This window comes from Paramisgurnus dabryanus, chromosome 15 (genome assembly GCF_030506205.2).
Source record: "Paramisgurnus dabryanus chromosome 15, PD_genome_1.1, whole genome shotgun sequence".
In the NCBI taxonomy this organism is placed as follows: Eukaryota; Metazoa; Chordata; class Actinopteri; order Cypriniformes; family Cobitidae; genus Paramisgurnus; species Paramisgurnus dabryanus.
In genome coordinates, this window is record NC_133351.1 from 2,638,064 (window position 1) to 2,782,242 (window position 144,179).

The 144,179-nt window shown below is 37.5% G+C and overlaps 1 protein-coding gene and 3 long non-coding RNA genes across 6 annotated transcripts; 2 read left to right on the top strand and 2 right to left on the bottom strand.

Annotated features, from left to right (window-relative positions):
* Positions 1 to 11,275: 11,275 nt before the first annotated feature.
* Positions 11,276 to 71,013, bottom strand: fign (fidgetin). 3 transcript variants are annotated; one of them, XM_065252341.2, is made up of 3 exons: positions 70,875 to 70,999; positions 70,047 to 70,151; positions 11,276 to 16,612 (listed from the first exon to the last, which is right to left on the bottom strand). In XM_065252341.2, the coding sequence occupies exons 2-3, from the start codon at positions 70,069 to 70,071 to the stop codon at positions 14,418 to 14,420; spliced, it is 2,220 nt and encodes a 739-aa protein (XP_065108413.1). In that variant the 5' UTR covers positions 70,072 to 70,151; positions 70,875 to 70,999; the 3' UTR covers positions 11,276 to 14,417. The 3 variants fall into 3 exon arrangements, with proteins under 3 accessions (XP_065108413.1, XP_065108414.1, XP_065108412.1); XM_065252342.2 differs by lacking the exon at positions 70,047 to 70,151 and having other exon boundaries at positions 70,875 to 71,013; XM_065252340.2 differs by lacking the exon at positions 70,875 to 70,999 and having other exon boundaries at positions 70,047 to 70,268.
* A 39,183-nt stretch (positions 71,014 to 110,196) lies between these two features.
* Positions 110,197 to 114,180, top strand: LOC135733587 (uncharacterized). Its single transcript, XR_012335161.1, has 3 exons — positions 110,197 to 111,563; positions 111,609 to 113,684; positions 113,730 to 114,180. It is a non-coding gene; the product is annotated as an uncharacterized lncRNA (long non-coding RNA).
* A 9,906-nt stretch (positions 114,181 to 124,086) lies between these two features.
* Positions 124,087 to 125,893, top strand: LOC135733586 (uncharacterized). The gene is made up of 5 exons (XR_010526980.2): positions 124,087 to 124,592; positions 125,134 to 125,227; positions 125,326 to 125,458; positions 125,541 to 125,642; positions 125,753 to 125,893. It is a non-coding gene; the product is annotated as an uncharacterized lncRNA (long non-coding RNA).
* LOC141280838 (uncharacterized) lies at positions 125,808 to 127,331 on the bottom strand. The gene is made up of 3 exons (XR_012335121.1): positions 126,832 to 127,331; positions 126,269 to 126,405; positions 125,808 to 125,947 (listed from the first exon to the last, which is right to left on the bottom strand). It is a non-coding gene; the product is annotated as an uncharacterized lncRNA (long non-coding RNA).
* Positions 127,332 to 144,179: the final 16,848 nt, after the last annotated feature.

A 144,179-nucleotide genomic window follows, 5' to 3' on the forward strand; every position in this document is an offset into this window, starting at 1 on the left:
TGAATAATTAAAAACGTGGAAAAACAATAACCAGAGAATCTTTTGCTCCGTTACACCAATTTCTATATTTGAGATGCCCTACAATCAATAGAAGAGCTACAGTCAATTAGGGACTTCCAAATAGTAATTAAGATATTAATATGAATCTACACTTTCAGAGTTAAAGCCAAAATGGTGTAAGAACTTCATTTGTTGTTGTAATTAAAATGTTGCTTGAATATTCGACTCCCTACAAAAAAAGCAAGACGGATAATTGCCACTGAATTAGAAGAGAAAACCGTGTCAGTCTTCAGATCAAGTAAAGGAGGCATTATTAAGACATAACTTTTCTATAATGGGCCACTCTTTGGTTCCTTGACATTAATGAGGATATTTATTACGCAGTGGGAGAGGAAGAGGTATCAGCTGTGATCAGCACATCATTAAGTTCTTCCTCAACTGCCGTTCTCAACACGCTAACAGAGGTACATGACACTTTGGGCACTTTGTGAAAATGTGCAGCCAATGAGGGATGATGATATGATGATCTGGAATGTTCCATGTTATGCGGTGGGGGTCGGGGAGTCCGGGCATCATCATTTCCCTCCATTCAAAACTGGGTGAAAATATTGGAAATGACAGGTAGAGGATGATGACCTCATGACATCAGTGATCGGATGGATGCTTTGGTATCGGTGTGGGAGACCGGAATTATGCATTTTTGGGGTGCAAGTGAGAAGAATAATTTGGTGTTGCTAAATTACAAAGTAAAAAGCTTCATTGACGCTATTTAAAGGTGTCGTGTGTCATTTTTTTCAATGTTATAATGTTTTCTGTAATTTCAGTTGAATATACAGAGACAACTAAGATGACAGTCCAATGTAATCTCATGAGAATACACTATGTGTGTACCGCACGTACATTTACTTACGTTTTCATACACACTGAAGCGTATAATATCAACTAGGGCTGGGCAAATTTTTCGATTAATTGTTTTTTAAAACGTGGTCGATTAAAAATCGATTCTCAAAGAGCAGAATCGATTTTTTTCATATTTATTTCTGCAAACATTGAACGGAGGAATGGAAGCATTTTAGATTTCGCAAGCAAGATGTGTTGTGGCTTTTAATTTCTTTTTATTAATTACCCACTTGTAAACTGCTGTTCACTGTTCTTTTTTATTAATATAGTATGTGTATTAAATCTATATTCATTGACTTGAATCAAGAATCGAGTATAAAAACCTAAATTTAATCGAGAATCGAAAATTGAACCGAGAATCGGAATCGAATCGATTTGATAGCTTGTGAATCGAAATCGAATCGATCTGGAACATCTCAATCGATACCCAGCCCTAATATCAACGTGTTGACATGACTAATAAGTTAATTATTAACGTATTAACAGTTTTACAGACGCATAAATGTGTACGTATTCCTATTCATAATTATTAAAACCGCAGGCATTGGCATTCTACTCATACTATTGACATGTTTTCAGTCATATTATCTGACTTATTTAAGACTTAGTTTAAGTTTACTAATGAAATGTTCTTGACTGTCAGACACAATATTTAACCAGATTACACTTTAAAATATTAACATTTCTGTAATCATTTAACCATTTTGTAATATTTAATGTGTTTGCCATGACACACAAAAGGCGTTTTCTTCTATGCAACAATAATGACACCAAAACACAACATAAATTCACAAAAGATGTTATTCATTTGCTGTAATCCACATCTTAAAAATGCATAAGATTGTGAGGAACAGATCTAAATTCAGCCCTTTATGCAGCGATCTTGATCCCAACGACAGCAAACGGCAAATATCGCATTCGTTATGGATTTTTAATTCAAATATCGCTCCTCAAGAAGCTTTATGACACATTGCTTTATGGCAGTGATATCAAACGCTCATTGGCTCTACAGATTTGCGACATTGATTGCCATCTTGCTTGTGAAATTTGAAATGCGTGCCTTGAAAGAGAGATGGATTAACGTTATCATGAATTAATAACTTTAATACTTCTCTGTACTTCATAAACTCCAGAGAGGACCACGGCTGCAGCACATCCTCATTTTAACTTCTTTTGGTACTGCTTTTGAAATTTAGCAATACATTTAAACATAAAAAAAATATGTTTTGTGTTTTTGAAAGTTACGGACAGTAGTAATACTAACCGTAAGACCAGGCTGGACATTTATTTGTTGATTCAATAGTATCTCATGGCAATTTGTACGCATTTTATGAGGTGGCTAATATATATGATTCGTACATTTTTTTATTTTTTTCCCTTGATGTTGGGGTTAGGGGTGGGGTTTATTGTTTTTATGGTAATAATACGTTTTTGTACGATTTACTTCATACGAATTCTTGTAAAAAACACAATGGCTTGAATTCTCCTGAGATCAGGCTGGTTGTTTTTAGTGAAAACAATGTAAAAAAAATCTAGCATTTTTAAAATATTAAACTGGTTGTCTGACAAATAGCAGATGGAGGTGCTTTTGATTTTTCTTTGCTTTTTTTTTTGGTTTTGCTATTTTGGCATTTTGCAGAAATGTTGCCTCAAAGTCTGTATAAAATGTTCAGATATGGGCCTTTTTTCGGTAAATTCATATAACTAAAAATGGCATATTATTATGTGCATATACATACATTTCAGTTCCACAATAATTTGATTGAATAATACAATTTCCACATGTAGAAACACAATGCAGGCCCATGTATAAGCTATTAGACTCCTTTATTAGTTTATAAGGAATCTTTGTATTAAATGCAAGTTATTATGGTTTAGTATTTATTGCTTATTGCATATGACTGTTTACACTCTAGGCTGCATCTGCTTTAATTCATTTTTATATTTGCATACAACAGTAACTATACAAGCTATACATTTCACCAGCACGTGCGAGATCAACATTCTGTTAAGCAAAATGTGGCTTGATGTCATTCTTTATAACTTCTTCGACAGCACCGTCCGCACACACCAAACTGCAAGAGTCTAACGCACCCGTATGCATCTCAGGCGCTGTGATCTCAGCCATCTTGACCTCAGCTGACCTCATGACCCTTACCTAGACACCTCTTTCCTCCATCATGTAGGAGTGAAGCTTGTGCGTTTTTAACTTTATGCAGCAGAGCCAAGTGCTAATTGGAGGTGGGCAGTTTGACTGGATAAGACCACCTGCTCGCTCTACACACACACACACACACACACACACACACACACGTAACTGTAATGTTTCTGCATGCACTTAAACCTCAGCATACACAGTCAGTCCTGCCTGCAGCTAGACAGCAGCCTCAGCGGTCTAACATCCATCTTTAGATCAGGAATATTTTGGAGCAGCTATTCTTTATCGATTGCTTGGAAGCTCTTTAAATGCATTTATAATGCACAAGTGTGAAAGCTCAGCCTGTTTCTTTCTCTCTCTTTCTCATAATTACAGCAAACATACCATTCAACCTCATCTTGGTTAATAAAGAGTAAATGTATTTAAACGGTTATAAAAAAAATAGTAAGGGCATAATTTTAGGCTTTTACATTATTTTAATGACATCTTAGAAAATTACCCTCCAGATTCTCATTTGTGAATCAGTAGGCCTATCATGAGGCTTTCTGTAATTCCTGTTATTCTAAGTGCTAATGCTCATTGCACAAAAACAATTTGTGTAAATAAGAATAAGAATGCAAAACAATATTGCTGAAACCTGGCAAATAACTGCTTTGAGCACATGTGCATTACGTATTCGGAATGAGCAACATAAAATATAGCAATGATTAAACCTGAGAGATTCCAGTCTGTTTGATTTTTATCAAGTAAAAGCTTGTAAGGCAGGTAAATGACACACAGTACAGATAAAACACGGACACCTTTTTTTCTATTTCTTTTACATCATGCACTTTAAACACATACACGCACACACACGTAAGGAATTGTGTGTGTTGCTTGTTAGAAATGAGGAGATAAAACTTCCAATTAGTGCGGCAGTGACCACGCGCTGGAGACAGAGCGCGCCGACGCGTGTGGGTGCGTGAGCGCGCTGGGTGAGGGTGCGATAGTGGAAGAAAAGAGAGGGTCGTGAGGGAGAGAGAGAGAGATGAAAACAGCTTAAGCATTCACTCAGAGGAGAGAGACAGGTCCTATTAACATTTAACAGCATTTGTGCAACTTGGTGCGGAGGTTATGATGCAAATGAAGGAGAATTAAAAACGGCCAGGGCGTTTGGCATTGATGGATTGCAGTCTGGCAGCTCTCACACTTCCTAGTGTCCATCAGAAGCGATTACTATGTAATTAAAGCTTATTTCTGGACTCTCGGGCGCATAATTACTTTGTGAATGTAACCATCATCTAAAAGCTGCAGAAAACGCGTTAGCGTTTAGTCATTTCCGCCGGCGCGTGTCAGATATAGCCATCGGACGGCGCAAAAGAACTGTCACTTTTAATAAGAGGCAAAAATTAAATGAAACAGTATGCTTATTACAGAAAAATTAGGCTTTCGAGAGTCCTTTTTGCGATTTGCATAATTTATTCTTTCTCTCTTCCCCCCCTCCTCGCCCCGAGCTTTAGGCAATTTCCCCTCACATTTAAATCGATTGCACATTTAAGGCTACTTAAAGAAAATTATCACTTTGCATATTTTAATTGTTATGAAGGAAGTGATTTGAGAGAGGTCCTCGCGCGGGAGAAAAAGAGAGAGAGACGCGCGGCGCGGGCGTCGCAGATAACCCGTGAGTTCAGACTCTCCACTCCACTTTCATCAGAATGCTAATGAGCGCGCACACACGCGCCACCACAAGTGGATATCTTTGATATTTACAAAATAGGCCCTAATAACTGAAGTGTAATTTGTTTTACTCAACTTTAGTTTTTCCTTGTTTTCTTATCACTGCTGACTTTTTATTCAGATTTATTTTTTCATGGTTTGCTTTGCAGTAAAACACAGTTCACACAGACTCTCATTTTAGTTAACGAGGAATTTAATGCGCCTGGATGTTTCACATTTACCACCAACTTACAATTATATTTATTTTCTTTTGGGTGTATTTGGTCAATTGCTTTTTTAATGAAATGATGTTGAACAGAAACCTAATGAGAATGGTAACCAACTTATCTTTGATAAAAAAAAAACTAAATAGGCCCTAATAACTGAAGTGCATGGTTTACACAACTTTATTTTTACTGTTTCTTATCACTGCTAATTTAATTTTATATTTATTTATTGTTTTTGGTGAAATAACAGATTTTACAGACTGCCAGTTAATGAGGAAGCTAGAGTGAATATTTTATATTTACCAATTGCATTTTTTAAGTTGTTATGGAGTATTTGCTCAGCTGCTTTTTTAAAAGTTCATCAGAACCAGACCAAGAAACTTAACCGTGGTTTAAGTTGAACTAAGCAACAAAATAGGGCTTATTTTAGTATAATACTTCACTTTAGAGAGCCACATTTTTAAGAATGTCCTCATATAGCTAATAAATCATATCTGTCTTGAGATTTCAGGTGGTGTTCACTGGCACAAAATCTCTTGTAGCTTATAAATCAAATTGCTGTCATTTAAATCTAGTCATGTCCACTGATGTAAATATTATGTTATAATATATCATTAGCCTGGTACCAAAGCAATGTTGCGTTGAACATAGACGTCTAGGCTAAAACAAGTACAAATTTGGGATGTCAGTGAAAATTTAAATCATTTAACCATAAATGAAATAAAATCAATAACCTTGTAATCACTGTTGACTTTGCTTGCATAATGAAATATCCTAACATCTTACAAGTTATTTTGGCAAAAATGAAATGTAACCAAATTTAAGTTTATTTTGGCTAAAAGTGGGTTATTCATAGCCAGGGGCGATTCTAGGATTTTCATTTTAGCTAAGCCCTACAATAAGGCTATAGTAATAAAAAAATAAATGAATAAAATAAAAAATGTTTAAAACAGTGTAAGGATAGGCCTATATACGAACAGTGGCAGAGCTAGAATTAAATGGGGTGGACCAGACTAAAGAGAGGAAAGAGCCGAAATTTAAAGGAGACTGACGCAATCATGAATCTGTGTACAGTTTATGGAGCTAACATAGCACATTTTTTAGGGGGGCTAAACCTACCCCCAAAAATGGCCTAACGACTATATCAGGTCTACCTATAGACGATGAATGAAATGACGGCTATTGCTTTATGGGTAAGATGTCCTCACTTATCTATGTGTGATTGGTCAGCTAGTTTTGTCCAGTAATGTTCACAGACTTTACGCTTCACTTTCATCAGAATGCTAATGAGCACACTGACACCAGGACAAGTGGATCTTTGATATTTATAATAACCGAACTATAGAGTTTATGCATTTTTCTTATCATAGCTGTTTTTATTTTGTGTATTTGGTCAATTGGTTTTGTTTTGAAATGAAGTTCACAGACTTCAGCTTCACTTTCATCATGTTAATGAGGACGCTGACGCTAGCGGATCTTTGATGTTTACAAAATAACCCCTAATAACTTCAGTATCTTTTTGACAAATTCATTTTTCATAATCTATTCGCACCAGTGATTTTGTGTTTTGTTTGCTTGGTTTTGACAAACCACAACAGACAGATATTTCTGCTTCACTTTCTTCAGTATGCTGAAAATGTGTGTTAATGCCAGGACAAGCGTGTCTGTAATGTTTACAAAACAGGCATTAATTAATGGGTTGTAATTTGTGTCATACAGCTTATTCCTGTTTATGACAGTTTTTTCTGTCTATATTTTGGAGAAATAAAACAGTAAGTGCACACATACAGTATAATTGATCCGTTGAATTATTTTAAAATATTGCACACCCAAGATGGTAATGCGGCATGACACAAACCTGGTTTGCATTATTTTCAAATAATTCAAAGGGCCGGAGTCAATTATTCTGCTTGTACCAAGGTTACCACAAACATATGACAGGTCAGGTGTGCATTTATCAAAAAACAATGCATACTCATTTAACATTTCTCAACCAATCAGGATAAAGCATTCAACAGCCTTGTGGTATAAGCTATGTCAGGGTTCTCACGGGTCCTTGAAATCCTTGAAAGTTAGTTAATCTGGGGGAAAACATTCAAAGCCCTGGGAAGTTTTTGAAAATATACATGCATAGATGCAGGTCATTGAAAGTGCTTGAATCTATTTTATGCAAGAAGTTTTCTGGAAAAAAATCCATATTATTCCCTAGCACGTGCTAAACTGTTCGCTTTAAATGCTTATATCTTCTGTATGCGAATGTTGATTCATACCAAAATGCTTTTTTGCATAGTTGTGTTTGGCACATGAAAACGTCTCGGGTTACGTATGTAACTGTTGTTCTTTGAGAAGGGAACGAGACGCTGCGTCTCCCTTGCCATACTTCCTGTGTCCCTGTAACGCAGTCTTTGGCAATACTTCAGATAGCGATATACTTCCTGGCTCTCGTGTCACCCTGTCTTTGTCGTTAAGCCTCACCATTGGTTGAATTTGATAAACACATTCAGACGCACTTACCCCTGGAGGCGTCCCCAAAGTGTAACTGCAGTGACGCAGCGCGAGTTCCCTCGAAAGGGAACTGTAACAATGTATCTTAAAAGGTAACACGATGTAACCTTGCTCTCACTTGAAATGTGTCCCCACATTGAGTCCTTGAATTCGAGGTTTTTGCACCTGGAAAGTCCTTGAAAGGTCCTTGAATTTGAAGTTAACTAAGGTGTGGGAACCCTGTAATGTATAGAACACCATTCAAGTAAATAAAAATGCTAAATCGAATGAATATAAAGTATAAAGGAGTTAATTTAAGTGTGCTCTTATATGTGCCACCTCAGCTGTGACATTAAGGACGAGCCTGAGGAAATAAAAACTGACCAGAGACTTTTGATGGTGCTAAAGCCTCCTGATTAGAAGCCAACATCAGTCAATGCATGACTCAGCAACGCTCACCGCTATTGGCTGCCACGCTGTGACCTATATTGAAGTGAAGGAGACCTGCAGACATTACGCCTTTTATCAGCAGAGTTGCAGAACTAATTGCATTTTAATGAACACGGAGGCAACCTTCCAGCTATTAGAAAAAGACTTGTAGAGTCCAATGAGAATTTACAACATGTCATTATTGTCTGATTATAAGTCATAAGCATACACTATTCACATTTTTTGATGTAGGCTTATCCTTTCTGTATTTAAGTGCCATAGACATAAATTACAAATTTAAACACACTGAGCTATATCGCTAAAAAACGGTTCACGCCAGCCCCCCATTGTGATTTGGCCCGAGTGCGTTGCTTTGGAGGACCCTGTTTGAATTGCATCCATTAAGAGAGCGTATTTTAACATATACAGCTACTGAAATGACACGCAGCTCTTTACAAATGAAACAGCCATGGGCACCAAATGCACCAACTTCCCAATGTTAATTGTACTGCAGCTTCCCACGCACAGACCATCAACTACATAATTATGCCATCAAAAAAAAGCAAAGAATAAATCTAGGGCATTAATGGAATGTCTTATACGAGAGAAAGAATAATGAAATATCACAAACAATAGAAACTGTATTTAAGAAACGCAGCAAATGGTTCTGGAAACGGATGCTAATGGTCATCTTTCACAAGCGTAATTGCTGGGTAGCACCAGGACTCACTTGCCAGTACTATCGTGCTAAACGCCAGGTAATGTCATTTGGAAGCATTATATTTGTTTAATACTCAGCTTTTAAATGTGATGCATTTTTAAAAACTGGCACTTTTGAAAGATGTTATGCTGTTTTCAATAAAGGTCATCAGGGTGTACAGCATGATATTATTTAAAATATGAATTTTTTTAAAGCTATATCACCCAACTATAGATGTTTTGAAGGTTTGTCTTGATATAGAAATCAAAATCATTGATTATGTTTCCCTGTCAGTAGTAGTTTTAAAGATATTAATATAGATTATATTGGTTGGCTCTGGAAAAATCCACTATAGTTATTGATTTGGACATTCATCCAATATTATGTCTGTGTACGTGTCTTTGTTTTGTTTCGTCTTTCTCTCTTTACTATCCCTCCAGATCCATCCCATTGGTCTGTTCAGATCAAACTCAAAAAATTGTAAAGAATAAAAGCAAAAAAGCAAACTATATTTTGAAGTGGCCTGACTGGGTGTTTATGCTGGTGCCCAAATATGATTATTTTTGTCTAAGTTTACATAAAAAAACCTCACTTAGATATATTGTGCAATAGGTCTTTTTCTCATCATGATATCCAAGCTTCAACTGCAAAAGACAAACATTCAAACTTGATTTGTTGTGAAATTGAAAAGCAACACAAAAAAGCCACAATGTTTCAAAAGCATTTGAATGATCTTTTATTGTCCTTTGTCTCTATGCATACATGAAAATACATTTACGTTGAATGTAATTATGGCAATAATGTACATACACACACATAATAACATGTATGTGGTGCGTTTCAAAACATTATACTAATAACAAATGTACATTAAGTACACAAATGTGCAAGTGTATCTAATGTACAAATACGGTATATGAAACGTATCTACATTTCATAGCGATTTTTCATATATAAAAATGCACACTTACACACTTCATAATAAGTGCACACACATCCACATGCACACTACAGTTCACAAAGAAGGAAAGCGATTGACTGAAAAAGAAACAAAAGGAAATTTGCATGTAGAGACCTCGGAGAAGACCTATACAGTCCACAATATCCCGAATATAAACGAATCCTCAGAGGCTGAGCGGTCAGTGTGCATCGTCTCAACTTAACTTGTCTTTTTAATATATGTGCAGGTAAGTCTCAGTGTACGTATACAGACAGTCTGTTTGAGGTAGACTGCTCAAGCCTTTCATTTACCTTTTTCTTCATTTTCAGATGTTTTTATACATTTTTCTTTATTTTCTTTTATACAAATGTGTGACATTCAAAAAAGACAGAACATAAGTACTACATGTCAATATGTAGCAATGAGGTAGAAATGGTCATAAAGGATAATGGTTAAACCAAACACAGATGAACTCGTTTTATATATAGATGAAAGAAACATCTATAACAGCACGGAAAGAAGCAAGTCAACAGACATAAACAGAAAAAAAATCTAATCATGGGATATTTGATTCATATCTACACAGGAGATGTGCTTTAAAACTTTTGGACTTTTTGGGATGTTTCAACAACTTTTCCTCTTTCCCTTCTCGCTTTATTTTAATCAATTTAAGGAATGTTCAGGGTTAATAAGTTCAGCTTTATCGAAGCAGAATAATGAAAATAACTTTTGCTTGTGTTATTAATGTAACTCCTATGATAGTTATGTTAGTAAGATAACTCTTAGTGGCATCTTTGCATAAGTCATAACATAAAAATGGAATGACTTGATTTTCCCACACTCCAAAAAAAAAGAACTTTTGCCAGTTTACTTAGTCCTTTCATGTTGAGATTATTTGGGAACGAAATTTAATTGAGTTAATTCAACAAAAAGTGTATTTTGTCAGTTTTACTTAAAAGTAAATAAGTGGCCAAGTATGAGTCAATAAACTTGTTCTGATAAATTTTTACGGTTACATTAATTGATAAATTAATTAATGAGCGGTTTGAAATTTAGCATTTAATTTCAAATATTTTTATGATGTATTTGATAAGTTGTAATTTAAAGGTCTAATGCTGCGTTCACTCCAGCCGCGGTAGAGGTGTCAAGCGCAAGTGATTTCAATGTTAAGTCAATGTGAAGACGCGCGTCTGGAGGTCTCGTGGCGCGAATGAGGCATTTTGTGCGGCGTGGTAGATGCGATTCTGCCTCGCGAATGGCGCAAAATTGAGATTTGCTGCCGGAAACGCGTGAGTTGAAAAAAATTGAACTTTGGCGGAAAAACGCGTCGCATTAACCAATTAGGAGCTTGCTCTAGTGATTACATGAAGCGAGCGGAGTCGCAGAAGCCCCTCCCATGATGCAAATTTCCGTGTGAATGTCTCGATGACTAGAATTTCACGCACGAATGAAGCGTGTAAACTCAAAATGTTTAAGTGACCAACTAGATGCGGTGGACGCGAATTTGACGCCCCAAACGCGGTTGGTGTGAACCCACAGTAATGGTTGGTTTCCTGGACAGGGCTTACTCTAGTCCCAGACTAAAATGCGTATTTGATCTGCCTTAATTTAAAAAACCCTTGAACTGACATATTTTGGCATATATTAGTGACATTGTTTTGTCTCAGTGTTGTTTTTTGTAAGGTATGTTTGTAAAAATAATTTTATATTCTTGGATTAATCTAAACTGTGTCCGGGATTAGTTGAATTGAATTATGATTATGATTGATTCAGTGTTATGGAGTTATTAAATAGGTGATCCTAATTTAGGGGGGTAGAGTTTATATAAATGGCATTATTCAAATATTTGCCATTATTAATTAAAAACTCTCTGGTACAATTTACTCAATTGTTGTTTGTTGAGATTACTAAGGTTTGTGAAGTTCACTTTAACTTCTTTTGTAAAATGAACTAAATTATTGTTTGTTGAGATTACTTAAACAAATTGCGTGGAATCTGTTTTTTTTTTATGGAAATCCAACATTTTATTTTTTGAGTGTAGTTTCATGTTTACGTATATAAAGTCTTATATATGCATTTAATTAAATACTGGATATTAGCCATGACTTTTGCTTATTTCTTTTAGAAACTGAGAAATGACTTGATATTCTTTTCTATGGAAATCAACATTATTATGCTATCGACAGAGCTTAACTGAACCAGGAACATACCTTTGAATTGTTAAAAACTGTGTTTTAGTCAACACTGGTTTTGTCCAATAATCAATAGATACATTAGCATAACACCAACCCAAACAATAACAGCAGAAAACAGTAAGACTAAGATTAAGATCATTTTACTGTTTTGGTCATCGAGTTTGTTCGTGAGTGCTATTTGGCTTTGAAATACACAAAGTGTGATTTATAACAACAAAACAAACAAATATATTTTGCGGCTATCACATGGTTTAATCCTGATGTCCTATACAAGTTTCCCTAAAGGTTTAAATGCGTGGATGGACCCTGATCATCTGAGTAATGGATCAATTATATTTGAAAGTAAAATAGTTTTGATAGCTTTGGTTTTGAGGGAGGACAAATAAGTGTGATAGGCATTAACACAAAACGATAAAAGTGCATTTGACAAATTACACAATAGTAACTTTTCGTTAAAACAACACCAAGCAAAAAATAAAACAACACAAAGGAGAATAAAGAAAACGGTTTCCGCTTCAAACAACAAACCAAGGCTAGAAATCATGGTCCTTTGGGCGCACATATCACTTTACAAAGATTGTGAAGCAAGTGTCTCACGGCTACTGAAAAGTCTGGATGTTTGTCGAAAAAGCAAACAGATATTTCTTCAAGGATATGTTATATATACATGTACTGTATTGGAGCTCCGGTGTCTCCACAGCTAAATAAGCACCTTAAAGTGGAGACGAAATACACAGCAATGGACAAAAAGGTTTAAGTTAAAAACAGAGTGTGTGTCCTGTCCAACGCTTGAGACGTATGATATAAAGGCAGAAAAAAAGAGAGAGAATGGAAAAAACAAGGGAACAAATCACTTCACCATCTCTCTAGTGCTAGATAAACAAATCGCTTTGAGAAAGTAAACGTATCGAGAAAGAAACAAAAAATACATTCAAAAACAAAGTTTCCCCTTACTGTTACCAATTTGATATCCCATGCTACCTTAGGCTGAAACATGTGTTTTATGCTTGGCCAACGCATTGCTGTGACGTAACTAACCTCAGTACTCAAGCGGGCAAGTTACCAAACATCTATTCCAGAAAACCAAGTGTGCATACTTGGGTAACTAGTCATAAACATGCTGACTTGAGTAACTCGATAAGCATGTTGCATACATAAACGCTTTTGTAGTTCATGTTTCAGCCTTAAGGCAGTACAGCCCCAATAATCGGCTCCGGAGAGACCCCATCATCAACGTGTGTGTGTACATGTGCGGGAGGGGCGTTTGGTGTCATCTGGGCGCTCTTAGCATAAGAATTGCACAGGTAGTGTGAGATAAACGCTTTGTGTTTACTAGGGAGAAAGGCAGCTTGTTCTCTATGGAGGCTTTGGGGCAGAACAAACCTAATGAGGTTAAGACACCAAGCTATCTTCTTCCTGTTCTGGTCGTAGTGCTAAACTGAGGTAGAACAGAATGCAGGGTACACATGCGCCTTAGATATCTCGCACAGCAGCAGGACAGAAAAAACGAACAAAACCAACCTTACTATGTCGCAAAGAATACGAAAATGGTCTTTAATCGAATTGCCTTCGTAAAAATTTTGGTTTACCCCTCGATGACTCGTTTATTTTCCAGAGAGAAAACAACACGACCCGCTGTACTTCACACAAATGTTGAAGTCTACTGCAAACACTGGTGCAGACATTTCAGGTTTCAGATTTACCTTATCTACACTACAGACAGTGCCCATCTCTGACTGCAGGGATCTTTGTGTAGTCTGTACTATAACTGTGCGATGCAGAAAGGGACAGAGTCGATAGTGGCACAAATTCTGCTTTCTACACATTCACAATGGAATTAAAATGTAATTTGGGAAGAAAAAAAACACATAAATGGAAGAAAAATGCCTCAATTTTTCTTTCCAAACAACCCAGAACATTTCTGGTTACATTCATAGTCATATCTTTATCATTGTTTTAATTGGTTGAGGTAAACCTAGAATTATAGACCAAGCAAATTAGAAAGCAAATGCAACGTTGACAGCAGTATGTAGTGGTATCACATAATCTTTTTGAGGTACTGTACAAATCACGATCACTTTCCTGAGATTTTGGAAAAACACAAGTGAATTAATAAATTAGGATCCAGATTTAAAGTACAACATGGACCTTCAACTGCCTGGTCAGACTTGATTGAGGAATACTGTTGTTCTTTTGATTGAAGTGTCGAAAACAGAAAAGAAAAGAAAACACACATGTTCAGCTTTCCATGTTAAAGCTCTCTATATTAGCACATGCCACCAACGTAGATGGTGAGGCAAACGAATCCAAATCCAAATTTAGTAAAGCACCACATCAGGCACTTCATAGCAACAGAATCTCAAAAACAGCAGAATGATATTTACATACAAAGACGTTTGTCCTCACTTACAGTTTCGTGGTAAGTGGAACTCTGTGTCTGCAGTACTGAGCCCAAAATCAGTATTTCTCTGTCTGGATTATGTGCAAAGAGCCAGACCTTGTCTTAAGTACAACCATGCATCATTCAACTCTATCTGACCGTCCCTAAGGTTCTTCTTCAGGGGTCATCTACATTTGTAAAAAGTAAACCACACTTTAGAACTGCATGTGTCACCCAAAGAATTCTGAATTGTATCCCCTCATTAAAGAAGGGGAGGTCACCCCACGGGTTTATCTGTGCCCTCACTCTTTACTGACTACAGCCAAACATCTTATTCCATTCAGTGTATGTATCAAGTTCTTTCTGTGATATGCTGGGCTGGATTTTGCAAAACACGCTCTCAAAGTCTTGGTAGGACACCGGTCTCATCGGACCCGGCATCATTACCGAAATGTCAGTTGCGGACATGCCATGGATTGGACCGACCATGGCCTCCTGGCAAAGCCGGACCACATCTAGCCCGGAGAAACCGTCAGTCCGCTGAACGAGCAGTGTAACCTCTTTGTCGCTGAGGCAGTAGTTGTGCTGTGAGAGCAGCTGGCTGATTATCTGGTGCCGTGCATTAGCGTCCGGTAAGGGAACTAGCAAGCGCTTTACAAAGTACCTTCGCAGAGACTCGTCAATCTCTTCGGGTTTGCTGGTGGAACACACCACTAGAACGTGTTCCTCAGGTGAGCTTAGAACGCCATCGAGCTGAAGGAGGAGCTCGCTCTTGATTCGGTGAACTGGACTTTCTTCGCTCAGCTGGGCAGATAACAGCAGATCCACATCGCTGATGAAAACTACTGAGGGCTGCCGACAGCGTGCAACAAGAAATGAGGCCTGAACAATCTTTTCACCCTCTCCGAGCCATTTCGTGACCAAGGCCGAGCCACTGAGCAGGAGAAAAGTAGCGCCGAGCTGACTGGCCATACAGCGGCCGAGCAGAGTCCGACCAGTGCCCTGAGGTCCGAAAAGAAGGATGCTGCGAGGTAACGTAGCCATTCCGCTGAACATGTCTGGCCTTAGAATAGGCCATAGGACCTCATCTTTGATGGTGGCTTTTGCCATCTCTAGCCCAGCGATGTCACTCCAGTCCACAGGAGGTGTCTGTTGCAGAATCTCAGTGGTGACCATCTCTACCAAACTGGCATCGCTGTTTTTTAACTGCTCCTCGGCGGGGATGCTGGAAGATGTTGCTGTGCCAATAGAATGAGTGAGATGCTGTCTGTTATCATCACCGTGGTCACTTAAAACAGGAGAGCCAAACTTTCCAAATGACTCCCCTGATCTTAGGGAGCCCAAGGAACCTTTGGAGGATCCGTAAGATGGAGGGGTCATTGCCCTGCCAGATTGGCTGCTAAACTTCCGCTGTTGATCCGGAGGCATCGACTGCTTTGTGGGCTTAAAGGCCAAAGATGATGTGTCAACGTTTCTGTCAAATCCATTCCCTCTGGTTGAGTCAACAAGACTGTTGTCTGGCATTCTGTACATGGGACTTTGAGCAGAACGCTGCTGGCTATAGCTGAAATTTCCATACCCGGAGTCCACATCTCCCTGGCCCGTCATGTAAAATGCCTTCCTTTTCAGTGTGTTGGCTGAGCTGCCATTCAAAGGTGTCGGTGCAATTGGTGCGTGGTTGTGGGACTGGTAGGAGTAACCAGGAAGGGTGGAAGGGGGTAGGGGAGTGGGGGCAGCAATGCCTGAGGGCAGGTAAGCTGAAGGGGGGTGTGCTCCTCCTGGGCTGTAGCCTGGGGCAACAGCAGTCTGTGGAGGATAACCTGCTGGAGGGTAGTTATAACCGGAGAGATTCGGGGAAGTTGCGTTGTAGCTGGGCACCAGGGTTGGAGGTGGAGGAGCCTGAAGGAGCCCAGCGCTGTGCAAAGGTGAGGGGTGTGGGGATGGCAGAGCTGGTGTGCTTTGCCCGCCGCTGTAAGTGGAATGCAAGTATGAACCATTGTAACTGCTAGCAAATTCCTGAGATGGGATGCCCGAGTGGTTTCCGCAGTTACTGCTGGAGTAGCTGGGCTCGCTCAGGCTGCTCGCCACCCCTGTGGAGCTGCCGACACTTGCGGTCACATCCGGAGGCAGGGCGGGCGTCATTCCGGTTTTACTTGCGGATACCACATCTGCAGCACAACTCATTGGGTAGATCCCCTCCTGCCATGCGTCGCTTTCTGATTTGCGTCCGTTCAAGAGTCCTGGAGCACTTTCGGTGTATGAGCACAGGAGCGCCCGCTCTCCGGGACCCTCTAGGATACCAGAATATTTCTCTGCGTACTTCTTTAGAAGGTTGGAGGCCGTCAGAGCCGATATGTCGTCGTTGGCCCAAGCATACTGGTAGGTCCGCTGCAAGTGTCCGCGGTATGCTTCTGCTTTATGTGCGGGGGAACGTGTGGTGGACGAGATGTCAAAATGTTGCTCGGCCCACTGCGCATGTTCTGGGGTCCACTGCATCTTTAAGCCTGAACAGAAAAACACAAAGAGCAAAGCATGTTAAGAGTCAGCAAAATGAATGTTCATTCAGAGATGATCAACATCAAGTAACACAGGTAAAACGTTAAGTGTTTTACTTTCCAGATAAAACCTCTGAATCCCTCAAACATGATCAATTTACTTGAGAAGCAGTGCACTCTTATGTATTCAGAACTGCTTTTAGAGAATGCGTCTTGAACAGAAAACATATTTTGTCTCAACACACGTATACGCCTTGCTTATAAACAAGCAAGACGTTGTTCTGCCGACAAGCCTGAATACATTATGCAGAACTGCTTCTCAAGCCATTTAATTTTGTAAAGATTTAACTGGAAAAGAAGATTTTAAAAAATGTATAAAAGATTTATTAAGCAGTGCAGAACGTCTGACTATTTCTGACTGTTTTTTCGCCTGCCAGTTTTAAGTAAATATTGTGTAAAGTGGGATTGTTTTTCCATCCTCTTTGTCATCATAAAAAAACAATTATCAGTGTTGATCGTTTTAAAAACTCTATGATCTAAAAAGCAATTGGCATTGATGTTATTGACAATAACAACATAAGCAGCCAAATATTTCTTTCCATTTGCCCTCATCCAGCTCTCCAAGTGTCCTGGCTTCATATCGCTGGTTCTGCTGACAGTTGCTATCACAGGAACGCTGCAGATTTGGGCCTCCAACACCTGGTTAGCACAGTATAATGCACCCTGCACACAGCCGAGTGACACAGACATCGCAGGTCACTCTATAATCCAACTCTCATCTAAAGCAGTCCCAGACAGTTTCAAATCTGCTTGGAGGAGTGCAGCAAAGCAATCTCCCAGGCAGCGCTCCGCTGCTTTCATCACACAAACCCGCAGCACGGCATGAATTACAACAGCTTTCTGTCTGCCGCCTGCCTCCCGGAGCACAGAAAAACCTTCCTGCCTCCCTCTAATGCTCTTCTTTCTCTCTCCTCTCTTTTACTTGGACGCTCTGGGTTCGGTCTCGCTGTCTTTTATTGCCTCCGGGGTTTAAAAGCCGCCATCAAGTTTAATCCCAAACTCCATCTGCAAACACAAGCAGGCGCGCACGCTGTCATCTTAGACACAGCATGGGATTATCAAAGAGACATTTACTCCGGAGCCGTCGGGATGACGGGGGTGGTCTCGCACACTCTTTCGCGCCGTCTCAAGATGGACTTCTGATGACAACGCTGTTCTGCCGCAGAGTCTGGCGGGCGAGTTATTGTACTCATACGGGCACACCTACCGCTTATCTGAGCTTACGGGCCCGAGCGCTCACGGGCTCCATTCACCGCACAAAGGAGCGGTCACGGAAAACTGAGCTGTTTATGAGCTTTCAACTACGATACCCCTTTTCTTGATCTCTCAATCCCACAATATTAGCCAGAGACTGCAATGCTCCTGAAAGGCAACGAATGTTTAAAAATGTAATCACACCTGTCAATGCTCTAAACGGGTGTAATTACTTCATGTGGTGTGTGCGTCATAAATAAAATAAAATCTTTTAATTGTTAAATGCTTTAAATTAAACATACTTGATAATTTTATCATTTAAACCTAACAACTTTTAAAATGTAAAAGCATTGTGTTAGCAATGCAAAGGTTGAGGGTTCAAACCCCATACTAAGATCTGCAAAACCTCATACTAATTAAAAGCATCTGCAAAATGCATAAATGTAAATGTATTCATATAAATGGTGTATATTTAGAAATGTCAATGTCTAGTCACTATCCCCCCACCCCCAACATTAATCTCTCTGGATTCATGCATCAGTATTGTGTTCATCAGAGCAAAATCTCCACTATAGAAGATAGGCGTGAGGTTTTCCCATGCATGAATCCCCCAGTAGCCTGACCAGACACCACACACGCAAACACGCAACGCGCACACACACAGATCTAATTAGCAGGATGATGCTGAGCTAATTGTGTTAATTTACAAGGTTTTAGTCAAAGGGACGGCTGCTTTGGCTGGCGAGGCTGTCAGACTGGCGAGTTAATGACTAAGAAAGGCTGAAGACAAAAGAAGCCAGAGAGAACATGGCACATATGCCAGTAAAGCCTATTAATAACCTCAGGGATAAAACCAGCATCGCAAAGCCAGGCACTTTTAGCACTATAATCAACTGATCACAACGTGTTTAAGACTTACAACAAACACTCAATTATAATACTCAACTATAGTCGGATAATCTGCCCGAATTCCCACAACATTCCCTTTGTTTTAATTAGCAGGATTTTACACTGAGAGCATTTTACCCGCGTGCAAAATAACTGGGAAATGTGAAAAATACAGTGGGCACATCGGAGCGACACCCAATCAACACTCATTAACCAAAACACCATCAGACTAAAAACTCGCTAGCACATTCAAATCACGTTTCATGAAGCGTTTGACTGCAACAGAGTGAAGTTTAAATTGAAAGCTTGCAAAAGTTTGCTGCTATAATAGCGCTGCTCTTGTTGCATTTTGTATGCACTATTTTTAATTATCATATGGCTCTCTAAAAAGCTTAATTTTGATTGGTCAGTCGCAACATTCCATTCGTTCTTTTCAGATAACTACCGCTCAAAACTAATAACACCCGGTAACCTGGATGCTGAAATCATTTTGACAGGTACAGTTTAATTTTACATTAATATTAGTTTTAATATTTTTGCATAACAAAACAACTAGTGTGTTTCTGACACTTATCTTAAAACCGCAAGAAAACGTTTTCGAAAATGTTTTCGTTACAGAAGGTCTGTATTCATTAAAAGTGAGCAAATAAAATATTTCAAGCAATATTTAATGTTCCTTACCTTACTTATGAGGTAAATAGCCATTTAATAAGCTGAATAATGTACAGGTTGTTACCACAAAATAAGCCACTTCACGTCGTGTCCTGATCATCACAATGTCTGGGCTTATTTCTGTGATAACAACCTGCTGCCTATACATTAAATAAGTGATGCACATTGGCCCATATGTAAGAGATAATATAAAGGCAGCAGGTTGTTATCACAAAAATAAGCCCAGCCAGTGTGATGATCAGGACATGACGCAAAGTGGCTTATTTTGCGGTAACAACCTGTACATTATTCCGCTTTTTACATGGCTATTTACCTCATAAACAGTTTAAATATTTATTTTGCACATATGATTGAAATTGTTGTGTCACGTGACTGGTCAGCCTGTGTTCCCAAGTACGAATGTTCGGCAACCAAAATTATTCGGCCGAAAATAGCAAAAAAATCAGTGAAAATGAAAGTGAAAATGCTGAATACATTTTACTGAACAAGGAGGTCTTTGATGACGCGATCAGATAGTTACCAGTGCAGAGTGAGAGACGCGCAAATGCAGCAAACATGTGGGTGACATTTTTTTTAAAGTGTTCGAGAAAGACGCGAAAACATACAGCACTACAAGTTTCATTTATCATTTAAAATCAAGACATCCTGAACATCATGCAGGGTTTAAGAAAGACACGGCGGCGATCCTGGGTGTCGTACAAGAGACTTTAGCTCTTCATCTCATGTCAAAGACCGTCAGCAGTATGTAATAAAAACTTCCTACCAGTAGAGTCCTACAATGACAAACATGCTTATATTAACGAGAAATAAAAAGTTTATTAACAAAAGCTTTTTGTTAGACCCAAGCACTTTTTCCTCTGTCATCTCCTTTCTGCCATCTATCCTTTTGCTCGTGTTGGACCGTGCACGCAGACACGTGTCCGCTGCTCAACATAAAGTAATATATAAGCGTAGTTGCAAGTTTCTTAAGGCAGAGTAATGAATAGGTTATATGATAATAGAGTAATAGATTAATATCCATTTACCCAAGACACATTTTTTGGTTGAATGTAACTGGAAAGTATATCTATAGCTATCTGAACAGAAAAGTGACCAGGTGTAAAAAGGCCCTATATAATGACTGCTGGAATGTTAATTTTTTTTTTTTATGATATGAAATAAAAATGCGTAAAAGGACATTTGAAAATGTAACTTGTGCAATGGTGAGAAAATTGGCAAATAAATATTGTTTGGTGGTCCAGTATTCAGCCTTTGGCTGAGTTTTTATTTAAAAATCGGCTTCGGCCTAGAATTTTCCTTTCGGTGCATCCCTACAAATTACAGCTCCTTGTATGGATCTTATTTCTGACATTTAGTCAAAATGCTACTGCCAAAGGTTTATAATGTTTCTTGCACATATATTGCAAATAAAACGTTTACTAAATAGTTTAAAACAATCACTTACACATGCAAAAACAAGCAGTGAAACAACAAACACTGTGTTTAGTCCTATTTTGTTTTTTCCAAATCAACAAATAGAAATATACAATTTTGTGATCTCATCACATTTAGTTTTCCCTGAACTCCCTGCTCATGGTGGCTATATGTTGATTTATTTAACCAGCTAAACAGAGGTCGTATATTTGCCATCATCAAAGCAGAACCTTTTCATTTCTTTATTTTTCTGGGCATAAACTGTGTGCCTGTGGAAAATCACCTTGGGAATTCAGAGGTTTAGTCGTCTCTATCTGCCTCTGTGCATCCACTTGTTAATACATTTATTACTCTTCTTTCATGTTTCACTTTCAAATATATATTTATATACGGCTCCTCTCAAAGGCAGGTCTTTGTGAGGAATGTGGGTGTTAACTTGCTCTACAACAAAGTAAGACATTTCAAGAGGTTGAAATCCTTCGAAGCGCCACAGAGAGATTTCAAACAATGCTCTCGTCTTGCAGTCTGATGGCTTTTCCGAAACGCACGGCGCTTGAACAAAAGAACAAATTCACTTTCAGTCACTATTACCGAACCATTACAGAATAAAACCTTACTTACACGGATCAAAGCGTTATGATACATCAAAGATTTATTTCACGGGGGCTGTAAATTACAGTATTCACTTCATGTATGTGCCAATATTTTTAAATCGTTTTTTTATTCAATATGCTTTCGATAGATCTGTCACCCAACAGCTTATTTAAGCATAAAACTGGTATTTCAAAGACTTGCCATTTCAGAAAAAGATTTGAGGAAAATAATTGAGTCTAAGAGCGAGAGAACCACGGAGGTGGAAAAAGAGAATCAGAAGATGAATCATGTCTGAGTTTCATCTTCACTAAATCAACACCATTTCAGCGTCATGCTGTTTTCAAGCTACAGTATATACACACATAAATAACACGAAAGGACATCCTTAACATTGTTACGAGTATAAAAATTTCATTGAGGACTCTCTAATCTGTCTTCAGTAGGTTCGGCAACTTCTTAAGGAACATGCCAGTCAGAAATTTGATCAGCACACTGGGATTCTTGTATATTTATATTTATCGAATGTCACACGTTTGAATTACTACAACGAGTGAGATGATTACATTGACATCATACGTTTTATAGCAGACGAGAAGAGCATCTAAAGCCCGGAGTACAGTTTGTTTTATACACGTACGAGAATGTAACCGCACGGTTGAACGCACAGCTTTGCAAAGCATAGTTTATTTGACAATAATCGACAAAATGCACTGCATCTCCTGGGCTACATTATCCTGTGCGACCTATGCGTATAAAGTACTGTATGCGGACCCTAGCATATGCGTAAAAACGATATTTCTAGCTTAAGGCTGTGTATACACGACAAGGATGAAGTGAAAAGTTTCTCCTTTGCCTTAATGAAAAATTTCACGTACCAACGACAGCGTTTTCAAAAAGATCCACATTTTCACAAATCTGCGAAAACAGCTAAATCCATTGTATTAGATATGCCAGGCCAGTAGATGGCGATCTAGTGTGCAGGTGTACATTCTTATACAGAGAGATGAATACAAATGATCAAGACAGCAAAAGCTTAGAGCCGTTATGTTTAGACGGACGATGAAGTATGAGAATTACTAAAAGACCCTGGACTATAAAGCACCAAAATTTTTTGGAGAAGCATTAATAAAACACAGGATGTTTCTCAATATGCGTTCTTCAGTGCTCTTGCGTCCTTGTGTTTTCGCTCTACGTCATCATTAAAGTTCAATTCCAATTCTCAAGAACACAAGTACAGAGGACGCATGAAAATACCCGGATGTGTTCTTGATATCGAGGATGCATCGAGTGCAGACTTGCACACTGAAATCGCGTTATGCCCCAGAAGTCATTGCGGCAAAACAATGGCAGAGGTCAGGTGACCAATAGGAAGATTGCACACATCTCAATTCTCACAAGTGCGTTCTGCGTTCTCACGACCTTCTGAGTTCATTCTTCCGAGGTCACCTGCCAAGACCGATCTCCACGAGAACGCAAGTCCGTTCTTGGCGTTCTTGGAATTGAGAAACGCCATTGTTGTTTTGGTTATACTCACGCATGCATACTGACTAAATGAACACATGCGCATGACGTCACCGTTATCACAGATCCGCTTTGACATAGTTTACATGGAAATGATAAAAGACAAAGTTATCAAAAAAATCGCATAAAAACGTTCCTGTTTACAGATAAAATTATTGTCGCATAAATGGCCCCTAAAATGCATTCATTCTTGTGTTTCTGTAAGCGTTGCTTTTTCCAAAATAAGAATGGTCAGGCACCTAGAACCGGCAAACAAATCTGTGTAAAGATATTAAACACAATTAAAGAGGTTTGCATATCCACATATCTTTTCACTTGAAATCTGACAATTATCAGATTTGTCTATTGGTGTACTTTGACAATAAGACAGTAGCTGCGTTTCCATTCCAGATTTGCGCAAAACGTTTGCTTTTATTTTTTAAAATGTTGACAAAAGACTATTGCGAAATGACAGCATTTCCATCAATTTATGATATGAAACGATACTGAAACATAGTTTTTCCTCTCGCGATAAGTCATTCCAAACATCACGTCGACTGATGTTGATAGTAGTGTTGGGCGATATGCCCCATTTCAAGATCGTCCTATCGTCAGCCTGTGAGATCGCCAATACACGATAGTATTGGGGGGCGGGGCAGTAGTTTACTCATTTATTTATTTGTTCATTTTACTTATTTATGACAAGTCACTTGATTGGTGGACAAAAAAAGCAAGGGCAACACTATCATGACCGCAACATTCTTAAAACTGATGCCATTAATCCATCCGCATCATTAAGTCGAGGCGCTTTAAAATTTCCTGCGTGCCAGGGAGTGGGAACAACAAACTCACTGGTTTTAACCACCTGCGCGCCTAACAACCTCTCTAGTGCAAGGTAATGTCAGAGCTGCGTGCATTCAGGTCAGAGAAAAAGAGAAAAATTATGATTATGTGACTTGAAATGCCAATAAATTGTTTCCACTGCGGTTTTGCAAAATACACCTTTTCCGAATTGCCTAAAAAAACACCTCATGCGAGCGTAAAATCTTTTTTGCGATAATATGGAAGTTTTTGCGAAATTGACGTGTTTCCATTGGCTGTATTTTCAATTCGCAATGTAAAGGGTCATGGAAACAAAGCTACTGTCTGGTTAAAACAGTCAGTCAACAATACGTCTCTTGGTGTAATCAGTACGGTTGCATTATTACTTGTGTTTGTATTAAAAGGAGATGGTCGTAACGCCCCAGAGCTCAGTTTCCCTGATTGACTTCTCACAAACCCTCTTTGTTTAAATTTAATACAGTCGGCTGCTCTACTTTACGCCTGGAAAATCTTAGATTACGCTGACCACTGTTGTCCATTTGGCCGAGACGCCAAACAAAAGCAGGCAGGACTGATTGATCGCAAGCTGGACTTCATTAAAGAAGATATTCTGAGCAAATACTAATGCGGTTCCTTCACAAGAACTTTGGAGACGACCTACAGTCGCGCTTCCCAGAATTGTGACCGATCCGCTTATGAAAATTAACCATGATTTTACTACAGTTAAAACCAAAAAACCATGGTCTTCCTCATAGTAATCAATACACCAAAAAAACATGGTTACTACACTTTTACCACAAAAAACAAACATAGTTCTGACAGCACAATGCAAAAATAAAATAACTAATTATATCATTTTGCATAGTTACGATCCACAATTAGCAACTTTTAAAAGGGAAGAGATGTAAGTTCCCATAGCTTCTGCTGTTAATGTCAAATGCTGTGCGTTTATGGTAATCTAAACAAATTAAAGTAAATGTTTACATATGATCTTTCAAGACATTTTATGTTTACTTTTGCATTATAAACAATTTTGATTTCCCTTTGATTCTAATGCAACTAATTTCAATCACATTAACATCAAGATGACATGAATGCAAACACAAAAACAAGCTCAATTTTAAATGGTAATAATTTGATCTGTACATCATTCACTGACATGTGGGATGATTAAAGACGCCATACATCCTCACCTATTACAAACTGTAACATCTTCAGCAAACCTGACAGTAATTACTGATCGTCTCTGCTCATCTAATAGAGCTGTTAGTGATGACAGTGATCAACACACCGAGTTTGGGTGGGGAGGAGGCTGAGAGAGAGAGAGACTAGAGGAAGCGAGAGGGGGCGAGCAAGAAAGACAGAGAGAGAGAGAGAGAGAGAGAGAGAGATACACTGCGGTGTGTAATTTCAGACACTGTGATCATGGCCAATGAGACAGAGAAGCTGACCTTTTTCGGATCTATTAATCTGGCTAGCCTTGGCCGATTTTAAGCAAACAGTGGCGAGCTCGCGCTCTGTCTGTCCAATTTCCCAGTGCGTAAATTGGACAGCCACTCGCACCATTCTCAATTCATTACCGTGTTGCTGAAAGGAAGCTATGAGGTGGATTTTTTTGGTGCGTGTCCTAGTATGTGTGTGTATCCACTGGGGATGTGCATTCTGGTCATTTTTACAGCTCAAGCACTCGACTGATACATCTGTGAGAACACAAGTACTGGGTAGGAGGTTTGAATATGGAGAGATTTCGGTTTGCACTGTTTTCACCTTCCAGTCTATGTGCAAACGCGTGAAATAAATATCTTTGATTTTCACCTTTTCTGAAAAATCTAAGCATCATTAAAAAAGATCAATATAGAGACATTGAAACTTACAACCCTTTTTTAATTGTAATGTTTACAGATAAAAACATTGCCAAACGTTTTTTGAAAAATTTACTGAAAGATGCATTCTCTAAAAAAAGTTGATAATGCAATTATTTGATAATGCGCTGATATTTTTCCAGGAAATCAACACAAAGATAATCATTTAAAAATCATGTTTAACTGTTGATTTATGTTAAAATGCATTACGCTCCAGACTCTGCATGCAAGGATACCATAATACCTACCAAAAAAGCTAGTGTAAAATGCCCAAACCTTTAAAATATGGCTAAAATGATGCATTGACTTCACATGGGATACATAAATTAGTCGATTTAAGGATGACACATAGGTGAATCGTTTATCCCCTATAATAGTTTTGCATTTGAAAGATTTCTGGAACACAAGCCTGTCAATGGTTTCAGTCTTCATGAATAAAGGCTAAGAAGAAGTATAGCTTTAGTTAAACTAGTTCAGTGTTAAAATAATCATCTTAAAGAAGCTTTCTTCCTTTATTTATTAACTTTAACACTGCCTGCATTTCAAAGTAAAATAAAGTGAAGCGAACAACTGATCTAATAGTTGTATTTGTGGTTGACGGACAGCCACGGGTCAGTTGCATGCAAGAAGCACAGACAGTGAAGAAGCCTTGTGTAGGGTGCATCCTTTTGTGCCCCCCCCCCCAAAAAAAATGTATGGCACAAAACAATCTCAAACTTAGAATTTGAATAAAACAAAACATATTCAATGTAGTGTTGTTGGTTAATAGCCTTGTTGTTCTGAGACTTAATTACACAGAATTTCTGATAAATGTATTTATTTTATAAAATTACAAAATTAAGGCCCCCTGGCACCATCTTGTGCCCCCCCCTGTTTGAGAACCACTGGCATACTGGTTGCGTTCTGCTCCCACTGGTCTGGTTGTTGATAAGATAACACCTACATTATCTTAAAGGGCACTTATTATGGCTTTTTTACAAGATGTAATATAAGCCTCATGTGTGCCCAGAATGTGTCTGTGAAGTTTCAGCTCAAAATACCCCACAGATCATTTATTATAGCATGTCTAAAATGCTCCTATTTAGGTGGTAGCAAAAACGCGCTGTTTTAATGTCTGTACCTTTAAAGGCAAATGAGCTACAGCTCCTCACTTCCTTACAAACAGACAGAGTTCAAACAGATCTGATTAATACAGTCTAAGACAATAGTATCTATTGGACTGAGTGTTAACTATTGTAATACAGGGCTGTAAGTGGGTGGGGCTTTATTAATGTGACCTAGGGCTGGGTATTGTTTAAAATCTTTCGATCCGATGCCAATTTCAATACCGGTTCCTAGTGATAATTTTTTAGATACCATATGTTTTAAAATCCATTGAAACATTAACAAAAATACATTAAACACACAACTTTTATTTTTCACCTTTATTAAAACTAATTCTGGTAACACTTCTCACTCAGGGTAACATTATTAATAAAACTGTTTGTGCTTTTTGGATAGGGGTGCGCCAGCAGACACACTTATCTGTTTTTTTATGAAAATAAGGAAACAAAAATAAAGAAATTAAACATATAATTGGTCTTTAGCTTGGACTAACAGTATTTAAATAAGTGGGTTCATTATAGCTGCAACTTTGACAAAAAGTTTAAATATTTAAATGGGTGACTGAGTTTTAATGGGAAGATTTGTATGTATGTTTGTTTTTGTAAACAATACTCAACTTCATAATTATCAAAATATTAAATACATTTGGGATTTTTAAAACGCAAAATAGCAAACCAGTTAAATTGAATTTTAGTTTGTCCGGCTTGTAAGCAGTGTTGTTAGGCTGCCCGTGTGCGTCAAGTTTAAACCGTAAAAAATAGGTTTAAATGCATCATCCATTTTGGGAGATGAGGGCATGAAGGCTTTGCAATTCGGAGGGACAGGTGCTAGTATTTCATAAGCACTGAGAGACACAAAGACTTTCTGTAAATTTCTCATATTGCATCCTTTCTACACTTGGCTCCGAGTTGGACTGCGAGTATTTTCAGAAATCCTCCCCGTCACGTGGTGGTGGACAGCCAATCACCAGCGCTTTAGGTTCTTACATGCAAGTACAGGCTCACACAGACAGCCGCTTGGCTTTTGGAATTAAAATTTGGGACTGAAATATCAATCATTTTTCGATACTCAAAGTATCAGAGTTTTTCGTTCAATACCATAAAAGTATCGACGTTCGGTATACCCAGCCCTGATGTGACCTCACATTGATAAGAAAATGAAAACAGGATGTCTAATGAGGCTGCTTTGGTTTAGTGGGTGATTTTTTTATTGTAGGGTGGTTGTGTTCAGACACTGCCAACCCACATTATGTCCAAACAACCTTGTTAAAGTGGATTTTGCATAATAATCAATAGCTCTTAATAATCGATTCATCCGAAATGAATCGGTAAATTAATTGATTCAAAATAGTCTTGCAGCCTTACTTGAAAATCAAAAGTAAATGAACTTAATCAAGACATGTAGTCATGTAATAACCGTTTTCATCATTGATCACAGCCAGCCCTAGTATCAACATTCAATCTCCAGCAGGATTCCTTCACATAAAAACACCCATTTTCTCTCTCTGGGAGGACGGATGCAGTCGCCCTAAGAGGAAGCTGTCATAATTGAAACGTGGCCTAATCAGACTCATTACCATTTTGGGCAATTTGCACCACCAAAGATGCTTATTAGGTAACTGTGTTTAATAAAGCGCTCTTTAGAAAGCCAACAGTAATGAGCTCTTTAAAGTCGGCTCACGGTGTGATTATGCCAGTGGAAGTGTTTAGTGCGCAGACTGCTACATTTAGTCTTGCGCGATGTCATAATTAAGCCATGCAACCTGTTTTCCCTGCCTCACAATGGACGCGGCTACGGCCCGTAAAACCCGGGAAAATATTTATAATTACTGATCATTACAGCCCAGGGATTTTTCTCTGCGGATGTAAACACAATTATGAGAGCCTCTTGCTTTCATGTGCCTCCGACAGAGCGCTCCATATGACAAACACGCAATAGTGCGGACAGACATTAATTACATTTATAAATAAAAACAAGCCCGGGTTTTTGTTTCACGCTCCTCTTGCTCTGACGGAGGGAGGCTGCGATGTGGTCCTAATTCAATCTCTACCAGAAATCATTACAGACAATTCATCTTACATATTAACTTAAAAGGTAATTTGAAAATCTATGTCGTCCTCATTTAAAAGCTACCGGAGGCCAGAGGTCATCGTTTAGCTAGTAATTTACTCAAGAAAATTCATTGAAGGCCTTTAGCTGCCGTGATGCTCCGATTTTCCTGACCGTACGTGAAAATGGTGGATGAGTTTCTTGCTTTATATTGTCTTTCCTTCAGGGCTTTCTGGTGGTTTTCCCAGTAATGTAAAACTGTCACAGTGAATATTGTCACAATAATGTGTGATTAATATTATATGATCAACCTTTAAACCAGTGGTTCCCAGTTTAAAGGGGTGATCCAATATGCTTCGAGATCAAATAAAAATGAATAAAATGTTCCAGTTATTGTTTTATATAAAAATATATAATTTAATTTAAAAAAATAATTTGCTTACAATGGTGGGGGTATGGGGGGTTGCAAGCAAAAAAGTTGGGAGCTACTGCTTTAACCAATATAAAGTACAAACAAAAAAGGTTGAAATTTAATTTCTATCACAACTTTACTTTTCCCACAGTCCTTCGTGATTGGTTAATGAGCAACATTTTCAAACGAGATAAGACATCTTCACATTCACAATAGCTGCTGGCTATTTTGATCTAATGAAGCTGTTGAAACACAATTAATCAATTAATTACAATTAAATGCAGGTCAGAAACTTAAGTCCGTCATTAGTTATCATCATTTGGTTAATTGAAATGAGTCTTTGTTAAGAGCTTATACCTGAGAGAACAATAACTGGGTCAATGACACGTGACGTCTGATATCATAAAAATGAGAAATCGTTTAAACTCATTTCATATAAATGAATACAAAGCAATTTATGTTTGACCAATTTTAAGAAAGATTTGCATTTAGAGACTAATTGGGCAATATTAAGTATTAATTAATATTTACATTTATGCATTTGGCAGATGCTTTTATCCAAAGCGACTATCAGTATGTGTGTTCCCTGATCCCATGACCTTTTGCGCAGCTAATGCACAGGTGTTTTTTTACACACAGAATAGATATGAATTTTAAAAAAAGCATTCAAACTGTTTTCTGAATGACAAAAGATATATTTTTAACTACAGAGACTTACTGTCCTTGACACTTTCATCTTCCTGTTTCATGGTTTTCATCTTATGACAGCAAAACGAAAATGTGCAGATTTTATTTTGGCACAATAATAATATGAATAACTGAAGGAAATAGACAATAGTAGCATCACATCATTGATCTGTGTTGTCTGATTCAGGCAGCAGAGTTTTAGATAAGCCTCTTGTGTTTAAAGTGTGAAATAAACAGCTCTTTGTGTAGATCTATTTACAAATAAGTGTTTCATCTCAATCAAAGCTGTTGTAAAGTAGATACTGTCACACAAACCCTGCACTGAAAGCACAAACTCTTTATAGTCCATTGCACGGCTGAATTTTCATTCTCACTGACGCTCAGACCTTCAGGCCTTTTCCCAGCATGTCTGTTTAAATTTTCAGACTGAACTTTCCTCTGCAGATCTCTGCAGATTTGTGTATCTGACTTGAAACTTCTCTGAAAACAGCAACAGACTTTACAACACAACGAATTTAAGAGAACAACGTCAATACGACCACCAGTACTGCAATGCTCAAAAGCAATAGATTTTGAAATGAGCGGTTCATAAAATTCATAAACCGTTGACGCTTTTTTAGTGATGTTGGTGTTACAGGAGTAAGTAACATTTGCAAGATTTACATAGCAAACTTTTACTATATAAATTAGCGAATAAATCTGTTAATCGCATGCATGCTGAACGACGCCTGGTCTGTACAGATCTGAAATCTGTTTAACCACTACAGAACACACATTACCAAGGTAAAATTACTTTTTTTTAGACTGCCTAACAGTGTTAGGTTTTAGCTTTTTCTCTTATTTTTACATTTTCTTTTTTTTTCTTTTATATATTGTTTTCTTATTTCCATGTAAAGCACTTTGAATGACCTCTGTGTATGAAATGTGCTATACAAATAAACTTGCCTTGCCTTTTTGTTTGTAAACACATCTATTAGTTTTCAACACAGAAATCATTAACAATCTGAAGCACTTACAGTAAGGAAGAGCGGGGCACAAAGTAACGCATTTTGGCTTTATCACTAAAAAAATATTTAAGTTATATTAATCATATTTTTTACACAATGAGCATATCTCTGATACACTTAAAGTTTGTTTGCGGGACCTACAGTTATCATACAATTACACCGAAAGTGGCAGGAGTGCAAACGTTACCCCAGGTGGGGTTCGTGATAACAAACGGAGGGTTTGTTGTAACACCTGCTAGAAAATTTAGTTTAAACACAAATAATTCAATCAAATTCTGTCTATATACTAAAGATGGATATTGTTTCTATATCTGCCTATAACAGATAGATATCCACACATTCATCCATCCATCATCCTTCATCTAACCATCCTTGTATTATGCAGCAATGCATAGAAATAAAGGGCTGCACAATTAGGACAAAAAAATCATAATTGTGAGTTATTTCCCCTGATATTATATTAACAGTTATTATTTTGATGAAGATTATTTACATTGTTTTCATTTCATTATCATTGTAACACTGTGTGACAACTAACCCCGCTGTGTAAAAATGTTTTAATCCCAGCTATCAGTTACTAAGAGTTGCTGGGATGTTTCAAAACGGTGTTATGTTTTAGGTAACAAGACAGTGATTAAAATAATATAAGGTTGGATTTGGTGACTTACACACCCAACTCAGAAATAATAAAAAAAAAACATAAGTTGAAGAAATTTACTTTCATGCCTCCAAAACACTTTTTGTTCAATATCTTAACACATCAAAACTTTTCATAAATTCACAAGAGATCTTCTGACAATAAGAGAAAAAGACCAAAAGCACAGATTGCTCGGGCCTGTATAAATATGTAAAGTAGCCGTGTTAAAATTAACCCCGTGTTTGTTTGTGCCCAGCTCACCCCTGCATTATTCCTCTAAACAAAAAATACTGGCATCTTGCTGGAGATGAAACTACAAATAACCAAAGAATCAAGACAAAGACAAATAAAGACATGGGCCTGTTTGAAAAGTTGACAGAAGAAATCACAGAATGATAAACAAAAGGGATCAACAACCATTTAAAACAGACAACTACAGTAATGGTCAACCAATATGAGCTTATCAATGTCCCGAACTGATATCTAGAAAACAACTTGAAATATAATTGAGAGATTGCAAAAATCACCGAGTGAGTCATGATTGTTGATTAAAATAATAAACACACTTATGACATGTATAATATGTTATGATTTATAATAAGTACTGTATGGATTAAGAACTAAATGAACTAAGTAGTAACATAAACTATTGGCAGTATGTTTGTGTGCTATGTATTTTTAGGCTCAGAAATAAAAAAACTGAAAAACTATTTGTTTTACACAATAATATTTAACATTCACAAAAAATCATTTTAGTTGCACTTCTGTTAATCTAGCAGGCAGACAGTTATTGGTGATGTGACAATTTCAAAATGGCAAATAGCAACCAACTACTCGACCTATAACTGCTGACAACACAACACTCCTGTCCCGTAACCTTTGAAAAAAAGTCTTTCACACAAACTGCTGCAGTTGACCGCAGCGAAACATAAACAACCAGAAGTGATCAATCCATCAATATGTTTTTGAGTCCTGCATATGTGCATGAGCGAAAGCAAGCCGTGCTGTAGAAACTGGAGGCGGATAATGTGATAATTTCTGTCTAATGTACCATCTGCTATTGTATCAATGTCACCGTTAGTATGAAGTAGTTGGACTCTCCGTCTGTAGCCTGATGCTCTCAAAGGCACGCGGTCTGGACACCAAAGCCCGCTCTGCCAAAGCACTTAGATCAGCTCTCCAAAAACACCACCGGTCTCTTCGCTAACTGAAAAACAAGAGGACCGTCGAGGCCCAAATCTAAGCGCACCTGCCAGAGCCGGGTGTACGTTTACACTGTGTACTTATCCTTAATGTAGTTGGCCTGTCAGTCACGCAGTCAATTTGTAGAGACAAGGCTGCTCTTTGTAAATCAGCGTAATATTCACGATTGTATTCTGTGAGACGACAGACCCGACTGTGACAGAGCTGTAATCATTTCAATCGGGTAAACAACGATTATGGCTCTCCAGCGTCTGGCTGGCTGTTCGGCTGATACAGTGGCGTCTTTTCTGCCCCGGTACGCTTCTCAATCTCTACTCTTCCTATAAAACCTCAATGCAGACATATATATATGTGAATCTTGATGACAAGCAAAAATATTGAAACATCTTTATAATCGGCAGAATTTAGCTGAGAACTGAGGTCTGGGCAAAACAGTTATAAAACAAATCTTAAGGATTTTGATTAGGGCTGTCAAAAGATATATCTATAGATATCATTTTCTTAAATTTAAACATGCTTGTTTGTATTTATATATACATAATAATAATCACCCACATGTAAATGTTTTTTTATATATAAAAAATAATTACACACAATGCACACATATTTTATGCAAAAACAAACTTTGATTTTGAATGCGATTAATCGCGATCAATCTTTCGACAGCCCTCATTCTGATATCTAGAGAAATCGAAGTGGTTATAATAATTCAATTACTTGTTAGCAAATAAGGTGATGCACACAATAATGAGCACTCCCATGCTATCCCACAACACTCCTATACCATAACCATTAAAATACATACAGCTATATATTTTTGCACAGTAAAACAAAAAAACAGAAGTGCTCGATCCTCCGGTATATACAGCATGTGTCTAGCAGAGAAACAAACCTGAACTATAGAAACTGGAGGCGGATAATGTGATCATTTTAATCTAATGTACCATCTGCTATTGCATAAATTATAGAACATATAGAAAACACGACAATTGAACGGTCCAAGGATGTCTGTACATTTCAGGCGACGATAGAAAGAAATACCACTTGTGTTAAGCCCGGAGTATAGTTTGTTTTTACGTGTATGCAAACGTACGCATATGGTCGAATGCACAGCATAGTTTATTTGATTCGTATGTGTAAACAGATTTCTCATCTCATAGACTTCATACTATATTCTCCTGTACCCGCATGTGCCACATACACATACAAAGTATTGTAATGATGATATTTGCATCACACACAGTTTATGCAACCCTCGCATATGCGTAAAAACAAAACTTCTAGCTTTAATCGTTTCAACCAGGCGCCGTTATCAGCCAATGCTAATAGTAAAAACTACACTGTTAAAAATGCAGCATGAAGTTAAAACAACTTGGTTTTGCAGGTCAATTCAATCTACTATTTTAAGTTTTGACTTGTTGTTGATTTAACTTATAAAATCAAGTTGAAATTGAAAACTTAATTTGTTAAGTTAAAGAAACATAAAAAATATATGTTGATTTGATATAAATTTTTACAGTGTAAGGCTGTATATTTAAAGCGGTAATCAGATTTATTAATTATGTGGAAAAATAATGCATTGAAATTGTTAACGCATTTAACTCACCCCATTGAAACAAAAGTTGATCATTTCGGGTGCTTTAAGGCCTTGCCAATTTAAATATGTATTTAAGCAAAACATGACGTAAAACAAATCTCAATGCAGTACTCACACACTGTTTGAGAAGTTGTGTGTGTGCTGAAGTGCATGCCCATGTTTTTTGCGCTTAAAGTCGCCATGAAACGGAAGTAGCGGTTGCCTTATTTTCCCCGTGGTGACGTATATCCGAATGAAACGGCTTTTGTGATGAAATAAGGCAGGGCTGGATTTGAATTTGTCCATCAAGATCTGATTGGATCGTTTAAAGTTGGGTCGTGTTGCTAATTGCTAATCGCTGCGATCTTCTACCGGACCCCGCCCACCTGCCATACTTTTGACCGAAAGTGAAGAGATATCGTTTTGAGGAGGGGAGATTTGCATTTTTGATTAAAGATTATGAGAACACACAAATTTTTTTTAAAATAATGAAGCTCACAGATAAGTCATTTGTTAATAATACCACAACATTAAAAAAATATATATATAGTTTTTCATTTCAATTTCATTGTGACTTTAAGTGGACATATTTACATAAATTAATTGTACGTGATTATTCTCATAAACAAACTCTGTTTTAAAGTGAATGTAAGTAGAAGAGAAATGAAAAGCATGCCGTATATTGGACCTGTCTGTGCACTCTTAAAGGAAAACACCACAGTTTTTCAATATTTTCAAAATACCATAACTTGGTTATACATACCCATTTATTTTTTGATCTGTGCACTTAATCTTTGTACAGCGCGTCGTGAAAGTGTTAGCATTTAGCCTAGCCCCATTCATTCCTTAGGATCCAAACAGGGATGAATTTAGAATCCACCAAACTTCGACCTCGCCAGTCACATCATTACTGCTGAGCACTGTGGTGTTTTCCTTTAAAGTGACTAATGTTAATAATTGTATAATTTCTAATGTTAATCATACAACGGACAAAGAAAAAATCATATGTCTTGACTGATTTACTTTTGTAACTTTAATAAAGATTAATCTTTATTTAATTTAACCAGTAAACAATATGTAGTATTATTTTACATTTGAATAATTAATTTGATTTATGTACCTAAAAAAACTACAGACCAACCTGAAAAACATGAAAAGCACTGTTTATTTTATTTTTTTCAATTTGAGGGTAATTTCTCCATTTACATGCCAATATTTGTGTGTGATTAAATTCGATTAATTAGATAAAAGATTTTAATCGTTTTTCAGCCCTAGTATAATCAGGGATTTAGTTATTTATCCAATAAAAAAACAGCAGTCACAAAGTGTGTTTGCTGACTTTGTTGACATTGAAGGATGTTGGCAACGCAGAGTTAATAAACTTTTTGATAAAATTGTGCTTCAGTTTTGTAAACTGCCAATTAGTTTTCCTTTTTTAACTTAAAGCACATTTTTATAATTTCTAGTTACTAAAGTCTGTTAAAAAACATCAAGTCTACAAACATATTCAATTCTATTAATACAAGAAGTTTTCTTTTTTTGGTTTTGGTTTCATGACCAAAGAAAAGAAAATCATTACAGGAAACAAAAACTTGTTACAGAAAAGGATGAACTCTGGTGTCACTTCAAACATCTCACTAACTTGCAGCGGCAGTACATAATGTGGCCATTTCCAGCTCGATTGAGCCTTTTTACGGTGACATTAAGACGGCAACGGAATCGTCTCATCCGCCTCGGTCTCATCCATCAGTCTAACTACAGTGAGCTAATTATTTAGCCCATAACCCAGACACGACGCACATTACAACAGCTGAAGGATAAATCATTAAGCACGCAAGACTTTCTGATATTAAGTGGCTTGTAAGCACAGTAAACGCATCATATTTCAAGAGCAGGCGAAATACGGAGACATGACGGCGACGAGAGTAATGACCACCCATTATCTTATATTGCTTGCAATAATAATTTTCAAGAGTCTCGTTCGGTGAAGGGTCCATCAGATGTTTAGGACAAAGACTTTCCTACGTAATCTAAAAATCGCTTTTTAAAGGTCGGTAAATGAAGACACCAGATGAAACACCCTGAAGGAGGTTTACTCTTGCCCTGTATATCCGTCTGAATCACTATTGATCGTGCCAATCCATACGGTATACAGTAATCCTTTATACGTTCAGTTTCAATTACATTACAACGTCAATTGTAAAGGCAGCAAAAAGAGGAGAGAATAGGGCCGAGTGAAATATTTGTGATGAATTGACATTGATTTTGTTGATGATCTAAAATTAACACTGTACATGGATACACGGGTGCTGAAATCTAAGGGCATTCAATTTGCCTATCAGTATTTTATTTTATTTTAATAGACACTTGGAAAGATAGAAAGCTAATGCCCGGCCTTGATATTGGTCCACTTCAACACAAATTATAAAATAAAAAATCATAATTAAATACAAATAAAAGATGGTCAATCGGAAAGGGCAAATATAGTTACAATTCATTCCAAAGTGGAAAACTTGTGAATTTGTACTGTACGTTTTCTTTTTTTATCTTTTACAGGATGAATAGACCAGGTCAGATGAACAGTCTGTTAAGAGCGTTTCTGCCCTTGCTCACCACAAAGCTTTTTTTGTAACTCCAGTAAAAACACGGTATACTTAATGGGCAAAGAAATGTTGCTTTACGAACCCTTTGAATGTTTTGCACTTTACGGCATAACTCCCACAAACTTTGTTAATTTAATAGCGATAAAAAGCCATCGAGATGTTTAATGAAAGGCTGCATTTCAAGGACAGTGAATAGACAAGTGTTGAGTAAAAAAACTTGGTCTTTTTGTGCTGAATACGTTTGGTTGGAATCAAATTCAATTAGAACTATTTAAATGAAAAGAAATGCAATAAAATAAAATAAATAAAGCAATCGCCGAATGAATGTTGTGCTTTCATTTACAGTAAAAAAAATGTTAAAAATATTTAAAGATGATGATTGATCTCTCAAGAGCTCAAAACAACAAGACAATCCACCTGATTAACAGTCAAACTAAAATGTCAAAACCAAAATCAATATCCAACCCGTTTATGGATCATGTTTGCCATAAAGAAATACTTCACACGGAAATTGAAAGTCTTAACTGTTCCTCGTTTTGTTAAAATCTTATTCTTCATTTATATATTTATTTATTTCCATGAAACACAAGCCACATGTCAGAAAAATGCAATTTAAAGGTAACTGGCTAGTATTAAATTGCATTTTAAGATTTACAGGCATAGTCAGAATGATGAAAAGTATGATGGAGGAGTGTGTACATTACACAGAAAAAAAATAGTAATGCAAACAAACAATGATGCCATCTACATAAACCCCATTCACAAAGCACTTTGGTCCCCGATTATTTCCGTAAAATTGTCAGAGAGGCTTCTGTGTGAACACAAACACGTCTTGTATATGTTCTGGGATCGCTCCTGTAAAGAGGACCTAACATTGCCTTAACATTCACGGAAAGCATTCTGTGTGAACGAGAGGCAGAAACAATGTCGTAAGGAGCGTGTCGTAGTGAGGACGAGTGTGTCATCGCAACCAGAAGTTATGGTTCAGCTCTTTGACACAGGGATTTAAATGCAGATCAACATTTACAACTAAAGAAATTTAGGCAAACTGGACTGAAGCAGAGATCAGGGAGCTCATCACTATCCGCGCTGAAGCTGAGATAATTTTCCGGCATGACAGAGCATCTTCCCGAGAGAGAGAAATCACGGATAATTATCAAACTTCAGACGCAGTGGAAAAGAATACCAAATGCAGGACTTTAAATACATCACGTGTCTTTACGGGATCTTTATGGTATGTATGTGAATGCCACACAGATTTCGGAAAATCATTGGCAGTGTGAATGAACCAAAAATCAAACAATCCCAGGCAAATCACGGACGCATTTTCCGTAATCTCTGTGTGAAAATAAAAAGTGTTCCTGTAAATACAACTAAGCTGAAAACATCAATTTCAAATGAAAAAACAATTTCTGGTAACGTTAAAGATACACTTTGTAGAATTGGGCACACGATCAAAACAATAACAATGACGTAGATAAATGACGCTCTGAAGCAGCGTGGAATGATGGAATTTTGTTGTCTTTAACTCAACCGTTGATGGCCATCAATCAAACAGGAACGTGAAATTATGTTAACAGATGAGGTAAAGGGCAAAGGGTAGAGGTTTTATAAATGTTGCGTTTGATGACATCGTTTTATTTCATTATGTACGGTTTTATGTAATGTTTAAAACGCAATTGTTAGTCATAGATGTTACAGTATTAGTCAAATTTCGATGGTGTGTTAACACAGCACAGAATTAAGTGTTCAATTCAGTTTTATTTATATAGCGCTTTTCACAATTGTTAATTGTTTCAAAGCAGCCTTGCATGAATTGATGTAGGGGAAACACAGAATAATCGATAGATAATAAAAGTAGAATACAGCGGCTAAGAATAAACCGTACAAGCGAGCGTAGTAATAATATAACATATACAGTAAAGTGCTAAGTTAAACCAATGTTGGCTGACTCTCCCGGGGATGAAAACCCCCCTAGGAGAAAAACCCTGTGGGAAAACTCCTAGGAGGAGAAAAATCCTTGAGAGAGATACATATATACTTATATAAACACGATAAGGATATGAAACGGGTAAGTGGATTAAACTGGTTCAGCCGGTCGTCGTTGATCAACAAACTTACCCTAAACAAGCGAGTAGCCCGACAGGTGCATACTTCCGCATGTGTCCACGACACTGTTGTCATTTGGTTACTACGAAGGTAACAAAAGGTAACGTGGATATTGACATAATTGCCCCGTGTCACTGTTTATAAAGGTTACTTTCTCACGATTTACAAGTAGTTGAAAACATGTGAGTTATTCTTAATAATCAGCTATAACACTGGCCTAGTGTTTTTTTTTTGGATTTTTTACTGCAAACATCTTACAAACTGTACTTTTAAGGCAGTGATTCTCAAAGTTTTCAGCGTGTGACCCCCCAAAGAAAACGCATGACGTAAAAAAATCTCAAATTTAGAATTTGAATGAAACGAAACATATTAAATTGCATAATGATGTGCTGTTGGTTAGTAGCCTTATCTTTCTGAGGTTTATTTACACAGAAGTTCTGATAATTTCCTGTGTTTGATATTATTTCATAAAACTGGGCCCCCGGCACCATCTCACGCCCCTCAGTCTGGGAAGCACTGCATTAACACAAGAAAAATTCCCTGTAGAAAGCCACGCTCCTGCGTCAATAAAAACAGAAAACAAGATGGTTCAGGATACATGACATCACTGGAAAACAACATTTTGCTGTTGGTTTAGTCTGTTTTCAGCAACTCTGAAGTTTGTAGAGGTTTAGAGAGTAGGTGTCTACATTAGAGAAATCCCATAAATAACTTGTGAAGAACACACACACACACCTCTTCTAAAGCACTGAGGCGTTGCACAAATCATCCATATTATGCAGATTCCCATCGCATAACACCACTCATCTTTCTACATCGCCATAACTTTATAAAAGAGCTGAACTCATTTACTCCAAAACTTTATTCTGCGAGGTTGGCTTGGGTTTAGAGAAGCGGATGAAACGTTCACAATCGAGTCGACGCACGACATCCGTCCCTTTACAGCCTCATTTTCATTCATGTTAAATTATATATGCTGTCTACCCCGATTAAGATCCATTGGTGTCGAGTATTGGTATCATGACAACTGTAGCGTGCAGCAGCATCTTGCTGTAGTGACTAGCAGGGCGTCTGAGCATCTTGTCCTGAGATCAGAGGCATCAGACTGCGTTCTGCGGGTGAAAGTGGAAGTAAGCCGGCCCTGAATCTCAGGCTCTCGCAGCGGTGCATGCCTTGAATAATGCATCAGTGCGTTTCACGAGAGGCCCTCTGCAGCAATTTCTGAGCCAGATTTAAATGTTCACACTCAATTGAGTCCAGCTATGATACATAGACTCCGCTTTTCCAACACACAAATCATTTACGTCCCACCTAAGCTCTGCTTTATGATACTTATACTAGGGATGAGAGTATTGAAGCGAATGCAGATGGAAGATACGTTTAAATATAAACATCTAAATGCAGCTACAATAATGATGTTTTCTTGTTAAAGAAAAAAAACCCTAAAGACAATGTACCGTCTATTCTGAATAAAGTCAAAAACAAAAGCTGTCCCATTAACAATGTTCCCTGACTTTGCTGAATGATAAAATGGTTTGTACACGCTTTAATTGGATGCATCATTACTTAAACCAAACACCATTTCTCTCCTCGAGACATAATCAAAATATATAAATATTTCAATAACCAGGCCGTGTTTAGGGCTCACATTGACACAAAACTGCTATTAATCTTGAATAAACCAACAAAAAAGCATTTATCTCAGCTCTGAGCAGAACAATTAGCCAGCACCATGCACAACGTTCAAACGGTTTATAAAAAAACTAACAAATCCGAGAAGAAAAAAAGCCCTCGGGCGAGTTGTTAAGCAAGTAAAACAATCCACTCTGCATCTCCGGCTAAATTCATCATTGCACGCTTAAACGTACTCACGCGTCATCATTCAAATGCAAATTTAAATGCTCCAACCTTTCCACATAATCACAGATGATTTTATAGCTGATGAGTTGAGCCCGTTGACGGCGCATTCGGGCGGCCTAATAGCCCGTGATGCGTTCTGCCTGACCGACGCTCTCCCGTGAAAAGAGACAACTGTTTCACATTTGGCATTTCCTTATGCAAAGTGATAATTCACAAGGTCCTGCGTTTACGTGAGGCGTCATCGTGCTGTCCAAGCGATGCTCATTAAGACGCAGCAGCAAGGGTCAGAAGAGAGAAGTCCATCACTTTAAAGAGCAGAAAACACCACTGATCAGATGTGTTTTACTGCAATAAACAGATTTCAGTCAATCTACCAAAATAAAATTGGGCCTATGTGGAAAATTTCAAAACAAAATCAGAGGAAATTCATGTTAAAGTCAGAGCAAGACGATATGCAGATGTTTGAAATTATTAGTCATTTAGGAAAAGAATATCATCGGGATTATCGGGACCAAAGAAAAAACAGCAAAAAATATAAACTGAAAATAAATCAGTCAATATCATAGCACTAAATAGCAAAGCATGATCGTGACAGCTGTGCCTTTAAATTTTTCGATTTGTGACCAGGGTTGCCAAGTCCTCTGTTTTCCCTCAGAATTGGGCTACTCTATAAAGATTTTACCCTCGAAACATAATTTTTTTTCCCGGAGGACCCCTCTCGAATGCGATTGTGCTAATTTTGGGCTAGTTTTGAGTAACAATTGGGTGGGTTTTGCTGTGAAAACCTGGCAACCGTGGTTTCAACCAAGAATTCTAATTTTTGTAAATCATTCGTATTTAATAGTGCTGGGAAAAGATTAATCGCAATTAATCGCATACAAAATAAAAGTTTATTTTTGCATAATATATGTGTGTGTGTGTGTGTGCTGTGTGTAATTATTATGTATATTTAAACACACTTGCATACAGATATACATTTCAGAAATTTGTATTTATGTTTCTTAAATACATACATAGATCTATGTGTATTTATATTAGGGATGGGACGATTACCGGTTTCACGATTAATCACGATAAAATATATAGATGGTTAGTATTATCGTTTAAAATTTAATTATCATTACAACCGTGTTTGATTACCGTGATTTTGAAAACTCACAGTAAATCCTGTCCAGTCAGAATCAGTTTAACGCAGGCGCGCACATGCAACATAGTTTTTTGCACAAGGCGGCATTTAAGGGATAATGTATCGTATTCATTCAATGTGAGATTAATTTGCGATTAATCGCGAGTTAACTCATGAAATAATGCAATTAATCTACATAATTTTTTGAATCTATTGACAGCCCTTCTAAAAACACAACAGTGCAGCGGTACTCTGACCTAATATTATTGTGCGTCAAATTAAACTCATCATTTCTCCAGCACGTCTTTTAACGACAAAGTTATCAGGACAGTATTGTATTCATTCATGATAAACCTACTAGACAGATTTATTTATTTTTTTAACCCAGAAATAATTTCAGGGACATGAAATATTAAATTGTGATTTCCAAAAATAAAACTTGTTCAAATGTTTTCAGTTCTTTTTGAACATTTCCATCTCATTTTAACAAAACCATGATAATATTGATAACTGTGATAACTTTGGTCACTATAATCACGATATAAAATTTTCATACCGTCCCATCCCTAATTTATATATAAATAATAATTACACACAGCACATACTTGTATAGTATGCTAAAAATCACTTTTATTTTGTATGCGATTAATCGCGTTTAAACTTTTCCCAGCACTAGTATTTAACTTTCTTTCATTGCTAAATAATTTTTTATTAAAAAAATTGAATTTAATGGATAACTTAGACCAAATAATGACAAAAAAATCAACCAATAAGAGTGAATGGATGTGAACTCCTTTAACATGCTTAAAGGGACACTCCACTTTTTAATATATTTATTTATTTAAAATATATATGTTATTACACAGTAGCCGCAAATAGTCCCCTTAGTAACTTTCAATGGCAGGGGACTATTTTCGGGCGCAGCGTAATATCACTATGCCTGCGGCAGCCATGTTACGGCAGCAAAGGCCTTGATTATTACGCCAGTTTGAGAGTAAAGTTCCTAGCCATATTTGTCTAGAAGATCACAACTTTTAATTTCCCATCGGTCTTAGTACACAATTTAACTACAAAAGAGTCAGATATTAAATAAGAAAAATATTGAAACTCTGTGGTTTTTTTTAGGCGCAATGCTAATGGTCTAATCAGATTCAATGGATTATGCTAAGCTATGCTAAAAGTGGTAGCGCCAGACCCGGAGATCAGCTGGATGGATTCCAAAACGGTAAGAATCAAAGGGGAGAATATTTAATAAGAATATTTTCAAAAAAGTGGAGTGTCCCTTTAAAAAAATCCTCGAAATGCTGCTTGATAAAATGACAAGAGAACTTTAGAAATTCTTTGCAAATGGTAACTACATTAAAAATGCTAAAATATAACAGTTTAGATTTACGTTGCACTTTTTATTCACAGTATAATTCCCACAGTTACATTTGTGCAGTCTCATAGTTTTCATAAGTTTAATATTATTCTTAAATGTGGAAAACAATAGGAAGGATAAATGACCCTAAGGTTTTAAACCGTAGTGTATACACACACAAACACACAGCTCTGGTGTGTTGATATAGTTTTAGCGTACTTTATTAGTTCATTGAATGCCGCTATAGAGATGGAAAGCAGATAAACCCACTAAGAGGTTTAAATCTTTTCTTCATCTCCAGAGATTACTTACACACTTCAAAGGCGAAGTTCCCAAGACTGTGACCTTACTACACGAAGCCTCATTGACCAAAATGTACTTCCTCCAGAACATGTACATCCCCAAAACTCTTAATCCCCATAAGGCCGTTCACACGAGTACACACACAGATGTCTGTCACCACAGAAATGAGAGTAAAGGAAAAAAGAGGACTCTTGGTGTCTCCTGCGGTTATCGTAGGCCGTGGTTTGAATGAGAACCCAACAGACCGGGCCCGTTGAATATCAACACATTACTCTGTTCAGTGGTCCGGTGAAGGTCTGTGATTACCTCACACTCTCCCCTCATTACACACACTGGAATAAAAGCCTCTGTGATCGGACCGCTGTTAACATGATGTTGATGGAATTAACAAACAGCTGCGGCCGCTGATATTTCAACAGGTTTCTTTGTTTACAGACGCTTAATGCTGACAGCCGGCGCATGCTGGGTTTTAAAAGGAAACTGTTAGTCTCGTTCAGACGGAGCGTGAAAGCCACTTAGAGAAAACAGTCTGGCAAGTTGTGACTTTCTCTGTAGCAGGGCTGAAGTAAAGGTTTGGGCTTGCAAAAACTAGACATTTTAGAAACGACTAAAAAAACTAACTGTGCTATTTATCTGCATCATCAAACAAGTGTGCATGTGTCATGTAAATATGTAAATACAGCAGTTAATCCCTATGCATTGCTATACTGGTGCATATATGAAAATACATGAAGTCATTGAACTAGTGCTGGGCAAAGATTAATCGCGATTAATCGCATACAAAATAAAAGTGATTTTTTGCATAATATATGTGCGTGTACTGTGTCTAATTATTGTGTATATTTAACCACACACACATCATATATTCATTTCAAAATAGTTTTACTTATATATAATTTTTTTACATTTATTTTTAATATAGAATATATAAAAATATAAATAAATATATATAAACATGTAAATGTTTCTTAAATACATACATGAATGTGTGTGTATTTATTTAGTGCGATCTGTGATCCGATCATCGGGAGAATGTAAGCACGTAAATCATAGTATTATCTAATGCAAAAATACTCTTATTTACTTCTTGTCACAGAAGCATGCCAAAGCAAAGCAATGGCAACACACATTTTTAAGATAATGGGGTCACGCCCTGTACATTTTGCAGCATTCATGTGTACGTTTATAGCATTAGGCTACATAAAGCAATAAAATTCCATTGTGTCTTTTGAAAGGTGTGTTTTCTTTGTCTATATCTGACAACTTCTTGTGAACAACTTTCTTCAACTCAACTTTGACTTTTAATTAAAGATAAAGTGTGAACTCAACAAAATATGCTGTCTGCAGCGTGACATTGCCAAGTCCTCTGCTTTTTTCGAGTTCAGATTTGGGCTACTGCTTAGACTGTTTCCATTGCTTGTTTGTTTTCTGCGATTGAAGATGAAAGTATTTCGTTCATTAGTTATTGGTATTTTGGCTGTGGTTAGTCATTGGGATGCTTTTGTGCTAGTTTTGAATGTCCATTTAGGATGGTTCTGATATACAAATCTGGCAACCCTGGCTGTGCGATTGTGCAGATGTTCTGTTCGGATTCTATAGAATGTACATGTAAGCCAACATTTTAATCAGATTGAAATGTTTAGGATGCATGTAAACTTTTTGTTGTAACCTTCAATTGTATTAAATTCAATCGGATTGACAAAATTTTGTGCATGTAAACATAGCCATTGTGTTATTTGAAAAGTGTGTTTTCTTTGCCAATATCTGACAATTTCTTGTGAACAACTTTCTTCAACTCAACTTTGACTTTTATTCAGATATAAAGCGTGAACTCGATGAGAGATGCTGTCCGCAGCGTGGCGTTGCCAAGTCCTCTGCTTTTTTCGAGTTCAGATTTGGCCTACATTATATACAATGTATATGTAAACAAACATTTTAATCAGATTGCAATGTTTAGGATGCATGTAAACTGTATTGTTATAACCTTCAATCGGATTAAATTTAGTCGGATTGACAAAATTTTGTGCATGTAAACATAGCCACTGAAGGCCCCGAGCATGGCCCCGCCCCTATCACATGCATCCATTCAGGTTGTAGTGGTGTTTAAAAGTTGATTTTTTATCATTCAAATTTGACTTTGTGGTTAATAACACAATTTTTCTGTAGTGTGGCAAACTCATAACACATTACACATCCTTGAAAGCTTCAGTTGTCACAAAAGTGTCTGGAGGTGAAAATATTAAATAAATAAAAAGTTTACATTTATTGTAATAAATAAAAAATAATGCATTTAAGTATATATTTTAAACATAAAATTATCACGTCAGGTTACACTTTTAGTGGTTTTACCAACAATGGCCACTAGGTGTCAACAGTTTGCTGCATACTCTTGTCACAAATTAATAAATTACTGTCACTGCATTATTAATACTGCTAAAAGGTTTTGAAATATAAAATGTACATGCAAAATATTGAAGTAAACTCAGTTAAGAGTTACTGAAGCACCAGTAAAGGGATTAAAAAACTTTTAAGTGATTTTAGAGCAAAACATTCAAGATCTGTGTCTGGCATAGTAAATGTAGTTACATAACTGTGTCTACCAGAGTTGAATCTCACCCAGGTATCATTGCACATCCAAAGAGAAACACAAGCTGTGGTCAGCGGTCGCTCTCTATCCCGTCCTCGGCAACCCTCTCGTGAAACGCTACACCTGTATTTTGTGTCCTGAAACAGTGCTGTGGGATACTGAAGACAAGTCTAAATTTAACAGAAGGGAACTCTTTCTGGCTGATTCTACAGAGCTCGAACTGTCACAAATAAAAATATCTGGACATAGACACCAAACTGAATGTCAATCCTTGAGATTTCAGCATATTGTTCATTAATATGCATTTCTATAAAGCCTCTCTACGACCCTGCTGTTTGATTACTTAACATTTGGTTTTGTGATCTTAGCGACTAATAAAAACTGAAGTATGTAGTGGCTAAAGCGTCTGGCTTATGAAATATGTACAGCCAAGTGGCTATTGGATATCTGAATGGAATTCAAATAGCCTCAGCGCCACCGCGGAGGACCAAAACATCACGCGCTCCTTTACCCAGCTGAGATCGATAGCTTTAAAAACAGCCTGCGAGAAGGACGAGACAGACCATCGGCTCGGATGAAATTCATCTTCAGAATCTTCCCTGCGTTGCACATGACACCTTAATAAAACTTGTACTGCACGTCAAATATCCATAATATATGTACATGTAATATGAATTATTTTTAAAAACCACAAATAAAATCTCATTTTGATTTGATCCGGGTTTTTCAATGACCAATGCAGTTATCAATTAGATATATAATACTAATATATGAGTAAAATGTGAAAGGCTGGGGCTACACTAGCAATCCTTAAAACCTTTATATAAATTGCTAAAAGTTGACAAGAAAAATTCTGATTGAAAAGAAGTCATTATGACACTGACTATGTTAAGGTTTTTCTATTAAAGACAGACAAAGCAAGATATTCATGCAACATCACTAAATGCTTTTTGGACGATCACAGATCATGCCAGATAACATGGATCATCAGGTTTTGTACAACTTGACCATAAACTGTCATTAAAGAACATAAGGGACAAATAAAATATGGTTTAAAAGTTGTACTAATATTGTTATGCTAAAAACCATTGTTTGTCATTTGATTTGTCCATATTTGCCCCAACTGTGGTTATTGTACCCAGCACAGGTTATTTTAAACCCAGTGGTTGGGTTTATGTTAGGTTATATTGGGTTTAGGTTGGGGATAGGTTTCGGGTAAAGGCCAATTAATAGTCATGCGTAAGGTCTGCGGTTATCCATGCACCTCGCCAAAATTTTAAAAGCGCGTCGTTCTACGCGGACCACAAGCACTGTGATTGGTCCATTAGAAACCCTCCTGTCAGGTAAAAAAACAGCCAAATTATATTTATTTTTTTACACGTATACGGGGGTACGCATGAGAAGCAATTTCCGTCATTAGAAGCACTGCCACATTTTTTTAAGCCTTGCATACATCAGTGAGGTTTCCATCCAAACGTGAAGCGAATCTTTTCAAAATTCACAAATAAAAGATTGTAGGTGCGTTTCCATCAAGTTGTTCGAGCGAATAATGGAGGTGTAACCAACAGTAAATAAAACAAAGCATGCTTAGAAAATGGATACAGGACTGCATTTAGTTACTATTGGGCAAGTTATACATTTACTAGCAAAGAGGCTTGTAATTGCCAAACTAAATGCTGTGCACAGAAAAAGAAATGATGAATTTTTGATGCCGACATGAGCAGCAAGGCCATTGCGACGATGCCGAGCCTCATATATGGTATAGACAACAACAGCGTAACAGAAAGACAATCAATCACATGGGTTTAATGTTCGCTACATTATAATTTATTTGGCAAATGCGTTTCCATCTCCAATTATTCGCATTTCCTATTTTTCGTCTAAAAATGTTTTTTTGCAAATTAGGGGATTTTTTTGCATTTCTTGTTTCTGATGCGATACTTCAAAATGCGCATAAAATCGGGGTGATGGAAACCCAGCTATTGTACGCATAGGTTGCGCATACAGGAGTATGTAGTACATAGGCCAATGCTATTGCAATGCGATGCAATGTGTGTGTGCCAAACGTCAGCACATGGGTATGAGTCAAATAAACGATGCTGTGCGTTTGACTATGTGTGTTCACTTGCATAAGCGTAAAAAAAAGGCTATGTGAAATAATAATAATACAACCTTTAACACAATGAACAACTTCAATGTGTATACATGTCTATGTGTGTATAAAGGCAACTGTCAGGCTGGATCAGATCATCTGGATATGAAAAAATATCAGATATGTCACTAATAATAACGACTATTGTAAGAAAAACTACCAATGGCCACATACGATACACACACAAAGCTGGATTAAAATCAAACTGTAGTCCTTCTAAGAGTAAATATAACAGCAGTCTCAGAGCTCTCTGGATAAATGTCCAGATATGACCCTTGGGTCTCCTGCAGCAGGTAGGACGTGATCTTGAAGTAGCAGACATCTTTAAAAAACTAAATCCGCTTGAGACAAAAACGAGAAAAGAAAGGGCGCGTAAAAAAGAAAAATCAAAGTTTTCTCCATCATTACAAACAGCAATTAAAAACCTCAATAATGTTTAATTAAGAAAAGAGTCATGAAGACAGAGAAACAAAGAAGGGACAGTGCTGTAAATTACACGCTTGTGTCCAGGGCCCACAGCACTAACAGTCACTATTGACTGCAGCACTGAGAAAGGTCAGACGCAGAATACTGGCCGTACAAAAGGTGGAATGAGGCGGCCCAAGCAATCTTTGGTCAGTATGAAATAGAAATCTCAGGGCTATACTCTGTTACAAAGTTACTGAAGTGAGGTAGCCTTGCTGTACGCCAAACTTTAACAAATGAAAGGGGGTTGCTGGGGAAATTGGCTCGCCCACTGTCGGTGTGACAAGCCTTAGCCATCCAAATACAAAACACCAGAGCACAACCGCTACTGATTACAGTTCAGTACACATTCAGTTTGGGGAAAAATGAGATTTGGATTCACTACGGTGTTTGTAAGACTGCACTGGTTAGGGCTCATAAAAGCGTTTGTTCTTGTTGCTTGCCTGGATCACAGATCTGCACACATTTTTAAAGGTGGATTGTGGGGTGTTTTTTAACGATATAAAGCAACACCCGTGCATACCAGACATATGTTTGTTACCTATCCAATCCACTCAAATTGGTATATATAGTTTTAAGTAACACATATAGACGGTTTCATCGGACGCACGTGCTCTGACGCAATACACGTCTGGTTTCGGACTTTACTTCCGTTTTATTTAATTAATTTATTAATTTATTAATTCATTTTTGACTAGTTGCTAAACTGATCTCTTGAACAAATGTCTTGTCGAAAATAACAAATGTTTTGGTTTCCTAGGTAATCTATGTGTTGTTTTGTTGCTTGTTATATAAATAAACTACGTTTAAAGAACTTTGTTGTTATTTATTCTTAGCGGAGTATACCGGAAGTTACGTGCGGACCACGACAGCCGCTTATGTTGTTACTGCTGAAACCGTCTATAGTTTAGTGTTTAAGTGTGTTTTTGTAGTGTTACTAAAGCTCATTGGTAAAGCATTGTGTTAACACACTGTATATCTTTGCTGTCTTAAATTTTACAAGTCATGTCAACTTACTATTATTTATTTTGACAAGAAATGAGTTGCTACAACTTATAAAATATAGTTGAAAAAGTCAACTTCTGAACACGCATACTGATCAAATGCAACTTGTCATATATTGTTGCTTTGGAGAAAAGCATCTGACAAATGAATGAATACAAATAAGTGTAAAAAAGTCTATAAATAGAAATAATTATACACAAAAAAGAATTTAGGCAAAAGCCTTCAGTTTAAAACTTTAAGATCACAAAAATAATTTCAGCTGTATGTACATATATTTTACTACATATTGTATACATATTAGGGATGCACACAATATATATAATTGGAAAAAAAATTATGCAAATATTGCAGATATGCATATGGCAATAGTTTGCAAAAACTAAATAATTTTAATATATCCAATAATTTTAATACATAATTTTATAGCATCATTTGGCGAGTTATTGCATTTCCCATTTTTTTTGCAATATCATCCAGCCCCAATACACACACACACACACACACACACACACACATTAACGTGTTACTATTGTCTTAAAGGTTTGCTATTTTAAATATAATATTATATAATACACACACACAGAAAGCCCCGTATCATCACAATGATTGTGAAGTGTGTAGATTCATCCTCCATGGTCTCATTTCTAACAGGACTAAAAAAGGAGAAGCACTCAGTAAACTTTTGGCAGGTTAAACAAAACTAAATCTCCTTTCCTCCATCAGTGTTGAGTTTCCAATGCACAGTTTGTTCCCAAAAGTCTCGACTCTCTGCCGGGCCCTGACACAGACAGATCCGTCTCACTCTCTGAGAGTGATACCTCACACCCAGGGTTCTCCTGTCATCCACATATTGATTCGACAAGAGAGAGAAAAGATAGATATTGGAGCTAATGCAATTGTGAAGATAAATGCACGGCTGAGCGGAAAGAAACCGGAGAGATGGGATGGGAAGGTTTTATGACCAGTTAATACTCCGATAAACAGCAGGGTGTTGAATCACATTTATTTTTCCAAACTAGTGTGGAAATGGGATGTTAACACGCATACGTTTAATATGTTTTGTCATGTAGGGTTGTCATGATACCACAGCAAATTAAATATTCTGTTAAACAATTTTTTTCACAAGTATTTTCATAAACAGTTTTACCCTCCTTGGCTAAATAAAATCTCCACGTCCACACAAACACGCAAAAACCTAGTATGAAGTGCTGTCAAGAGCATGCCAAACCAACAGATGGTGATATATCCCTAACCGTTAAGCAATGTTGGCCAATCAGAAGCCATTGCAGAGTCTCGCCTTGGCACCGGCTACATGACGACGCTGAATCCAGAATTTCTGAAAATCTTCACCCTAGCGGGAGTTTTCATAGAAGTTTTGTTTCAGTCACCTGATACTGCTTGCATGTGAACGAATGTTCAAAACCGCATCGAAAAAGCTACAATTTTGAAAATAAAATGTATGTGTGGCCAGTGCCTTATATTATAGATATTACAAACAAATTTATTCAGCCACTAACCATGTAGTGTGTTCACACTGCAAACATTGAAAAGCAAAGAAATATTTTTTTATCTGCAACTGCTTATCGACTGCATAATAAACAGCAGCAGGTCTATTTGGCTTTATTTACATCTCATTATTAATGCACAGATACAACATTTTGACAAACATCTGAGCGTCTTTCCTACTGTACATGATGGCTTTCTTTTATAAAACACAAAAGAGACCCTATTCACTTTTACTTAGTTTTATTGCATAAGAAGGTGATACTTTCAATCATAAACATTCTCAACGTCTTTTACGTTTGCCGGAATAACGTCATGTTTAAAACAACATGACAGAAAATAAATGATGATAGGAAATTAATTGCAGCACCAATGAAAGTTACATGATTTTCCCATGGATTGAGCTGAGCTGGGATTAATCAAACGACCAAATGCAAGAGGCTGCGTTTAACCTCACGCATCAGGATGGTAATAAATATTAATAGCTTTCATTCGCACATCACTTTTAACTCCATTTAAGAGCTGTAAAAGCCACGTCAGCGCGAGTTTGCTGTACCGTTCGGATCACAGTCACCGGCAGTAAAAGCCGTTTGACAGGGATACTAAAGATCTAAGTAGCTGAATATTGAATTGACATTTTCAGCTCGCCACTGATCAACTGCAGTTTTCCTTTACGTGCATGTGAAGGATTGCAGATACAGCTTCTTGTTACTGTTGTTCTCCATTAAATATCCTGTAACCACTGTGATGCAGATTTGCAGGAAGGCGGCTGGATATCTTAATTCAAGTGTATTGAAAGCGTGAGCGATTTGAAGGACAGACGAGCACCACGAGTCTTGAAAACCGAGCTGAAGGATGCTGGAGACTAAGCACCCCAATAGATCTTCCAAGGTTTCAACATATGTGAAGAAAACATTTGTAAATTACTTAAAATCTACATAAAAAAATTATTCAGTTATCTGGAAAACTTCATAACAATAATGTTGCCGATGTGTGAGAGGTTTACAAGCCCAGCATGCACTGCAGCATGAATAAATTATGTGATTATAAGATTAATGTTTTTATGTTTTGTGCTTTAATTTCTGCTGCTTGTGATGTTATAAGCTCAAGCTTTCCTGTCTGATGGTGAAAATCAAGAAACATTTTTAACAAATCTATTTAAATATAATAATTTTGCTGTTTGTTCTCTTTTAATATTTTTGATGAGGTCTGCAAAATATATTCAAACCACAAATGTGCATATTGCAATATATTGCAATGCTTTGCATTAACTGAAGAATATTAATACTTCACAAAGTTATGTGAAGTCAAAGTTTTAGGTAATACTGTCTGGTGAGACAGAGCGAGTGTTGCTTAAGTTTGAACTATTTTATTATAATTTACAAACTTAAAGCATTAAAATATTGTATATAGTATATCGCATTATTTAGCAGGATATTGCATATCACATTTTACTTAAGTATCATGCAGCCCCGATATGCATGACGATTTAAACAAAACTACTCAAACAACATTACTCGAAATTCAAATCAGATGCTAATGTGCATCGCAGCAAATACTGTTAAACATTTCATAAATACTTCTGTCGTCTTTGAAGGCTTTAGTTTAACAGATAAAACGATAGATCAACGAGAAGCGAGGGAGACGCATTGCTAACAGTCACCAGTCAAATGACAACAATCCTTTACAAGGGCCGCCACCTGCCATTTAAAGAAGATTATTTATGCAGTTAAGTAACGATTGCATCTGAATGTGCTGTATTTGCATGTTCTGTGTTCTTCCAATTAAAAGCTAATTAATTAGATACAATTCTATTAAGAAACAAATCCCACTTCTCAATGCACACAACCTGAGGTCAGCAACGGCTTAAATGTGAATTGCTTTTTTTGCATGGTGTGAAACTAAAAATAGCAGATCACTTTACACCCTGAGATGTATAACAAGCTCAGAGAGGGAACAGACAGATCTCACGCCTCGGCTTTTGGTTCAAATTAATAATGCTAAGAATTATGCAGAAATGAAAATAAGAATCTGTATTAAAGATATGTATCAAAGAAAGTATTATTGCATTATCTACGTTTTTAATTTTGTTTTAATAATATCGAGCAGAAAATATCAACGTAAAAATGCATCACTTTACAGGGAAATTCAACATTTACTAATCTTTTTGCCTCTGTTAACAATTGCATAAATGAACAATGAACAATTGTATTTGTATTTACTAACATCAACAAGATTAATGCATTAATACAACATTGCATTGTTTGTTTATGTTAGTGAATGAAACCTTACTATAAATCAACAAAAGTAAAAACAAAATAACAGAGAACGACGACGACTGACAACACAATTATAGACTTTTAATGTTGCCTTTTATCCAGAATTACATGAAAAACAATTGCATGCCATTGACTGGATTGTATAATATTAAAGAGGAGTTTGTGAATTTGCCCTTGAATGAGTTTCAGCTCTCTGCAGTAAAACAACCTTGTTGTTATTAATCTGTTGGAGCTGCTGTGCTCACATCGGACAGCCCTGAAAAAGTGAAAATCTAAAAAAACGCTTTATAAACAACTCGGCAAAACACAAACAATTCATCTCAAAACTACTTTCCATGTGTGGTCACTGACCTAAAATATGGCGACGCCGTTTCAGGCTGCAGTTTTATCAGAGCGACAAAATGCTTTGGGTCAGTGCGCTTCAACAAATCTATGTTAAATAAAAATGAAGACGTCTCTGTTTCAAAACTGCATTTTTAAACGGCTCTGCCGGCATTAGCTGCGGTCACCCTCGGGTCTCCTCTACCCCGATATGCATCTATAACAGACAGATGTGTTTGAGAGCTTCACTGATGAACGTTAAAAGAGGAAATCCAAGCGTATAAACCGCGAGTCTAAGTGCGATATCACAACACAGCTGGCTTTTCAAACACCTCTCTGCACAAGTACAATACTATCGTCTGGAGAGTCTCTTTCTCCATCTGTAAAAGGCATGAAATTACAGCTGAGTGCATTTCTGGCTTCCCTAAACACTCAGGTTAAAGACACGAGGCGGAGATTACGCATGCACGCGTGCGCACCCCGGGCCAAACCCGATGCGCTGACGGCGGCATGACGTTGCAGGTTTTATTTCCATAGAGACGGAGTTGAAGCGAGGCTGCAGTGTGTAACACTGACCCCGCTGACCTGTGACCTAGTAAAGCTGCCCAAGGCTCCTGCTCGCCAAATCCTCATTCGTCTGCAATTACCCTTTCCTGACGCGTGCACTACCTAAACCTAACACAGTGGGAAGGGATGGAAAATGTAAACAATGTAATCAATTCAGATTGCAAGGATTTTAGCACCTTTATTACATTTGCATTTTTAAGACAAGACTTTAGTTAGCCCTAATATAACAAAACACAAAAAGCCTACACAAAATAAACACTTTTGCAAATGTCTTACTTTAACTCTCACAAGCTTCAGGCTGCGCAACATGTCGAAAAAACTGAAAGTACGAAGTTGCATATCGCAATATGCATATAACAACGGTTTGCAATAACTGAATGCTTTTATTACTTCAATATGTTGAATTTGTTAAAATCAATACAGATAGCAGAGAGACTGGCACACGTGTTAATGCCTGTATATGCATGATTGCATGCACATACTCTGCCATATGAAAAATGATCAATGGATCATAAATGTACCGAGCCCCTAAGGTGACATTGAAGTAAAAAAAAATCAAAAGTTTAGTTTCATGTGCTCACGTGAAACTTTTGCGTGCTCACGTGAAACTTTAATGTGCTCACTCGAAACCTTCATGTGCAGATTGTTTTTACGTTAAGTGTGCACGTGAAACTTTCGCTTTCATGTGCGTATGCAAAACTTTGACTTTCACGTGCGCACGCGATAGTTTCACGTGCGCACGCGATAGTTTCACGTGCGCACGCGAAACTAAACTTTATTTAATTTTTGCTCCATGTCCCCTTAGGGGCTCCGTACAAATGTATGCTGGTTATATATATTTTTTTGTTTTAAAATATATTGGAATATAGTGGACATAACAAAATGTGTAAAATAAGCATTGTCGTATCCCATATTCAATATTTAGCAAATTACCGCACATTGCATTTGTCTTGAATATCTTCCCAGGTATATTGAAACCTCGTGAATCTTTCTGACTGATTCAATACAAGAAACAATGCAACCAGTGAGAAAGCCATAATCTCCATTTATTGTCTTTGTGAGACAATAATTGACAGAGAAATACCGGCTACACCGAAATAATACTTTCAAATCACACAACTCGGATGAAACCGGGCTTTTTTTTGCTGTGGTGCAGTAGCTGTGCAGCAAACACTGTCAGTGCACCAGCCTGTCCGCATCTGCAAAGTACCACAGACATTAAAGTGCAGGTATAAAGAAGCAAATATCATGAGAAAAATTCAACAATAACCCTCCAAATAAACAACCTGGCTTTTATTAGCATGATGCATCACGCTCAAGATGAACGTGAGGGCGTCTCACAGCTAAAGGCTGCAGTGTTTTGTTTCTCAGTTTTTCTGTCATCGGTCTGTGTCTGAGCTCTGGACAGAAGATGAAGGGAGAAGCAGGTTTTTTTCTCCATGACTGGTCTCTCCAGTCTGCATGTCTCTAGTCATCTGTCACTGGTTTACATACATACAGTGACACCTCCAGTCTCCGCGGGAAGGCTGGTGTCACCGTGCGCCCCAGCTAAAGGCTGACTGGGTGGGGACGGCTCTCCTCCAGGTACCCTCGGGAGAGACATTAGGCCTGGGTGACAGCATGACAGGCCCACACACACATACAGATTTGTTCTTGCTTCCTTACCCTCAACACACACACACACACACACACACACACACACACACACACACACACACACACACACACACACACACACACATACAGAAAGACACACAAGCATGCTCAGGCCTCCTACACAACCCCACAGTTGCATAAAGAAGAGTTTTTGCATAAAGCGCTGACTTAGCTGCACATAAATTTCGTCAGACACAAAATTATTTTTCACCCCCTCCTCTCCCGGCCTCCAAATGCAGAACTTTTTGGAATGAATAATGGAAATAAAGAGGCAAAAGGCTTTTGGGAGCATTAAAATGTGGAAGAAATGTCGTCAGGCTATGAAATGAAAAATGCAACAACGGCCGTATGAGCCAGACACACCAGAATAAAATAGTTCAACAAATGCTCGAGGAACTCGAGGCGGTCAGGACGACAGCTTTTAGCTCAGGACTCGGGAGTTTAAAATATTGCCATGAAATAAAACTTGTATAAAGATATAAATACTGGATTTTAACAAATCATCCTTCTGGTGCTTACAGCTAAACTTGCGCTCCAACGGGTTTTGACTATTGGAGTATTTGACAGTTACTACATTTTTGTTTTAATCATGACTGTTTTAGTACAAATAAATGAAATATTTCCAGAAAATCTATAGAGATGCATGCAAGTACTACAATATATAAGGTCCTCGTACCCATCTCTAGTGGCCACGGCTGTAAATGTCGGCGCAGGCGAGAGTGTTACACTGCACATTAGCAGCTATTCTGGACGGTGAAAAGTCAACATTCCTCCCTGAGGTGATTTCACGATAATGAACAGAAAAGAGGTGTCAGCCCTCATAAAGCCCAGGAATTCTGCTGAACTCTATATGAGCTCGTTCTCTTTTAAATTAACGCAATTCCATGTGGACATTTAAAGGGATCGTCAAATAGGCCAAATCCTAAACAAGCCTTACTAATTCGAGCGGACTCTTAAAGGGCCGGCGCTCTTTTATCGGCCATCTTTATTCATGATAAAAAAGTATGAGTGAATAATTAGCTTAAGTTGCTGTGACATATTATGCAAGTCTCTACTGGCCCTTTGATATGTGCATCAATAGAGAGAGATTGAAGTTTTTACCAAATTTGACCATATTTACTGATGTCATAAGCTACATGTGATGCATAAAAATAAATAATTAAAGGTGCCTGCAGAATGTAAAACTGTATTTATGAAGGCATAGATGAATAATAAGAGTTGTGTGCATGGTAATGACATATCAAGAGCCTCAAACACGATTGTTTTTTCCTTCTTATGTAAACCTCGTGCACCAATCCATGTATAACGCCGACTGTGACGTTACAGTAGAGATATACGCCCCAACATTAAATTAATTACAATGTTGTTACAATGCTAAAAACAAAGTTGTGACTTCTGAGTTAGCGCTATATGCTAGTTAATGCTATATGCTAACGTTTAGGTTGAAGTTCTACTATTGACGCTACAGTTACGTTTTGAAAAAAAAAACACAGACTTACCACTCAGAAACGTCCATTAACAATCTCCAAACAATTGATTATTTATTTCTTTATTTTCTTTTAAAAGCCATACCCGCTTCTAAGGCTATATTCATGGCGAGAATAAAGTGTAATTTAATAAAGTAAATCTTGAAAAGATGTTTAAAATTAATTTCCTCTAAAAATCTTGTGTTTGGATTCACTTGATTAAAAATCTTTTCAAAAGTATCAACAGAATAAAAAAGGTTTAAATTAATTATTCCATCACAGATACAGACTCATAAGATCTGTTTACAAACACACAGAGCTACTGAAGGAGCTGCTCTGAGAAACAGCCAATCAGAGCAGAGCTCAACATTATTATTCATGACGCTTTCAAATAAGGTAATAATAGACCATCTCATTCTAAGGGCAAGTAAATAGACATGTAAAAACGTTTCTGAATTATTTTGCACTTAAAAAAGCCACAAACCTTCAGAAGATACCAGAAAACAATTTAACAGATTATTGCAATCTTTTTTTGGCACCTTTAAATACAAATCTTTCAATTTAAGGTCTGATATTCAAAATACTAAATTAATGTTACTAAAAAACTAAACTGTTACTGTTTTGTTCGTATAAAAATATTTTTGCTTGAAGTTTGAATAGTTTAACATTTAAAATAACAAACATAACTATATAGATGTGTAGGAAAAGTCATAAATACATTTATCTAATCATCAGCATAAATTTTATTAGACTCATTTTGTTTATATATTTTTAAAAAGTAGTGGTTGGCAAAGATTAATCGCGATTAATCGCATAAAAAATAAAAGTGATTTGTTACATAATATACAAGAGTGTTCTGTGTGTAATTATTATGTATATATACATACATATATATATATATATATATATACATACATATATATATATATATATATATATATATATATATACATACATACATACATATATATATATATATATATATATATATATATATATACATACATACATACATATATATATATATATATATATATATACACTGTAAAAAAAATCCGTAGAAATGACAATGTTATTGCAGCTGGGTTGCCGGTAATTTACCGTAGATTTAAAATTATGTTATTTACTGGCAAGAGTTTGTTCAAAGTTAAATAAATTTTAAATATTAACAAGTCTTTATCTTTACAGAATAAAACTATACAATAACAGTCTCATGCAAAGCATTCTGGGAACCAAAAATCATCATCAACCTTTTTCTGTTTTTTGCTTCAGATTTTGCTTCCCACAACGTTTTGCTTGATGCTGTTTTTTTAGTTTTACTCTGTAAAGACAAAGACTTGTAAATGTTAAATGTTCATTCAACTTTGAACAAAATTTTGCCAGTAAATAACATACATTTAAATCTACGGTAAATTACCGACAACCCAGCTGCAATTTCTACGGATTTTTTTTTACAGTGTATATATATATATATTTACATGTGATATGTATATATATTTATTTATAATTTATATATACATGTATGTGTGTGTGTTTAAATATACATAATAATTACACACAGTGCACACACACACATATATGATGAAAAAATGATTAATTTTGTATACGATTAATTGCTATTAATCTTTGCCGAGCACTATAAAAAACCCAATCTACAATTCTGTTCCTTGTGGACTAAGCTCACTGTTGGCTTCTTTGACAAAATGTTAAATGCTCTCTAATTATTAAGTCATTTCATATAAAAGTGTCTGCTAAATGAATAAAAGTAAAAGAAAATTTCAGTATATCTTTGCATAACAAGTTCCACATAAAGAAGCCAAAACCATTTAACAAGACGAATCGGAGTTCAATGAAAGAAACACACAGAATCAATGAACGTCTTGGGATGAAGGTCTCTAGCGTACGTCTTCAAATAGCGCGAGACAAGAACGTCAGCTTTTCACAAACAGATGCCGTAAAGGAAAAGATGTGCAGAACTCTCAGTGGATACGTGATGGTTCATATGGGAATCTCATTAAGAGAAACCTGGAGGCTCATTCGAAACCAAATTGGTTCTACTTAGTAGTGAGGAAACAGGGTCATCCTAAACGCCCGCTGAACGGGGTGAAAAAGGAAGGGTGGGGGTGTGCAAAAGACAGAGGGGGGGGGGGGGTTCAGACATCCTAAAAAATAAAACGGAGTCCATGCCCAGGGGAATGATCATTATAATCCACTCCTTCCAGCCCTCCAAACACTGAACGTTCCACATATTAATCAACTGAAGCACAAAGAGGGAAATCTTTTGTTCGAGGCAATTAAACCACTAAACATACAATTAAAACAACAAAATTTAGCACTTGTCCTGCTTAAAATACAATAGATTTGATCTTAAAACGTTCAAAGTGCCAACTTTAAAGCCGAAGTCTCCAAACTTGGCGCGGCTAATCGGTTGCATCTTAATATTTGCATACAATATCATTTCGACAATTAAATTCATAAAATTTACATCTATTTTATAATTATCTCAGTTGAAGGGCATGAATGAAGGGCAGATCATGTGCTCTGTGCAACCAGCAGACAAAGTGATGTCCTTTTATGCAGATTTGCTTTGAATAATTGATGTGAATTTCAATAGATGTACCATATTTTGCGGTTTAATGCAGTGGACAATTAAAATTAGCGTATATGACTGATATGGTTTTTCATTGGCTGGTGCTGACTGCAGGTATTTAGACAGCAGACTAATATACAATATATCCAATCTAAGATAAAGTCACTTTTTGAACTGTATTGTGAAAAAAAGACAATACTTGACCAGAATGTATCCAAGTAGATGTCAGCTAAACATTGAGCTATTAAAAAAATCATATATGCATTAAAAAAATCATGCACAATAAGAAAAGCAATGTGCATTAGGAAAGTAAACAGGGTACGCTGTGATTTTACGTTGACTTTAATAGGAAACGCACAAATGGCGAGGCTGTCAGCCCTTCAGGGCACTAAATGCAGGGTAATGCCTGTGAGAGAGAGGTAGGCCGTTAAAGGCTGGGGTGAGTCGGGGTCAGCGTTGAGCCGGTGTAGGCGACAGCTGAAAAGCGCAGTACTGCAGACTGCTGGGATGAGCTAATTACATTAGCACCCATCATTAGCACAGGCAGCACCCGCGCACCCCGACTGCAAACCACCGGCCCTGCATTCTGCTGGGGTTTACTACCTGAAACCAACTCCAAATGTCCAGATGTCCAGCTCATTTGAAACGTCGAGAAACAAACAGCTCATTATGTTCGGCCTGTTTCATTTGCGAAGGACTTTGCCTAACTTACCCCAAACAACTTATGGAGTATGTTCATAATAAACAATGAGAATGCAATGAGAAAAAAGTATTTCATCTGAAGTGAGCATCCACAGATAGTCAATATTGCATGATTATTTAGGATATAAATGCAAACCTGGACTATTTTGACGGAGAATTTCAGTAAAACTTTACAATAGGGTTAATTTGTTAACATTAGTAAATGTTTTTTAGTAAAAAATTGATTTTTGTTAACTCTTTCACCGCCAGCGTTTTTAAAAAAAGTTGCCAGCCAGCACCAGCGTTTTTCATGATTTTCACCAAAGTTTAATGCCTTCCAGAAAATGTTCTTCTTTAAATATATAAACATACAATATACAAAATGAAAGAACAGACCCTCTGCTTTCAAACAAAAAAAACCGTTTCATCCTACCTTTAGTGGTTCTTTTGCAATCAGCTTTTGAATATTGGTAGGTTTTTGCAAAAACACCATATTTTGAGCAAAAAGCAGAGATAATTCCATTTTTATGACGGACTTTTCATAGAGATCCAATTCAGAGCGATCTTTAAAACAGACACGGACATGCAGCAGCTTGCCATAGGGCAATACTTCCGGTTTTAAAAAGTTGCGGAAGAGCGCCACCTGGTGGATAATAGCGGTATTGCGGAAAGACGGAAAATCTCGTCATTGGCGGGGAAGCGTTTTCTCTTAATTGACGAGATATCTCGTCAATGGCGGGGAAAGAGTTAAAGGTGCAGTGTGAAGGTGCAGGTGAGATTGCGAATTGCAACCAACGGCTCAGCCCACTGCTCACCCCTCGCTTTTGAAATGCATAGAGAAGCTACAGTAGCCGCCAGCGGAAAAACGTCATCGTCAGAGACAAAAATGTTTGTCCGTTAAAGGTGCAGTATGTAATTTTTAGAAGGATCTTTTGACAGAAATGCAAAATAATATACAAAACTATATTATCAGGGGTGTATAAAGCCCTTTCATAATGAACCGTTATGTTTTTATTACCTTAGAATGAGATATTTTTATCTACATACACCGAGGGTCCCCTTACATGGAAGTCGCCATTTTGTGCCGCCATGTTTCTACAGAAGCTCTTTACGGACAAACTTTTTTATTAAGTTGTCTCCAATGATGAAATGTTTGTCCTGTGTCGGCTATCTTAGCTTCTCTATGCGTTTCAAAAGCAAGGGGTGAGTAGTGGACTGAGCTGTTGGTTGCAATTTGCAACCTCACCACTAGATGCCGCTAACATTTACACACTGCACCTTTAAGGGCTTCTGTAGAAACGTGGTGGCACAAAATGGTGACTTCCACGTAAGGGGACCCTCATGCATGTAGATAAAAACATCTTATTCTAAGGTAATAAAAACATAATGATTTATTATAAAAAGGTCTTTATATACCCATGATAATGTCGTTTTGTATATTATATTGCACTTCTGTCAAGAGATATTTCTAAAAATTACACACTGCACCTTTAATGTTAGTAAATATCCATACAATTGTTTATTTTAGTTCATTGTGCATTAACTACTGTAATGTTGACAGATATAAGTTTTGTTTTTAACCTCCTAAGACCCAAGCTTTGCTGTGTCTTTTTTCAGATTTCTTCCAGCTATTTTGGGGTTAGGAAGAACCAATAAATAAAATAACCAAATATTTTTCTTTGAACATGAAGCAGTGTAATTGTCCACCTTTGTGTACAACAGGTTCCAGTAACACACAATTAAGTATTATGGTGCAAACAACAAAAAATGTGATGTCCATGTATGTGGACACACCAGGTCTTAGGAGGTTAAAATTGTATTATTAAATGCTGAACTGAGATTAATAAATGCTTTGGAAGTATTGTTCATTGTTAGTTCATGTTAGCTTATGCAAACAAATAAATGCTTATTGTTGTATTACCACCCTTAGAAAAAAACTAAAATGTTCCCAAAACATAAATTTCACATGTGAAATTCATGTAACTTTTCTGTAATAGCTTTTATTTAAAAGGCATTGTGGCTTTATCAAATCACTGAATTTTTTGCAAAAATAATTATTTTGTAATATATTTATCATTGCTGTGATATAAGTAATCTCATAGCCATGAACCAAAGCTTTTAAAGCAGCGTGTCCTTCCTAGAGGCCTGATGCATTTAAACCTCCGCAGCACCGTCCCATCTGCCTCGACTCCTGTCGACAGACCTCGCTCAAGGTTCCTCCTATCAATCCCTGGCACACCGCCAACCTGTCAAACCAGCCGTGCTCCGGCAGGAACGAACAGAGCGCGGGGAAGTTAGCGCTGCGTCGGAGCGATCGCTCACGTCTCCCTGCGATCATCAGCCTAATTAAGATCTGACTGCTTTTATGTGATCTTTAGTAGTACATCAAAATATCAATTTGAGACAATTAGCTGGCAAACGTGATGACTCAATTCATCATTCCTGAAGGATTTTTTCCTCCTTTTTCTCGTACCGCGCCGAGAAGACGAGGGGATAAAAGAAACAGACAAAATATTGCTCCATGAATATTTTCTGTCATGCATATCAATGGACACTTTTTCTCAGAGGCTAATTTCAAGACGTTAATTACGATTTTATGTTCTCATTAGATGATATAATTCCCTCTTCAAGCTGGGCTTCAAATGGCTGTGCCACGTTTTCCCCAGCTCAGGGTAATTCGCATGAATTTAAATGTCACGAAACATCAAATAAATGAATTAAAGAAAAAGATTTGAGCCCTCGAAGAAATAAAAGAAAGCGGTGCGAACCCGGGCAGAGAGAAAAGCTTTTCAACTTCATCAATTAAAAACCCTTTAAAATTTTACATTTCAAGGATAATATATATACGATTTAGGTTGAAAAGATGCAATGAAAAAGTAGATCTTGGATGCATTGTGGGTCTGAGCCTTGACGTGCAGTAGTCAACAGCAAACTTGTTGCATGACTTAAAAAAAGATTTTTACTACTCGACAAGTAGGCTTCACTGCCGTTTATCACATGCATTTCTTTAATTTTTCTTATCTTTGTGCATTTTCAGACACTTCAGCAGTCTTAGAAATCCCTCAGCGTGCACAACAGAACATCTTCAAATAGGACTCAAATTGCGCCTCTCATTTATTTCAAGGTTGCTCAATGATAATAGCCATAGAACGTGCAGATAATTCTTGCACGACCCTGCTTTTCCAAGGCTCATACAACTAGGTGATCTGTAGCTTTGTATTTAACATTTATTCAAATTCACAATTTAGACCCTCGCCACAAATAAAATACATCAACAGAGCACCAAGGACTTTGAGAAAAGACTAGGGTTACCAAAAGCCCAGCCTATCGACAAATCCACAACCAGCTATCAAAACATTATGCAACTCACAATACCCTGCTCTCTTCCGCACGTCATCATTTTAAAAACATTTAATTACTGTCATCTATTAAATATTCAGTCACAGATTGTCTTCTACGTTCAAAGTTCAGCAACTAAAGAAGGAAAGACGTCTCGTTCTGCAAAGCCCATTAGAAAATCAAAAAGTTTAGTATGTCTAATTAAAATGTAAACAGAGTAATGAAGACATCAGTGATTTAAGGCGACGTCTCTCTCCTTGCCACTGGGGCTATGATAATTACTCAAGCAAATGTGGGAATCTGCGCGCTGCCGAGATTAACGGATCCACTGCTAAAACTGTTTTTTCCCACCAGGGGATTGAGTGTTCGCAACCAATACCCAGCGGGCAACGCGCTGCCACTTCGCTTTATATGCAGCCAGACAGCTTTAGTGACAGGGGAGAGAGAAAACAAAAGCTTCGACTCATTGTTTGAAATAGTAGAAAAGAAGGGACGAGAGCTTCGCTTATTTTCCGTTCTAATAATTTACATCATTTGTTTGAAGTGCAGCGCTGCATTAACTTCAGCCGTGTATGAGACACATGAAAGAGCTTTTGCTCTCTCCTCACCGCTCTACACAAACAAACAAACAAACAAACAACATACAAAAGAAGTGTTTGCACAGCTTACAGTTTTACTACAATATAGCAGTCATTTACTGGATTTGAACACTATTGCATTTTTTATATAAAACAAACTACTTGGAAACCTATCTCTGTTTTCTTATTGAAAAAAGCAAAAAACCTTTACAAATCACCCAGCTCTTACCTGAACTATATAAAACATTCCTGCAAACAAACCAAAACTTTCAAATATGTGCCGTTTTCATCCATTAATCCATCCATTCATTCATTTATTCAAGAGTGAAACCATTTAAAACAAAGCAATGGTGCTTGGCAACGTATTGTGATTTTGTTTTGTTTGTTGTCAATATGGTGACAGTCTGCGTGTTGTCCGCCAGCATATCATCATAATGAAGTCGACCACGAACGCTCGTATTTCCCTGTTGACTGTCAATCACGGTTACACCGGAGCGAGTTGCTTCTGAGATCAAATCACATGGCTAAGTACAGATTAGGCTCAATAAAAACTGATAAATGATAAAAACACACATTTATATGGACTGTACAACCATGACACCGATAAAAGATAACAGAGACGAACACCTTTCTGTGTCTTACAAATGATTATGGGCTTAAAATCAATACATGCAGAATCAAATTAAGTATTCAACAAATCAATAAATGTAGCGATGTTTTTCATTCACCTCATTGAGAAGCACTTCACCTCTTTTAGGTTTACAATTAATCTTTTACATCATGAAATCTGACAGGTCTGATGTCGTCCAGTATCTGCATTTAATACAGCAAACCACACAAGCATGGTTTCCAAACTTTTTTTATACTTTCTAAACGTTGATACACGACAGTGATCCATTAACAGATGTTATGCAACTAAAACCTAATCCAAAAGTTTACGAATATCACTACAGAGTCGCAGGAGTGTTTTCCAAGCATAGGCAAGGAAAGCCCCCTTATACGTGGGAGTGGAGGTAATAGTACACAATTTTGCATCCATCTCAATTTTCTAATATAATCGTTTATCTTGCGATAAATGGGAGTTTTTGCTGAATTGAATGCAACTAGAGAAACGCAGATGAAACGTTTACATATTAACTCGCACATTTCTAAAATCCATATGATCATTACAAATCCATGACCTGTATCTTTTATTAATGAAATACTATTAACTTAAAAAGGCAAGCACTTTTCAATAATGATTATTTGTGGCCGTATTGATTGATTAGTCTACCGTATCAATGCACAGATATTTTTTGCACACTTCTGTAGGCACGGCAAGAGCGATCCAGGCCTACAGCAAGGATAATGTACACAGGTGCATTTCAAAAACCTACATCCTATATGCTGTCACTCAAAGAGAGAGAGAGAGAGAGACAGGGAGAGAGAGAGACAAGGAAGGAAAAAGGCTGAAGAGACAGACAGACAGAGTCTAAATGAGCTGGTGGAGAGATGGGGGGGTTGTGGGGTGTCAAGGATTCATGGTCCTTCATCTTTGCAGTAGAGCAAACACATCTCTCGGTATAGCAACAGACAGCTGCAAGCACTTCCAAATGCACTCAAACTCAGATCTGTGAAAGAATTGTCAGCGCGAACAGAATCGTACCAAGATAACACAACCAGCTGCCGAGAGACACAGAGAGAGAGAGAAAGAGAGAGAGAGATGTTTAGAAATGAAATTTGTCCGTCTCCCCTGGGGTTCTCCTCTACGTTCGGATAAAACGCACACAAGACAACGCTTAACATATCTGCTTAAAGATGACAAGCCGTTACTACTGATTTCAGTTGAGTCGAGCTTTCGTCTGAAATGTAGACAGGGGGTACCGCATAAGATTTGTTACACGGACTGACAAATGTATCCGTCTGTACAGATGAGTGTTTCATCAATTTGAAACGGCCCCCGAGATCCCCCAAGGTACTCATCCGCCTGCGAGCCGAGTTACTCTGAAGGTTCCTTTAATTGTCACCATTAGATTGAGATAAAACCTGTCATTCCCATTTATACAAACAATCCCAGGAGACCCGAGCTACTTACACGCATAACACACCAAACAGATCGTCTTTTATCTACACAGAGAAATACCTGCATTACTGAAACATCACTACAGATTTTACTTTGTTATTATCAGTGATTATTTCATGTTGTTGTCTTTTGGTTCCATGTGATTAAATGACATTAAAAGCAATTAATTCAGGACAGGCATCACCTACAGTTATTTTATATTTAAACCACTTAGCATGACATAAACTTACTCATACTGTTATAAAAGATTTTGATCATCCCACCCACCTGCACCTGACTTACTGAAGAACGTAAGCAGCAAATAAACTCCTAAACTTTTCACTTTTTTGTACCATTTTTAGTAACACAACACATCACACAAGATCACAATTATTAAGACTTAAATCTACAGTCACAGGAATACAAATCATAGCCCAAAACTACATAACCCACATCTATGAGTAATACTCCTCCTGAACAAATCCCAACCTGACGCATTTGCTTGAAAAACTCACACATGGCAAATAAAGTCATCACAACACATACAGATCAATACAAATGAGTCTTTTGAAGAAAGTGAAGGTGTGCTTGTTGTTTTGATCTTTGACATCTGTTTGTTTAACCTGATTCATTCACTCATATTTACTCTATTTTTACATGCTTATTTATTTAATTGAACACTTTTGCAGAGTACAAGATTATTTCAAATCTATAGAGCATTTCATCCAAACCCTCGTTTTAATAAAAATAGAAAAAAATTACTTGATTTAGGGTAGTTAACATTGTATATCTTGCGTACTATTTCCAACATTTTTATTCTAATAAATCTAATACATTTTTATTTTATTAGATGTTTGGCTTCACTAGTTTATCTTTTAAAAGTCCTGTGGTGACAAATGAGCTTTAAAAGTACAAATATTCAATAGGCTCCCAATTAATTTAAGGTCAGCAAAAACAGCACAATTAAAAAAACACATCTCGCTCACTGCAAAAAACTACATGCATGTCAAGTACCCTTCATTTTTAAATAATTTGCAAAAAAACATGCTAAAGCCAATTAAGTGAATTATACAGACAGCTAAATAAAAACGATATTTCTATTAATGAACAGAAAACTATCACTATACGTTCGCATCTTGTCACAATATTGCCAAACCATCAGAGTGGATGTAATTGCGTGCATGCGTCTGCTAATTGCCGCATCAGTTGCACGTTTGTCTTCTGTAGATTTTTGTGTATACAGTGAAGCGCCTGTAGCTCTGTGCTAGAATGTCAACACCAGATACATCAGATCCATCAAGCAAAGAGGGTGCTGAAAAGGGGAGGGGTCAGCATCTGTCATCACACAAACCACAAAACTCAACATGAGATTTTGTGTCAACCCCGCGGACTCGTGCACAAAGCTGCACGCACACACTCGTGCGGACTGACGTGCCGTACAATCAGGAGGGTGTGAAGCTGTCATGTCGTTTAACATGCTTATAAAGCTCAGCTTGAGGTTAAATCAGGACTGTGCGTTTTTACAAATCCACTGCTCTCGGTTATGATAATATCAATAAAAGCTTTACATAATATTTGTTGATAGCATCGCCATCTGAAACTTGAAACATCTGCGGAGCTGAGCTGTCAGATGATGTCTAAATTAGGTCACTGATGTCCGCTGTGCTATTGAAAAGTGTTTACAGATTACACATCTAATGGCTTATTAGACCTCACCACCATATAAAATAAAAAAACACATCACTCTCAACATCCACTCCTAAAACAGAAAAAACACTCTGTGATAATGCAAACGTTCACTTTTCTATTGATTTGAGCTGAAGGGGTTTGGAAAACACACTTGAGTCTTAGCCAGGCCATTTAAAATGTTTTTAAATATAAAAAATGCAAATGGAAGAGGGATACGGATAATAACTATTATCATCACAACCCAGAAATGTGTAGATGTAGTTTCTGTTCGGTTGGGTGATGGTGAGAAGCAAATGTCAAACTGTATTTCCTTTCAAATAAATCAAAATTCAATTGTCCTGAAAAACTGAAAACTATGAGTTTGCGATGACAGGGGTGTAACTGTCAACAAATCAATAGTTTCTGACCTCAAGCCTTCGAGCCTGACAATGTCGGCAGAACTGTGGCTCGGTCGGTGCTATTAAAAATATAAAGAAATGAAGATCTAGAAGTAGTAAGAGGTTTGAGAGCGAGTACAGAAAAATTGCAAATGTGCATGATGTAGGACACATTTTAAAAGTGCATGCAAATAATGTTCAATAAATGTGTCATCTCAAACTGATGAATAAAGTCCTAAATTTGGGATGAAAAATGCATGCAGTCCCAAACAGTAATTTGCTACGGTAACTTCTTTATGCCAGCTTTGGTGTTTACCACGGTAAAAAGTAAACGGGCAGGTGATACCATAATTTAACCTGATCTGACCCTTAATTTTGTTCATGTAACCTAAAAGTATTCAAGTTAATTCAGACATAGCCTACATAATAAATTGATTTAACAAAAACAAATTAGTTTACAATGAAGCACATTTTAGGTTACATAACAAAAAGTATTGAAAAAGTAGCCCATGTAAAAAAAGTATTTTTACAGTGTAGGAGGAAAAAGATATTTTAAATCTTGTGGATTCATGTCGGTGGAAGACAATTTATCATCTGTGTTTCAAACTGCTTGAATTGTCAATTTGTTTTTATAAATAAATATAAAAACAAATTAACACAAAAAAATGCATAAATTGCAAAAGGTACATTTACATCCCCAAAATTTAAAAGAGATGCATACAACACACAACAAGCTTTGATTCTTTAAAAGATACATGTAACGAAAAATAACTTTGCACATTTATTTTAACTTCTCACACACAAGATTTAGTTATTATCTTAACAATAAGTTTAATATTCTGCCAACTTCTAACATAAACGCATCTTATGCAACAACTGACATGACTGCAATTAATGCATATATATACACAACTACGCTATTATATTTAACGCCTTATTTAAAACAACCTGTATGTATACATATACACATTCAAGCGTTTTAATGCAACCCTGCAGAGTAAAATACTGCAATCTAACAGGTTAGGTGATTAAATTATGCATCACTAAAAACACAATGCATGCACAAACACACGCACTCCAAAAAATGACTGAATAAATGAACGTACCATGTACACTGGAGCTAGTGATCATCTTTTTCAAAGGCGAAAACCGTGGATGAGAAGGCGAATGTGAATTCCTGTCTTTCCCCTCTCCGCTATCGGATTACACTGCTGTGAAAAGCAGGCCTGTCCGTCAGGTACTCATTTAACCTACATGCATATCATTAAGAAGCAAAAGCAACAAAAGCTCTCGGACAACATGTGAGGGAGAGAGTGTGAGTGGAGGAGAGTGAGAGAGTGGATGAGAATGAGAGAGAGAGAGAGGGAGGGAGAGAGAGAGGGGAAGGGGAAAACACATGACCAGACAGAGAGCCTATGTCAGTTTTTCCTTCCAGTCTTACTGGGTTTACTGGGCTCAGAGACATTGGTCGCATTTTAAAAATGACACGGAGACGGCGTTTGAACTTAGAAAAATGCAGTTCCTCGTTATGAAGTGCGCATTTGATATGCATGCACTAATGGCATGCAAAAACTTTCCGGGAATGATGCACGTATAATGGGGCGCACGCACTGGAAAGTTACTTTGTAAAAACTCAAACCCCGCCCCGTGTTCACTTTCAATCCCAACGTTGCCATAATGAATCATAATCAACTATTACTGACCCATGTCAAACTTCACCCGCCTGAAAATGTATACCATCCCGCTAAATGCCCCAAAACACCTCGCATCAAAATAACCAACGCACGGGTTTGGATACGGAATACGCGCTTCATACGCGTCCGGCTGACGCGCGGACAGGGCACTGCGACCGAAGCGACGCTGCTCTCCCGTAGTCGATCGCCGCTGCTTTTTAAATTCTTACGTGGTTGAAAATCGCCAGGTTTAACTCTTACCTGCTGGTATGACAGGATAAGCTGTCAGGTTAACGCGGCATCGATCCGACGGACTCGCCGATGAACGCGTGTGCGGGTTACGTGCGGATGCTGGTCATTTGAAAGCATTCCAAGTTAGTGTGGGGAAGACTGACCACTGCCTCTGCCATGTTGGAATTTCAAAACCCCGAACAGCTGCTCTGGAGAAGCACGGCGTGCCGCAGACTGCGCATGCGCGTTATCCAAGAGCCAAATTCAAAGGAGGGCTGCAGGGTCGGCAGATTTGCCTAAACACAGAAGAGAGCGGGACTGACTGTCGTGTCACAGCAGCACATTGCAATGCGTACTTACTTACTGTGAAGTTAACCTGCTGACAAAAAAAGCTTTTTATCCAAAACGACTTACAGTGCATTACAAGATATACATTTTATGGCTATAGCTGGACTTCACAGCTAGAAAAAATTAAACTTTTTTTCACTGAAACAAAAAATCCTCCTGAACACCTTATCAACCGCATAGGGCAATGCACTGGAGACCATTCACAACAACCTAGCGGCAACTTTGCACAGGCCGACACTTGCTATTTGGAGACTGGATTATAAATAAGGAGCTCAGATGCAAAAGACTCTAAATGGCACTTCAGTCAAAAATGTTATTCATCAAAAAGTTTTGCTTCAAATCTGCTTAATCCTGGCCTCCGGCCATTTAGAAATCCTGGTTTGTTGGCAAAAACCACCAAGAGTCTGATCAAAAATGCTGCAGATGCACTTAGAGGGTTTTGCATGAATTCTTCAAATCTTTATTTTTTTATTATGTTAATCATGCATTTGTTCAGTAACATACCATTAAATGTTTAAATGCTTGAAGGCAGATACGATTTTAAATATTTTATTGTTAATTCCATGTGTAAACAGCTGCAATCATCTATTCATGCTATGTTTTGTAAAAATAAAAAATAAAACGTTGAAATCTTCTTATATAACTTGTGTTAAATAAATCTTTTTTTAAATCTGCAACTAGATTGGATTTCAGAAATGAAGGGCATATCTCGATATATCTTTCTAACAGTTTGACATCCTGTCATATATCACACCATGACAAAACCACTCCACACCTCTTCCCCGGCAACGTCCCAACGCTCTTTTGACAATCCATAGGGACCTGGCTGAGGACCTGGAGTTTAGACACATGATGTCTACTGTGGAACCCACAGTCCCAGCATTGCATCTCAGATTGGTGTGCTGGGGCCTTGGGTTGATGCATCGATCTGGCCCTGAGCGTTCCCAGATGAGTTTGCAGGCCATTTCCAGAAGAGCCTCAAAGCCTTCGGAGGATTTCTGCCCATCGGCAGTCGACGCGGCTCCATTCAGCCTTCCTAACAAACGACTGCTCGCTGCACTCCAAGGTAATAATTACCGTACCGCTTCAGACTCTGATCGCCTGTTACCAATCCAGTCGAGCTTTCTCTTTTGTTGCGGTGCAACGTTTTGATTTGATTGAGTCCCACCACACCTTGCAGCCCTCATTATGTTCGAACAATATGTATGTGATGAGCGTTGAGGAGGCGTGCAGTTTAGGAGGGGGAAAGAAAGAACAGCAGACACAAATGATAAACTGGACCAGACAAGAAAGAACAAAGTGAGCTATAGAAAATGTGGCTCTGTTCCAAATCCTTGTGTGCTATATCACTGCCTACTAAAATATAACAAGCTGCCTATATATGTAGCATATAATGCTCTATATAAGCAAGACTTGACTCACAACTGTGTTTGACATAACAATAAGCTAGTTTGTACTTTAATAAACATACAAACACATAGCACTCACAACAGGTAAAACATCACTTTTATTGTCAGTGTGAATGAATACACATAATTCCTCCTTGAAATTTTGTATTTTCACAGAGCTGAGCAATACATTCTGGATTTGCTTCCTTTACAGAGGCGAACAATAGCCATTATTTCACAGTCTAGGTTAACTATAGACCCGATATAGTCCGGCTATGAGTTACCTAATTCACTGAGAAAAATGATTCATTCAATTTACTCAATTTTTTAAGGTAAGTGGTTGCAATTTATTTAAGCTACATTTAAACAAAAGTTTTTTGTTTTGTTTTTCTTTTTTTTAATGTAGCTTAAATAAATTGATTGCGTCCACTTACCTAATAAAATTGAGTAAATTGAATGAATCATTTTTTTCAGTGTTCTACCCAAAATAAACTTGAATTTGGTTACTTCTTGTTTTTGCCAAAATAACTTGAAATAAGATAATATGATATTCAATTATGTAAGCAAAGTCAACAGTGATTACAAAGTTATTTATTTTATTACATTTATTTTTAGGCTACAGTTAGATTGACAGTTAAATTTCCACTGACAGCCCAAGTTTTGTCTTGTTTTAGCCTAGACGTCCGGGCTTTGTTTGGACGACTATTAGATGTCTATTAAATGCAAATTGCACGCTGGGTAATAATGTGCATTACTATATCCTTCCAGCCTGGTCTCACTGTTAATACGTAGTAATAATACGTAACATTTAAAAACACAAAATATATTTTTTGTATAATTAGATAGATGCTGAAACGTAAAATGTAGATGCATTTAATCGTAACATTATTATCTGTTTTCAGCTTTCATACCATTTCCCTTTAACCATTTATCGATAATGTTACCACCCGACCCCAAACCTTACCCTAAACACAAACCCTTACAATTTTTTTGTTTTTAAATATAATGTATTCTTTTTATATTATGCAACATAATGGACAGAAATGTGTAGGAAAATTATCATTTTATGATAAAAATTATTAGGCCGCTAATACAGTCTTACACAAAACATTTTATTATAATCATGTGCTATTAGAAATAAAAAGCATGACAGACAGAAATGTAATCACAATAAATAATTTATTATGAAATTTCAAAAGCAGTACCAAAAGTAGTTAAAATGATGATGTGTTGCAGCCGTGGTCCTTTCTGGAGTTTATGAAGTACAGAGAAATAATAAAGTTATAAATCCACGATAATGTTAATCAGGGTTTTCTCTGTCAAGGCACGCATTTAAAATTCGAAAAGTACACCAACTAAGGGCTGAATTTGGATCTGTTCCTTACAGCAAATTAATAAAATTAAAATCTTTTGTGAATTTATGTTGTGTTTTGGTGTAATTATTGTTGCAGAGGAGAAAACACCTTTTGTGTGACGAACTAAGTATTACAACATGGTTAAATGATTACAGAAATGTTATTGATTTTAAGATTTAAAGGTGCATTGTGTAAATTTTAGCGGCATCTAGTGGTGAGTTTGCGAATGTCAACCAACGGCTCAGTCCACTGCTCACCTCTTGCTTTTGAAACACATAGAGAAGCTACGGTAGCCGCCACCGGACAAACATGTCATCGTTGGAGACAACTTAGTAAAAAAGTTTGTCCGTTAAGGGCTTCTGTAGAAACATGGCTGCACAAAATGGGGGCTTCCATGTAAGGGGACCCTCTGTGTATGTAGATAAAACGTCTCATTCTAAAGCAATAAACACATAACGGTTCATTATGAAAGGTTTTTATACAACCCTGATCATTTAGTTTTGTATATTATTTTGCATTTCGGTCAAGAGATACTTCTAAAAATTACACACTACACCTTTAAAGTGTAGTCTTGTTTAATATTATTTAATTCTCTGAAAGTCATCTCATTAAGTAAATGAGTAAACTGTCACTGGCGGCCGGTGACTTCTTTTTTCGAGGGCGCTCGATGCGAAGTTCGTCACAACATGTATGTAGTCCGTCATGTGTGTGGTTCCTTTTCTCAAAATATGTGTTGTGCGCCTCGAGAGATCTTGTGTGCATCATGTGTTTTTTGTCAAAATAAATGCAACACTTATCCGAACACTTATTTTAAATTAGCGCCCCTCGGTTGAGCAGTCACGAGCCGCCACTGTAAACTGTCTTAAATAAATAAGTCTGAAAAAATGTAAGTAATATGAGTAAGAAACGCCAATCCCCGCTATTTAAATATTTATGAAAAGGAATACGTACAAATCTGTTCGTCTGTAAAGCTGTTAATGTGTCAATAATAAACATATTATTCCTGTCAACACAGCAATATTATGTTTCAGTGTGTATGAAAACCTAAGTAAATGTCCGTGCACACCACACTTTAAGTAAAAATACACACGTGATCACGTTGATCCTTCAGATCCACCAACAGCAGCACACCTATGACGCCATAAAATGCTGCATATGTCTATAGCGTACTAGTAATAGTAACCTCGGCCTGTACTGTAGATGAAATCAGGACGATTATTCATCCCCAAGTTGTCTGCGCAATAAACAGCTTAAAAAAAATCAGCCATTAAAGTGCTGTTGCTCTGTCTGCACAAGGCAGGAGTGATGCAGGAAAACACGGCCGTCTGCTGCCTCCGACCATCAGTCTAAGGACGAGAGGTCATCGAGAAAACAACCGCTGCGAGACTCCAGCCAGAACGGCCGCCATTGTCTCCCAGCCGCATATGAGAAAGTTCTCTCTGCGCCTTTTGTCCTTGTGTCAGCAGGCAGGACATTCTAAATTATTTTGCTCAGCTGCCTCCCTGAACTCTTGCTACGGCACGTCAACACACACATCATCCAGACGTGCGCGCACACACACACACACAGCAGACGTCAGTGTGTGCCTGCTCTGCCCTAACATCCACCACAAACCCTCAAAAACACTAACAGATACTCATGCACGCTCCGGTAACACGCTAACACAGCGCTGGCTAAAGATGCACGCAGGGCTGCAGTTTTCTGGTAGTGTATTGATTAGTAAGTTAATTGGCAATTAATTTTCAAGTACACGCCGTTCCCTTGTTGTACGGTAAATTAGATAACATCTTTAGTCATATGAGCTTGTCGAATCAAAACACTCAGATGAGAAACAACACCATACATTATTAAAGACATATGAAGCTGTGCATTATGGAGATTTGACCATGGGGGTTTTTGTTAAAGCCCTGTTCACACTGACAGCGATGACATCTCTCTGGAGGTCACAGAGTCTCTGTGCTGTTGTATGCTAGATGATGTTTCGACCGCAGTGTCCGAAAGTGTGCATCATGCGACCGATCATTGTCTGCAGTTTTACTGCTAGTCGCATCGTTGCTCATTTGCATGAAGTTGAAGTTTTTTTAACATTGCATTGCCAGGTGGGTGTCAAAATGTTGCTAAAGGAGATGGTATGTTTAATAAACTGTAAAAGCTCACATAACACTGCTTCTGCTCATCGCATGTTAATCTTGAGTACCTATAGAGTAGTATTACATCATATCTCAGAAGAGTCTTTAGTTTTATCAGATTTGTAAAAGACAGATCTGGTCTAGCAATTGTTTCCGAAAAATAAAGAAATCCCAGAGGCGTCAAGTGGGAGGAGGGAGTCACGAGCAAGCAAAACACACAAAACATTATCCCACTATCTGTGGATAACTTATGATTCACTACATGTTCATGTTGTTTACATTATATGCCCTTACGCACCAATTGGCAACAAAACACAGACATTTGATGCAGTTTTACTTACCGCCTGCGACTCATGACAGGGTTGGGACCGCCCCATTTCAATGAAATCCAGCAAACACACACACACAAACTCCGCTGCTTACCAGAGGTGTAAAGTACTTTTGGGTATTTTTACTTTACTTGAGTACAATTTAAAATCAGTACTTTTACTTTTACTTAATTAAATTTTTTAAGAAAAAAAAGTAATTTTTACTCCTTACAATTTTATTTACAGTCAAAAAGTACTTATTTTTTAGAGATCACTTTACTCTATTTTCCCTTTCTCTTACCAAACCAATTGAATTGTGCTGACGGCCAGTTTAATTTAAATGTTATATATTTTCCTTGGCCGAGATACAGTGTGCCACTCCCTGAAATTCATACGGCTGTAGCTCAGGCACATTAAGTCCGGGCGTTCGCCCTTCGGGTCCCTTATCCTACTCGAGAGGGCCTTTCCAACGAGCCAACCACCGACTCTCTAACCCTTTCTGCTGCCGAGGGTCTCCTGAATTTCAAACGTCCGTAGCTCGGTCGCCTTAAGTCCGAGGCATTCGCCCTTGGCATCCCTTATCCTACATGAGAGGGCCTTTCCAACGAGCCAACCCTGACTCTCTAACCCTTTCCGGCTGAAATACAGCGGTCATTCCAATGGCCGTAGCTTGGATGCCTTTGGGATGCTTATACCCAAGGGGATTTAAGGTAAAATCGAGGAAAGGACCGCCGTGTCTCGGCCGGGGAAACAGCTAGAGACTCGTGGGTTGGCCCGTTGGAAAGGCCCTCTCGGTTAGAGTAAGGGAAGGGCAAATGCCCCAGACTTAAGGCGCCCAAGCTAAGGCCAAGGGAAAATCTGGAATGGGTTGGCCGTACGTTGGCCCGGGAAAGGTTGGATGGATATCTGACTTGAGTTTCAGACACCAGGAAGTCTCTGCTCACGTTCCCTGCTATTTGCAGCCTCTCTATGAAGACCTTGTTCACACTGTCAAGCCAAATCTGATTTTGGTGCATGTCTGATTGGACAGACTTACTGTCCACATTGTGTATCACAACTGTTTAGATCCAATCTGTGTGTCCTGTAGTGTTTTGCCATTTTCCGGATTATCTGCACTGTTTCTATGGCAATGACGTCATACTGGCACAACAATCGTGTTTACATTTTACGTGATGCGACAACCAGTGATGGGAATAACGGCGTTATAAGTAATTGGCGTTAGTAACTTCGTTATTTTTTTCAGTAACGAGTAATCAAATAAATTACTGTTTCCCCCGTTATAACGCCGTTATCGTTACTGACATTAAAATGCTGCGCGTTACTAAAATTGATCTTACTGTAGTGATTTTCAGCCAAACTGGTTGCAGAAAGTGACTGCTCCGCAGTAGGGTTGTGAAGCGTTTTAGCATTAAACCGTGATTTTTATGGATCCGGTGTTCTGTCGAAGTCTGATTCCCCTATGGTACCTTTAGTGCAATGTTTCTTATAGCGTTTTAATCACGTTACATTTATTTTTTAGATAGATAAAAAGTTTAAATGGCTTGGCTACTGATATGCATGTATGTAATGTATATGTATTGTTCTTTTTTGCTAAATCAATTATTTTTACAGTCTGAATCGCTAAAGTACATATAAAAGCAATACTATAATGTATTATATATAATAGCGTTTATTAAATATTTCATAATTTTCCTGTTTTCTATTATTTCTTCCTTATATTTATCTTACGTGTTTGTTCTAAAACTATTATAAAAGTATTATGTTTAAACATACATTAAAAAGGCCTGTTTATATATTAATATCACTTTACATCATGTGTGTGTGTGTGTGTGTGTGTGTGTGTGTGTGTGTGCGCTATATTTATATATTTATTAAGTATGTAAACATAATAAATTTAGAAAAACAGGAAGAAGACATAAGCTAAGATATAAGGAAATAAAAATAAATAATAGAAAACGAAAAAATTACAAAATATTTTTTTTAAATTGTGATATTATTGCTTTTTCAGTATAAAAAAAACATTTATTCCGATTAAATTATAATTGTAGCGTGATAAAACGCTATAAGAAACACATGGAGGGAACAGACTTCGACAGAACACCGGACATCTTCTCTACTTATTTCTATTCTAATTATTAAAAGATTCCCAGATGATTTCCTCGCTCCATTCTGTCCGTTTAAGGGCTTAATGTAATCATAAACACCTACGTTTATCTTCAAATGATGTCTTCGACGATGGTATTCTATAAAAATGAAAGCCATCTTTTTTTGGCATTCTTATTCTGACACTTAACAGCACAACAGGACATTTTCTAGTGAGTTATCTTGCTCTTTTCACTCGTGTCTAATTCATTCGTGTCTAATATGATGATTGGCTTAATTTCCATCGGTAGCCAACCAGAGGCAAAGTTCACAAAAAGGCCCGCCCACACGCGCAGTCCAAGTCCGAGGAGTGAGCAGCAGTGTTAAAAAGTCTGAGCAACTTGGTCACTTTGTCGCTAGATTTAGCAACTTTATAGGACAAATCTAGCTATCTTTTCCGGCGTGGTTGGAGACTTTTGTAGACTGACATGAAAATACGCGTCGTTTTCTCTTCTCAACGAGCAGCGGTGCTGCTGACTGTGCCCCATCTCAAAGCACTGACATGCAGCCCGGTCATCGCGCATCAATCACTCCGAAAACACCGGCAACAGGGCGATGGCAAGTACAACAAGCTCAAAGGTAGCGGTCGCAAACACGAAGTATAAAGCACTACTTTTCCATTGTTGAGGTGAAAGGCAGGAATGTTTGTGTAATGTGCAACTTATGCCCATGAAGAAAAAGTCTCTCCACGTCTGTGGCAAGTAATTCTGATCTAATAAAGCACCTCACATCGTCACATGCTGCCAAAAAATTAGTGATTTCTCTTTAGTATCCATTTTAGTCATTTAACATATTAATTTTGTAAGGGGCATTCAAGTTATTTGAAATATAAAAAAATTTTAAGTAACGCAGTAATTACTTTGCCTGGTAATTAATTACTTTTATAATAATGTAAGCAGTTACTAACTCAGTTACTATTTGTGAGAAGTAATTAGTAACTATAACTAATTACTTTTTTAAAGTAACGTTCCCAACACTGGCGACAACATGACGTAAATTAAAAGCTACAAAAATGCGATCAGAGCAGTCAGACTTAAATGTATTTCTGGAAATGTGATTTGAAAAGTATTTCAAACCACCTCTGTATATAGCCTGAAACGGAAAAGAAAAAAAAACAGATTTCATGTGCTTTTTTTAAATACAAACAGTTGTAAGGCAGCATAAAACCTTGTTTGTGGTTAATTCACTTCATGTTTTTAGAGATTAAAAGCTTAAACAAGAATCTATAGTTTTCATTCTTCCTGATACTTTTACTTTTTTAATACTCAAGTAAAATTTTTATGTTGTACTTTTTTACTTTTACTCAAGTATGATTCTTGCCAGATACTTTTACTTTTAATTGAGTAAAATTTACACTAAGCACTTGAGTAATATTTTTGAGTACTTTTTACACCTCTGCTGCTAACCCAGATAAACAAACTATATCCATTGTTTGCATATGGCTGGCTTACTTGGAATAGGGGCGAGTGTGTGCAAAAGTAAAATTTTTCAGAAAAACTTAATTTTAAAAAACAATGTTATTGAAAGAGATTTATTTTTGCTGGTCAATAACTTACAAGTGTGGTCTATCAATAACAGGCAAAACTTTGTAAAAATTTAAAACGACTTCAGTATAATTTTACTATAAACATAAGTAGTAAATTGTTACTTTCGACCCCACCTGTAAGGGACGAAAGAAACACAACAAAACAAGATAGATTTTTGGGTTACAAATGTTTTTATTAAATATGCATGACTATGACCACGTTAATATCTAACTAAAAACATATTTTGTTATTTATCTTTGTAAAAAAAAAATTAAATTACATTTTCATGTTAAATTTCAGTTTTATTAAATGTTTCAAAAGCAACCAACAGTTCAATATTTTGTAAAAAAAAATTTCAACAGCTTGAACACTATGTAAATGAAAATTTATCAAATTAGAATAATATACATTTTCAACTTACAATAGTAACAAGTGTTACTTTCATCCTGACAGGATCTCCTCACATTTAAACCCAATTTACTTTTATTTTGAAAAACTTCAGGATGTGTTAGAGCACTACATAACTTGTAGATTATTTAACAACGCGTTATAAGAAAAAAATAACCGCTTTAGAAATGTACTTTTCATGGTTGAAAACACCTTTCTGGATCTACACGGTGAGAAAATAACGCGATATTTGTCAGCTCTGTCAAGGGTTTGTGTGCTAAAGATGCTGTCATAGTCTGGGATGTAAATGTTACCAGGGCTCGAAGAAAATCACTTTGTTACTTTTGTCCTGCGTTACTTTTGCCCCGGTTCTCCCCTACTGAACAAGGCTTTCTTCTCCTTACATCTAAAAACACTCTTCTCATTTTATTCTATTGTTAATTCTTGATATAAAACAAAGCTGTCGCATGATTTGACTTCTACAAAGGAACAATGCTAATGAGCATCCTCGCTCTCACTTTGATTGACATGTAGGCGTGGTTATATGGGGTCACTGATACGTAACGGGTACCCATGTTCGAAAAAAACTATCTGAAACTTGTATGAAAGAGGAGGCGTGAATTTGGCACAGAAGTCACACACTAAACTGCTTTTTTGACACTTTGCATTTGTTTAGCATGAGGATTACAACTCTTAAACTTTGTTATTAAGTCAGAATGCATAAAGCAGCATTATCCCCCCCTCCCTAAGTGGTAATAATTGCAGATTTTTTTGTAATATATGTTTACAGTTGCCATTTAAATAGCAACTTGGTGCATTTATTTGGATGTTCTTGCACAAAAGTTCATTCTGCTATACTGTTTACAATTTCAATCAATGAGTTTATTATATTGATCATGTTTGATTTTTTTATTTTTCTATTTGTAGGTGCAATTGAATTATCTGAATCTCCTGTTTTCATAAAAAAAATCATCAACTCATTATGCTTCATTATCATATACCTAACCCATCACTGTAACCATTCATTCCTCACCTCTGAAGTTTGGCTCCTGTGTGAGCCATATAAGTACTCATTAAACAGGGTGAGGAAACAGTCCTTAAACGCATGACATTACACCTTAAATGTGTTTTTCCTCACTTCAGCCACACATCCCTGCTGTGATTAACAACAGCCATTTATCTAAATGGATTTCAACTGATTAACCATTTAAGTAATAATGATCGGGGCAGCGTAGACTCCGCATTAGCGGCTAATTTGATAGGAATGTGTTTCTAAGGTTGTTTACTCACACACACACACACACATACAGACAGAGTCTCCTCAGGACCGGGGTTAGGGGTTTGTCCAGTCACGTGATGTGCTGTTTTTTAACCTTCTGCCTGCAGACTCTTCTGTCAGCTTCCATCAATTCAGCCGGGCTTGGCAGAGATTTTTTTTTCTTGATTGAAATGAAATGCTTTGGAGAAAAAGCCCAACAATGGCTGCTTTGAAAGCATGTCTTGTGATACGTTTAATCTAATTCTTTAAAATGGACTAGTGAAAAGGGTTTTATTTGGTATTAGGCTTTTATCCTTGAACCCAATGTCTAATTGTGTAAAAGGTCTCGCTACACGTGTGGTTTGATGAACTACTATTTATTTAGACAACCTATACAAAAAGAAAAGAAAAATATACAGTATTACATATGAATGATACTTTATTGAACAGTTCATGTCGATTATTATACAGACCATACATTCATATTTTCTGCTTGGCTGTATGAAGGACTTTTATATTAGTCAGCTCAGATGTAAAGTATTCATCTATTGATTTCAAAGGAAGTGTTTCGTTTTTCACATCACTTTGACGCCTTAAAGTAATTGAAACATTGTGACGTGGCTTTAATCTTTAACATTATTTCACAGCCTCACAGTTCAGATCGGGGCATTATAAAGAACCATAAGAGTTTAAATATGAAACCGCATTTTTTATTCGTATAGAGGACAATTATCAGACTTAAATTTCAGTGTGTTTATAAAAAGTATTGTATAATAAAGTGTCTTCAATAAAGTGTACTTGCATGATCTTTGTGAGGTGTTTTCAATAGCCATGACCACAACAAACAAGTGTTTGTTGGAAAAAAGCTTTGTTTAAATATTTTCCTTTTCATGTTTCAGAGAAAAAAAAGACATTTATGTTTGGAATAAAACTAGAAAATAGTAATCTTTAACTATCAATAGAAATAAAAGATATTGATAGGCTCCCGGCAGCGTGAGGTTGCGAAAGCTGACTCGGAGAGGGAATAACAGGGGAGCGACAAAGACGAAAGTAAGAAAGGGAGAAGGAAAGCGAGAAAAATGAAAGGTTTGGTTTCACATTATATGATGATGTGTAGCCAAGTCCCTTTATGGTCTCCGGCTAACGTCCTAATGGGGACAAGCTCACAGCGAATGGAGCCCACGGAGGATAAGCTACTAAATCTCGCAATAAAAGCAATGTGATTTACAGTAAATTCCAGCGGGCTGACAGCGCCACAGCTGAGGGCATAAACACGCTCCTTTCAACAGAGCCGAGAACTACAATTGCACGGCCGGGCGTTCCGGCTCACCGGCAATGACTTTGATAAATAACCAGGAAGTCCCACTGTTGGCTTAAAACTAGAAGTTGTTCAGTTGCAATTCTGCATTTGTCCTCCTTTAATGGGTATGGAAGTAGCTTTGGCCATAATCTGGCATTGATTGATTAGGTCTCGCTGTTGCTCCCACCCTCCCTCCCCTCCTCCTCTGAGCTCGGCTCCCTGGGACATACGCTCCGCCGCAGCTGCATGGGCTCTTTACCCTGCGATGGCTGTATTAGGGCTCTGCACGCCTTATTTACCTGCAACACAAACACGGTTAATTCCACTCGGGTGGACGGATGGAGAGCTGGACTTTGGGAAAACGACAAACTCGAAGTGACGTGTTTTTTTTGGTGGTGCTGGAGATATCTGGTAAGGAGAAAATCGAGTGGGGATTGGCAGCTGTTAAGGAGATGGTTTACAATCAGTTCAATAGAGTTCAAAAGTCTCTTACAGCAATAAGCCATGAGAGGCCGTGATTTTACAGCAGATAAGGGCTGTTCTTGAGAACGACACAGTAAAATCACAGTAAAATGACACCAGATTTAAGCCTGGGACATGATTAAAAGATTTTAAATCATGCGAGACCACAGACATTGGGATATTGTCAAATGATTTTTAACAGCATAAACCTCAAGACGCACATATTGGATGATTCGATCGGACTGCAAGACCGCACACCATCAGTGTCCCGATATGGTACTGACATCTTGGGTCTTGAGTTTGCGCAGTAGCGATTGGGGACCAGTCCTGCGCAGTAGTGAGCAGGAAGTAAAGCCGCACATTTAAGGCCCCGCCCTCGCTCTCACAGAATGCGCATATCACAGCTGTCAATCATGAGGTCACACCACTGTTTTTATAGCAACTAAACACAAACTTATTTAAAAAAACCTTGAATTTACATAAGCGTAATAAAAACTACAATTAAATGACAGAAACCAGCTTAAGAAAACAGATAATTAAAGTGTAATTAAATTGTTTAGTTGGTCTCAAGTCCCATTGAATAACATGGGGGAGGCGGGGTTTATGACCTATACTAGGACCAGTCACTGGGGGGCGATCAAGACGTTTTGGCTTCATTTTTCAGGGCTTGTTCGGCACGGTTGTTTCAGCTATAAAAGCACGCAACATCTGGTTGAAAGGTGGAAATCGCCGATGGTGAAAATAGGGCTGAAAATGTTCATGCGTGTGGCCAGCCTTACCCAAGTGGTTTATCGGGTGAATTTCATGAGCAAAATTTTGTTGAGAGCTATTAGCTGCGTTTGTCTTAAAGATTTGCACAAAACGTAAGCGTTATTTTCTAAATGTCGTCAAAAACGTTTAAGAAATGACGCCATCTCCTTAATTCCATCAAACATAATGTTATGAAATTAAAAGGTAATTTTGTTCTCTCTTGATAAGTCATTCCAAAAACCATGGCGGCGGGTGTTTTTTTTTTTTTTTCATTTGACGCCGTGCAAAGGACATGCGCATGACATCACAGTAGCGCGACAATAGTTTTGGGAGTCGATTGTTCTGTATGCTTTCGAGTCACTCTCGCGCTATTTTGATATCATGTGTATGCCAGTTTGCGCAGCGCCGTATGAGGCCAAACCCACCCAACGCCATCGCTGCATTTTGATGTCATGCGCTTATCATTTTTGGTAACACCAGATAAAGTCGACCACACCTCCTCTTTCTTATCCTCCAATCAAACATACAGCACCATATTTAAAGAATGATCATGTGACTTCTACGCACCTCAGGTGACCTGTAAATGCGGAAAAACCTTTGCAGTTTTGCGATATATTCCTTATTCAAATTGCCTAAAATAACACCTAAACCAAGCGTAAAAACTTTTTTGTGAGATATGGGAGTTTAATGCGAAATTGCCGTGCTTACATTGAGTGCATATTCAATTTGCTTCTTTAATTTGTGCAATTTAAAGGGTAATGGAAAGCAGCTATAGTTACAACATACTAAAGCAGTGACTCTCAAACTTTTCGGCATGCACCACTCTCCTTTGTGTAGGGTGCATTCCTTCTTGCCCCCCCCCCCCCAAAGAAAATTCATGAATTTAAACAAAACATATTAAATTATACAATGTACTGCTTAATTGCCACAAATTTATAATAAATTAATTTATTTTCATAAAATTGTAAAACTGGGGCCCCCCTAGCACCATCTCACGCCCCTCCCCAGTTTGAGAACCACTGCACTAAAGCAGTATGTTAAAACACACTAGTATAAAAAAATTGTTTTGTTTAATAACAACATTAATCTGTATAGACAATTTATATGGCAAGTAATAAGTCCAAAAACTTTAGCAGCTTCACACTTTTGGTGTTTAAGAAACGTTTTGAACATGGCTCATCAAATCGGAATTTGAAACCATAAATTATTTTACAGTAAATCTCAACACTTCAGTTTGCTATACTACAAAACTACACTGTCAGTGGTCAAAAAATGATCCTTATCTGTCACTGGGTCGGTACCCTTTCAAAAAGTACACCTTTACGATTAGTCCCTTAGAGGTACAGTACATATTGGTAGCAAATACATGATATTGTACACACTTTAGAAATTAATTTGAAATAATCTCTTCATTTTAACAGTAATGGTTCCACGAGTTCAACATCAGTGACAAAGAACACAGTATGTGTTTTCATTTATGGAGTATTTTTATCAGATATGTGTACAGTATGACAAGCACAGTCGTTTAAATCAACTCTTGCATATATTGAACCGAAACGGCACAAAGAATTGACCACAAACAAACCGGGTTTCTGGACGATGTTCTGCGTAATGAAAAACAATGTTTGTTTTGAATGAGGCACGGGAGGTTGAAAATGTAATTTCGACCGAGAGCCGGATATTGATTGTGTATTACCAGCAGCAGATCCATTTTAATTAAATATTAAATAAGAATGGAGGACACAAGAGCTACAAGTTGTTTTTGGTTGCTCGTCGAGCATCTTCTAAGAAATCAAAACCCGTGCGGACGGTCACGTTCTTTAATCAAGTATTTAAATCAGGACTGAGTTGAAATGCAATTCATTTCGCATTCAAAGAATACTTTAGTTATTTTTACCAGGAGGTCTTCGTGTATGAATTTTAATGGAGACACTTAAATGGTAATTATTCTACTCAGACTCAAACGTAGGTAACAAATGGAATTCAATCAGTGGCTATGCATAATGACCATCATTAGGAGAGAGAAAATAATAATGACATCCTCTCGGCATTAGAGACACGCGCTCGCCCAACTAAACCCGTAGCCATTATTGATCGCCATGGAGATAAGCAATTGTCACTTTCTCGCGCCGTTGTGTGTGAATGTTAAATACAGCGGAACGGTCCTCTCCCCCCCCTCCTTTTGTCTACAGGTTTTTTTCTCAACTTCCATTTTACAAAGTGACAGAATGCGTTTTGTGTAAAATCTTACGCTCGTTTGACGTAAAGCGACAGACAGTTTCTTAATTGTTGAATTGGCTGGACAATTATGTCACTTTTGGTTACTGTGACCTCTTGGTGAAGGTTTTGTGCTGATGCGAACTGCACGCTGGCGTCGCTTAAAGAGGATGTAAAATATGCAAATGACACAATGAAAGGTTGCTAAGTAGATCTGCGCATACACAGGTGGTAATGAGTTTAATCTTTATACCTGCTGTGTGCATTCAGACCCGCTGACGGATCAAGTCAATATGTGAAGTGAACAAATAATAAACATGTGTACACTGCAGTTGTGGTGAAAGTGAGACACATTTGTCACATTTATCTGTCCACTTTGGCATACAGTCCTGTGCGTACATCTTGGCCGCCATTGGATTTTTTTATTTTAGCATTGATATAATAAGCATTTATTTAGTCTCTATATGAATATAAACAGAAAATAGAAGAAATGTATATGCGGTATTAAAAAACAAAATAAAAGATAAACTAAAGTGTCAAGTATTTATTGTGAGCTCCTCTTGCATTTGAGCAATAGCAGGAACCTGCAGGATCTTAAACCAAAACGAAATAAAATCCTAATTTCTAATCCTAATCTAATGACTTCAGGATGCGTTTAGTTCCAAAAGAGAAATCAACACTAAATCCTAATGTTTACCTGAAGAAGACAATGTGTTATTTTTTTCATTAACGATTTGTTAATGTTAAAGAATAAGTCAATTTTCTTAAAAAAAAAAAAAAAATCCAGATATTTTACATCCAACATGTTGATGTCTTTCTTTGGTCAAAATATGTTTTTTGGAGAAAACATTTCAGGATTTTTCTAATTTTAATGGACTTTAATGGACCCCAACACATAACAGATTTAATGCAGTTTAAACTTGCATTTTCAACGGAGTTTCAAAGGACTCTCAATGATCCCAAACCAGGCATAAGGGTCTTATCTAACAAAACGATTGTCATTTTTGACAATAAAAATAAAAATATGCACTTTTAAACCACAACTTCTCGTCTATCTCTGGTCCTGTGATGCGTCAGCGTGACCCCACGAAATTCGTCATCATGTCAAGAGGTCACAGATGACGAATGCGAAACTACGCCCCAGTGTTTACAAGTGTGGAGAAAGAGGACCGATGTTGTTGTATGTGGAATGATACTAATTAATGTCTTTGTGTCAGTTTATTCTTTAAAATGGTCCGCAAATGTGCGTTGCACATATGTAACACGTGACCCTTCCACGTCACTACGCAATTACGTGCGGTCGCGCTGGCGCGTCATAGGACCGGAGATAGACGAGAAGTTGTGGTTTAAAAGCGCATATTTTTAATGACAATCGTTTCGCTCGATAAGACCCTTATGCCTCGTTTGAAATCGTTTGGAGTCCTTTGATACTCCGTTAAAACTGCAATTTTAAACTGCATTAAAACTGTTACGTGTTGGGGTCCATTAAGGTCCATTAAAATGAGAAAAATCCTGCAATGGTTTCTCCAAAAAACATATTTTGATATATATATATATCTTCTCATCTGAACAAAGAAAGACATCAACATTTTGGATGATAAATTATCTGATTTTTTTTAAGAAAATGGACTAATCCTTTAATGAAAAATAAATATGGAAATAATAAAACTTTTGCTAAAACATCAAAGCTGGTGGTGGGCTAAGAATTTTGCAAATTACTGTACTGTATATAGGCTAATAAGATTGTGCATTTGCTGGATACGAATGCAAAATAAAGTCTATTAGGTGTGGAGAGTTAAGGATGTATTGATACCCAGATGATATCAGTAAGTAAAGTGACTGGTTTCCAGGTAAAGATTAAAGAGTGTAAAGTTATTGTAATTGAGTGTCAGACTGATGCTGTGGAAGGTGAAGGACGATGGCTTTCAGTTTGGCTTTAAGCCAGCGGTCAGCTTACGTTCTCCGTATGTCCTGCACATCCCGTTTCTCTCTCCTCCCGTTACACGTGCACATATTCACAGGTCATTTTTTCTTACACACTTAAACGCGTCTCTCTCTCGGTCTGCTGCAGACGGCTGGCAGCACGCGGTGTGCTGCGTTGCGGTATTCGGGTCCCAGCCCACCCCAGGTGAGACAAGCTCTGCTGCTTTGATGGATTTGCCATTTCAGCCCTGTTCTGTTCGACAGCGGGAACCCAGGCCTCTCTCTCTCTCTCTCTCTCTCTCGCTCTCTCTCTCTCGCTCTCTCTCTCTCGCTCATCTCTTAATCTGAAAGAGAAAATATATATCCTATATCTCACAGATACACATCCCCCTGAGCTGAAACAGAGCTCATCTGGAATACAGACCAACATGCTATTATTTAATGCACTCAGAGAGAGAAGGCGGCAGAAACAAATGCCAGACGTGGGGTGCAGGTACCACAGGATTCAGAGATAATTAGTACAATCTAAAATCTGCAGAAACATTTGATTTTAAAAATGATCAAATCACGTCAACATGACGTGCCATTTACACATTTTCATTTCAAAATCTGATGCATTTCTGAGTGAATCCTTTAAAAAAAATGGGACTTGACCTAATGACACTTGGGCTGAAATAAAGTTGATTAATGAAAATGAATATTACAGAATGAAGTGATGTATGGGAAGATGCAACCAAACGTAACAGGGTGCAACTATTTAAACATGACACAGTAGCCATGTTTCCATTACCACAAAAAATACTTTGCTGCCTTAAAATTTTTTGTTAAATCAACTCAGATTTACAAGTCATGTCAACAGAGATCAGTTGTCACAACTTATAAAATATAGTTGAGAAAAGTCAACTTAATTTTATAAGTTATGAAAACTCACCTGTAGTTATAACAACTCTTCATGATTTTATGCGCATTTGTAAGTATCGCATCAAGAATGAGCAATGGAAAGGCCAAATTTTGATGAAAAATCCGTTAGTTTGCAAAAAAGTTTTAACGCTCACTTGAGGTGGTTTTTGATGTATGCATATCAAATCAGAGTAAATGCGAATAAGAGGAGATGGAAACACATTTTATGTCAGAATTAATTCTGATGTAGGGAACATTAAACCCACGTGACTGATCGTCTAGCTGTTTCCGTTGTTGTTGGCTTTTCCATATATGGGGCTCGATGTTGTCGTAATGCCCTTGCTGCTAGTGCCTGCATCAAAAATGCTACATTCCTTCTTCTTTGGCAATGACAAATTTTCTTTGCAATAATGTCAAACATTCCACAATAAGACACATTACTACATTTACATGAGTAAAATGGGTCAATTTTGACTATTTTGAATTCAAACAACTCTAGGGCTTTTCACACTGCGGTTAACCCTGGGTTATCTTTGTTCTAAACCTCGCTTTTAACCCTGGGTTAAGGAGCGTTTCACACTTGTTATTTAGAAGCGTGGTTATTCCTGAAATTAACCCAGGGTTAGGAAACCCTCCTCAGAAGCAGGGTTAGCACTGCTTTTGTGGGGTTAACCCCAAATTGTGGTGCCAAACACATGCAGTGTGAAACGAAGCAGGGTTCGAATGTTATGACCTCAATTAAAGCTGAAGCAGCTCTTCAAGGTGTTCAGGATTGCTTGATAATCACAGGTGTCGGAGCAAGGTGGGAGACTCCTAACCTAGGGTTTAAGATTGCACAGTGTGAAACAGCAGATTATGAATATCCAGGGTTCAGTTTGAGCAGTGTAAAACGTGAAACAGATAACGCAGGATTCCGTTAACCGGGGGTTTAGAATAACCTATTAGGGTTAACTATTTCCAGTGTGAAAAGCCCTTCTGAGAGTATAAGACTTATGCAAGAGAGGGGCACGACAATCGACAAATGCATTTTGAATTATGTTTGATAAAAATTGGTGAATTTATTTATTTGTTTATGTACTTATTGGTGCAATGTAATCTATGGTGGCCCATGACTTCTTTTTCAAGGGCACAGGATGTGGGCTCGTCACAACATGTAGAATATTTAGCTCGTCATGTGGCTCGTCATGTCAAAATATGTGTTCGGCCCGTCATGTGAACTATGTGCATCATGCGTCTTGTCAAAATACGTGCCTGCTGCACACGCATCTAAAGGGTTAATGATGAGAAACACTTCCATTTGCCAGATACTCGCTTAATCTCATGTGTATTCAGAGTTTACACACTGCAAAAAATGACTTTCTTATTTAGTATTTTGTCTTGTTTTCAGTAACAATATCTAAAAATTCTTAAATTAAGATGTTTTTTCTTGATGAGCAAAACAACCCAAGAAAATAAGTCTAGTTTTTAGACCAAAAATATCCAATTTAAGTGATTTTGTGCATAAAACAAGCAAAAAAAAAAAAAAACAATCTTGAACATTTTTCTTAAACACTAAATTCAAGAAAAATTGCTGACCCCATTGGCAGATATTTTTACTTGTTTTATGCACAAAATCACTTAAATTTGATATTTTTGGTCTCAGAACTAGACTTATTTTCTTGGGTCATTTTGCTCATCAAGAAAAAGCATCTTAATTTAAGAATTTTTAGATATTTATACTGAAAACAGACAAAAAAACTAAGAATTTTTTTTCTTGGAAATAATTTTCTGCAGTGCACTGCTAAACATTACTTTCTTACTTAGTATTTTTGTCTTGTTTTCTGTAGAAATATCTAAAAATTCTAAAAGCAAAATGACACTTCAAGTCAATTTGTGTTTAAAACATGCAAAATGTCTGTAAATAGGGTGAGAAAATTGTTCCTGATTTAAATATTTTAGAAAAAAGTAAACGTATTTTCTAATGTCTAAAAACGAAAAAATTTTCTTGATTTCTTGATTTTAGTATTTTTTAATATTTCTACTGAAAACAAGACAAAAATACTAAGTAAGAAAGTTATTTTTTGCAGTTAAGGGGTTAGAGGCCGGGTGCACGATCTCTGAAAGCCAATGTTGATATTTGAAACCACCTAAACAAACACGCCCCTACCCCAATAGAATCTGGACCTTCTTTTGATAGACCCGCCCCATACATATGCAACCCAGTCAACGATGTTGGTTAGTAAACACCCCCCTTACTGCTGATTGCTACAAATAGTCGGCCTGACTCCCTTTTGCAAAGTGTTTTTCAGAAATCATGCACCCGCCTTTAAAGGACAAGTTCGGTATTTTAGACTTAAAGCCCTGTTTTCAGATTGTTTATGGTCAAATAGAATGGTTTTGACTGAAATTTCGACATTTTCGGCTGCCCTGAGAATTTTCGCGTGTTTGTGTTTCAGCTCAGACCTCTACAATGGGTTTAATGGTGCACTGGAACAATCCTTCCTAAAATGCATTAAACTTTCATTTACAAAGACGTGAAACTCACCGAGTGGTCAGGGGTGTTCACTGGTATGTTCACACAAAAATCGCTCCAAAAGACCCATTCCAACAGGTTTTATCGTAGTTTTTACCAACTCCATTGACTGTATTAGACGTCCTGTGAGGTACGGTATTACTCCGCGCCGGGAACTTTGTTTCTATTCTTGCAATTGGCAAAGGCGGATTAGCGCCACCACCTGGGCTGGAGTGTCTATTATTCAAGCTCTAAGCGGAAGAATGTACGGGTGTGAGGCGTTTGGGAAAATAGGTCCACAAGTTAACAACGAATGCTAAAACACCTGTTGGAAAGCATCTTTTGCAGCGATTTTTGTGTGAGCTTATCAGTGAACACCCCTGACCACTCGGTGAGTTTCACGTCTTTGTAAACGAAAGTTTAATGCATTTTAGGAAGGATTGTTCCAGTGCACCATTAAACCCATTGTAGAGGTCTGAGCTGAAACACAAACACGCGAAAATTCTCAGGGCAGCCGAAAATGTCGAAATTTCAGTCAAAACCATTCTATTTCACCATAAACAATCTGAAAACAGGGCTTTAAGTCTAAAATACCGAACTTGTCCTTTAAGTGATTGTCTTGCAATTATTTTGTGAAGGTGAGCATCTCTTTATCATAAACCCTTTCGAAGCATGTGCATCAGGCATGTATTTTGACATGATGCATGATGCACGTGGTTCACATAAAGCATTGAACACATATTCTGGCATGACGAGCAACACACACGGCACATATGTAGAATTCACGCCCCTTGGAAGAGAAGTAACCGGCCGCCACTGTATGTAATATTAATCTTCTTGTGGCATTGTAATAAAAATGTAATGTCATTTGGATCTTGTAGATTTTGCTAATTTTTGGTCACATCATATAAAGGATTAACAAATCATCAGAAGGGAGAAGTTTCAGCAACTCCCATACTGGATATTATTGGGCAAACACATATTTTTGTCTGTCTGAAGGACTGTAGTTGTGTAGATTATGTACAGCAGAATAAACCCATTGTGTTTTCTCACTCTTTATATACTCCTTATAAATGCGTTTCTTTTGTACATTCACATATATATAATGATCAGTAAGGCCTGTTACATTTAAAAGCCTTGTTGAGATTTCGTGAAGAAGGTCACAACTGTTAACTATAAAATGTCATTTTTAGTGACAATGGTCAGTGTTGAGGGAGACATGGTCAAAGCACATGGTTTTAAAATACCACTAAAAGACAATTTTTCCTTCCTCTATCTGCATTCGATGTTGAAGTGGACCTCCTGAAAAACCCACCCATGTCAAGGCCGTTCAATTAACGCCTCTCTCTATTCACCACAGCGAAAGTGTGATGGAAAGAGAGAGAGAGAGAGAGAGAGAGAGAGAGAGAGAGAGAGAGAGAGAGAGAGAGAGAGAGAGAGATACAATCATTACACATCATGCCAAAGTACAACATCCTTTTCACAGCTGGAATATTCTGAGAAAAAAACAACATGGTGTGAAAGAGTCTAACAATCCACACGGGTGAATAGCACAGGTCTGAAATGATCCAAAAATAACAGCACTGAATTCACCTAGAGATACTCATTCAAATGACAACTTGTTACCCAGGTTTGTTATTTAATTGTGGTACGACCATTCATCGTCTTAAATTCACTCAGAATAAAGTCTTTTAATATTAAAACAATTAATGGGAAGATTCTCTAACAGTTTTTCTGCTTTCACTTCAGAATGATTCAATTACAGTGGATTATGAAGTGACCTTGTTTTATTGAATGCTCTCTATTACAGATTTGTAAATGCTTTTTATCAGTGATACAATAGCTCAACCTATAACTGCTTTCTGTTTCTTAAAGGTTCTTTGTAGTGAAAAAGGTTTTTTAGATTATAATTATGATATGAAAGAAATGGTTATCCTAACAACCTTTGACTGAACCAAAAATGGTTCTTCTATGGCATCACTGTGATTTTAAGTACCTTTATTTTTAAGTGCGGTAGATGTAAAAATCATAAAAAAAATGTGTACGTACGAAATATTTCAACGCAATCTCATTGCATTTCATTCGTATTTTACAAGGTGGCTAATTCATATTAATTCGTACGACCAGGGGCGTCATGCACCATTTTTTTTAAGGGGGCACAGTGTGCACAGCTCACAGAACTGTGTGCATACACAGACATCAAACGAAATATTACAGAGCTTTCAGTCTTTTCTAATATTCTGAACACCCCTGCTTTCATGCAAACACCTCCAAAATAAAAGTGTTGACTAACTTTCATATCAAATATTCAATCGGAATAATGACATATTGGTATCATATTTACATCTGAAACGGCATGTTTTATTTATTTTAGTTTTAATAAATTACTTTAGGGTAAGTTGTAATTGTGTCATTAATGAATTTTGAAGGTGCCCCACAGTGTGAATGGGGCGACGCCTCTGCGTATGACAACAATCGTACATTTTTTAATAAATTGCTTTTTTGTTATTGTTTATAGTAGTGAGCAAGCCATTAATCGCAATTATCGCAATTAATTGCATACAAAAAAGCTTGTGTTTGCATAATATACAACTATATATATATATATATATATATATATATATATATATATATATATATATATATATATATAATTTTTTATATTTATTATTTTTTATATTTATTATTTTATATAAATAAATGTTATTATTTTTTTAATTTATTTAATGCATACGTGTGTGTGTGTGTGTGTGTGTTTGTGTGTGTGTGTTTGTGTTAAAAAATACATAAAATTACACATAATACACACACACATATATATATATATATATTATGCAAACACAAGCTTTTTTGTATGCAATTAATCGTGCTTAATCTTCTGCCCACCACTATTTTTTATGACAATTGTAAGTTTTTTTTTTTTCAAAGGACTTCATACAAATTTATATAAATTAGCCTACTTGTAAAATGCGTACGAATTCTTAAGAGATCAGGCTAAATATTATTATTTTACTTCAGGCCATCATGAGAGTTGAAATCAAATGAAAGTTTTTCAGTTCATGTTTCTGGTCATACTGGGTACAAACTATCTGAGCAAGTTATTTCAAACTTTGTATACCCTAAAATTTGACTTTAACCCCTTTAACCGCTTGGCTCTGTTCTGAAACGTGTTGTACATTTTTCATGATAAAATAGATGAATTATTTTTCTCATCTTGTTTAACTCGGCGATTCACATCAAACAAGTGAAACGGGTTGTGAACTTCCTCTTCCATTGACTTCTTCAACATCTACTGTCTGTAAATATCACTAAAATAATCCATCATTTGTTTTTTTGTGGCTAATTAAATAACTTTATTCCCTGAATGCTGATCAGTCACCGGTCCTTTAATTAAAGCCAGCATATGCCAATATGATTTCTAAGCGAGATTTAATCAACTGCCGGTTCCTTCCAAAAAGACCAGGACGATTGGTAACACTTTATTTCGATAGTCCACTTTAGACATTTTACTAATTATAAGTAACTTTGCAACTACTTTTCAACTACCAATCTTTAGTGAATTAGTAGACTGTCTGCTTTATATCTACTAACTCTTTATTGTGATGATATCTCAACGGACATTCAACTGACTATAAGTATCTTTGCAGGTGCATGTCAAATTATTCCACTAACCCAAACTTCTTCCCAACCCTTACAGTCTACTAATACACTAATGACAGTTAGTTGACGTATAGTTGCAAATTATTGAAAGTTAGTTGACATGTAGTTGCAAAGTTATTTATAGTTAGTAGAATGTCTAAAGTGGACTATCAAAATAAAGTGTAACCGGATGGTTTTATCTGAAACACTTCGATCGCATTCGCAGGCCTTCATGAAGATAGTTAAATCTATTTTATTATAACACGAGATCTTGGCAGACAATATTGTGAATTGTAAATATGGTCTTTAAAGGTGTTTTTCAAGTACAGTAATAAACTTTATTCATGTGTGTTATTGTGATTTTACTGCAGTGAAAGATGTATTTGGCTTTCTATGGCCTGGTGCTTAATCATCTGGGTAACTGTGATATATTTCTCAGACTTCCCTTCTGATTCTCTTCAGCATCTTCTTATCACACCATTGATTCATGTAAATATTAATTCAAACATATGGTTATAAATAGATGCTGCAGCTCACCTCCAATATCTCTATATTACACATGTACTCCTGCTCGATATATTGACTAAAGTGTTTACAGTCAGCTGATAGAAAACTCTTTTTTCAATGTCAAACCAACAACAAGTAAAGCAGTCTGCTTATGAGATATTTTGCATTATAGATCTGAAGAGCCAAGAGAGCTATTCACAAACTTTTCACAAACTTTTCATAAAATGCCTTCCAGGAACATTTTCTTCTTAAAAATATATAAACATACAAATATATCAAATGAAAGAACAGACCCTCTGCTTTTAAACAAACAAACAAAACGGAATGTCAGAATGATTATCAAAACCTACACGGAGTGTAAAATGATTAAATATAAAAAAAATTATAAATTGGGTAAGTGCGTCATCTAGTGGATAATCACAGTATTACATATAACCAAAAAAACTCATCAGGAACAAGTTTATTTATGCAAATGTTTTCTCTTAATTGACGAGACAACTCGCCAATGGCGGGGAAAGAGTTAACTCCTGTTAGCATTGCATTGTGAGCGAATATTTCAAACATGGTAAGGAGCGTCACGTCAGAGGTATTCAGGCCAATCACAAAGTACTAGTAAGCTGGACATACAGTGCTTTTCAGAACATAAGCTTTGTACAAAAACAACGCGTTTCATAAGATTTATAGAGCAACAATAATGTACGGTATGTGGGAAATAATGTGTTCTGTGGACCACAAACCATGCAAACAAAATCTATTACAGGAAATACACAAAATAACGTTGTTTTTCACAAATTTAATATGTGCTTTTTAAGTAATTTTACTCATCAAGAAAATGCATCTTTATTTAAGAATTTTTAGATATTTAAACTAAAAACAAGACAAAAATTATAAGTAAGAAAGTCATTTTTTGCAGTGCAGTTAATACTGACATTACAATACAAAGAATGGAGTCTGTATATTAGGCTTGCATACATTTATTATTCACAACAAAGCCTTAAAGAAATATCTACTCATGCAAACATGGTCAAATATATTCTTTATGCCAATGAGAGGTGGTGGTTAGTAGGTTAAAGATGTGAGCTAAAAAAAAACTAATGCCTGCTAACGTTTCTATACACTGCTATAGTACTTTCTGATGTTGTATAGTCCATAGCTTTTTCTCTCTCTCTCACACACGCACGCACACACATATAAGTCATTGTGAGCGATGGAGTCTTCTGTGTTTACTCACTCCAAACCAAATGATCTCTCTGCAGCTCTGCCACTTCAGATGTGAAATGGAATTTGCCGGCCTGTTCTATTCCGAGTCTATTTCTCTCACCGTGTGCTTTACCAATTCCCAAATAGAGTTCACTCGCTCACAGATAATGTTTGTGAGGATTGAGGCAGACTCTCCGGCCATTCAGCGGGCCCTGGGGACGAACCTCCGGGGAGCCCAGCGCGTGAATTGGAAAGCGCACGACGCTCAATTTCATTTTGTACTATTTGCCAAATTGTGTTTGTTCATTTGAAGATGGTTGGATATCTACATTTAGTTGTACGGTTGAGCACCGGAGCAGGAATTGCACTGAATGGACATGTTTGGTTGAGCATCACGTCCCTGGTAAAATGTCACCTGAAATTAACTCCTCACTGAGTCCAAAACAATCTGGTGTGACTGTCGATCTCTATTGTGATTTTTCTTGGGCAGTACTGCAGCTAATGGCGCTTGTGAGGTGTAATATTGTGATATATGAACTGCTTTTGAACATTTACATTATATGCATGACGTGCTACATGATAACACGATAAAAACTAAAGATTTGTCATTTAACATCTACAGGTTATTTTTCACTGCATGTCTTTAGTAAATCGTGACAGTAGATTTATAATGACGAGAGGCACAGTAAATCTGGCCCTAAAGATCAAAATGAAAATAAAATTACTCTGTATGAAAGATTACAACAACTTTTTTTTTTTATATTATTGTGCTTAAAGGTAAAAAAATCCCCACCCAAATGTATAAAAAGGTTACGCTATCTCATGGCAATACATACGTATTTTACACGGTGGCTAATTCAAATTAATTAATATGATCACAAGCTTTTGTCCCTGCGACATTGGGGTTAGGGGTTTCGTTATTGGGTTTTTTAATGATAATCGTGTTTTTGTTAGGGATGTCAAAAGATTAATCGCGATCAATCGCATACAAAATAAATGTTTTTGTTGGCGTAATATATTATTACGTGTGTATTGGGTGTAATTATTATGTATATATAAATACATATACATGATACATAAAATATATAAAAATCTAAATAAATATATATATATATATTTGCATAATATATGTGTGTGTGTATATATATATATATATATATATATATATATATATATATACTGCAAAAAACTATGTTTTGCAAGTCTTGTTTTCAGTAAAATAATCTAAAAATTCAGAAATTAAGATGCTTTTTCTTGATGAGCAAAACGACCCAAATTTAAAGTCTAGTTTTTAGACAAAAAATATCAAATTTAAATGGTTTTGTACATAAAACAAGCAAAAAAAATCTGCCAATGGGGTAAGCAATTTTTTTCTGGATTTTTTTCTTGAATTTAGTGTTTACCACATTGGCAATTTTTTTGCTTGTTTCATGCACAAAATCACTTAAATCAATTTATTTAGAATTGTAAATATTTTATATATCATGTATGTGTGTGTGTGTATATATATACACACACACACACACATGTAAATATTTCTTAAATACATACATGGATACATAATTACACACAGTGCACACATATATATTATGCAAAACAACTTCTATTTTGTATGCGATTAATCGGGATTAATCTTTTGACAGCTCTAAATTTTGTTAGACCCACTTTGTATGAATTCATACGAATTAGCCAACTTCTAAAATACTTACAAATTCTCGTGACATCAGGCTGGCACTGCTATGTAGCTTTTATTAACTCTTTCCCTGCCAATGATGCTTCCCTGACGAGTTTTTACGGTAATCTATATTTCCGCTATTATCCACTAGGTGGGGCTCTTACGCAACTTACCCAAGCATCAACTAATTGAAAAACATAGAAAACACTGTAAATGTTTTGATTGTTGTTCGAAATCTGATTTCTAACATAAAATATTTACAAAAAATGTGTTATTTCACCTTTTTGCTCAAAATTTGGTATTTTAAAAAAAAAATTATACAGCATGAAAAGTTTTTTTCCAATTTTGTTTGTTTGTTTGTTTGAAATTTTGATATGTAAAACGCATATATAAAATAAAATATATGCAAATTGCAAAATGCATAAATATATTGTATGTTTATATAAGAAAACTTTCTGGAAGGCATTTTGTGAAACTTTTGTGGAAAGCACAAAAAAATTCTGGCAGGCAACTTAAAAACGCTAGCGGGGAAACAAGCATTTTGGACAACAATTACATTTCTCTCAAAGTATTCAAATTTTATTACGATAGATACAAACAACTTCAACCACTCGAACAGATCCTTACACCTATATCGAAATTTCACATCCTAATTGAAAACAAACACTTCAAACAAAGATCTTTCTGCTCTTTGTCGACAGAAAGAGTGATTCTTTATTCCGCCGTGTTCCAGCACCACCGGTACCTCCGTAAGGACCGAACCCGAGTTGTGTCTGTTAATTGGAGCGCAGAGGGGCCGTAGCAGCATTGATAGGTTCTCCTCTCAATCAGTGCATCACGCTGTGGAGAGAAAGAGGTCAGGAGGCTGAATCGGCCCATCTCCCCGCGGACTTCCTACTACGGCCCGACCGACATAGCAAACAATTAAACGCACGGCCATGCTGGCCCGAGCGGTTGCGGCGGTCGAGCCGGACGGAGCCGCAACCCAGCGGGTTGTTGTTAGTCACTCCTTACAACAATAAACTTGTGGCCTGAGCAATCGATACGGCCACAACCGCTGCCGCTTCCATTATCGGTAGACATCGCCCCCTCCGAGCCACTGGAGCAGACGTGCGTGAGCATGGAGCCGCGTGCATCCCCGAGCACCTGCCTCTGTCTATCACTTTCAACATTTCTCCATTTCTCTCTCTATAAGCCGAGGGTAATCTATGAGACTCCAGTCATCTCACACAGGGAATAAGTGCTCGACGTGCACGCAGACACACACTCGCGCACTTAGTGTTTTGTAAAAAACAGGAAACAGCAGGGACGCAGACATCGGACGAAACACCCACAGTCCTTTCACTGACCGTCTGAAAACCTACTAAAGGTTCAAAGTGAAACACACTTTGCCAAAAAATATCTAAACGATCACAGAAGTGAAGTATTTTACGCAGAATAAAAAAAAATTGGAACCAAAATGTGCGCAACACTTCACCTTTACTGTCTCTTGGTAAGCCGACTTAAAAAGCACACAAAAAAAATCAACAAATTCTGCTTTTCTTCTTTGAAAATAGGCAACTGCCAACAGTTAAAATCAGCTCTGTTAGAAGCATTGTGATATTCAATGATCATATTGTGTGTTGGGTAGAGCCAGAGGGCATTCAGTGTTGAGCGAACGTGACAATGAGAGTCTGTGTGTGTGTGTGTGTGTGTGTGTGTGTGTGTGTGTGTGTGTGTGTGTGTGTGTGTGTGTGTGTGTGTGTGTGTGTGTGTGTGTGTGTGTGTGTGTGTGTGAAACAATCCAACCTGTGCCTGCTCTGAAATATCTGCGTCTCGCCTGAGGGGGAAGCTGGCTAACTGCTATTAAACCCAACACATATACAGACAGACAGAAGAGGAAAGCATGTTCGACTGAGATGAAGAGCGCAAAATAAAGGAGGATATTTGTATTCAGAAGCATAAGGTGCAGAAAAAAGGTATGCAAAGGACAAATAAAATAAAATAGTAGAGATGTTCCGATACCCTTTTTTTTATTCCCGATACCTGGGATACCGAGTACTAATCCGATACCTAGGTGTGTATCTGTATAAACAGCTGTAATACTACTAGCCCTGTATGAGTTGATAGAATTATTTTATGGTGTGCTTATCCCTTAATAAAACATGAACAAATACATACAGTAAACTAGAGTATTTTTATTATCTGAAATATTATTTATTTTTCTTTATTAGTCCACTTTCTTAAAAATAAAATCCAGATAATTTACTCACCACCATGTCATCCAAAATGTTGATGTCTTTCTTTGTTCAGTCGAGAAGAAATGATGTTTTTTGAGGAAAACATTGCAGGATTTTTCTCATTTTAATGGACTTTAATGGACCCCAACACTTAACAGTTTTAATGCAGTTTAAAATTGCCGTTTCAGAGGACTCTAAACGATCCCAAACCAGGCATAAGGGTCTTATCTAGCGAAACGATTGTCATTTTTGGCAAGAAAAATAAAAATATGCACTTTTAAACCACAACTTCTCGTCTTCCTCCGGCTGTCTGAAGAGCCAACGTGACCTTACGTAATTGCGTAATGACGTGGAAAGGTCACGTGTTACATATGAAATGCACTTTGCGGACCATTTTAAACAATAAACTGACACAAAGACATTAATTAGTATCATTCCACATACAACAACGTCGGAACGGTCCTCTTTCTCCACACTTGTAAACACTGGGGCGTAGTTTACCATACGTCATCCGTGACCTCTTGACGTGATGATGTATTACGTGAGGTTGCGCTGGCGCACCACAGGACCGGAGGAAGACGAGGAGTTGTGGTTTAAAAGTGCATATTTTTATTTTTCTTGCCAAATTGACAATCGTTTCGCTAGATAAGACCCTTATGCCTCGTTTGAGATCGTTTAGAGTCCTTTGAAATTGCAAATCCAAAATGTTGGGGTCCATTAAAATCAATTAAAATGAAAAAAAAAAATCCTGGAATGTTAAAACATAATTTCTTCTCAACTGAACAAAGAAAGAAATCAACATTTTGAATGACATGGTGGTGAGTAAATTATCTGGATTTTTTTTTAAGAAAATTGACTAATCCTTTAAGTAAAAAAAGAACTTCAAATGCAGCCACAAATAACACAAGACGGTATTTTATATTTTAGTTTTAAAACATAGAGCTTTATTCCTGTAAAAAGACCTAAAACTTCAACATGACTGCACTAAGCGGAGTCATCGTCCTCTATTGTGCTGCTAAGAAGAGTCATGTGATTGCGGGTGGTGTCCACCTGAGTTGACGTCATTTGCCAGCGTTGCATTTTAATTGACGCACGACACATTGCGTACACGAATGCATGCATCCGTTTCATATCCGATTTATTTCCACATATGAGTGAGGCCTGAAACCGATCTGAGAATATCGAATTTTATGCACTTTTGCCCACTTACACAATCATGGGTCATATCCGATCTGTGCCACTTGCAGGGAAAAATCGGAATTGAGTCACTTTAAACAGCCCGTGTAAATGCGGCCTAAGAGACTAATAAAGCAGAGCTCATCCTTTTCTGCCATCATGTTTTTCGGGGCGACGCGTCTTCAATATTAAGCTACTCATCTTAAAGTTGCTAATACTTGTGCCACCATCAAAATTGCAGCATGGTATATGAGAAGTAATAAGTTTCGATTTGCAGTCTTGTTTAAAAAAAAAAATGGTATCGGATGGGTACATAGGTTCAAGTACTTGCCGATACGATGCCAAATTTTTTGCATCAGCAGCATTTCTGATACTTGTATGCAGGGGTTTTAAAACTCTGGGTCACTTGTGGGTCGCACAGTAGGATAAGGTGGGTCCAACTAATGACAAGCAATGACAATGATTTTGATATGATATAATATAAGGTATTTTATCAATGCAATAACACTTAAATTACATTTCATCAATAAAATGACAAAAACTACTCAATTATTAGAGAGGGAAAAAATTCTCAATTTGCATCTAAAAATATGTTGGCGGGTCCCGGGATAGATTTGACTTATTTAAGTGGGTCGGCAAATAAAAAGTTTGGGAATCCCTGTAGCCGGAATCAGACCAACCTTATAAAATAGCATTTAACACTTCTGTGGTTCTACTTTGTGCTGTCATTGTTTGAATGATGGATACAAGAGTTTAATAAAGTGACACCAGACTGATGTGATCATCATCAACCAGGTGACAAAGGATAAAAAAAACAAAAGAACAATTTGTGCTATTACCAAAAATAAATGCTCGTTTAGAAGATGGACATGTTACATTTTGATTAAAATGTGACAAATGATAAAGATCAAAATGTGCAATGGAGCGAATAAGATCACAAATATGCATGAAGTAAATTAAGTAAACTTTAGGAGCTATCTGAAATCACTGTGTCCAATCTGATTTACTGACTTTCTTCAATGTCCAGGATTTAAGGTTCGCTGAGCAATAAAAAAAACTTTACAAGATTGGTGCTTTGTGCTTTTGCACTCTCAAAAATCCAGGGTTCATTTAACCCAAAAAAAAACCCAACACATTTTAAATCTACTGTATGCTATCTGGGTTGTTTGAACCTAACATGCTGAGTTGTTTTATCCCATTGTTGGCTCAAATATAGTTGGATTTCTCTCTCTTTTTAGAGTGTGCATAAATGAATCAGTAGATTTGTCCATGTTCTCATCATTAACATCGTTGAAAGATATTCATAGTGTTGTTTAAGTATTTAAACAAGTTATATCTGTGAAATAACAATCGGTAGTTTTGGATGAAGACACATTCTGATTACAAGCTCATCATTTTTTAAAGTTTCTTTGTTCAGCCGCGCACGGACCGACACTGCTGTTTGCTTTTCCATAAAGACTAAATAAGGGAGTTTTACTTTATCTTTGCTGAAAATAAACATACATTTTTTATTGAATTTCCGGCAAAAATATCTGTGTTGTGGTGTATACGGTTACAGTAAAATAACATTACTCATGATATGAAGTTTTAGTCATAAAGCCCACCCACCCCTACTGCAAACCGGACCGGATTTCATGCTGCTAGTCAAAAGTGTGGTTACGCGAGACTACGCAGATGATAACTGGCCAAATCTCTCAGCAACGAGCTGTTTCCTAATAAGCATCTATAAAACACACACACACACACACAGCTGTACTTCTAAACATAACACTCGATGCAATAAAAATGCACTTGGCTCTTCTCCAACAAGTCACCCTCTGGGGAGACACAACGCTACAGTGCTTCCATAATTAAGCCATTGGCAAACAAAGAAATAGTCAGCTAAATGCTTCTTGGATATGAATCATAACATATCTACTGGGGCTTTCAGTACGTGAGGTTTTTCCTCAACTCAACAGACTAATTGGTTCCCCTGCTCATTGTTTGTCATGCACAGTATGAAAGCACCTTAACTCAGATGCTCTCAAGCAAAACCAAACTCAATTCACACACATTCAGATCGCAGACGCTCCTTTAACTCTCTCTCTCTCTCTCTCTCTCTCTCTCTCTCTCTCTCTCTCTCTCTCTCTCTCTCTCTCTCTCTCTCTCTCTCTCTCTCTCTCTCTCTCGACAGTAGGTAAATGAAACAGATATGTGTGACTGGAAACAAACACCTGTTCACTGACAGTTATGATGAACTGAAAGACTCATGTTTACATGTGCATGATCATTTAATTGATATAAAAAAAATGTCTTACCCCATTGGCAGATTGTTTTGCTTGTTTTATGCACAAAATCACTTAAAATTGATATTTTTGGTCTAAAAACTAGACTTATTTTCTTGGGTTGTTTTGCTCAAAGCATCTTAATTTTAGAATTTTTAGATATTTTACTGAAAACAAGACAACTTTTTCTTTAAAATCATTTTTTTGCAGTGCATATTTTAAATCAAATATACATGAAAGTTGTTTTCAACTATTTTATGTTGAGACACTGGAGATGTTTTACTATTGACACTCATTTTATTTTTAGAAAAATAAACAAATTTGTTTACCCCATTGGCAGAAGTTTATTTATTTTTTTTTGCTTGTTTTATGCACAAAATCCCTTACATTATATATTTTTGGTCTAAAAACTAGACTTATTTTCTTAGGTAATATTGCTCATCAAGAAAAAGCATCTTAATTTAAGAATTCTTAGATATTTTTACAGAAAACAAGACACAAATACTAAGACATTTTATTCTTGAAAATCATTTTTTGCAGTGTAGGACCAAATAACATTATTTCTGTCTTCTGATAGTCCTAGACTAAAAAAATGTAAGAGCTGTCCAAATTGAAAACAACTTGCATTATCTTAAAATACATAAGTGCCCTCTGTTTTGCACACAAGTAATGTTTTTAGAAAGGAATGTTTGTTAAAATAAAAGTTATATTTCCTAATTAAACTAAGGCTTAGTCCTGGTTTAAGATAATCCCTGTCCGGGAAACCACCCCTATAACTTTTGTTTAGACTAAGGGCCGGATTTACTAAACAGGGCAAATTAGTGAGAGAGCAATTTTGATAAAAGGGCCGATTTCTGCTGGTGATTTACAGACAAGGTGCAGGTTAAAAAACACATGCAAAAGAAATATTATTTCCATAATGATCAACGCAACTGGTCAAGAGCAGCACAGATTAAGATTAAGGGTTTGCTTTTCAGTCGTTAATTGATGGCGCAAATATCAGTAAACTGACGAGCACATACCTTAGTAAATCGTGTTGCATGATTAATTAAAATAATTGCATACATTTTGCATCTGAAAGGGAAACTTTTACAAATGCATATGCAATAAGGTCAATCCCGAAAACATCTGAATCCACGCTTTTTCATTGCTAGTATTTTTACTGTGTGTCTTTAGTAATTTTTGACAGTAGTATGGCAAAAGAGGCACTGCATGGTGGAAGCTCTTAGTAAATTTGTCCCTAAATATTCTGTTAAAATAGATATTTTTATTTTCTGAACAAAATAATAAGGGTCAATATTTTACAAAACGACTGTCAAACTGTAAAATGGAGCCGGTGAGAAGTGAGATTCCTGTGAGCTTTACTGGAGTGTCTGCACTTCAACATTACAAAAGCGATTGTGTCTGTAGTACACTGACTCTCTAAAAGACCCTTAGCAAATGAAGCAACTTTGGCACACGAAAGAAGGTTAAAGAACAACACTCACTCAACGTTAAAAACGCATCTTCAAATGTGCAACTCGACCACGAGAGTTGGAAAATGGAATCTGATTTTGCAAATTGATGTCCATTTTCTTTCAAGTAAATACATCTTCTGGAGAGATGTGATAAAAAGCACATGAATATTCATTTTTTGGCAAATCCGCTATTTTGAATGCAAATGTGGGGCTGTGTATCGCACACAACTCCAGTGCGACCAATGAACCACAACGTAATCACAGCTCCAGTCTGTAGCATCTCAATACAAACTTATCATTTCATCAGACTGACAGATGTTAAGATGTTTCAACACAAAACTGAAGTAGAAGCACAAACAATAGGTTAGAATAGTATATGAGTGTATACTGACACAGTATACAGCGCATACTAAACACATCATAAATCATCTTCTGACTGATAGATGAGCAGAATTGTGTTAGATTTGTTGTGTCTTTGAAAGCAGAGATTTTGGGGTTGTTTTGTGCTTCTTTCTCAAACTTTCCTGACTGATCACAAAAATTTAGTACACATATTAACAGATTTCTCTCGTCTTTTGACGTGATCATCTCACCCTGGGGTTTTATATATAGGTAGGCAGCAAAAGCCACAACCAATTTATTAGTTAATTATTTGGTGACCTGATCTCAGACCTGCACCAATTAGCTGATGGCTTGCTGCAGGCTTTGGGTCAGAAAACTGGAATGCAGTTAACAGTGAACTCACTGTAATGTACTGTAACACAGAGAGAGAGAGAGAGAGAGAGAGAGAGAGAGAGAGAGAGAGAGAGAGAGAGAGAGAGAGAAAATACTTTCTAAAGCCCGGGATACACTGCACGATAATTGGCTGTCCCAGACGAAAGATTGCCATCTTGAAACAATCGTCGCGATTTCTGTGATCGTGGCTCTTCATCGGTGGTCCTATGTCGTACATTGAGAGAGGTTCAAAGACGGCCGTTTTCCCGGTCTTGCGTCCAAAGATAGCCTACGATAGTTTTCTGACAGTGTCAGAAATTCAGCATGATCAACGCACAGTTTGTTTGCTGCTACGACCTGCGCGCTGGTATTTGTTTACCGCGAGCGCATGCTGGTGACGTTGCGCAATGTGTGACGCTGCCGCCGAAGCTTCCGTGTCATCATCGTACAGTCTACATGCCTCTCGTACCCAAGTTTAAACGAGCAATGTCGCACAGTGTGATAAGGTAATGATCTTATAGGAGGGCAAAAATTGTGCAGTGTATTCCGGGCTTTACTTAGTATTTTTGTCTTAAAATTCTTAAATCAAGATGCATTTTCTTGACGAGCAAAATTGATCTAAGAAAACAAGTTTAATGTTTAGACAGAAATTTTAACTTTATGTGAATTTGTGCTTAAAACTCTTAGCTAAAAATCAGCCAATGCACTCTCAGAAAAAGGTACAAAAGTTGTCACTGGGAAGGTACCTTTTAAAAAGGTCCTAATATGTACCAGTCTGGTACAGATATGTACCTTTGAGGAACCAGTACAGTATGTACCTCTAAGGTGTTTAAGTGTTTGCACTATTGGGCCTTAAGCGGGCGTGCCAGTGCCTTTCACGGCCTGTCGCGTTTGCATTGTCACATCCGAGGCATGATCGTGCTTCACTGGTGCTTCGTTGGGGTTTTAAGGCCCGGCTTTTCTGGCCAGAGCATGTTTCTTGGGGCTAGGGAAGTGGTAAAGGACAAAGGCTGAGTTTATCTGAGTCTTTGGCAAGATGCACGTTCATCTGTCTGCAGATAAAACTGCAGATTTAAAACTTTTTAAAACTTGAAATCATCAGTAATTTACTGTTCAACAGAAGATGCCTGCTATGTTTTTACTTAGGAATGAAGAAAATGATCTGGTTACAATGCTGAACTCGCCATGCTAAGGATCCAGCACACACCGGTACCAGTTCGGGAGAAGTTTATAAAGTTGTAGGCACCGAATAAAGTGTTTAAAGTGCAACAGTGATGAGAAATAAAATATGTGTGTTGGATCATCGTTCATGTATTAAAAAAGCGATAACTCGAGTCCCGATGGTAACGTTTACATACAAAACACTTAAAATGCAAAACAAATAACGATTGCATAAGTGTCTTACATGGATGTTTATATATTTTTTGTGTTATATTGTCATCTTTGTTGATTAATGTGTAGCTTAAAGGGTAACAATATGCAACATGTAGGTACAAAAGTGTACCACCCCACACTGCAAATAATTTCTTACATAGTATTTTTGTCTTGGTTTAAGTACAAATATCTGTACAGTTTTAAATCAAGATGCATTTTCTTGATGATCAAAATTACCTAAGAAAATAAGTCTAGTTTTTAGACTTAAAACAAGCAAAAAAATCTGCCAATGGGGTAAGAAATTTAAAAAATAGTTAACTTTTTTCACTAGAAAAAATCAAGAAAAAATTGCTTAACCGTGTGCAATTTTTTCTGCTTGTTTTATGCACAAATTAAATTAAATTTTATATTTTTTGTTTAAAAACTAGACTTATTTTCTTGTGTCATCATGTGTGTGGCTTGTCATCATGTCAAAATATGTGTTCAGGGCATCATGTAAACCTACAATGCAAAAAAAAATTTCAAGAAAAAAAATTCTTACTATTTTTGTCTTGTTTTCAGTAAAAATATATAAAAAAAACTTAAATAAAGATGCTTTTTCTTGATTAGCAAACGGCCCAAGAAAATAAGTCTAGTTTTTAGATCACAAATATCAAATTTAAGTGATTTTGTGCATAAAACAAGCAAAAAAAATAATAAAAAAAATCTGGCAATGGGGTAAGCAAATTTTTCTTGAATTTAGTGTATTTGCTAACCCCATTGGCAGATTTTCTTTTTTTTTTTTTGCTTGTTTTATGTACAAAATCACTTAAATTTGATATTTGAAAATACGTGCCTACTGCACATGCGTCCAAAGGGTTTTTAAAAAGTACACAAAATAATCCCAAGACACTCACTTAACACTAAACTCTGATTACACATGATATTGTGACAAATGCAAGCGTCTCTTTTATCATAAACCTCTTTGAAGCAGCACGCAAATTTTTAAATATTTGTACAAAAAAAAAAACAAGAAAAACTTATTAAATAAGAAAGTCATTTTTGCAGTGCAGGAAACTTCACTCTAGAAACAAAGTTTTATTGCAATGATAATTTAGCCACTATGAAAAAATCCCAATAAAATAAACTACATTTGCTGTCGGCAAATTATAATTTCCATTATAATTTCTACATTTCTGTATAATGAGAGTATAAAATAGCATACTTAGACTAAATTGCACACATGTGTTGTGCTAATATTTCCGTTAAAACACTGTAAACATTTACATTAGTGAATAAAAAATATTATAAGCCTAAATATTTTTGCCATTAGTGAAAAAAAATCAATATCAACAAAATCAGTCAACAATATAAACTAGTGAAAATATAAACATTTCTTTATCCATCAAAAGCAGATTTTTGCTCACTCTCAGTGTCCATCTCTTGCTCTTTCTCTCTCTCACTGTTGTTCTTGGTCTCTCTCTCTTTCTCTCTCTCTCTGTTTGCCTCCAGGGAGTTTACTTTATTTCATTCCTCTCAGACGTTTTGCCTTCAGGCAAGCACAGAGCTAAAGCAGCAACGAAACAGCTTGCTACGGGCTCCTTTCCTCAGATCCACACTAACACACACAGACAGTAATCAAATACTCTGATTTTCACTCATGTACACAGCACACACGCAAAGAAACACAAAGACACTTTAGTCACAGTCTGAGTCAAGTTATTTCCAGACTGTTTGATGTTTCATTCCCAATCCAGATCAGCTGTTTGTGATAGCAGTGTCCAGCTCAGATGCCCAAAGATCAGCTACAGTTCATTCAGTGACCTTCTGATGCCCAGAATGATGTTTGCCTGGAACAAAATCATGTAGTTTCTACAGTAAAATAAACACTTTTAAAGGAACTTCTTATGGTCTTTGTTAAATACTCATGCTCTGCTGCCACCGCGGCATGAACTTACGTTGTCATTGCATGTTGACATTATGGATTTTACGGTGGAATGAAGCAGATTACAACCTCCGTATCAGAGATGTCCTGGTCATTATAAGCATTAAAAGCTGTAAGCATCCTGCTTACGCAAACTTGCAAATCACAATGGATAATTTTGCATGTTGGATAGTGGATAAAGGTGGATAGCCAACTAAATATCCACAAGCAAAAATGCAGTATTATTAAATATTATTAGCTGAGTTTAAATTGTCATCAGAAAGAGCTTTATTGCCGAGTAGGCTTGAAAACAAGAAATTTCTCTGGTGCTTGTGTCACAAGGTGACGATCTCTTGGGCGGAACCAAAAGTCGGGAAACTTTGGTTCCGCCCGGATGTTTCCGCCCAGACCGAAGAACGGAAACACCGGACATCCGGCAGATTCGCGGAGGCTGTAATCAGCCGATTGGGCACAGCTGTGCCTAGTTGAAGAGATCGCTGGGCAATTGGATGACTGAAGTACAGAGAGGAGTATATAAAGCACAGTTAGATCACAGTTCGGGAGTTCGGGCACGAGAGGGGGATTGACACGGGGAGAGCTCCTCTGCTTAGGGCAGGAGAGGTAACTACGTACCTTTTGAAGAGCCCGCAGGCTCTGTTGATCCGGGCTGCGCTTGAAGCGCGCGGAAAGAAGACAGGAGCTGCCTGGGGTGAAAGAAAGGCGATACGTGAGTGGAGAAAAGGAGCACCCCGAAGAGAGAGCATTGTGCTGTCAAGCCTGCGCTTAGTGTGTGCTGGGAAACGGAGCTGTGCTCATTTTTGGACGTGGTGGCTATCTGTATTTCTCTCTCTCTCTCTCGTTTCAGTCTTTATTGTGGACCTGCTGGAGTGAACAGGAAAGCCCTATGGGTAAGAAGGAACTTTGTTCTAACCAATACTGAAGGAGTAAAGCAGGAAGAGATATTGACCGTCTGGTACAACGTAAATAAAGGCTATCCGCCGTGAGTATACCCTTTCTGTGTGGAGTAACTGGCAAAAATTAACTTGTGTAGCCATTGGAAACCTCCAGGAAAAGGAGGGCGGCCCTACCCCTACAAGAGTGTGGTGGGCGAGCCGTTAGAAGTACACATTCAAACAGCCGCCGCAACGAGACTTATTGTGGTCGTATTTCCCATCGCCTTATCGTAGCCCAAGCGCAGTGGAGGACACCGGGCGCTTCCCTTGTTGTGGTGCACTTATAGTGTGGTGAGTGAGACTGTGTAATAAATCTTTTCACGTTGGAGTGGTGCTGTGTATTTGCTGTGGGTTGCTGTGTGTCTTGTAGACGAAGCCCCGCATCATCCATTTTCTTCCACTGGGCAGAGGACGGGGAGGCCAACGACCTCAGAAACTACTGTTACTATTTGTAGTGTGCTGTTTGGAGTACGAAGGGACGCAGACTAAGAGCTGTCCGTGACCGTGAGTAAACCATTGGAAACATTCGTGGTGTGAACTTACCTGTGTCTGTTTTGTCGCAGAGTCAGAGGCGAAAGGGTCCGCCGCCCCGTGGTCTCTACGAAAAGGGCGCCCCCGTCTAGGAATCGATCGGCCTATGGGCATTGGAGATAGGGCAGCGCTCGACCCGGTGAGGTGGTGTGTGACCTTCGCCCCTCTGCTGACCTACGGAGGAGAACGATACCTACCCAGAAAGCTGTAAACAGCAGAGCCGGTGAGAATTACTCGAAGTCTCAGCAACAGTGCCTTTGTGTTCTAGCGGCCACCTGTGGAGAGAGAGCAGAACGAGAGTGAATAATAGAAGAACAAACTGTGAACGTGATACCTACCCAGAAAGCTGTAAACAGCAGAGCCGGTGAGAAATACTCGAAGTCTCAGTAACAGTGTCTTTGTGTCCTAGCGGCCACCTGTGGAGAGAGAGCAGAACGAGAGTGAATAATCGAAGAACAAACTGTGAACGTGATACCTACCCAGAGAGCTGTAAACATCAGAGGAGGCGAGAAATACTCGGAGTCTCAGTAACAGTGTCTTTGTGTCCTAGTGGCCTCCTGTGGAGAGAACGGAAAACGAGAAGGAACATGAGGAGAATGGACTGTGTGAAGATACAGTGGTGGTGGAGGAGGGCCTAGAGTGGCCATTGTTTTAAGTCCCCGTTTCCCCTTCCCTATTTAATATTTTTAAGTAATTTAATAAAGGATATTTTAATTTTATGCTTACCTTGTGTGTCTGGTCATTGGGGTGGCTTTGGGAATCTCCTCGAGGTGGAGAAAGGGGCGTGACCTTATTTACATCTGGGTCCACCCCTACCTGTGACAGATTTGGCGTAGTCGGCAGTCCACCTCGGGTTGAGACCAAGGTCCCCCAATGGCCTACCACGTTTTTTAAAGAAAAGCTCCCATCAACACCCTATCAGTCCCTAAACAACGCGTTCTCGGGACGAGAACGGATTGGCGGGGGAGGATGTCACAAGGTGACGATCTCTTGGGCGGAACCAAAAGTCGGGAAACTTTGGTTCCGCCCGGATGTTTCCGCCCAGACCGAAGAACGGAAACACCGGACATCCGGCAGATTCGCGGAGGCTGTAATCAGCCGATTGGGCACAGCTGTGCCTAGTTGAAGAGATCGCTGGGCAATTGGATGACTGAAGTACAGAGAGGAGTATATAAAGCACAGTTAGATCACAGTTCGGGAGTTCGGGCACGAGAGGGGGATTGACACGGGGAGAGCTCCTCTGCTTAGGGCAGGAGAGGTAACTACGTACCTTTTGAAGAGCCCGCAGGCTCTGTTGATCCGGGCTGCGCTTGAAGCGCGCGGAAAGAAGACAGGAGCTGCCTGGGGTGAAAGAAAGGCGATACGTGAGTGGAGAAAAGGAGCACCCCGAAGAGAGAGCATTGTGCTGTCAAGCCTGCGCTTAGTGTGTGCTGGGAAACGGAGCTGTGCTCATTTTTGGACGTGGTGGCTATCTGTATTTCTCTCTCTCTCTCTCGTTTCAGTCTTTATTGTGGACCTGCTGGAGTGAACAGGAAAGCCCTATGGGTAAGAAGGAACTTTGTTCTAACCAATACTGAAGGAGTAAAGCAGGAAGAGATATTGACCGTCTGGTACAACGTAAATAAAGGCTATCCGCCGTGAGTATACCCTTTCTGTGTGGAGTAACTGGCAAAAATTAACTTGTGTAGCCATTGGAAACCTCCAGGAAAAGGAGGGCGGCCCTACCCCTACAAGAGTGTGGTGGGCGAGCCGTTAGAAGTACACATTCAAACAGCCGCCGCAACGAGACTTATTGTGGTCGTATTTCCCATCGCCTTATCGTAGCCCAAGCGCAGTGGAGGACACCGGGCGCTTCCCTTGTTGTGGTGCACTTATAGTGTGGTGAGTGAGACTGTGTAATAAATCTTTTCACGTTGGAGTGGTGCTGTGTATTTGCTGTGGGTTGCTGTGTGTCTTGTAGACGAAGCCCCGCATCATCCATTTTCTTCCACTGGGCAGAGGACGGGGAGGCCAACGACCTCAGAAACTACTGTTACTATTTGTAGTGTGCTGTTTGGAGTACGAAGGGACGCAGACTAAGAGCTGTCCGTGACCGTGAGTAAACCATTGGAAACATTCGTGGTGTGAACTTACCTGTGTCTGTTTTGTCGCAGAGTCAGAGGCGAAAGGGTCCGCCGCCCCGTGGTCTCTACGAAAAGGGCGCCCCCGTCTAGGAATCGATCGGCCTATGGGCATTGGAGATAGGGCAGCGCTCGACCCGGTGAGGTGGTGTGTGACCTTCGCCCCTCTGCTGACCTACGGAGGAGAACGATACCTACCCAGAAAGCTGTAAACAGCAGAGCCGGTGAGAATTACTCGAAGTCTCAGCAACAGTGCCTTTGTGTTCTAGCGGCCACCTGTGGAGAGAGAGCAGAACGAGAGTGAATAATAGAAGAACAAACTGTGAACGTGATACCTACCCAGAAAGCTGTAAACAGCAGAGCCGGTGAGAAATACTCGAAGTCTCAGTAACAGTGTCTTTGTGTCCTAGCGGCCACCTGTGGAGAGAGAGCAGAACGAGAGTGAATAATCGAAGAACAAACTGTGAACGTGATACCTACCCAGAGAGCTGTAAACATCAGAGGAGGCGAGAAATACTCGGAGTCTCAGTAACAGTGTCTTTGTGTCCTAGTGGCCTCCTGTGGAGAGAACGGAAAACGAGAAGGAACATGAGGAGAATGGACTGTGTGAAGATACAGTGGTGGTGGAGGAGGGCCTAGAGTGGCCATTGTTTTAAGTCCCCGTTTCCCCTTCCCTATTTAATATTTTTAAGTAATTTAATAAAGGATATTTTAATTTTATGCTTACCTTGTGTGTCTGGTCATTGGGGTGGCTTTGGGAATCTCCTCGAGGTGGAGAAAGGGGCGTGACCTTATTTACATCTGGGTCCACCCCTACCTGTGACACTTGAAGCTTTCAGTACACACATCTTAAAACAACAGCAAAACACATATAATACTAAAATACTGGTAATGCATTGTGTTAGCAGCACAAAGGGCATAAGTTGAGTCCTAAGGGAAACAAACATACTGATAAAATGCATAGCTTGAATGCATTGTACGTCTGGATCAAAGCATCTGCCAGATTCATACATGTAAATGTACAAAATATGGTCAGTAAAAAAAAACTCAAAAGCTTTCTGTGATGTTTTTAAAGTGCACCTCTTTCAAACAACGTTATTTTGTGTATTTGGTATAATGTTTGCATGGTTTATGGTTCAAAAACACATTATTTTCCACATACCATAAATTTTTGTAGCTCCAAATATCCCTGTCTTCCTGAAACGCACTGATTTGTACAAAACTCATTGATTTGAAAAGCTCTGTGTCCCTTATTGGCCAGCTAATCTGTACGTGGCGATTGGTCTGAATACCTCTGACATCAGCTGGAAATGTGACACTCCTTACCATGTTTGAAAGATTTGCTCACAATGCAACGCTAACAGGAGTTAACTTACATGCTGTGAGTCATTTGAGTAGGTTTCTGTTGCATTATGATTTAAAATCACCAGGGTATGTAAACTTTTGATCAGGGTCATTTGGCCCAAATGACCCTGATCAAAAGTTTACATACCCTGGTGATTTTGGCCTAACATGCACACAAGTTGACACAAACAGGTTTGAATGGCTATTAAAGCTAACAATCCTGACCTGTGATCTGTTTGCTTGTAATTAGTGTTTGTGGATAAAAGGTCAATGAGTAAACAACTGTAGTTTTGCGTGTACTAATTGAATTCAATCTCAGGAACTGAATCTGAATATCACTTGTGAATGATGCTCAACTCTCTGCCACACGTGGCTACAGATCTGCTCCAGTAAACAGCAAGATCACATGCTGAGTGGATAGAGTAAAACATGCGAGGTGATAAAATCTTAACATTGGTGATAATAAACAACATTTTTTGGGGCGTAAGGCAGCTCTCCTCGCGCGCACACCGTGGCTCTCTGCCATCTCTGAAGGTGACACTCTACGCGCACAGGCGCACACAAGAGCGCGCGCTGAAGGGTGAAACTCAATGTCAACTGTGTAACAGCATTTAAACGCAAACGCAACAGTTTGACTCAGCAAATTCCCTCTCTGCCGGTCAAACAGAGGAAGAAGTGTATAAGTGTGTGAGATATCTGCTGTGTTCCGACACTCATTATTGATCGGATGATTAGAGCAGATGAAGAGATCTCTCTCCAAAGCGCGGCCTGTGATTGCGCATCCCGGGCGCGCGGCTGTAGAGAGAGCGCGCGCCGGTGAGCGATGAGGCGATCGATACTTTCAATCGTGTTGAAGAGAGCCGCTGTCAGTCACGCTATAGTAAAGTGATTAGGATTGAGTCTTAAGACAGTGAAGAAGATCCCGACGATCTCTCCGGAGCCTCATTCAGTTTCCCAAGCATCTAATGAACTTGCACGAGCTCTCCATGGCGCGCTCTGTCTGCACGCGGATGCAGGACGGCGCGAGGAAAGCTTTCATATTATTATTAACGCTTAACTATATATTAATCAATATTATGTTTAGTATACTTCTCTTGTCACTGTTTTATGTAAGGAATTTACATACAAAAATTATTTAAAAGCACATTGCACGATTAGAAAAATGGATTAGATCACATGTGAAGAATCAATTAGTGTATGATGCCATGCATTACAGTAGTTGTTTTACCATGATTTACCCTTGGTAAAATCCTCTCATGGCGTTTTGTGAAGCCCACACTGAATGTTTTGATGTGCTGATTTTAGGGGAAGCTGCAGAATTCTTTTAGATGGGTTAAATCAATGCGTTAAACAAAGCCGAGATCTTAAAAGCATAATCAAATTAAATAAGCTAAGATATTTAAATAGCTTCACCCCCAGCATGATGATCACCCACCGGCCCTTAAGTTAAAGCCATTAGCATATGCCAATAGAGATGTTTTCTACTGACTTTATTGAATAATGTCAAGAGATTTACTTCACCTCTGAACAGATAAGCGAGGCATCTCTCTTTAACTGCAGTAAAGTTCTTGAGGTTTCTGCGGTTCAAACTGGATGCAAATTGCATGTATATATGATGACTGACATTTAAAACAAACATAACAGTAGCTGCGTTTACATGGACAATTGCAATCGATTTAAATGTTCAATCCGAATGAAAATGCTCCATGCAAACACCTCAATCAGAATAAAACTGATTAAAAATCTAATCGGTTTAAGAGGGTTTATAGCTTTTGTAATCCGCATGTAAAGACTTGATCGGATTGATAAGTGAAACTGGGACGGTCTGCACATGTGCAATGACGTAGATATGGCGTAATGACGTATGACGCAAAGAAAAGAACGCAAGCTTGTGTTGTTAAAGAAAGTCATGTAAAGTGACGGTCTAGTCATTCTTAAATTTTCTCAAATCTTAATTTTCCTTCCTTAATCCTCTGTAAAGTGATACGAGACACTGTTCAGTCCATGATTCATACTCTGATCCATGTGTTCGACTTCACACGGTGGAGCAATACAGTACAAATGTAAACTGTGGACTTGGCTTTTTGGGTACACATACTTTTTGCTGCTGCTTAATAATCAGTGCGGCATAAAGCTCTGTGTGTTTGTCGTACATTGACGCACAGTTATTTTAGGGTATGCGTATCTTGAAACAGCGCAAAACTATATGTGTGCAATATGTGCATGTGAAATGATCAAATTTGATTAAAATCTTGTACCATATAAATACGAACATCAATCCAATCACATTATTATGTGTTAAAGGCAGTGTGCATGATTTTTGAAAAACACTTTGGAACAGGGAGTCGGGCCGAGTAATAAAACACACTTGTAGCCAATCAGCAGTAAGACACTTAACTCAGCAGTACTTAACTCAACACTTAACGTTTTTTTTAGGTTTTTTTAGTTTCAAAGGACTCTAAACAATCCCAAACGACGCATAAGGGTCTTATCTAGCAAAACTATTGTCCTTTTTGACAATAAAAATAACAAATATCCACTTTTAAACCACAACTTCTCGTCATGTAGATCCGGTCGTGATGCCCAGCTGACCCCACGCAATACGTCATGACGTCAAGAGGTCACAGAGGACGAACGCGAAACTCCGCTCCAGTGTTTACAAGGGTCTTGAAAGAGGACCGTTCCTACGTTGTTGTATGTCAACTGATACTAATTAATGTCTTTGTGTCAGTTTATTGTTTAAAATAGTCCGCAAATGTGCGTTTTATATATGTAACACGTGACCTCCATACGTCACTACGCATTTACGTTAGGTCGCGCTGGACCGGACTTTAGACGAAAAGTTGTGGTTTAAAAGTACATATTTTTTTATTTTTCTTGTAAAAAATGACAATCGTTTTGCTAGATAAGACCCTTATGCCTCGTTTGGGATCGTTTATAGACCTTTGAAACTCCGTTGAAAAAAACTGTTAAGTGTTAAGTATTAAATGTTGGGCTCTATTAAAGTCCATTAAAATGAGAAAAATCCTGCAATGTTTTCCTCAAAAAACATAATTTCTTCTCGACTGAACAAAGAAAGACATCAACATTTTGGATGACATGGTGGTGAGTAAATTATCTGGATTTTTCTTGTAAGAAAATGGAATATTCCTTTAATGAAATGTAAAGTTACAGGGACACATTTTTGGGACTTGAAGGAGTGGCCCCCGTAACTTTCAGTCTTTCAGTTGATTAATTGAAAGATCTAAAACATTTTCTAAAATAACTGAAAATGTGTTCGTCTGAAAAATGATGGACATATGCATCTTGGACGGCTTGGGGGTGAGTAAATCATACGTTTAATATCATTTTTGGCCGAACTATCCCTTTAATGTCTTATGTCAACTCTGGGAATGCAACATTGCATGTTTGTGTTGCATTATAAACTGCACCCTGACATTGAGGAACGCAGCAATGCATGAAATTGAGCTTACATTGCTAGAAATATTACTGTACACATACAAGTTTCAAACATTATTAAGCAGAAAGGTACAGGAGAACCTGGTCATGGAGAATCTGTTCATTCACCAAAGTCCAGACACATGGATTAATTTATCAAACAAAGTGGATTCATTCATCAAAGACTGTTTGTATTGTTTCACGTGTACTAATAGACATTTAAACGATTGGAAAACACAGCATAGACAAAACAAACAAATCTGCATTTAAAACAACTACAGGTATGAACAGTTTGTTTTAATATTCCCTCCAGCAAAATTCTGCATTCTAATGAGCGAAGATGAAGAGGCATATTGGAATCATTAAACAGAAAATCCTTGACCTTCCCTTCTGAGGAAAAAAACATAAAAGGGAAAAAGTGGATAGCAAAACAAACTGCTGTTTGGCTCTCTCTCTCTATTTCACTGACTGTCAACATGTCTCTTGATGTAGCAGCATCAGTCTGTGTTTATTGTGTTGCTACAGTGTGATAATAGCAGTAATCGCTGTGAGCGAATTAGTGTCGAGTATCTAGCAGATATTGAGAGAGAGAGAGAGAGAGAGAGAGAGAGAGAGAGAGAGAGAGAGAGAGATTGGCAGCAAGATTAGAGGTGGATTCTGCTGCTATTTCTTTGTGTGGTTCCTGTCTGTGAGCCAAGAAGAAGAGAAGACACCGCCCGGTCTCTCTCTCTCTCTCTCTCTCTCTCTCTCTCTGTCTCTCTCTCTCTCTCTCTCTCGATCTCGTCCTTGTCAGCCTTAAAAAAGAGCTCTGTGCCAAACAGCTCATTGTGTGCCAGTGATTCTGAAGGTGGACATCACAGAACACATAAACAAGTAAAGGATGCACATGCATAAGCACAAGACACAGGCTTAGTTGCAATTTTAAAATGTATCGTCATCTAAATTTACTAGATTTACATTTTTTATATAATTTATGTTAGCTTAAAAGTCACCTATTTAAAGATGAAACAAACATTGTCATTGCCTTTTTTTACTTAGAGGCCTGCCAAGATTTTGGTTCAATAAAATGCTCTCTAGAATGAAAATGTGCCACACCAAAACCACCTGCATTGGACTACCAATAGCAAGAACCAAATTGCATTTATGCCTGTAACCTGGCTAACAGGTATTCCTATTCCTGTCTTATTGGGTAGAAATCTGACATTTTTGTAGCCTGGTTATCCAGACCTACATCAAGATGTAAGGTCTGGCAACTCTTCACACAAACGGCTCAATGCAAGGGGCGGGATATAAAGTTGTCCCTCAAAATGCCTCTGCACGCAATAGGATAGCGCTATGACCAATCAGAGCAACGAAGAAGGTGACGTAGTTACCGTAACCAGTCGGCAAAACTCCAAACACATCTTTCTTGCTTAAAAAGGACTTCAGTAGGGTTATTTGCTCTAAGTCCTCCAGAGTCGCGGCCAAAGCCGCTTCAAAAGAAAGCTGTTCGCCAGCAGCAGCAGCCATTCTTTGTTTTCAAGTAGGAACCGTTGCAGCTCTGTCGTCATCATGTTAAGCCCGCCCCACAGACGCTACACACGATGTGATTGGCCTGACCAAATTTTGGTTTTTGGAGCTGTTAAGTGTATTGTGAGTGCCTAGACTAAACCCTGGCAGCAAATATATTTTGCGGCCGCTAGGGTGCGTCTAGATTTCTAGGCTAACATTTTTGTTTTCTTAGGCTACGTTTACACGGAAACAATCTGAAAAAAAAAAAAAACGCAAAAGTGGCGTTGCGTTATCACTTTTTATTCCGCGTTTATAGGAGCATTTTGAGGGGAAAATCTGCGTGCATATGGTGACACAAAAGTGTGATATTCGATGTAGTATGCACTCCAGGTGGCTAGGTGGCAATGTGAAGCACTGACACAACAACACCAAGTCCACGCGCCTGCGTAAAACCTTCTTCCTTGTTCTCCCAGGTCTTGTCCAAAGCCGTCTGGTTTGCTTCCGACGAATTGGCGCATCAACAATTTGATAGAGGTAATTAATGCGCACTCTCTGATCAGTAATGCTAACTATGAATATTTCGTACAACTGCTGGAAAGACTCTTGTATATTTATCAGAGCTGCTATGGCAACTTGAAGGTCCGACGTATGGAAATAATCCGACAGGTTTGTTGTTATTTTCCTAAACTGGTGCATGCCTGTGACGTAAACATGTACACAACGAGAGCCACCATAAGCAGACTTTTGCGTTTTTACCTTTTAGACGGGAACGCGACGGAAGATTGTTTTTAAAATTTCCACTCTGGAGTGTGGTTTCACATTTTTTTTGCATTTTTAAGCCCCAAAAATGCAGTCGCCGTGTAAACGAAATGCACATCCGATACAATAGTTTTACGTTTTCACCATTGAGCGTTCTTGTGTAAACAGGCCCTTAAACTACAACAAACGCATGAACTGTAGCCACAGTTTACTCCCTGGGATTGGTGAGTAAAGACTGACATTATCATAATTCATCCTGCTTCTGACTCAGCCTATAAGTTAACTCCTGTTAGTATTGCATTCTGACTGAATCTTTCAAACATGGTAAGAAGCGTCACATTTCCTGCTGACGTCAGAGGTATTCAGGCCAGTCAAAACATACAGATAAGCTAGCCAATCAGGGACAGGCGCTTTTCAAATCTATGAGTTTAAGGAAGAAAGTGAAATCTAGACCTACAAAAATGTCCAGTATGTTGAAAATAATGTGTTTTTTAAAACCATAAATCACACGAATTATATCAAATACACAAAATAATGCTCTTTAAAGCAACTATGCCAATAAACACTACATAATGTCTGAACTTATGAAACATAACAATAGACATCAGACAGTCTGATTACAAGCACTAAAACTCCACTACAAGTATTGAGAAAACAGATCTAATTTCTTTCATCCGTCCCCCACCCGTACCTGACACGAGCTGGCTTTTGAGGGAGCGAGTGACTTGTTAGTACTCTAAGCAACACAAGGAACAGATGTGTCCCTGGCACTGGATGGATGGTCACAGTCCATCTGGACAGCACAGTCCTGGACAGGCGTGATGAATATAGCTTCATCACTGAATGACCGTCATCAATCCAGCACGGTCCGTCCTCTCTGACAGCAGCAGGGCCCCAGGTGGGGCCGCCCAAAGAGAGACCATTCCAGAATGCAGGTCAATCAGCACCACACCGAGCCAATATTAGCTCTCGATATAAAGAACGCTGGACGCATTATGCCATGAGATCAACTGCAGGCTTTTCGAGCTTGGAGAAAAAAAGGAATGAGGGTAAATCAGAGGGTTTCAAATTGAACACCATACACCCAGTGTGAATTTATTTCACATGCAGGAGGCTAACACCATGTTTTTCTTATGAGTAAAATGTCTGGTTGTTTCAACCCATAGTTTTGGTTCAATATGGACTTTTTCTAGGTTTATTTAACTACACGTTGGGTTTGTCCAATTTTACCCGAACATAGGTTGAAGCAATGAATCACTTTACTATTTCTGCAGTATATTGGTTAAGTGAGCTTTTCTACACTCACCTAAAGGATTATTAGGAACACCATACTAATACTTTAGAAATGTTGGCCCGTATTGATAGGATAGCATCTTGCAGTTGATGGAGATTTGTGGGATGCACATCCAGGGCACGAAACTCCCGTTCCACCACATCCGAAAGATGCTCTATTGTGTTGAGATCTGGTGACTGTGGGGGCCATTTTAGTACAGTGAACTCATTGTCATGTTCAAGAAACCAATTTTAAATGATTCAAGCTTTGTGACATGGTGCATTATCCTGCTGGAAGTAGCCATCAGAGGATGGGAACATGGTGGTCATAAAAGGGATGGACATGGTCAGAAACAATGCTCAGGTAGGCTGTGGCATTTAAACGATGCCCAGTTGGCACTAAGGGGTCTAAAGTGTGCCAAGAAAACATCCCCCAAACCATTACACCACCACCACCAACCTGCACAGGGGTAACAAGGCATGATGGATCCATGTTCTCATTCTGTTTACACCAAATTCTGACACTAACATCTGAATGTCTCAACAGAAATCGAGATTCATCAGACCAGGCAACATTTTTCCAGTCTTCAACTGTCCAATTTTGGTGAGCTCGTGCAAATTGTAGCCTCTTTTTCTATTTGTAGTGGAGATGAGTGGTGCCCGGTGGGGTCTTCTGCTGTTGTAGCCCATTCGCCTCAAGGTTGTGCGTGTTGTGGCTTCACAAATGCTTTGCTGCATACCTTGGTTGTAACGAGTGGTTATTTCAGTCAAAGTTGCTCTTCTATCAGCTTGAATCAGTCGGCCTATTCTCCTCTGACCTCTAGCATCAACAAGGCATGTTCGGCCACAGGACTGCCGCATACTGGATGTTTTTCCCTTTTCACACCATTCTTTGTAAACCCTAGAAATGGTTGTGTGTGAAAATCCCAGTAACTGAGCAGATTATGAAATACTCAGACCGGCCCGTCTGGCACCAACAACCATCCCACGCTCAAAATAGCTTAAATCACCTTTCTTTCCCATTCTGACATTCAGTTTGGAGTTCAGGAGATTGTCTTGAACAGGACCACACCCCTAAAAGCATTGAAGCAACTGCCATGTGATTGGTTGATTAGATAATTGCATTAATGAGAAATTGAACAGGTGTTCCTAATAATCCTTTAGGTGAGTGTAAGTATATACTGTAGTTTTAAAGTAAAATGCAATAGAAATCCAAAGTCACAAACCATGCCGGCAAAGCTTCTTTAAATCTATCTAGGGAAGAAATAAAAGAAAGCCACAGTGTCATGGTGTGAAATTTAAACCGCACAGTAGAGCGTTCCTGCAGGGCCGTAGTGGAGCGACAAGGAATCGCGGGCCTGACCTTGTCAAGGCCCATTTTGAATATGTTAACACTCTGGTGTTTCCTTGAACTGTCACAACTTCAGATCCAACACTTTTAATGCTTCCCAGAGCTGCCCATAATAAATATCTCACTGGATGGCCGCTGGACGTTTCACCTTGTTTCCAAAGCTCTAAACGGCTCAGTGGAAGATCGAGACCATTTGCCCGCGCGCTAAAAACCGTCTGCTGGCCGCTTTATCATGGACGTGAAGTACAAGAAGAGAGAAATAGATAAAAAGACATAGAGAGAAGATCTGTGTGACAGTTTTCATAATGAGTTGTACAGTAGCATTGGCTATGGGAAGGGGGATTCGGGGCCTTGATGTCAGATGTGCGAGGACACATTGGCTAGAGAGGGCGGTTCAATAACACGCGTTTATGAATGACGCCAGTGCGAGCTGAGTGCTGGCAAATGACACGTTTGAAACCCTGAACCCTGAATGCATCGTGACACCTGGAAACATCTATTTTCCTGCATATTGAATAGTCCTCTGTTTAGCTAATGCAACATTATTTGTGGTTTTTCGTGGTTGTTTGGGCTTAATAAAAAAGAGCGGGCGAATTGAACCACAGATCAATATTAAAACAACCACGGAGCTTGAGGCACAATCCCAGTTGCATGACAAATGTTTACCGTAAGATTTTTGTTATGAGCTGCTTTACGTGCTCTCGCATACAAAAAACAGCTAAAATTCACAACAAAACATTTGTGATCTACAGAGATGCTACCCATTAATCACTATTTGTACCCGACAAGCAATAGCCGTCATTTGACCGTCTTTGTTAACCATAGACTCGATATAGTCAGGCTATGAGTAACCCACTTCTAGCCAAAATAAACTTGAATTATACATCGTTTTTTTTAAAGAGCACCTATTATGGGATACACGTTTTTAAACATCCTTTTGTGTGTAAGTGTGCATTAGTACATGCTAACGATATTCAAAAAGTACATACCTCAAAGAAAACGATGACGCGAGTTATCGTCTTTAACGTTCGAGGACTACAAAAAACACTCGGATTGTAGGCAACAGTTTACTTCCTGGGATTAGTGACGTAGATAAGACCAACATTATCATAGTTCAGCCCTCTCTGCTTTGCTTGGGTACGCCCTCAAAGACGAGGGTGGGGTGGGGAGCGCCGAGTCAGAAGAGAGCTAAAATGGCGGAGGTTGGGAGTCCCTGCTTTGACTCTGTTTGCAAACTCTTGTTTCATTGTTTAAGCGATTACATCTCTCGAGTAGACGCTGTCTCTTTAGATGCGAGGGCAAAATAGCACTTTATGGACTTCCACAGAGGACATCATGTTTAATACGGTTCCGGAAAAATCCAGTCAGAAGTTGTTCACGGAGTTTTCACAATAACTGCTTCTCATGAACCGAAGCTGGATTTGCGCGACGTCTCCTCTTGAAAGTTGGATTACTGTGCACTTCTGGATCACAGACTGTAAGTATTCATGTTTATTATTTGCCTTTTACTGTACGTTACGTAACCGGTAACCGGAGATTAACATAATGTGCGTGTAGAGCTAAGCTTGCAAGCTAATTGTTTTGTGTTGTAATACTGTATTTCATAAACAACGTACCATATTTACACACGTGTATGTTGAATTATGCAGGCTTTCGTTTTTTTTATCGATGTTGGTTTAGACATGTTTACAAACTTGCTAAGTTGCTAAGATAAATACAAATACAAATGCCAGCTAAACTGTTACCGGTAAAATTTGTTCTCATGATCAAACTCAAGAAACTCTTAGTACAGATGATTTGTTTAAAGTTATATATATTTTACTGTTGTATTTACTTGAAGCTTTCTTAGATTTTGAAACGAAGTAAACACATAATGTGTGTTGCTAATGTTGGGCCATGTAATATGTAATACATTTACGTTTTAATGAATAGTCTAACGATTTATAGTCGTTGTACTCTATTGTTATAATATGTCTTTTTGACTGAATACATGTTTGTTTTATTTGTCTATATCCTAGATTCGCAGCTGTACACATCCTTCTACACTGTATGCAAACATGCAACATCATAACACACAGTACAAGGAGTCAGACTGGCATATGAGGAGCAAAGGTGTGTAACACACATGATGTATTTAGCTAGTGAAACCACTACCAGTCTTAAATGTATAACTGATGATGATAAAGTTATTTTTCTCTGCATAATAATAGGAACCCAGGCAGTAGCATCGTTTCACAATGTTTCCATCACCATCATCAGTGGATGCCTTTGCCGTCCGTAGCCTGAGATTTCAGATTTGCAGCAAAAAAAATTGATTTTCTCATTTATTGGAATGCTGTGCAGGTATTTAAGTATTTTAGTAACTGTGTTAAATAAAGTAGTATTTACTTTTACAATAAATTAATTGCTTGTTTATATTTTACAGGTATTTGTACCTTGCAGCCATCCATTACAATGTCACCAAGCCGTAACAAAAGCAGGAGAGGGAAAGTACAAGGCTATGTTCCCAAAACACAAATGACATACCGTAAGCAGTAATGTTTTATTTCAAATACATTCATAATTAAAAACTTAATGTATGAAGCAGGGAAATAAATTATCAAAACAAAAGATTTATTGACTGCAATATTTCTACAGTTATGTGGAGGATGTGATCAGGCTTGTGTTTGATGAGGTATTTGAAGATAAGCTGAAGGAAACCCCGATTCCAATGGACCTGGCATCACAGTTTGAGAGACCTTCAAAGGAGGACGTGATTGCATGCCATCTTCAGTGCAGGGGTCGTCGAAAGCCAAAATTGTGACCGATCTGATCAGGAAGCTCCAAGCGTATCTGGAGAACAACACACGACAGGATGATAACCTTATAGTGTCGTCTTAGATAGCACCAGCTGACAAAGCTTTGATATGCCATTTATCTGAATAGATAGCTGTAAGAAATGAATTGAACAATTTTTGAAACAAGAGCACAATATGGTTATTAGTATGTTTATTTGTATATTGTTTAACATTTAAATATATATTTGTAATAAATAAATAAAACTTTTGACTGACTATTATATTTTCTTTAAAGTTGCATCTTTTGTTCTTTTGGGTACTTTGTTACTATAATGATACTTTAGTGTTATTGGTTTAAAAATGTAATAAAACTTACTCTAGTCCTGCACCTCAAAGGCTTATAGTCGGTACAATAAATGTTCTGTGTGTAGGGATTTAGACAATTTGTGCAAAACCTGGATGATGAATCACGCAGGTAAGAGGCCCTGGAACATGTTGCATTCTCCTTAAAACCTAATAAGTAAAAACATAGCACTTATAAGTAAGCAGTTTTTCATAATAAACTTTACCATAGTGAAATAATGTAGAACATTCATTTCAATTAATACTTTGTGCTACATTTGGTGTTTCCATATAGTTTGCACAGTAATATAGTATGTAACAGTCTTTTATAATAAAGTTTACAATAGTAAAATAATGTTAATAAGTGAAATAGTTTTATAATCATTTCAACAAATACTTTCTATGTGCTACATTTGGTGTTTCCATATAGTTTGCACAGTAATATAGTATGTAAGCGGTCTTTTATAATAAAGTTTACTATAGTAAAATAATGTTAATAAGTGAAATAGTTTTATAATCATTTCAAATAAAACCTTCTATGTGCTACATTTGGTGTTTCCATATAGTTTGCAAAGTAATGTAGTACGTTATAATTACCTTTTGGATGTCTTTGCAACACATTTTCGTCTTCGTTTAGCATTCTGGCAGAGCTAAGGACACCTAAAAAAGTTAAATCCAATCGCGTTCATTGACGGAGATCGTTTACATCGTAACGGCCGTCTGAACTCTCTGGATCGAGCTTGAAGTGGTAAGGCAGTACAGACACCATCGTTTATAGAGAAATATAGCGCTTGTTTACGTTGCCTGTGACTCTCAGTCAGAACCGGAAAATCCACGCGTAGTCAGGGGCGTAGCCTTTCAAACACACGCCGAACCCAGTTGACCAATAACAGTTGAGTAGTCATCTGACCAATCCGAATACACTAGACATTTTGGGAGGCGGAGACAGGAACTAAACCGAGCGTTTTCCAGACATGCAGAAATCGGTGAGGTATGTAAGCAATTTATAAGACTCACAGTGCATTAGTTCAAGTTTTAATAACATGTATGTACTATGGGATATTACAATAACGTGCTAACGTGCTAATTTATTAGCATAATTGGTGCTCTTTAAAGGGGGAAATATGAAAATCAGACTTTTTCATGTTTAAGTGCTATAATTGGGTCTCCAGTGCTTCTATCCACCTAGAAAATGTAAAAAGTAAACCCAGTAACTTATTTTTGGTAAACCATTCTTTGCAAGCATGTGAAAAAATAGCTCATTGAAATCATTGAAATGGCTCCCCTTGTGATGTCAGAAGGGGATCTTATTATAATAATACCGCCCCTTAATCTGCACTATCCAACCACAGCACTGTGGTTAGTGCAGAAATCAGCTCATTTGCATTTAAAAGACACACCCAAAAACATTTTTGCTCACACCTACCATGTGTCAATTTTAACATGCTGTAATAAATTATCTCTGGGGTATTTTGAGCTAGAACCTCACATATGCACTCTGCACTGCAAAAAAATGATTTTCAAGAAAAGATTCTTTGTATTTTTATCCTGTTTTTAGTAAAAATATCTAAAAATTCTTAAATTAAGATGCTTTTCCTTAATGAGCAAAACGACCCAAGAAAATAAGTCTAGTTTTTAGACCAAAAATATCAAATTTAAGTGATTTTGTGCATAAAACGGGCAAAAAATCTGCCAATTACCCCATTGGCAGATTTTTTTGCTAGTTTTATGCACAAAATTTAATTTGATATTTTTGGTCTTAAAACTAGACCTATTTTCTTGGGTTGTTTTGCTTATTAAGGAAAAGCATCTTAATTTAAGAATTTTTAGATATTTTTACTGAAAACAAGAAAAAAAAGAAAATATTTTCTTAAAAATCATTTTTGCAGTGTGGAGACACCAAAGATTTATTTTACATCTTAAAATTTTTTTTCCTGCACTGCAAAAAATGACTTTCTTACTTAGTATTATTGTCAAAAAATCTGCCAATGCAATAAGACATTTTTTGCTGAATTTTTCTTCTATTAAGTAAATTCAAGATTTTTTTTTGTTATTTCATTGGCAGATTTTTTTTGCTTGTTTTAAGCACAAATTTGCGTAGATTTGATATGTTTTGTCTAAAAACTACACTTATGTTCTTAGGTCATTTGCAAATAAAGAAAAAGCATCTTGATTTAAGAATTTTTAGATATTTCTACTGAAAACAAGACAAAAATACTAAGTAAGAAAGTGTGTGAAATATCCCCTTTAAAAAAACTTTCAAGATGTCATGTTAGCAAAGTCAACAGTGATTACAAGCTAATAGGTTTCAGTTATTTATTTATTTTATTTCATTTATTTTTGGGCTACAGTTAGACGTCTATTAAATGTTTACTGACAGCTCAAATTTTGCCTTGTTTTAGCCGTCTAAGACGTCTGAGCTGTGTTTGGACGGCTATTAAGCGCAAAATTGCTTGCTGAGAAGCTTGTTTGCTGGTCTTTGGTTGTTTTAAGATGCTCTCCAAACCCCTCTAAATCCACCAAAACCCAGGGAACACATACATACTGATAAAATGCATACTTTATAAGTCACTTTTGATAAAAGCATCTGCCAAATGCATAAACATAAATGTATGTTCAATTTATTGCTGCCACCCTACTTGGGATCTGAATAGTTTTTGTGATAATTGCGGTTTAGATTGCACTGAAATGTTATATTTATAGATTTTCTCCCCTTACATACAATACCTTTACAATTAACCAACTACAGTAGTTAACTATACTGCACAGTAAGGTTAGCTTTTATCAACTTTAAATGATGAGTAACCTGGCCTACTTAAAGCAACACTTCACCTGAGCTAAGCGTCACAACATTAGCATCATATTGGACCCTCACTGACCACATTCTGCAACTTTTATCGAAAAATGGGTGATAAATGAGCAATTAATCCTCTTCCTTTTCCTGCTGTTTGTGAGTTTATGGCTGAGATGAGCCCTATAAATAGCCTTAGCATATGTACTTAGCTGTCAGAGAGAGCACACCGGAACAAGGGTCCGCATGACCCCGGCGAGCACAGGATTTGAAACTCTTATACATATTTATTGGTGAGCCTCACCTCTAGACTTGCTGACAGCAAACTTGGGCTTGTAATGGCAATCCCAGCCAAAGGAAATGTTAAGCTGCTCTTGTGGCACGCTGCAAAGGCAAACATCGCAGATCAGGTCCATTTAATCACGCTTTTGTCTTAAAATAGCTAATTATTTTCATTGCATTTGAAAGCGGTTTGTTTTCATGGCCAGTTTCTACATGAAGCTAGTGGTTATTTCTAAGTGGCACCATGCAGTAATAAAACTCATCCTTTATCTTTTGCTCTTCTTATGCAGATGATAATTAGCAGGGAATTAAACACGTTACACAAAAGCAGAATATCTTTTGCTACAAAAACATTTGATTTGGACTGAGAATGGGGCCTGGCCGGCTTCCAGAAGCTTCTACAATGCCTGTTTGCAAAAGAAACACGATTATTTCCAGACAAACTGATGTTTGTGATAATGCAGTGCTGCGGGAACGCTCTCGTGTCAGGTGTCAATCATGTGTTTGATTGTATTGAGTTGTTTCTATTAAATCAAGGCTTGGCAACCTCATGCATGCACACAGAGAGATAATCACAGATGCATGAATGATGATTCTGAATGTATTTATTTAATTATTATATGGGATGTCCTATGTTCAACAAAGTGATGCATAGATTAAAAGATAAACTAAGGAAATGTTTCAGTAATCTTGTCTCTACAAAAGATACAAACAAAAGATTTGCACCGCTTCACATTTTTGTTAAAAATCAAACAAATGTCTCACTTATTTAAAGAGTTTTAGGAGAAACATCATTTTCAACTATTACTGTAAGTTGAAAATGTGCAGTCTCTAACATTTACTAAATTCATTTGTTACCTCTGTTGAAAATGTTTACATTTTCTTAAAATGTTTAATGTTTGAATTTTTACACCGATTCAACAACGAGAGTGAAAATTTGAGAATGTAAGTGTGAGAGAGAGAGAGAGAGAAAGGGCGAGTGAGAATGCATCTGACAGTAACATCAGCAGTAGATATTGTCTAAACTCCGATGTGCAGCTCTACATGCCAGCCTTATGTGATTGATTGATATGAGCTCACTTAACACACTTAACACAGATGTGTGTGTTTGTGTGTGTGTGCACGTCTCCACTGAAAGTGAACAAAATGCTGAATTGTAATGTCTTCTGTGGGACCTTTAATGATTCTCAATCTTTAAATTTCAACTGGCTTTGTTTCAGATCTCAGAGTTCAGACTCAACATCAAGTGGTGATTTAAAACGGCACCTGCTTATTATCTTAAAGCGGCCATTTTTCCTGATCCCATTTTTTAAACTTTAGTTTGTGTGTGATGTTGCTGTTAGTGCATTAATAACAACTGCAAAATGATAAAGCTCAAAGTGCAATGCCAAGCAATATATTTTCTTTAACAGCATTCACATTTCAAAAACTACAGAGAACGTCCGGTTTGGACTACAGCCCTCTACTTCCCAGTTGAATGACGTCAATATTACAGTTTTTTACTAACCTCCACCCACAGGTATACGTCAGTCGCCAGCTAAGCTAAGCTGCTGTCCAATCACAACACACTAAACAAGCTTCACAATCAGAACTCGATACGTATTTCTGAAGGAGGGACTTCAATGAAGACATCAGCCCATTTTTAGGACAGTGAAAACAGTGCTATAGAGATGAGTAATGTTTCACGCGGCAGCTGCGAGTGTCTGGTTTATTTTCAATAGGAGACGTGCGGAAAGCGGAAAAACGGTGGCGGTTACACAGGTGAAGCGGAGTCGGTCTGTATTTGCATTGATGCTGCACAAAACGATTCCACTACACGAGAAGCGCTGTAGCCAGTAGCCACACAGCGATTTTGCCGCTTGCCACGTGCCGTGTAAAACGCCCATTAAATGTGTGAAAAATACTGTGTTTTTTACATACGAAACATGAACACATTAAAGTGTGCACCATGTGTTTGATTTAAAATGTTGCTATCCTTACTATGCATAATAATATGCTTGGTTGCATTTTATTATTTGCATTTGCCTGCAGTTCAGAATTTTGCCCCACCCTGATATACAGACACACAGGCAGACAGACAGACAGACAGGTCCTGTGTCAGAGCTAAAGAATCGAGTCTCTGTAGTGAATGATGTTGATTCTGTGAAGTCTGTTGAAAACTGACAGTAATCTGCTTTAACTCAGACAGATTGACACAGAAAAAAAAAGAGTACAAAGAGAAGAAAGGAGAGATAGAAAACACGTGAGCTAGACAGATGCTTAGTTAAACCCACCACAGAGACAAAAAACACACAAGAGATTTTAAAATCTCAATTTAATCTCAATTTCTGTATAGAGCCGAAATTAACTTCAATGTTTCTGATCAGATGCTTACAAAATCTGTGATGTCTTTTTTTTAAATATAGCTGTGTATTCTTACTGCTTATTTAAACCTTCCTTAGGAATTTAGTAAGGAAACATACAATTCCCTTAATGCAACTAAAGTGAAACATAACTAGCATCTCATAAGCGACTGTATATAAAAATAATGTTTTTGCAAGCACTTCCTAAAAACACTCATTGGTCAAAATCCTCTATTTTTAAGGCATGCTTAGTTTATTGGTGAATGAAACTGAGGTTTGTGATCAACATAATTTCTTGTTTTAAATGATTTGAGTGTAAAAATTATTTTCTGTGGTGATCAAACTCCTGCCATAAATATTGTTAATAAAGCTCAACGTATTTTCCCACATATACGCACCTACAGTAAATGTTTCTAACTTATGGTCATCATTGTAATCCAACAGTCGTACTGCAGTATTCAGGCTGTGATGGGTGAAATGTTTGTGTGGCTTTTATCTTTATTCTCACAGTGTCATGCGTCTGTGTGAGTTTTGCCAGGTTTCCTTTTATATCCATTCACACACATACAGAGTCAGTCTAAACATCATTACCTGCAGGAATGTGACCTGGTCAGCGTATGAAAACATCTTACATCAACAGTGAGGATTTGTGTTAAAAGCACACTGATTCTGTCCTTTAGATGAGTTTTACTAATGCATCTATAGTGAAGAGTATTTCTTTATTCAACCTGTTTGAATTCAAGGCCACAGAGTTTAATCTGAAGTTAAACTACTAATGAAATATTTCACATTTTTTATATTCCAGTGCTAGTTTACCTTGTTCTGGTTTTAAAAATCTGTTTATGAAAAACTGTTTATTAAAGCAAATATCTTATTAGTCTTTTCACACGGCCATTTCAGTAAATTACTGTAAATATACCAGAATGACTTTACAAGTAAATACAAAAATGTGCACGCAAGGACGTTATGTATTTTTACAAGTAAGATATAATTTGACACAACAGTACCAAAATACCGGTAAAGAGTTAAGAAAATGCAGATATTTTCACTTGGTAAATAGAAAATATCTCTATATTTTACTTTGTGTAAACAGCAGCTGCCTTATTAAAATGGTTTTGTTCACACGCAAGCTCTTTTTAACCAGTAATTTACCAGTAAAGACTGAATGTGTGAAAGCGGTTATTGTACGTGTTGATGAAACTGTCATGTGAAGAAGACTTATTTTTGTTGTTAAAAACAGTTCTGCTTTTTGGCTATTAAACATAATTTAATAAATCCCCAGAGCATTCTGTAATAATGAACCAGATGTGATAGTGTGCAGGGTCAACCTTTGAGAAACACCGGCCTACTGTATTGTGATTTTTATAAAGAAATGTTAAATTAATGTCTTTTATCATATTCCTTTAGCAGCAAACTCATTTTAAGCCATATTGATTGTAATGGTGTTCAAATAAAAAATGGTTGCCTAATAAGAAGAAAATCAAGCAATAACAAACTAAGTTTGAACCTTTTCTTTTTGTTTGCCTTTTCTGAGGTTGTTGTAAAATTACAGGTTATTACAGATTATTATAGATTTCCCCACCAGCGTTTTTTTTTTTTTTTTAAGTATAATTTTCATAAAAGTTTCTGAAAATGATCTTCTTTAAATACATTAATACAATATATCAAATGAAAGAACAGACCCTCTACTTTCAAACAAAAAACAAATATTTCAAACACCACTCAAATATGGAAAGGTTTCTTTAAAAATAAAATTTTGGGGGCAAAACGCTAGGATAATTTAATTGTTGTGAACAACTTTTGAAAGAGATCAGATTCAGAGCGATGATCAAAACATACACAGGGCTCTATCATACACCCGGCGCAATGCAGCGGAATGCGCGACGCAAGTGTCTTTTGCTATTTTCGACCCGGCACAATAATAATTTTCATGTTTAGCGCCACATTGTTTAGCAAATGCATTTGCACCCAATTTTGCGCCCATGGACGTTATGGTCTGAAAACGAGGTGTGTTCAGGCGCACTGTTGGCGCGTTGCTATTTTGAGGCAACAAAAATTGACTACCCTATTGACCGACTAAAACCTGGTCTAAAGTCAATAAAGTCAATGACGCAATATTGCTTTTGTTATTTAATGAGTGCGTTAGTAATATGTGCCTAGAAACGAGATGAAAATGCAGGTTTGCTTATCACATACATGAATGTGCAGCAGCAGCACCAAAACGCTTTTAAATATGAAAGATTAAAGGATTGAATGTAAAAGATTATTATTGAGTCTCTTGGACATAAATAAGGACCGATTACGAGACGTTAGACGGCGTAAAGAGCTGCTTCACCTGTAGCCTGGTATGTAAATAAATGCTTAGCTTTAAACAAATACATCTGTTTTTAAATGTTTTTTTTAAATGGTACCCTACTGATTTATTGTATATGATGACACTGTACCTGTGGATATGGTGAGATGAGAACCATTTTAAGTAATGCTTTAAAAAATCCCTTGGCGCTGTCCGAGTGCTGAAACGCTTCGGCTCTCCGCGCGCTTGTAAATTCTTTATCTCTTGTTTGTATTTTTAGAGTACAAACCTTTTCCAGGACATTTGCAAATTATTTTATGAGATTACAATGATTACAGCAATTAAAAGCCTGCTATTTTTACTTTCATGACTAAAAGAAAAAGGCTTTTAAAGGTTTTAATCTAAAAATAACAACTTCAATAATAATGAAAACAACACAATTTTCTTAAACTGGTGGTCTTTTTCCTCCGCTTAGTTTTTCAGTTTACAAATTCCGCTTTCTAAATAGGGATTTAAGGGATAGTTCGGCCAAAAATGATATTAAACCCATGATTTACTCACCCCCAAGCTGTCCGAGTTGCATATGTCCATCGTTTTTCAGACAAACGCATTTTGGGATATTTTATAAACTGTTTTAGATCTTTCAGTTGATTAAATGTAATGTTACGGGGTCTGCATTCAGGAGAGAGTATTAGCGTAGTGTACGCACTTTTCTTAGTGACGTATGACAAATTCGGAGGGCGGGGGCACAGAGCAGCAGCAGAGTAGCCTCCGTAGGCTGCGTAAGCTCTCATCCTAAATGCGGACGCGACTAAGATGGCAGAGCTACCGGAAGGTATTTATTTTCGTTAATAAAGTTTTAAATATGGATATTTCTACAACAACACCGCGCGGATTACCCTCAGAAGACATTTGTTTATCATCCTGGAGCCGTTTGGATTTAATTGGTGAAGGATGGACGCACTTTTTTTGCACTTGAAGGTCTTGGACTATGGGTGGACCCCGTAACATTACATTTAATCAACTAAAAGATCTAAAACATTTAATAAAATATCCCAAAATGTTTTGTCTGAAAAACGATGGACATATGCAACTCGGACAGCTAGAGGGTGAGTAAATCATGGGTTTAATATCATTTGTGGCCGAACTAACCCTTTAATCACGGCACCAGGCGCAACTGGCTTTTAAAGGGGATGAGAGCTGAGGCTCTCATTGGTTTATTGCACATTACACCCAAAACACACCCATTACTCATTAGGAGAATAAGAACAACCCTTTTAGGCTTTGCGCTTTGGCACATTAACAATTTTTCCCGTCGTTAACTTAACAAACGTGGAATCGGACACGCCCATTTAGACTGTGCACTTTAGATAAAGCGCTTAGATCCCACACCGTAAAATAGGGCCCACAGAGTCTTTACTGTTTGGCCTGAGTGGATGCTTCCGTGTTTTATAAGTTGGGTAAGAGCACCACCTGGTGGATAATAGTGGAAATACTGATTGCCATAAAAACTTGTCATGGGGTTTTCTCTTAATTGACGAGATAACTTGTCAGGGGCGGGGAAAGAGTTAACAGCTAAGTTACACCTTAGTTTACTTTTATCTATAACAACAAACTATATATCGTTGGAAAGGTCTAAGATTGTCTTTTCATATTTTAAAACCATTTAATGCAGTGACAGTAATTTTTTAATTTGTGACAAGAGAATGCAGCAAACTGTTGACATCTAGTGGCCGTTGTTAGCATAAAATATATACTTTATTGCTTTATATTATATATTAATTGGGTGGGGCAAAATGTTTTACCCAATAAGAGGTAAATCTGACCCTGATGTCACCTCATAAATATGAACTCAGTATTAATGCTGTGTCAGAACATAAAAAGTGTGAAATACACAGCAAAACAACAAAAGCTGATAGGGAGAGAGAGAGAGAAAGAGAGAGAGAAGGGGAGAGAGAAACAGGTAGGTGGAGGTAAGTAGAAAGGGAAAGAGAAGGATGAGAGAGAGAGGCTAGAGATAGATGGAGAGAGAGAGATGGTGTGAGGGAGAGATGGAGAGGTGACAGAGAAGCGGAGTGGTTGCGGAGGAGGGGGGCAGCTGCCGGCTGGGATTAGATACCTGAATCCAATCTCGAGGAGCAGAGGGTTCCAGCAGCGCTAAAGTGTTTTCAGGAAAATTTCTCATGTTCCCCCGCCAGCTGATTACTTCCAGATTTTAGTTCTGCTTCAGTGAAGATGAGCAGCACAGACACTTTTTGTCAGCCGTGGTTAAGATACAGTTCGACACCGGTGAGATGTGCTGTATAATCACAGCTAAAGCAGGAAAAGTGTGGGAGAGCCACCAGCCAATCATCGTATGAAAAAAGACGTGACATTAAATCATACAACGGCAGACTATACATTTAGACATGCGGGACTGTGGGCTTTGATGTGAAATTGAGTTAGAGGTGATGTGTGTCACTTTTGCAATGATAAAAATTATTCCTCCTTCGCCAGTTTGGTGTGCAACTTTAAGTAAGTTTCCCATGAAGTGTAACACTGCTATTAAAACATTTCTCTGTTTGTTTGTGCAATAGTGTGAGTTTTGGGAGGAAACTCCACTTTGTCAGTCAATGGCAGGTGGATGATACCTCAAATCGTGCAACTCGGAGGTTAGGTGTGGTCCTTCATCCTGGTTGCAGGGGCGTTGCTAGGATGTTGAGTTTGATGGATGTAGGAGTCGAATACAAAAATCTAGAGTTTCAGAGGAAATACACAATAAAAGCAAACTTCAATCTTTCATACTTGTCATTTGATATCATGATTGTAACAGCAATTAAAGATTCATCATACAAATGTCCCCGTATCAAAACAGCATCTTGTTCTGCATTGCTTTGAGTGTCATAAGGGAGTTAAATCAAAGACAACGGGTGACTTCTATTTCTGATGTGACAGGACTAACAAACGCTCCTTCTTTTAACTCTCGCTCTCCTTTCTAAACAAATGTCAGTTCTGCTCTTTTTACTTCGTCTCATTAACCTCTGCTTGTTCATCCGAATGCACAGACTTCTCACAGCACCCTCCTCATCTCCTGGCAGACTCCACGGCCCTCCTGGGACCCTGTGAAGAACCGAGAGGTTGGTTATTCATACACCCTTAAGCTCTGTGAATTTATCAGCCAAGAGATTTTTACTGGTACCCAGACTCATCCACTTCCTCTCTTTGTTTTCATTTAGACATTTTTTTAGTTATTTAATTACATTGTGTCTTCTAAATATGTTTTAAAAATATTACAAGCCTTACAGTACGGTAGATTATTCAGGTCATTTTCATATATTAATAAGAATATCAAATGATACGGAATACAAGAGAAAGCAAACCTTTATTTTCAGTGGGAACTGAATATAAATCAGGTGGATCACTTTTACTCAATGTTGACTTTCATGTCCTTGGGTTTTAAAACTCACCATTTATTAAGAAACATTCCTACTGTTTCTCCTTTATCCTTACAATAATTAAAATGTTTAACAGTATATTTGTTTAGGAATACACACATTTCAAAAGTCATTTGTATGATGATTCCTTAAATGTGACATTTTAACAACACAAACCTCAGTACGGACGTCAAGTGACCCATTTTGTTTATGCTACCATACTGCCAGGCAAGGACAGCCGGGAGTGAATATGAAATGAATGGTGGCAGCAGCCGTAGTTTCATGTCAAGAGAGTTCACCGCGCACTTTAATTCAAAAGATATGTACATCCAAAACTAAATAGATGAAACATAACAGATTCCTATAAGGCCTTTTAACGTGTATCAGCCCAGCTATTTTCCACATTTTAAACTCTTTTATGTAATTTCAGGATTACTGTTAGACATAAAACCCTTATACAGGTACAACATGTTGAAATAGTAAGGTTTGTGTCTGGTTTAAAATTATTGTTTAACCACTAGTGACATAGATATATATGTATAATAAAGGTTAGATGTCTTACTGCAGAGTCTCTAACATCATCACCGGCGGCCATCTTGTCTGAGTCAGATCGCTCACTCGTAGGATTGTGTTTTAATGGTGCGTGTACTTTGAAATAACCATAACTCGCTCAATTTACTGATTTTCAAATGGTTTGGTTTCTTACAAACATTATTAATATGGCTATAATTCTGAAGGCTTGAACACATTATTCATAAGCAAGCAGTGTCATAGGTACATCTCTGAAATTTATAACAAACCAAACAGTTTGAAAATTGGTAGAAAATTTAGCAAGTTATGGATATTTAAAAGTACATGGACCATTAAAACACAATGCTACGAGTGAGCGAACTGACTGAGTCAAGATGGCCGCCAGGTGCGGACGTCGACCTCCATTGGCCAGCAGCACAGGCGAGACATCTAGGCATTATTATACATATCTATGACTATCGATACCAATGCTATAGCGCTCGAGCGCTCTACGATTGCCTGCCAAAAGGGCGGAGTTTAGTCTGCGTGATGTAAATTGCAGGGGCTCTATGTACTGTAATAGCAAAGGATGAGATGAATTCTGTCATGTCTTACTTAAACCTCAATCTTACACCTTCATGTAATTTCTCTGATAAATATTTTACATTTTATGACCACTGTTTTTGGTTTTCAAGTTATGATCAATATTGCTTAAAATCTTACTTGAAACACTACAATTACAACACAAGCATCTTAATTTCTTTAAAGAGTAACTAAACCCTAAACAAACTTTTTTTTAGTTAATGATGCTTAATTAGTGCTGTTCATTGATTTTAGTAAGTTTTTTGACATTTGGATATAAAGTGTTTCAATACTACAATATATGGTGTAAAAACATCTGAGTGCTGCCCTCTTCAGGTTAAACGGTGGGTACTGCAGTTGAATTTTCCTATTGGATGTTGGGTCCAAAAAATAACTCGTGACGTAAGCAGGTTCAAGCTCACCACGCCCTTGTTACGAGCTAGTTCGTCCCCTCTATCTCCGTTGGGGTCTGCCCACTTTTCTTGCATTTTTCAAATATTGCAGTGGGTGGAGTCAAGCTCTGACCAGGGGTTTAGTTACATTTTAAAGTTACTGCAGACTGATGCAATCATGAAATCATGTGGATCATCTGACCGAGACCCAAGTCCAGAAATGACTGATCAACAAAACAGAAAAAAGCATTTGTCCCTTCGTTAAGCCACGCCCGAAAACCGCCACCGGCCAATCGTGGTTTAGTAACCATGACTAGACGCTGAAATCTGTCAAGCTTTCGAGCGACTGAAACATGCCGAAGCATTGTGTGTATGGATTGTGTAGATCTGATACCCGGTAGTTTGGGAAGTTTGGGAATTTTTTACTTTTCTGAAACTTAAAACCTAAGGGGAAAATGCCGGACGTAATTCAAACAGTGTGGAACGCCTCATTCACAACTAAATAGGATAACAAAAACACATACGTTTGCTCCAATGTAAGAGCACACTTATATTAGCTAGCAAACATTAGCTAACTCAACACATCATTGCTTGGGAATAAAAACGTTCTTTGTTTATAATGCATATATTTAAACGTAAAATAAGATGATTAAAGGCAAGACGGCGACTGACTGACATACTTTAATAAATATTTTAGCTTTTGTTAATAGACAAAATCTACCCCTAAGTAAGTTCCCCAATCCGATTGTGGTTAGTTCTATAAGCGAGAGAATGTTATTGCAAAGTGATCAGGTTGTTTTGTGTTTATTCCACCAGATTGATGGATAAGTTGTGTGATTTATAATTATTAGATTATTTTCATAAATTTTACTTAGCCTGCTGTGCATGAACAAAGCTGTACCTCATTTTGTGTGTTCCCCATTTGAATGGTCAGCATATGAGGCGACTGCTGCTTGCATTGGGACCTATAGGCTTTAGCTTCATTTTGATTAAATTATTTTCCAATCGGTTGCATATTATGTCGTGGATATATCCCTTGAATGCATACTGCAGTTCCTTTTGTCTTACTCTCTCAGATATTTCACCTGTTCACCAAAAAAAAAAAAAAAAAAAAACTATAATAGCCTTGTCCGGTGTGAAAGTTTGACAGGCGTAGCATCAGTAACTATGGAGGGCGGGGCTTAGCGAAGGATCAATTATTGCAGAGTATGCTTGCTTATTTCCTACAAAGTACAGTGTAGCCCTGAAAACGTGCAATATAGACCGTTTCAGCAGTAACAATATAAACAAGCGGCTGTCACGGTCCGCACGTAACTTCCGGTAAACTCCGCTAAGAATAAATAACAACAAAGTTCTTTAAACATAGTTTATTTATATAACAAGCAAAAAAACAACACATAGATTACCTAGGAAACCAAAACATTTGTTATTTTTGATGAGGCATTCGTTCAAGAGATCAGTTTAGTAACTAGTCAGACCATTGAAAAAACGAAACCGGAAGTAAGGTTCGGATCCTGACGTGTATCACGTGCGTCCAATGAAACCGTCTATACTGCAATGTGTTACATTAAAGGGAAAATTCACCCATAAATGAAACTTCGATCATCATTTAATGATGAATATTTGCTCTGGATGAAATGGTGAATATCAAAAGGCTAAAAAAAAAGTTATATCACCCAGGCCTGCTGTAAGCACAGGAAGACTGTTCTAGCATGTTCTGGTGTGTTGTTCAGTCCATCTCTGCTGTAGAGATGTGCAATCTCAATAATTCAGCAGTGGAATTGATACACTGTGTAAACATGGCAGAAGACAAGCTGAACATCACATCATCATCACATCCTTCATCCCAACATAACCTGACTCTACATTCCCTCCTCCACTTCTGTATCCAACTATCACTACAAAAATTACCAATTGGATGCAAGTTTTTCTTGGCACAAATTCCATTTCTTTGTACAAAACATATTAACTTATTCCCCGCCAGCCTTAAAAAAAGAAAAATGTGTTAGAAAATTTGGAATTTTGTTAGAGATCAGATACAGAATGAAGATCAAACATACACAGAGTTTAAAATGAATTAAATTTATTTATATTAGGTTTCTTTTATAAATTGGGTGATAACGGAATTACAGATTACCGTAAAAACTTGTCAGGAAAACGTCATTTTCTTTAATTGATGAGACAACTCGTCAATGGCGGGAAAATAGATAAACAGTTGCAAAATTAGTGCAGCAACTAACGATTATTTTCATAATTGTTTAATTGACGATTTTTTTTTTTTTAAATCGTCTAATTGGATAAACCCATAAATATTTGCTCCATTCGATTTTTTTTTCCATTCGAAGGCACTAAATTAGGGTATTCAGGTATAGAAGTGTACTTTTAAAAGTGAAATATTCACTTACTACTATAAAGTTTTACTAATATAATCTTTTTGATTTTGATATTCTAAGCCTTAAAAAAGTTTCAATAGTAAAACATATTTATATGTCAAAACATAAACAAATAAAACGAGTCTTCAGGCATGTGCCGGTGGGGAAATTTAGCCACAGATTAAAAAACTAATTTTAATCTTCAACTTTAGATCTTGATGAGAATTAACATTATTTGTTAATAACTAAATAAATAAGCTATTATGATATAAAAGTGATATGCATGCATTGTTACAGTAATAAAATCCTTGATTTCCCACTTACTTTAAACAGATTCTTAGTTTGGGGTTCAATACTATTTTTATAAAAACCCTACAACAATCATCCTGTATGAAGAAACAGTGCCTGGCTTTAATAAAAAGAGCTCAGTTTGCGTGTGTCTGCGCTGTCCAAAGGTGGTGCGGGGGGCATGTGACATCATAGACCAACTAAATAGTTGACAACAAATTTCATTATCAATTTTTATTGATTAGTTGTTTCAGCTCTATGCAAAATCATTAAAGATGCAACTAGAAACATTGAAAATAATGTAAAAATTTAAAAATGAAGAAACTGAAGCACACATAAGGGGGACCTATGATGCATGTGCTGCAACATTCAGGTTGTATTATTCAGGTCCAAGTACTTACATGGGACACAAGATTACCTGTGATCCACGTTTAGAGCTCTTCATATTGTAAAGAAAAGCTTGTAAAAATCCAAAATCATGGTCTGCTATAATGATGAACTTATAAAGCAGTTACTATAGTAACAATACAGCAATAGAGGGGTGCAGTCATTACAATTAACCTTCATCCTATTGTCTCTTTTAATATATTTGACTGTGTAACCCATATAGGATTATCAAGGTAGCTTAAAAAAGAAATATTGCTTGGGGACACTTTTAATTTCTAATGATTTTACAGGACAAATTTAAAATGATTTGAACAGGTGCAATTACTTGAGCATAGGCACACTTTTGAAAAGGCACACACACAAAGTATTTGAATAATATCGAGCTAAAGAGGCAATTCAGGCCGACTGCTGCTTTAAAAATTACTCTCATTTCAAACAGTCTGTTTGCATTCATGCAAAATACACCAGAAGTTTTTTTTTATTATTGTGGACATTAAATGTGCCATCATAGAGGATGTTTTCCTCGCTGTTTATTTAATTTCTTGTGTGAGGGAAGCGATTAACGGCTCTCTGAATGACATTTACTGTACACGCTGCGATCTGTTTCTCACACTGTGTTTGTGTTAACTCTTCAATAGAAGCAGTTTATTTGAAGGGCATATGCTGCAAATTAACACTTACATTTCAAAGGCTACATAGATTTTTCAAGCATTTTTCTTAAACAAAACATACATGTATGTGACACTTGAGGCACTTTTGAATGTAGCAGTTAGATTTGCCAAGGACTTGTGATTTATTTTGATTTATGGAACTAAAGATGAACGGTTGTGTATGAATTAAATTTTTTATACACTATCTGAGAAAAATGGTCTCAATACGTAGTATTAATACGTAACTTTCAAATATACAAAACATACTTTTTGTACATTTAAATAGATGCTGAAGCGTACAATGTAGACGTATTTGCAACATTTAATCGTAGCATTATTACAGCTTACAAAACGTAAAACATTTACCAATCTTTCATACCATAAAGATTGCTGTATATTTCCCTCTTTACCATTTTATCGATTATGTTATCACCCTAACCCTACCCCAATCCTTACCCTAAACTCAAACCCTTTTTTGACTGTTGCGCTGTTAAAATTTTGGTGAGGTGCACGTCAGGCTACGCAGAGGCTACTGATAAACTACGGCTTAGACCTACGCACCATTATAAATTGGACTTAAGTTGACGTCGCAATGTTAATTGAAGCAGAACAAAAACTTTAATGTGGAGAGGCGGTATAGGCGGTAGTGGGTATAAAAGTAAACAATTGATACGTTTGTGACACAGAATATAAAAAGAAAACTGGAGATTCGGCACCCACAGTCAGACAGTAGACTTTATTATCAAGATCGCTGCAAAAGGACTGAATTCGAATCTGTTCATTGTAATCGCATGAATTTTTAAGATGTGGATTACAACGAATGAATAAAATTAAAATCTTTTGTGAATTTATGTTGTGTTTTGCTGTAATTATTGTTGCATAGGAAAAAACTTCTTATGCGTGTCATAGCAAACAAACTAAATATTACAAAATGGTTAAATGATTACAGAAATGTTTTTCATTTTAAGTTTTTAAAGTATAGTCTTGTTTAATATTGTGTTACTTTCTAAAAGGTAAGGTAAATGAGTAAACTGTCTTTAATATGATTGAAAATATGAGTAAGAAGCACCAATGCCTGCAATTTGAATATTTATGAATAGGAATACGTACAAATCTGTACGTCTTTAAAGAGGTTAATACGTAAATAATTGACAGATTAGTACACAACAAAATTATAGTGTGTTTCAGTGTCTATGAAAATGTAAGTAAATTTACGTGTGGTACAACCACACTTTACATAAAAAATACAAATGTATTCTTATGAGATCACATTGAAAGAGTTTATATTAGTACCTTTAAGGGTACATATTGGTTCCAAATGTATACATGTTTGTACCTAAATGGTACATATTAAGGGTCCAGTGTGTAAATTTTAGCAGAATCTAGTGGTGAGGTTGCGAATTGCAGCCAACGGCTCAGTCCACTGCTCACCCCACGCTTTTGACGCATAGAGAAGCTACAGTAGCCGCCACCAGAAAAACATATAATCGTCGGAGACAACTTAGTAAAAAAAAGTTTGTCTGTTAAAGGCGCAAAAGAGGATGTTTTTCGCCGACTGAGAATCCAAAAACGGTTACTGAGTTTTTTAAATGAGCGCATGCGTGAGAACAGCCTCCCTCCTTCACAGCTCATTTGTAGGGAAC

Bases quoted from the DNA above. Each gene is read 5' to 3' on its own strand.
- fign (XM_065252341.2), bottom strand. From the start codon at position 70,071: ATGATCACTAGCTCCAGTGTACATG. The intron at 16,613-70,046 runs GTACGTTCATTT...TTTTCTGTTCAG, and splicing joins CACTAGCTCCAGTGTACATG to GCTTAAAGATGCAGTGGACC.